The sequence below is a fragment of the Megascapheus bottae genome, chromosome 4 (assembly GCF_031878675.1).
Source record: "Megascapheus bottae isolate mThoBot1 chromosome 4, mThoBot2.hap1, whole genome shotgun sequence".
NCBI classification, from domain to species: Eukaryota; Metazoa; Chordata; class Mammalia; order Rodentia; family Geomyidae; genus Megascapheus; species Megascapheus bottae.
In genome coordinates this window covers 62,970,299-63,092,194 of record NC_143512.1, presented here as the reverse complement: position 1 = coordinate 63,092,194, position 121,896 = coordinate 62,970,299, and the positions used below count along the sequence as shown (strand labels likewise).

The 121,896-nt window shown below is 38.4% G+C and overlaps 1 protein-coding gene and 1 pseudogene across 3 annotated transcripts; one reads left to right on the top strand and one right to left on the bottom strand.

Moving 5' to 3' along the window:
• Positions 1-1,370: 1,370 nt before the first annotated feature.
• On the bottom strand, positions 1,371-97,375 carry Fyb1 (FYN binding protein 1). Of its 3 annotated transcripts, none has more exons than XM_090332022.1 (19): positions 97,213-97,375; positions 89,148-90,294; positions 48,478-48,634; positions 38,156-38,202; positions 36,798-36,817; positions 36,318-36,352; positions 35,369-35,489; positions 32,388-32,547; positions 31,345-31,489; positions 25,322-25,344; positions 24,064-24,133; positions 22,651-22,788; positions 20,856-20,881; positions 17,885-17,951; positions 13,453-13,552; positions 12,549-12,711; positions 6,170-6,203; positions 4,423-4,454; positions 1,371-2,814 (listed from the first exon to the last, which is right to left on the bottom strand). In XM_090332022.1, the coding sequence occupies exons 2-19, from the start codon at positions 90,265-90,267 to the stop codon at positions 2,792-2,794; spliced, it is 2,481 nt and encodes an 826-aa protein (XP_090188148.1). In that variant the 5' UTR covers positions 90,268-90,294; positions 97,213-97,375; the 3' UTR covers positions 1,371-2,791. The 3 variants fall into 3 exon arrangements, with proteins under 3 accessions (XP_090188148.1, XP_090188149.1, XP_090188150.1); XM_090332023.1 differs by having other exon boundaries at positions 12,549-12,651; XM_090332024.1 differs by lacking the exon at positions 22,651-22,788 and having other exon boundaries at positions 1,372-2,814; positions 97,213-97,373.
• LOC150064558 (small ribosomal subunit protein eS12 pseudogene) lies at positions 94,287-95,152 on the top strand (annotated as a pseudogene).
• Positions 97,376-121,896: the final 24,521 nt, after the last annotated feature.

The following is a 121,896-nucleotide window of genomic DNA, read 5'->3' as shown; positions in this document are numbered from 1 at the left end:
GGCATTGTCCCTAAGCTCTTTAGCTCAAGGCTACAGCCCTACCCCTTGAGCCACAGTGCTACTTCCAGTTTTCTGGTGGTTAACTGGACATAAGAGTCTCATGGTCCCATATCTTTGCTATGGTAAATAGTGCTGCAATGAACATTGTTGTGCTGGTGGATTTAGTATGTCCTTGTTTCTGGATGATTGGGTAAATGCCAAGTAGTGGAATTGCTGGGTCATAGGGGAGCTCTATGTTTAGTCTTTTGAGGAACTGCCATACTGCTTTTCATAGTGATTGAAGGAGTTTGCACTCGCACCAACAGTGTAGTAGTGATCCCTCCTGGCCACATCCCCTCCAGCATCTGTTGTTATTAGTTTTCTTGATCCTGGCCATTCTAACTGGAGTGAGATGGAATCTTAGAGCTGTTTTGATTTGCATTTCTTTTATGACCAGAGATATTGAGCATTTCTTTATGTGTCCATAGGCCATTTTTGTTTCTTCTTCAGAGAAGACTCTCTTTAAGTCTTTGGCCCATCTTTCAATGGGATGGTTGTTACTTTGGAGATTAGTTTTGGATTGATTCAGTTTTTTGAGCTGTTGATATATTTTAGATATGAGGCCTTTGTCTGTTGTATGGTTGGTGAAGATCTTCTCCCACTTTATAGGCTTCCTGATTAGTTTACTAGCTATATCTTTTGCCATACAAAAGCTCTGCAGTTTAATGTAGTCCCACTTACCCAGCCTTTCTCTGATTTGTTGTGACTCTTGGTCCCTATTAAGAAAGTTTAGACCTGTGCCAAGGAGGTCTAGTGTATCTCCTATTCCTTCTTGTAAGGTTTTCAGAGTGTCGGCTTTTACCTCCAGGTCTTTGATCCATTTGGAGTTAATTCTAGTACAGGGTGACAAAGAAGGACCCAACTTTAGTTTTCTGCAGGTGCTTAACCAGTTCTGCCAGCACCACTTGTTGAAGAGGCTATCTTTCTTCCATTCTATTTAAATAGCAAAGATATGGAACCAACCTAGATGTCCCTCAGTTGATGAGTGGATCAACAAGATGTGGTATTTGTACACAATGGAATTCTATGCTGCTGTCAGAAATAATGACATTGCCCCATTTGTTAGGAAATGGAAAGACTTAGAAAAGATCATATTAAGTGAAGTAAGCCAGACTCAAAGGAACTTAGGCTCAATGGTTTCCCTCATTTGTCATAATCAGTAGAAACCTTGGGCTCTCCTAGCAGAGATTTGCAAAAGAGCAAAACCTTGATACAAAAGGCCATATAGTAGGAAGCTGAATGAAAGGATCTCTAGGATATAGAAACATAGCCATATAATGAATGATTGTTGTTCTTAAGGTACTATGTTATCTCTCATCTCTTTTGCTGTCCCTTGGTTATCTCATATTGTTATAGTATCTCACTTTGTTACCTGATATATCGGATATATTTGTATTTGGTTATTTGAAATTGGATAGGGAATGGGGGAAAACAAGTTGAGGGGTGGGGGGTGGTGGAGGGAAATGGGGACCAAGACATGTGAAAGGGTATCAATGTATGGGAATTAATGCACCTTCTATCTGGCAAATATCATGTAACCCTTCTATTAATTACAATAAAAATATATGAAAAAAAAGAGTCTCATGGCCTTTAGCCAGCCAGTTCCCAGGCTGGCTTTGGACCATGATCCTCAGATCTCAGCCTCCTGAGTAGCTAGCACATCTGGCGAAACTCGGGTATTTTTAATCCTGTAATTTATAGATGAGGACATAAAGAGGAGAATCAATAACATATTTAACGTTGTATTCTGGTTTAATAATAGAGGAAAGCAGTTTCAAATTTATTAATTTCATATCTTACAAGTTGTGAAATTCAGCTTTGTGTTTTGTATCATGGTGATGAGTGTTTTAGCATTTGAAACTCAAAGCTTTTCTACATTGGGGGTGATGCTTTGAGAATGAGTAGGTATGGAAAGGGGTAGACTAGCCCAAACACTAGTATTTATTGATACATGTTCCTTTTACTGATCAACTTACCATCAAGAGGTTTTAACCACGTTTTAACCTCTATAAAAGTAACTGAAAACCAAATAACCACTTTTACAGGAGTATTCATAATAAAGAATTTTTCACTTTCTTATAGCTATAAGGGATGTGTTTAAATAGGGCAATATTTAGCTGTTAGCACAAGGATCCATAAAACTTCTGTATATTTAATCTTAGATGTATATACCAAATGGACAGCATTCAGTTGAAATAATGAACATATCCACCCCGAATGCCTGGGGACAAATTATACACAATAACTTTACTGCTAGAAGTTGTAAAAAAAAACATTTAACCCATCAACAGGAGAGAGGACAGGTAATTTGAATAGACATTTTAAGGTTAAGTGATAGTTTCTTTTTTCTTCTTGAGGAATGATTTCTAAATTGTCTTCCCGATATTTTTTTCTGCCTTGTATAATTTTTGACAGTACAATTTTTTCCTCTTTTCTTTTCTTTCTTTTATTTTGGAAGGCTTACAAGAGAGATTGTCCATAATACTGATGTGTTCTAAAGAGTGTCTTTATAATCATTGCCAAACTGAAATAATTCTTACCTGACACTAATAGAATCTTGTGAGATACTGATTAAGTAATATCATTTTCTAATTTTAAAATTTCAAAGCCTTATAAAGATAAACAGAATTTCATAGCAAATGGAAATACATCACTTGTAGATCTGTTTCCCATAGTACCAATAGCATATGCCAATTAAAACCAGGCTTTGGGTTGGCACCTGATGAACAGACAGAGTGAGCAGAGCTGAGGGCTATTCATTGTCATAGATGCAACCTGGAAGAAAAAAAAGCACAGATTTAAGCATGTCTGTATAAAATGTACGTGTTTCTCAGTGTTCCAACTGATTGGAATTACAAACAGTGCACAGTCTCCTGAATTGGAATAGAAATAAGAGGAAAACTGGTGTACCTTCTGAAAAAGTAGCTAGATGAAAGTTTAAGTATTTAGGTTTCATTATTTGGTATTCAATCCCAGCAACCTTTCTGACAGCTTTTTTCTTCACCAGAATAAGAAATCCAAGATTATTTTATCTGGCACTTAACTCACGCTTTGATAGTCATGCTAAATAAGAATGCTTAGATATTAGCAAGCATCTTAAGCTTAATAGATTAGAGGACAAGGCAATTAGCAGTTTGTGCCAGTTCACTTGAGATGAATGTTTTAAATAGTAATTTAGAAATATGTGATTATGCTGGGACTATCAGTTATGAAACAAACTTATTGACCAAAAATGAATATATATTTGTATAAAAGAAATTCACCAAAATAGAAGGTCACTGGTGGCATCTGCCTATAATCCTGGCTACTCAGGAGGCTGACAGCTGATGATCCTGGTTCAAAAGCATCATGGCCAGGAAAGTCCATCAGAATTTTATCTCCAATTAACCAGCAAAAAGAGACAGAACAGAGGTGTGTCTCAAGTGGTAGAGTGCCAGCATCGAATGAAAAAAACCAAGAGAGGGAGGGTGCCCTGATCCTGTAATCAAGCCCCGATATACCAGCATAAAGAAAGTTCACCAAACAGTTGTACACTTTTTGGCTTGAATTCAAGGCCTGGGCACTGTCTCTGAGGTCTTCAGCTCAAGGTTAGTACTCTACCACTTGAGCCACAGCACCAGTTCCAGCTTTTTTTTCTTTTGTTTGTGATACTGAGGAATGGAAAACCTAGAGCTCTGTGCATGCTCAGCAGGTACTCTACCACTATACACTCTTCTGGCCCTTTACACTCTGTAAATAAGGCTCCCCTCCTCTTAATTTTAATCCCTGTGAGAAAATTTTCTCTTTTGATACTGGGTCATTTACTTTTCCTAACTTGTGGGTTTTTTTGTTTTTTTGTTTATTTGCCGGTCTTGGGCCTTGCACTCAAGGCCTGGGCACTGTTCTTGGGCTTTCTCAAGGCTAGAGCTCTACTACTTGAGCCACAGCACCATTTCTGGCTTTTTTTCTACGCATGTGGTACTGAGGGATTGAACCCAAGTCTTCATGCATGCTAGGTAAGCACTTTTCCTAACTCTTTTTTTTTTTTTTTTTTTTTTTGATCATGGGACTTGAATTGTGGGCCTGGGTGCTGTCCCTGAGCTCTTCAGCTCAAGGCTACTGCCCTCCCTTTGAGCCACAGCGCCACTTCTGGTTTTTGTTTTTTTTTGCTGGTTAATTGGAGATAAGAATCTCACAGACTTTTTAGTGCCCGAACTGGCTTTGAACCTTGATCTTCAGACTTCAGCCTCCTGAGTAGGTAGGATTACAGGCTTGAGCCACTATGCTCGGCTTCGTGACTGAAATTCTTATCAGATGGGACGGCTCCAATCAATCAAACAAGCTATGTTCATCATTTCTGTAAATAGCCAACACACTGTTACTGCTGTGTCCTGCTTGACTTACCATCAGCGATGTCATCATAGATCTCTCCATCACTGTAAAGACAAAAGAATTTCTATTGTACAAAATGCCTTCCCAATATGAAAGTCATATTAGTGAGACATAGTGAGTCATATTAGGACAATGTTATAGAACACAGACTTCTAAAGGTAAGCAATTACATAGTGCAGAATTTCATACCCATTTTAACCTCTTCTTTCATTGACTTTCTCTACTCCTGGTTCATTTTACAAAGAGAGTAACACACATGACACTCAGGAGCACAGACTGCCTCCTTCCTCCTTGGCCCTTACCTTGGGCAAACCACACAACTGTGCTCACTAAGAAAAACTGCAGTAACTGCACACTGAATACTCATAGTACAAAAATCTAAAATGAATTTTTAGCTGTGGATATCAGATCCATTCTTTTACTTGCATTCATATTGAAGGAAATGTTGTATTTATATTTTCATGTTTCTAACTATACCTGTAAATACCAGTTTAGAATCTGTAAAGGTTAGTTGCAGAACCAAGTGCCAAGATAGAGTTATCGTGAAATCTTACATCATATGAGTTAAAGAGACAGCTCTGAATTTCAGAACTGTGGGGTAGCTTCTTCATTTAGGTCAGACTCACACTCACTCTTGGTGCTGGATGGATCTCTGTGCTTTATCAGAGATGCAGCATCAGGCCCTTCAAGTTCCTGCCAACTGTGGCAGATGCTGTGAGTTCCCTATGTCTTCTGTTTGGATCCTTTCTTTGAGACTGGGGGAGGATTTGGCTAATAGAAATTTGATGCAAATGACAGATTTTCCTGACATTCCTTCCATATGGGTTAAGGTATGCATTTGAAAAGGTGGTGAACCAAGAATGCCTTAGATATTGTACTATCTATATTCTTTCTCAATCAACCTGTAAAGATCAGCAAAGAGGTTATTATTGAACTTTCTTTCATACAATCTGTACCTTCCACAGAATAATGCCTATCCCTTGATTAATGCTCTAAGGGAAAATAGTGTGACTATTTTTTTTGATGGTTGACTAGTTTTCTGATAGAGCACTAAATATCAATTTATCATCAGGCTGCTTACAAATAAATGATATATGAATCTTTTTTGTATTATGATAAGTTCCATAAACCTTTGCATTGAGATATTAGTTTTTTTTTTGGAGTAAAATCTTGACATGTTTTGAAGGGCTGCATTGATACACCAGTACCAGACTGTGACAGACTATGACAATGACTTATCATAAGAATAGGAGAATCATTGAGTGCCATCTTTATTTTTCTGTCATGCGTCTAGTAAAGTCAACATAATAGTCTACTATGCCTGGTATGTGGGTAGGAATATCCTTAGCCAGGACTAAACTATAAACTGTTGATGGGCGATATTAATCTCTACTATGTAGATATTATTTGGACTGTAGTCAGTCACTGTAATTAATACAATAACTAGTTCAAACACTAAATAAACTGTGAAACATTAGTGGTAAGGTGAGTGGCTTTGACCTGAATGCCTTCAGTGTTTGCTGAGTATATAAAATGAAAATGTGTATAACCATGGGTGAGAAAGACTTTTTGCTTAATCCAGAGTGGTATTTTATACAAATTATAACTGTATTTTTGACAATGTTATATTATCCTAACATGATATTAATTTAGTTATGACAGTGTAGTAGTTTGCATTATTTAATTCTATTATAAAACTTTCATAAAGACAAGCACAGCATTCTTTTAACCAACATAGTAGGAGGAGAAAAAGGCTTACTTGTCCACCAGATGACTCCGAAGGACAAAACCATCTATAAAGAAAAATACAAGAAGATTTTACTTACTTAATGTTTATTGTATTAATTTGGCATGTAAAAAATAATAATTATATGTCAAGTAATATATCCACCTCTGAATATGACCCATTTTTGTAATTTGTTGCTTAACTGGAAATAAGAATCTCTAGGATTTGTCTCCAAACCGTGTTCCTCATATTTCCCTTCTGGGTGCTGGAATTATAGCTGTGAGGCCCTAAGCCTGGCCCCTGCTGTTTTTATGACTATCACTCTATATTAAAATTCCAAATTAGGTATTTTCATAGTTGCAACACTGACTTTTCTTGTTCTGGATGATTTTGTCTGTTCAGGTATTTATTATCTTTTGTGTAAATTTTTGGATCTTTCCCTGAGTTTTGGGGTAACTGTTATTGGAATTTTGATGGGATCACATGGAGTCTGTAAAGGTTTTTTTAAAATATGGCCACTTTAATACACTTCTACCAGTCCACATGGATAAGCTTTCTCTTATGTACATTAATATGTTTATTGATTTGAATATTGAACCATCTTTGCATTTCTGAAATGAAACCAACTTGATCATGGTGTTGGGGCTATTGCAAAAGGAGTTGCTTTCCTGATTGTTACGTAGTTCCTCTCACTGTTGGCATAGAGGAAGGCAGTTGATTTGTGAGGGTTAATTTTATACCCTGCTACCTTGCCAAAGTTTTGAATCAGTTCAAGGAGCTTGGGAATGGACTCTATAGGGTTCTTTAAATACAGAATCATGTCATCTGCAAAGAGGGAATGTTTCATTTCCTCTTTCCCTACTTGGATCCCCTTTATGCTTGCTTCTTGCCTTATTGCACTGGCTAGGAATTCTAATACTATGTTAAAGAGGAGTGGAAAGAGTGGGCATCCTTGTCTCATTCCTGATTTTAGATGGAATGGCTTTAGCTTTTCGCCATTAAGTATAATACTAGCTGTGAGTTTGTCATACACAGCCTTTATTATACTGAGGAATGTTCCATGGATTCCTAGTTTCTTCAGAGCTTTTAGCATAAAGGGATGCTGGATCTTGTCAAATGCTTTTTCTGCATCTATTGAGACAATCATGTCATTTTTGTCCTTACTCCTGTTGATGTGTTGAATTATATTAATTGATTTGTGTATGTTGAACCAGCTTTGCCTCCCTGTGATGAATCCTGTTTGATCAGAGTGTATAATTTTTTTGATGAGTTGTTGTAGACGGTTGGCCAGTATTTTGTTGAGAAGTTTTGCATCAATATTCATCAAGGAAATGGGTCTATAGTTCTCTTTCTTTGATGAATCTCTGTCTGGTTTAGGGATGAGGGTTATACTGGCTTCGTAGAATGAGTTTGGCAAAGAGCCTTTGTTTTCAATTTCGTTGAAGAGCTTGAGGAGTATTGGTGTGAGCTCTGCTTTGAAGACCTTATAGAATTCAGCTGTGGATCCATCTGGCCCTGGGCTTTTTTTAGGTGGAGGGTCTCTTATTGCCATTTCTATTTCAGTGGTTGAAATAGGCCTGTTTAGTTGGGTTAGTTCTTCTTGCTTCAGTGTGGGTATGTTAATATTGGCTAGAAATTCATCCATGTCTTCTAGATTCTCAAATTTGTTGGCATAAGGGTTTGAAAAGTGTTCTGTGGGAAGACTTTTAATTATCTATTATTCTTTAAAATTTTTTTCTATCTTTTTGGTTCAGTTTTGGTAGATCATATATTTCTAAAAATTTATTCACTTCCTTAAAATTTTCCAGTTTATTAGTGTGTAAATTTAGGGCACATGGGGTTTATGTCTATAATTCTAGCTACTTAGGAGGCTAAAATCTGGAGGATTGTAGTTTGAAGCCAGACTGGACATAAGAACCTATAAAATTTCATTACAAAATAATTAGCAAAACATAGGTATGGAGAAGTTACTGAAATGGTAGAGTGCCAAGCCAAGCAAACAAAAGGAGTAAGCATAAGGTACTGGTAATGACAAAAAAAATCCTCAAATTATCAGGTTGATTTGTTATTTATTATAAAACTCTCTTTTAGACTTTATTTTTATTAATTTGTATCTCCTCTCTTTATTCTGGTTAGTTTGATTAAAGATTTGTCAAAGAGCTAACACATTGTTTAATGATCTATTGTATTGTTCTTTCAGTTTTAAATACATTAATTGTGGCTATTATTTTTATTTTATTTTATTTTTTATTTTCAAGGTAATGTATAGTGGGATTTCAATTACATTTGCATAATAGATGCACTACTTCTCACACATTGATACTCCTTCTCATGGTTTTGTTCCCATATCCCTTTTCCCACCCCCTTCCAATCATCTTGATTTCCCCCGTTCCCTTTCCTATATCAAATAAACAAATAAATGTATGTCTAATACACCAGGTAACAAAGTCAGAAACAGTAACAATATGAGATTAACCAAAGGGCAACGAAGGAGAAGAGAAATAACATAGTACATTAAGAACAACAATCACACAAGATAAAGCTCTTGTTTCCATATCCTAGAGATCCTCTCATTTACTCTCATCCTATACTATGCCTGTATGTGGGTAGGACTAGCCTTAGCCAGGAGCTAAACTATAAACTTCTCTTATTTAGTTTAGCTATTTCTGTTGATATGATTCGATATAATTTTGGTTCTATATCAGAGTAAATGTGTTTAATGATTATAAAAAGATTCCTAGAAGTACAAACTTATTTAAATATGTTGATGCTATAATGTAATTGATTTGACATGAAAATATTGTAAAATTATCAGTCATAAAGCCAGGTGATGCCGGCTTATAGCTGCAATCCTAGCTACTCAGGAGGGTAAAATCTAAAGAAATATGATTTGAGGAGCATCTGGATAGAAAAGTTTGCTAGATTTCATGTCCAAAATAGGAGTACCATTCAAGTGGTTGAGTACCAGCCTAGAAAGAATGAAGCCCTAGTGCTGACAAATAAAATCAAATCAAAAACCTCAAATTATAGATTTAAGTTGGGCAAAAGGAATAATAATGAATATCCCTATGATATATTTCCATTTATCCTAATTAAGAAATAATGACAAATATGTATCAAAGTCTTTGATATTAAAAGAATCTTGCCATGGGTTGGGAGTTTGGCCTACTGGTAAAAGTGCTTGCCGAGCATGCACAAAGATCCAAGTTTGATTCCTTGGTACCACATACATAGAAAAAGCCAGAAGTGGTGCTGTGGCTCAAGTGATAGAGCACTGGTCCTTGAGAAAGCACAAGGATAGTCAGTGCTCAGGCCCTGAGTTCAAACCCTGGGATTGGCAAAAATAAATAAATAAATAATAGACTCTTGCCATGAGATGTTAAGATTACAAAAATGATCTGAATTAAAACTGAAAGATGGAAAATCAGAGAATTGTGTAAGAAATTATAAACTACTGTCAGTTTAGAATTATTCTAACATCAATTTTATTCAAAAAAGAAAATGTGACCACTACTTTTTAAACTTTAAAGGTTGTTTTTTTTTATTTCCTAGGCTTTTAGGTAAACCTCAGCAATTATGTATACTGTTTAAGAAATAAGATGCAATAATAAAATAATAATTTAAGAAATAAAATCTAGGGGACAGAGTGTGGGATGGTACTGTGCTACTGTATTTTAGTTCCCTGTCCATGTGATAATTTAGTGCTCATTAGCTTACATTACATGGTGTTTTTGAAGGAATTACTGGCTTTAAATGTAAGTTTTTTTCTGTTTAAAAGCTTTAAAAATGTCAAAAATTTCATTATAGTAAAGACATTCCTGGCAATGTCAAGCAAGTGACTTACCATGGTTCTTAAGAATACGTTATTTCTCCATTATAGTTACCAGAAATAATGAGTTTGTATTTATTTTTTTTTGCAATAGGACTATGATTCATTTTTTTCTTGTGTGTTTCATTTACACTCAGTATAGGGGATGTCAACCCCCTAAAAAACAAATTTATTGTAGTTCTAATCATGAAGTAGGTGTTTTGTGTTTACTTAGCCTTATAATATTGTCATTGTGGACACACCAGGAGTTCTCACATATAAAATATTATTTAGAAGCTGCCAATTCAGAAAGGAGAACACAGTGACTTTAAACAAATGTCTTGAAATATGCAGTAGGGACAGTGAGTTAGGAAAGTAACACCCACCCCCATATGTGCCAGCTAAAATGTTTCCCAAAATGTTTGCTTACCACAGTGCAGATGTGACTGGGGACTAATGAATGACTCAGCTTTTAGGAGGATATTCTAAATATTAAAGTTGCCAGGAAAGCAGACTATCTTGGGAAAGTCATAAATTAACTTAATTCTAATAGTTTCAGTTTTTTTATTTAATAGAAATAGTGATGTACAATTTCCTCATTATTTCATTTGGCATGTGTTCAGAAATACAATAAATTTACCCAATTGATTTCATTCAGCTTAACCAACATAAAATCACATTGTATATACTTACCCAGGCAAAAGAAGGTATTTAATTTGAAAATACTAATAACAAAGTAGAAAGAATTAACAGGTTTTATAATACTTAGTATAAACTGTGATTTGGGGATTATTAAACTAGGCTCTCTATACTCTTTTTCTTACTGTAGTGTTTGGTGTTTAAATGAATGACTTTAGAGCTCAGGCTCTCCTTACCCGACTCAACTTACTTAGTGAAGGATTTAATAACATGTACCACTGCATCTGGCTAGTTGAGTTCCCCTTCCTTTCTCTTCTCCAACTTTCCTCTCCCCACCCCTCCCCTTCTAAATCCTCCCCTTCCCTCTAAGCCCCTCCCCACTTGACCCCTCTCTTTTCTTTCTCCTTTTTGGTGGGGCTAGGGCATGAATTTAGGGCCTGGGCATTGTTTTTCATTCCAAGCTAGTGTGTTACCACTTGAACTATACCTCTAATTCTGGCTTGTTTCTAGTAGTTAATTAAGAATATCATGTACTTTCCTGCTTGGGCTGACTTTGAACCTTAATCTCAGATCTCCGCCTCCTAAGTAGCTAGGATTCCAGGCCTTAGCCATCAGTGTCTGATCTGAGCTTCAGATCTTAACATTACACTGCTTCTGACTTTTTTCTTCTCTACCCACATTTCATATTTCCTTTGAAAAGCCAAATCTCACCTCCTCTATCTTAACTGTGTGCTCATTTTCCCCCATACTAGAGTCACTGTGCTTTATTCTTTTTTTTTTTTTTCCAGTCTTGGGCTTGGGTTCAGGGCCTGAGCACTGTCCTTGAACTTTCTCAAGGATAGAGCTCTAACACTTGAGCCTCAGCACCACTTCTGGCTTTTTTCTATGTATGTGGTACCAAGGAATCGAGCCCACGTATTTGTGCATGCTAGGAAAGCACTCTACCACTAAGCCAAACTCCCGGAACTGTGCTTTATTCTTGAAGCTATTTTAGATCCTGTCCCTGACTCACCTTCCTCCCATGAAAATTAAACACCGTGCTCATGTTTATATGGCAACCATGTTGGTTATCTAATTTCAAATATAAGAGAACATAATTTTAAAGTACTCATCCTCAGTTTTTTTTTTTTTTTTTTTGCCAGTTCTGGGCGTGAGCTCAGGGCCTGAGCACTGTCCTTGGACTTTCTCAAGGCTAGAGCTCTACTACTTGAGCCTCAGCACCACTTCTGGCTTTTATCTATGTATATGGTACTGAGGAATCGAACCCGGGTCTTCATGCAAGCTAGGCAAGCACTTTAACCACTAGGCCAAACTCCCGGCCTCATCCTCAGTTTTAAAAGTGTTTCCTTTTAAAATTCTATGAGGCAATTTCCATTAGTCAATCCTCATAGCTGATAAAGTCAAAGGGGGCAGGGATGATCTTGTGTTTATTTGGAACAATATGTTCCATTAAATTCATCACAAGAAGAAATGAAAACAAATGAACATACAGGGCAAGCAAACTAGATGTGATGTACGTCACATAAATTCTAGATGTGATGTAAGTCATATGATTTTCAAAAGAACCACTCACTGCTAGACACATTGGTTCTCATGTATACATGAAAACAAGTGAGGGAAGAGGTTCTGGTCCCAGAGGCTACACTACAGCTCATGATCCATCAGCTCCAAGACAGACACACTAACTGCAATTTCAATACACACACTACAGTTTTCAGATGCTGTTGGTCCCTAAGACATTATTTTAAGAATATTTACATTTGACTTCTACTATATAAACTAGCAGTTAGTAATTGAAAAGATGTAAAAATAGAATCTACTGACTTCAGTAGAACAAAGCCTCAAGTTTCTTTCTATTTCCTATAATAAACCACAGAGTAAACTTAGTAAAGCAAGGTGATCACTGCAGCTTGTTTGGATAGTAATCTGGAATGCCATGGATATAGAGCATGAAGAGTAACTTACATTTTCCTTCTTCATTCCTGCAGAGAACCTTTATATCATCTGTGTTTTGTATAACTTCAAGAGATTCTCCAGGTTTTATCTGTAGATCCTTTGTTCCCCATTTCTTAGAAGTTAAGGAGGGTACAACTTTAGTTGAATATAGAACTCTAATTTCACCATCATACTGGAAAAACACATATGAAATAATTAGTTGATTGGTATTATTATCATTATAAGTCATTTAGCGAAACATTTATTAATAAGGTCTTTAATAATGGTTCAATGTTTTCACATAATAATATGAGAACATGGAAGAAAATTGGAAAAATTCAGGGGAAGGAATTGGTTTTAATTTTACCAACTTTGTATATCAAATGGGGTTGGGAGGGATGGGGGAGAATGATGAAAGAAGTGACAATGATCATGATGGTATTATATTCAAAATCAGCCTTATTGAATGGCAATTCCCATGTACAACTAAAGCTAATAAAAATATACTAAAAATTATATAGTATTTTTAAATTGTCTTTTGTCAGTATTGAAACATCTAAATTTAGATGACTGCAATGTTGTATATATATATATATACACACACACATATATATTATGTACAAGTTTGCATAATTTACATATCAGTAAATTCTAAAATAAGTTTTGTGGAAAATAGATAACTATAGTTACAACATGTTACAACATGTTGGAGGAGGCTGAGATATGAGGATCAGAGTACAAGGCTAGCCTGGGCGGGAAAGTCTGTGAAACTCTTATCTCCAGTTAACCACGAGAAAAATAAGAAGTCAAGCTGTAGTTCAAAGTGGTAAAGTGCTAGCCTTGCGCAACAGAGTTCACGGACAGCATCCAGGCCCTGAGTTCAAGCCCCCAACCCCCCAACCCCATTCTCCACCTGAAACTGAATATGACATACTTTAAATTTTTTCCTGAGGTCCTTTTCTTCCTTTTCCTGCTTTTTTAACTTCTTAGGATCCTTTTCTTCAGTCTTAGGCTTTCCAATGTTCATTGCTTGACTTGGGTGGCACATAAAATAAGAACAACACTTTGTGTAAAAAAAGAATGGATTGTAACAGAGACTTAACTAAACATTAAATTCATGCTCAACATTATTTTTATTATTTTTTCTTAGAAATCTAGTACCGTTGGCTATAATCAATAATGACCTGTCATAACATGGAAAGATTCTGAAAGATAATACTAATGATGAGTAACAATGAAGGTGAGAGATTCTTTGTTAGAATGAATTCTACAAAATCCCTATGGAATAGTTGAAATACAGTTATGCACCAGTGGTTTTATGACTTCCTATATGTACAAACTCTCCTAAAGAAATTAGGCTTCAGGGGCCGGGAGTTTGGCCTAGTGGTTAAAGTGCTTGCCTAGCATGCATGAAGACCCGGGTTCGATTCCTCGGTACCACATACATAGAAAAAAGCCGGAAGTGGTGCTGAGGCTCAAGTGGTAGAGCTCTAGCCTTGAGAAAGTCCAAGGACAGTGCTCAGGCCCTGAGCTCAAGCCCAGGACTGGCAAAAAAAAAAAAAAAGAAATTAGGCTTCAAAGTGAATTGATTAATGTCATAGAAAATGCTGGGGAGATGTGGTTCAAATAGAATTGTACTCATTACTTGATTCATGTAACTGTAACTTCTCTCTATAGCAATGTACAATAAAATAATAAATAGAAAAGAGAAAAAAATGGATTTTAAGTCTTAAAAACCATACTGGTGGTTAACATTTTCATATCTATTTAAAATAGATCCAACAAGGTGAAAATTGTAGCTTGATGGCAGTGTTTGCCTCATTAATATAGATTCCTGGATTTGACTTCTAGAAAGAGAATAAATAAATAGACAATTAAGCAAGTAAATAAATAAACTAAAGAGAGTCGGAGGAAGAAGAAGGAATCATTGGTTAATGAAAAAATTTAGCTAAAGTTAAGTATTGCATAAAGGATAACCTTTCAAAAATACTGTCAATGCTCAGTCTTACCTTAATTGCTTTATTAAACTTTCACTTGAATGTGTGTATAAGAGAAAACTGCATTCACTTTTTTTCGTTTTGTTTTTTGTTTTTTTTTTTGCCAGTCCTGGGCTTGAGCTCAGGGCCTGAGCAATGTCCTTGGACTTTCTCAAGGTTAGAGCTCTACCACTTGAGCCTCAGCACCATTTCTGGCTTTTTTCTATGTATATGGTACCGAGGAATCGAACCCGGGTCTTCGTGCATGCTAGGCAAGCACTCTACCACTAGGCCAAACTCCTGGCCCCCAACTGCATTCACTTTTAAACTTATATTTCTATTACCTTTAAGTAGGAGTTGCCATTCAACAAACCAGTTTGTTGAATGCAATGCATTTTGACCAATGTCACTCTAAGAAAATTATATTCTAAGTGTTTAGCTCAATTAATGGCTTTAATATTTAAAAAGTAAGGGCTCAATATAGAAATCAACTGCAACTCACCATATCAAATGGACTTATAAAAGATCACAACCTAAGTGAACAGGACAGTATTTCTGGAGCCTGTTTCACTCAGGGTCACTTGAGGAAGAACTTTTAAAATGTCATGCCCTATCCACTCCCTAGAAAATCTGTTAGTTAATTTTAAATTCTAGACTGAATATCTTCACTGCATATATACATATTTAAAAATTTTTCCAAACTGGACACTGGTGGCACATGCTTATAATTCTAGTTCCTCAAAAGGATGAGATCCGAGGATCAAAGTTTGAAACCAATCCAGGCAGAAATGTCCAAGATACTTTATGCTCAATTAACTACAAAGAAGCTGAATGTGGAACTATAACTCAAGTGGTAGAATCCCAGTCCTGAGCAAAAAAGCTAAGAGACAGTGCCCAGGTCTTAATTGCAAGCCTCAATACTGGCACAAAAAAAAGAAGTAAAAATAAAATTTAAACTTTCCCTACTGTCACTGTTTGAGTTGAGATCTATTCCCTAGGGTAAGGGATAGATGTCAGAGAAAGGGTATGAATCCATAGGGAAGGGGTTTTAACAAACAAATTAAAATAAACAAACTAGAATACTTATGCATAGTGTAGAATTTTAAATATTGGTTTTTTTTTTTGCCAGTCTTTGGCTTTGAAATCAGGGCATGAGCACTGTCCTTGGGCTTTCTTAAGGCTAGAGCTCTATCACTTGAGTCACAGCACCACTTCTAGCTTTTTTTCTATGTATGTGGTACTGAGGAATCGAACCTGGGTCTTTGTGCATGTTAGGCAAGCACTCTACTACTAAGCCAAACTCCTGGCCCCTAAACATTGAGCTTTAAGTAGATCATCTAAGATAAAATTTTACTTGTGGCTTATTTAAAATGTTTGCTATGGAATGTTTGATCCTCACTATTCACATTGCTCACAGTGAAAAGACAGCATACTGCATTGTCCCAGGTTCTTTATCTGTTCTCAGGACCTCCTACTTTAGAGAGTTTTGGGAACTGGGGGGTTTGCTAACTCAGAAATATATGAATGCTAAAAATGCTCCACAAGCTATCTTTGAAAATGAGTTATTAAAAGTGATAGAATACTCTGAAAAAAAACCAACACCCAAATGAGTCAGAAAGCAGTTTACATCAGATCCAGTTCAATCAGTTGGAATTTGTTTTGCTGGGAAAAATGGTTCCGTGCATGACTGGGGATCTAATAGAGCTGGTTTATAGTATGTGGTAGCATTTGTACAATAATACAAAGCAGAAAAAGGCATTAGAAACTGTCAGAGATAGGAACAGCTTCCTGATGGTGAGGAATATGAAAATGTGAAGGTGAACATTCTATTTTCCTTCCTTCAAGACCTGAAAGAGGCAGGATTTTACTTCCATCTTTCTTGTATTGTCTGTAGAACTTGACCTTCATGTATGAATGACTGTGAACTTTGTTCTCAGGTGCTTAGCTGGTGAAACTGTAGTTCAGTAAAATTGGTTAAACAATGTTGATAAAAGTAAATACTGGTTGTTCTTTCATGCATTCCTTTTTTTCCCTTCATTACTCAACACCACTCCCTACCCCTCTCCTGCATTCTTAAAGTACAGCTCAGAAGGCTCTGCTTCCTGTGTCCCTTTATGTTACTCTTGTCCTTTAACAGTTAAATACACTATCATTTTTTATTCTCTTTGAGTTACAGGAGTATTCCTGCTTTTATATACAGTATATAACAACCATTTTGTGTATCTATTGGCGTATGAAAAAACATCCTACAATATTATGTTCCATCTGGAAAGAATTTTCAAAACTGTTTCATTAACCAATGTTAACAAAGTTTAACCCAGAATCAAGTTGAGTCAGGTTTGCTGGAGAAGTTTACATTCAACTTAGAAAACTTGAATAGAAATGTTGAAAATCTGACATTTTTGTGAGGAAAAACTAATTCCTTTAAAATAACAAATACACCAAAAAGCTGGAAATGAAGTTGTGGCTTAAGTGGTAAGAGTGTCAACCTTCAATGGAAAATCTAGATAGTGCCTATGCTCTGAATTCAAACTCCAATATCAGTATCAAACAACAACAATAACAACACCAACAAAAATGAACAAACTCTGAGGTGCCTTGAACAGGAAGATGAGGGTTGAGCTAAAAAATAAGTATATTGAAAACAGAAAGTGCTTCTTGAGGAAATGGGTAAGAATAAAAAGGGAAATGATTCATTGGATCTTTTGTGACCTGATTATCAAATATAGTTTGCCAATGAATGAGTAAACAAGTGAATGCAGAAAGGAGTGACTCACCAGCAGGGGTTATTCACAGGACAAGCATTAGCAGCACTAGAGGGCCAAGGGAAGAGGACAGAGGATAGCAGGAAGTAGAGGTGTGGTAGAGAGGATACTGAGGACAATTTGCTTACACATGTGGCAGAAAAGTTAGACTTGGCCTCACAAAAAAGCACGGCTGGCCAGGTGTAGTGGCTCATGCCTGCTAACAGGAGGCAAAGAACAGATGGACCTTGGTTCAAGGTGAGCCCAGGTAAAACAAAGACTTCATCTTAAGCTGGGAGTGGTAGTAAGTGTCTATCAACTGAGGTATGCTGGAGTTATAAATAGGAAGTTCACTGTCCAGGCAGAAACATGAGACCTATCCAAATAAATTATGAAGGGCTAGGGGTATGGCTTAAGTGGAAAAGTATTTGCACAATGTCCTAAATTCCAACAGTACTGCCAACAACAACAACAAGCCAAACAACAATAGCAACAAAAAGTCTAAGGAAAAAGAGAAAGACAAGAAAAAAATTGTATTAGAAGGAAGACAGCAAAAAGGAATGGTTGCATACATTAGGCAAGGGTCCCAGCAGGTTGTTATATTCTCATTTTTAATACTTCATTGTAATGAAAGAATTTTAATTACCTTAGCTCTGCTGGTGGAGCGGGAAAATCAGAGGCATCCACGTCATCATAAACTTCTTCTCCCATGTCTAGCAAATGATAAAATATAGTCAATTTAACTTGGTTTTTGAGACAGGGTTTCTCTCTATGTAGTTTGGTATAGTTACAAAATCATTATGTAGCTTAAATGGGCCTTGAACTCATGATCCTCCTTCTTCTGACTCCTAAGTTCTGGGATTGTACATGGTATACCCAAATTAAATTTCGATGTGAACATTTATTGGTGTTTTAACATAATGTTGATTCTTGGGCAGTAAGAAAGACTTCCTGGATTCTACATACATTTCTCTGAGAACTACTGTTTCTCCCAGGGAGAAGTTTTTTAAATCTCTAGATACAATAAATTTCTCTCAAAACCAAAAATCAAACACAATTAGTGACTTTTATTATAATGATCGATCAATATCCAGATAAAAAACAAATCATGAAGCAGAGATTTGCAATAGAGCAAAATCTAGATACATAAGGCCATACAGTATGACGCTAAAAGAAAGGACCTCTAGGATATAGAAACAAAAGCCATATAATGAGTGATTGTTGTCCTTAATGTACTATGTTATCTCTCATTTCTTTTGCTATCCCTTGGTTATCTCATATTTTTACAGTATTTCACTTTGTTTCTGATATAGTGGATATATGCGTATTTGGTTATTTGAAATTGGATAGGAAAGGTGGGAAAACAAGATGAGGGTGGGGGTTGGGGGCAGGAAAATGGGGACCAAGACATGAGAAAGGATATCAATGTATGTGAAGTAATGCACCTTCTATCTGGCGAATGTAATGTAACCGTTCTATTGATTACAATAAAAATATATGAAAAAAACAAAAAACAAATCATGAAACATGACTGGTTTTTATGAACAGTGCACAGATGTGACAAATGAATAAATGGATGGATGGATTGATAAATGGATGATGGCAACATTAGCGGATTGTAGATAAAATTTAACAGTATTTACCTTACCAGTGGAAAGTGGAGATTGAAGTTAAGATTCATTTGGGATTTGAAGTGCAGGGATAACATACATCAACCTCTCCTTCCTATGTTCTGTTTTATTTGTTGATCTATTCTTCATTAACTTTACCATTTTAGTGATATTAAGACTGTTTCACTTTCAGACCAAAAGATCACTTCCACAGATATTTCACAGATGGTAGGGAGATGAGATAGAGTTTGGGCAGAAAATCTGCTTAATGGGATTTTCATGTGTGTAGATACATTTCTTCCTTCTAGACTTCTTGTAAAATTAGAAAGAATTCTTTCTCTCTATACACAAGATGTTCCACATGAAATTAAGTTGAAATAATGAGTTTAAAAAGTTGTAAAAATTGCCGGATGCCAGTGGCTCAGCCTATAATCCTAGCTACTCAGGAGGCTGAGATCTAAGGATTGTGGCTCAAAGCCAGCCTGGGCACGAAAAGTCTGTGAGACCTTATCTCCAATTAACTACCAGAAAACCATGAGTGGTGCTATGGCTCAAGTGGTAGAGTGCTAGTCTTGAGCTGAAGAACTCAGGGACAGTGCCCAGGCCCAGAGTTCAAACTTTATGACCAACCAAAAAAAAATGCAAAAAGTCTTAATGAATGATTATCAGAAAATTAAATGCTCTCTAGGTTGCCTATGAATGGCTATATTTCTCTTTCTGTGTATAGTTTACTTAATTCCACAAGTTTTAATTTTTCTCAGCTATATGAAATATTCATAATGAATACTTTAAAAATTGTCATTTCATTCAAATACACTTGAAACACACTTGAGAACAACAGACAAAACAAACTATAAAACCCACATTACAAAAATGAATTGCTCGGGGCCGGGAGTTTGGCCTAGTGGTGGAGTGCTTGCCTAGCATGCACGAAGACTTAGGTTCAATTCCTGGGTACCACATACATAGAAAAAAGCCAGAAGTGGTGCTGAGGTTCGAGTGGTAGAGCTCTAGCCTTGAGAAAGTCCAAGGATAGGGCTCAGGCCCTGAGCTCAAGCCCAGGACTGGCAAAAAAAAAAAAAAAGAATTGCTCTCTGCTGCATCAGTTTTTAAACATTTATTGATTAGGACACAAGTACTTCATCAGATAGTGGTCAACTTAAGTTAGGGTCTTACACTTTTTCAAACTGGTAAGTGCAAAGCAAGTTCTAATGTCAGGTAATGTATCTGAAAGAATAGATGATTGCTGTGTTTACCTGATCTTTTTAATATATTTATAAAATACGAAAAAATAAACTTCTTGAAAGCCCTTGAATTATTCTTGGCGGACAAACTTTAGTTTGTTCAGATGAAATTTAAAAACAATCCTTGAAAGATCTATCTCAGCAGAGGTGAAAAGGAAGCTGGCTGAAACTACACGAAGTTTTAAAAAGCATAGCTATATTAAACATCTCCAAGTACAATCTGAACTAGATGTGTGAGAAGCGATCAGTTGGGAGGAAGGCATGCTGGACGGTGGTGTCCTTCATTTGCCAAATATTCCTAACACCATAATACTTCCCAGAAGAACAGTCTTAAAGCCACGAATCTCTAAAAAGTCTTCTCAGTTTGCTTTATTATGAGCCATGGTGAAATGAGTTGCCCAAAGAAACAGAAGACATTATTTTTTGAGTCAGGCCAGGTGCTGGGGGCTCACGCCTATAATCCTAGCTACTCAGGAGGTTGAGATCTGAGGATCGTGGTTCAAAGTCAGCCCGGGCAGGAAAGTTCTAACATTTTTATCTCCAATAAAACCAGAAGCGGTGCTGTGGCTTTGAGCACCAACCTTGAGTGTAAAAGCTCAGAGACAGTGTCCTGGCTCTGAGTTCAAGCCCCAGGACTGATTTAAAAAAAAAAAGAAAAAAGAAACACAATGCATTTCAACCATATCCAGTGCTTTCTACTACCCTACCTTTAAGAAATAAAGATGCAAGATATACATTCTGGTTTTTTTTTAAAATTGCTTACCCAGTTGTTTAGGAGGAGATGGGAAACTGGAAAGAAAACGAGAATAAAATTATAATCAAAGTAATAGTAACCTGAAAATGAATTCCTTTATGCAGGAGAGGTACAGTGGGCAATAGCCTGGAGGCATAATATGGTTAATTATCTATTAATCAGCATTCCTTTCTTATCCTCCACTTTCCATCAACTCCTAGTTTCTTCTGTCAATTTGGGTTTGGGCATGCCATTTCTTGAACCTCAATGATGACCCTCAAAAATCAAGAGTCAAGAAGTTACTGGGTTCGTTTTTCCCACAGCCATTAGGCTAATGTTTTTCAGATCTGTTCTGAAGTTTGGGCATCTTCTCAGAGCAGAGTAAGTTAAGTGGACTCCTTATTTTGGAGTCCTTGTGTCATACATATGACCAACTTTCCTCAAAATGTACATATAACCCATGACTAGGAGAATGGAGAACAGGAAAGGAATAGTGAGAGCTTATGGACAGAGTTATGTGAAACTAGGATTAAGTGGAAATTAGTTGCCACAGGAAATGACCACTGTATTTATTACTTTCTGAGTTATTTTTTTCTAACTATACACGCGTATACAAACACACAACACACCTCTGAACACAGGACAGGAATGACTGGTTAAAGTAGCGTGTGAAGGATCATTAATCCAAGTGGCTCAAAACCAGAATTAGATGGTATGTAACTGAAGTGAAAAGAACATTTTTCTTTCCAAGTAGGATTATTTTAAGTAATGTTCAAGGAGATAACACTTGGTGTTTACTTAAGATTTCCCATAGCAATGATTGACTGCTGTTTTGGTGTTTTACAAAAAGTTTAGAATTAGGAATGCTATTTGAAATGAACAACTTATAAAACCTTTTTGTTAAATGTGGTGATATTAGGAACATATAAAACAGAAAGAAATTTTTTGTGCCATTAAACATGATTCAGGTCTTTCTAACTCATGTGTATGGAATTTATGCCAAAGCGCAAATTCTGAGAAAGTCAATATCTTAGTTTTTATTTATACTAATGAGACACTGAAAATAATTTTTAGCACAGAGGCAGTGTAATTCAAATGGATTTGATGTTTCACTGTTGTGGAACAGCTAAAAGGACTGAAAGTCTTATATTCTAAAAAAATGAAAAATCATTTCCTACATTTCTAATGGAGTATTTTTTGTTCGAGAATTGGTAGTTTAAAATATACTCACAATAAAATATTATGCAGTTGCAAGTAGCACTGGAATAATGACTATAACATTTAGATGTGAAATGGAAGTTAAAAAAAAGTCCTACAAAGGCCAGGAGTTTGGTCTAGTGGTAGAGCACTTGCCTAGCATGCGTGAAGACCCAGGTTCGATTCCTCAGTACCACATACATAGAAAAAGCTGGAAGTGGTGCTATGGCTCAAGTGGTAGAGCTCTAGCCTTGAGAAAGCCCAAGGACAGTGCTCAGGCCGTGAATTCAAGCCCAGGACCAGTCAAAAAAAAAAGTCCTATAAAAGGGCAATGCTTGTGAATGAATGTATGTGTCTAACTGTGTGAGAGGAGGTATACATGTATACATGGGCTCACACAAATTCATGGAAAAATATTGAAATATATGATGTTCCTTAAATACCTGAGGTCCTCTTATGTAATTAATGCATGGGTTTAAAAATCAATCTAAGATGATTAATAGGAAAGAACATGAACATGGTTGCAGCCTAACAGCATTTGATTATTGGTTATATAATATTAGTAGCATTAAACTCAATTAATGTTAGTGTGGCTATTGTGCACTGAATTTGGTTGATTGGCTCTTACAATGAACCTTCATTATTGTCTGACTCAGAGACTTTAGGTTTCTTTCGAACACTTTTCTTTGTGTCATCTTTCCCCTTTAACTTCTTCAAAATCCCCCAGGACCACAGGCTAATCTTCTCTTCATCCTGTAGTGTGGAACTTTGGAGCATGAAGGCACTGATCAGAATGTAATGCTCAGTAGAATGGGAAAACATTGTGTGGACATTCAGATTTTTAATAATTAGAGTGCATGGATCATTTAGGCAGTAAATTACAGAATTAGACAAAATGTTGCCATTAAGCTTGAAAATCACAACGTTTGAACATTACTCTTACTAGGTGACTTTTTTTTTTTTTTTGCCAGTCCTGGGCTTGAGCTCAGGGCCTGAGCACTGTCCTTGAACTTTCTCAAGGCTAGAGCTCTACCACTTGAGCCTCAGCACCACTTCCGGCTTTTTTCTATATATGTGGTACCGAGGAATCGAACCCGGGTCTTCATGCATGCTAGGCAAGCACTTTTAACCACTAGGCCAAGCTCCCGGCCCCACTAGGTGACTTTTGTAGTTCTAGAACATGAAGGCTTTTCTTCGTTCTTAAAATGGTTTTAAGTCAGGGTTCAATTTAAAATATCAAATCAATACTGCTTGATTACAATCAAGTTAATTAGTACATTTAAATGTGAAAAGAGCAATTTTATTATTAACCTAAAAGATTGCTATTTTACAAATTATTATTACAAATATAAAGATATTTTATAACAATCTAGAAGATTAAATATTCAGTATCAGTTCTGTTATATACAACAAATAGTCTCCATGGTAGAGATAACAAAAAATAATTGTGTTGTTATATAAGAGATAGCCATGTAAGTAGCAAACACTTCAGAGACTTTTATAAACATAACTTACTGGCTGACCACTAGTGGCTGTAATCATACATACTCAGGCTTCTGAGAGCTGAGGATGGTGCTGTAAAGCCAGCAGAAAAGTCTGTGAGATTCTTCAATTAACTCAACAAAAAGAGAGAAGTAGACCTGTGGTGTAAGTGGTAGAGCACCAGCCTTAAGAAAAAAATATGCTAAGGGACAGTGCCAAGGCCTTATGTTGTACCTCAGCAATAAATAAATAAATAAATAAAATAGACCAAACTATTGATTTATAAATTACTGGAAAAAATTTGGAAAAATAGTTATAATATCTATAACTTACCCTTTCTTTCTTTCGTTTCTTTTGCTATAGTGAGATTCTTCCAATCTACCATTTCATTTGAAGTGCGCTGCAGTTACACACTTAATGTATTATTGTTAATAAACACAAAAATCATTTTGGAATGTAATTAGAAGCACCATTTTTTACTTTTTATCCTAGCTGGATATGAAAACTAAATATATTCATATACTATTTTGTAGAAAAGTAATTCATTGATCATCCTTACCCATTGTCAGCATCTTGGTCATCTATCCCATCATAAATGTCATCCTCTGGTGGTGGTGGTGGGAATCCCCCTTCATTTGAATTAAGGAGAAAAATCTTCTGTTAATTTTGTAATTCAGTCACTTAGAGGTCACAGAGTTGGATAATAACCTTCCTATTTGACTTGAGAAAACATTTTTCTTTCATAGAAATCATTTAAATAAACCCTCTATCTCTCCATTCTCAGAGAGCAGGTAAATGAATTGCTTTGAAATCATTTTGTAAAATGGTTAGAGCTGAAATTATAAAAAAGAAATTTAGGCCTATCGGTAGGTATTCTGTATTTAAGATGGCAGGAAGGGGAATAGACATAAGAGAAAGTGAGATTGAACAGTAGGCAGACTAGACATCTATCCTGGGAGCAAAGAAGTGAGGAGGTGATAAGAAAGCTTTACTTAACATTATACAGAAAATGACAGTAATCAAGATAGTGAAGAAAATCAAATGGGATGAAAAGCACATCTGTAAACATCAATGATAAATGAAATAAAGGCATAAAAGGTGACATTTTCTATATGTAGTTTCAGATTAAAACACTCACTTCATTTCTTATGTTATGCTCTTCAGGAACCTTGCTATTTAAAAGATACTTATTTTCAAGTGTTTATTCTGTACCTCCTATGAGGATTATGTACAGTGACCTTGAAATTTATTTTTTTAGTAGGAAAATTTGGGCCTTTCAAAACATTTGAATTGGGCCAGGAGTTTGGCCTAGTGGTAGAGTGTTTGTCTCGCATGCAGGAAGACCCGGGTTTGATTCCTTGGTACCACATATGTAGAAAAAAGCTGGACGTGGTTCTGTGGCTCAAGTGGTAGAGCTCTAGCCTTGAGAAAACCCAAGCACAATGCTCAGGCCCTGAGTTCAAGCCCCAGGATTGGCAAAAAAAATTAAAAAAAAATTGAATCAGTGCTGGAAAATCTGTCCATGGTCAGTGCAATCTTATAAAGTGTCATTCAAAGAAGGACATTTGTGAAAGCAAAGTAGATATTTAGGATACAATGGATTTAGGGTCAGTCTAGGATTTATAACAAACTTAGAACAAAGATGTGATTGCCCAGTCACCTGGTGAACAAGCCTAACTGGAATATAGGTCATTGATTCACAGACCCATAATCTTTCTCCACTGAATTTCCCCTCATTTTTGATAATCAAAAATATTTGTCATAATATACTCAGAAACAGGAAAGACTTGTGAAGAAATAGTGAGCAAATGGCTTACCTCCACTCCCACTGTGACTGTAGCTAGGGAAAAATAAATCAGAAATATTAAGTTAATATATGAATTACATAGCTCTCAGAAGGGCAGTACATAAAAGATGAATAACATTCTAATTAAAAGTTATCAGATGAAAGTTATCAGAATGAAAGATTTTTTTTATCACAATAGATGTACAACACCAATGCAACATAATAAACAACAACAAAAAAAACGAATCAAAGGAGTTATAGCACTACTTGCAATGCTCAAAGCAACAGTTTTAGTGTTTGCTTTTAACATTTTCCCATGAGGAAGATTTCAAATTCTACATTATTACATCATTCTGTAGCTAGACCATTAAAATGTCTCAAGTGATATAAGACAATTACCATCTCACTAAATTCAATTATCTTCCATTATCTTCTAATGACAATATTTTAATCTGAATCTGATTTCTATTATAAATAGAAATCTTCATGGGTTTTCAAAAGTATGGCATAGTTCCTGACTCTCAAAATCCAGTTTATCTATATATTTTAAAAATTTATTTTTATACTATTCTGTACTTTCATTATTTTAGTTTTTATAACAATCTGATTTATCCCCTATCTCCTGCTGCAGTGTCAGTTCTGTGAGAACAAGGGAAATTTAGATGATGAAGAACTAACTATCTCATTGTTCAATTCCTGCATTTAACAGTGAATGAAAGTTCACTTCTGGATTTTGTTAGTTAATTGGATATAAGTCTGGCTGGTACTATTTACCATAGCAAAGATATGGAACCAACCCAGATGTCCCTCAGTTGATGAGTGACAAGATGTAGTATTTATGCACCATGGAATTCTATGCTGCCATCAGAAAGAACAACATCACCACATTTGTAAGGAAGTAGAAAGACTTGGAAAAAATCATATTAAGTGAAGTAAGCCAGACTCAAAGGAACATAGGCTCTATGGTTTCCTTCATTTGTAGTAATCAGTACAAACCTTGGACTCTCCTAGCAGAGAATTACAATAGGGTAAAACCTAGATACATAAGGCCATATAGTATGACACTAAACAAAAGGACCTCCAGGATATAGAAACAAAAGCCATATAATGAGTGATTGTTGTCCTTAATGTACTATGTTTCTCTCATCTCTTTTGCTGTCCCTTGGTTATCTCATATTGTTACAGTATTTACCTTGTTATCGGATATAGTGTATATATGTTTATTTGGTTATTTGAAATAGGATAGGGAAGGGGGGAAACAAGATGAGGGGCGGGAGTGGGAACAGGGAAGATCAAAACATGAGAAAGGTTATCCATGTATGTGATGTACTGCACCTTCTATCTGGTGAATATAACGTAACTCTTCTATTAATTACAATAAAAATATATGAAGAAAAAATTATTTCCATACTATTCTGTACTTTCATTATTTCAGTTTTTATAACAATCTGATTTATCCCCTATCTCCTGCTGCAGTGTCAGTTCTACGAGAACAAGGGAAATACAGATGATGAAGAACTATCTCATTGTTCAATTCCCGCATTTTACAGGAACGAAAGCTACATTCTGAGAAATTCAGCGATCTGATCAGAATGGCCTATTATCCTTGGCTGCATCCTTCTGATCTTGGTCCTTTACATCATATGTAAGCAACAGATATCAGTTCGATGTCACAACCATCCAGGACAATTATGTAGTTGTACTGGATTTCTTAATGTTAAAAGCTAAGCAGAAAAGACTGTTCTGATAAGGATTTTCTGTGAATAAAACCACAGTGTGGCCAAAGAAGCTTTGAAAAATATGCCATACACATTGTATTTAATAAAGAGAAAATTTATTTGTGAAGAAATGGAAGTATATCTTCTTGCTTATTTCATCATTTTTCATCTGTGTTCCCTGAGGTGTCCCTCTCAGCAAGAAATCAGTATTAGAATTAGTTGCATTTCAGTTGGTTATTTCTCTGGCAAGTATGATTCCTCTTGGAGGTTCTCATACCCAACTCCATTTATTTTTAATTTTATTATTTAGTAGCCGTAGAAAAAGGTCACAATTTCCTAAGTTAGGTTATGAATATAGTACTTACTGGTTAATGCTACTCTTTTCATCATTCTCCACCATTTCCCCTCTGCCATCCTTACCCTCAAGTTCTATAGTTTGTTTTTACCTAATAGACATTAAATCACCATTTGTCCCATTTTTTGTGTGACCCCCCTCATTTCTTCCTACCCCAGCATGTCTCTGCTTCTTGGTATTCATTTTTATAAACAATTAATTTTTCAGAGGCATTTCACCTTTGAATTTCTCCCCTATGTATACAGTCCTTTAGTCAATTTTTCTGTGTATATGAATATGATTTTTTACTTGTGATCATGTATGTCTGCTTATAGATCTAACTTGTAGAGAAACAGGAGGCATTTGTCTCTCTAAGCCTGACTTACTTACATATTTTTTTTTTATTGGTTGTGGGACTTGAAATTTGGACCTGAGTGTTGTCCCTGAGCTCTTCAGCTCAAGGCTACCACCCTACTCCTTGAGCCACAGCATCACTTCCAGTTTTTCTGGTGGTTAACTGGAGGTAATATTCCCATGGAGTTTAGTGCAGGGCTGGCTTTGAACTGAAATCCTCAGATCTCAGCTTTCTGAGTAGCTAGGATCACAGGCATGAGCCACCATGCCTTGCCTGGCTAACATAACTTTTTCTACTACACCCAATATATATATATATATACTTTTGTGGTTCTGGGACTTAAACTCAGGGCACAGACTTTGACCTTCTTTGTGCTCAAGGCTAGCATTCTATCCCTTTAGCCACAGTGTCACTTTTCTGTGTAGTCTATTGGAAATAAAGAGTCTTGTAGACTTTTCTGCATGGGCTGGCTTTGAAGTATGATTCTCAGATCTCAGCCTCCCGAGTAGCTAGGATTGCAGGTGTGAACCACTGGTGCCTGGGTCACATCCAGTTCTTAAAGAACAAAGTTGTCAAGAAAAAAAATAAGTACAAAACTGTCACCCATTAATTTTGTTTGTAGAACAATTCTTCATAGATATGGTTTATCTATGGTGTAAAACATTTGACAGGTGATTTGAAAAGAAAATCATTGGGGACAGTATGTGTTTGTGGAGATAAAGGGTGGAGAGGGAGATGAAAACTTGTTGTATAAGGGAAGATTTATCCTTGCATTTTTTTGCCAGTCCTGGGTCTTGAACTCAGGGCCTGAGCACTGTCCTTGGGTTTTCTCAAGGCTAGAGCTCTACCACTTGAGCCACAACACAATTTCTAGCTTCTTCTATGCATGTAGTACTGAGGAATCCAACCCAGATCTTCGTGCATCTACCTTTAGGCCAAACTCCTGGCCCTGGTCCTTGCAATTTTTTTTTTCCCGGTCCTGGGCTTGAGCTCAGGGCGTGAGCACTGTCCTTGGACTTTCTCAAGGCTAGAGCTCTACCGCTTGAGCCTCAGCACCACTTCCGGCTTTTTTCTATATATGTGGTACCGGGTCTTCGTGCATGCTAGGCAAGCACTCTACCACTAGTCCAAACCCCCGGCCCTGGTCCTTGCAATTTTAAAACCTTATTCTGCTTTCAAATTCAAAGCACACAGCCATTTCCCTCATCACAGGGGAATTGGGAAAGAGCAGGTGGGGAATTTCAGGATGCAGGTGGTATAGGACGAAGACAGGGACAAATGGAGCCTTTTCTTATTTCTGCCAGGTGAAGCAGCTGGCTACATTTGTCATACACTCAGTCTGCTAAGAACGAGATTTGTTTTGTGATGAGAACTGTTCTGGCAGCAGCTGTTGATTTTTAAACCAAACATGTATAGAAGCATTTTCCTTCTTAATTTTCTTATTAAATATGCACCCAAGAGGGTGCATGTTAGTCAGCATTATGACACTATACTTATCATTAAGTAGAATGTCCTCTTTTCTCTGCTCCATGTTTATGAACTACAGTACCTTTCAAAGTTATGATGTATATCAATTTTTTATATTGTTTTTTCATTTTTTTCATATATTTTTTATTGTAATTAATAGAAGGGTTACATTATATTCGCCAGATAGAAGATGCATTACTTCACATACATTGATACCCTTTCTCATGTCTTGGTCCCCATTTCCCTCCCCCCCACCCCCACCCCTCATCTTGTTTCCCCCCTTCCCTATCCAATTTCAAATAGCCAAATACAAATATATCCAATATATCAGATAACACATATCAATTTTATATGATATATAAAATTGAAAAATGTAATAGCAAGAGCTCTGGGTTATGTCTACTTATTATGGTTAATGTTTTTCAAAATGTTATTTCTATTTGAGTGCCAGTAATTCATGTCTGTAATCCTAGCTACTCAAAGGTTGACATCTGAGGATCAAGCTTTAAAATCAGCCTGAGAAAGTCCTTGAGACTTTTATGTCAAATTAACTAGCAGAAGCCAGAAGTGGAGCTGTGGCTCAAGCTAGAGCACTGGCAAAAACATTAAAGGAATATATCCAGGTCCTGAGTGTAAATCATAGAATACACCTATGCACGCACACACACACACACACACACACACACACACATACTCAGAAAGAAACAATTTCGTTTTGTAAGTTTATTGTTTCTTGCACACATGCCAGTACATGTATGTATTTATTAATGCAAGTGGAGCTCTTTAAGCCTTCCCAAAGAAATGAGTTAAAATATAAAGCATATTAAAGTGAAATCAAGACATTGGTAATATATTTGACATGTTGATGTACAGAAAATTATGTAAAGTATAGAATATGACTGCATAGAATTTCATTGAACTCTTAACTGGAATTTACTAACTCTTAAGGTCAATAAGTAGCTATTACTAAAGCTAGCTAAGGAACTTCAGACTCAGGTACATGCATTAAATATTTTGATATACATTTGTTCATCTTTAGAAGATGATAAGAAAGCATAGCAGGATTTTATGCACTTTTAAAAAAGATAAAATTGCCAGGAAGAATGCATTAAGCTTAACTGATGACATAAGGTAAAAGATCATAAGAGAGAAATTTAATTATTCATATGCTTTATAAGAAGCATAATGTATTTTAAACTTTAAGTACATTACTAGCTTGGTGGCTTTGCATTTGCAAATGGTTGGTAATTTTAGGATTCTTCTTTGATATTTGCATCATCAAGTATTCAGTCATAATTTTAAGCAAAAAGATTTCATGATTGAGGTCACAATGGGGATTTCTAAGTTTTATAAAGCAGGTATTGAAAAGTGAGGTTCTTAACAAAGTTGGACATTTTTTTTCCCACCTCCATTTCTTCTACTAGTGAAAATTATGCCCTAAACTACAAAGAGATTATGGGAGGAAGAGAGAAGAAAATGACTGGAAATGTGTAAAGGAGGGGAAAAAAGTGAAAATGAAGATCTCAGCTAGGCCAGAGAGACAGAGGAAGAGGCATAGAGCAAAAGGAAGCTGAAGAAATGGAAGAAGAAAAGTTGTTATGGCTTGAATTTGAACAGTGCCCCCCCCAAATCAGGGAGACATTGTTAAAAGAGTTCTTAGGGTTGTGGCAGTAGGAGACAGTAGATTTTTATGTCTATGTAGTCAGCCTAATTTTAATTATGTTCTAAAATCTAAGTGTCAGTGATTGTAAATAGAGATTCCCTTCTTGAATACTTGTTTGTTAAACATGTCATTTGAAATACAATGTAAAATTCAATGTTAATAAATTCTTTAAATAAAAAAATAATAACACATTTGACATGGTCTAGCTAATGGCCTGTTAGAACATTTGATTTATGAAAGTCAAATAATAGAATAGGGAGTTTCAAATGACCTTTCATCCATCTTGAAGTTATTGGAAGTGATGATTTATTGTGGTTTAAAATTGCATTTTGTTCAGGATTTTCTGAGTAGTAAGGAAACTGTATTTTATTTTATCTTATACCTATTTAATTTTCTCGTTGTAGTAATGGACCTATTGGAGTCATTCATTAAGCGAAATGGGAATATGGAAGGTAAAGTGTAATATGTCAGGACATTTAGGCAGTGGGGTCCATCATACAGAATGTAGGATAAGTACCTGCTAGTAGCATCCTGGTCTGCCACATCATCATATACTTCCTGGTCATCTTCAGTAGGTCTTGATGAAAGAGGACCTAGAGAGTTCTTTTTCCGTTTTAGAGAATCATAATCAATCTCCACTGCTGTTGTTTTAATGTAACCATCTATCAAAAAAAGGGAAAAGACTGACATGCAGACCATTGTAACTTAACTATTTTATTTAATTTTTTATTTAATTTTTGTGGGCCATGGGGCTTGAACACAGACTGGGCTGTCCTTGAACTCTTCAGCTCAAGGCTACCGCACTACCCTGGGCCTGGGCATTGTTCCTGAGCTTTTCAGATCAAGGCTACCACCCTATCCTTGAGCTAAGCCCCACTTACAGCTTTCTAGAGGTTAGTTGGAGATAAGTCTCAGATCCTTTTGTACCTGGGCTAGCTTTGAACCTTGATCCTCAGATCTCAGCCTCTCGTGTGAGATCTGTGCAGGACTTGTAACTTAACTATTTTAATGTTGTGACTAAAATATCAATTGTGCACATGGCTTTTTCCCTCTTTACTCAAAGGAAGAAAACTTGCCTAGGTGCCCAAGGCTCTTGGTTTAATCTAAAGTAACACACACACATACACACACACACACACACACACACACACACACACACACACTCTAGGGTGTCAGTTTAGTACACATTAGAAAAGATTTCTATTTATTTGCTTGCAATTCTGATATATAGACTGCCTTGTGGTCTCTATATTTTGCTGTTCTATGTCGAAGGTTTATACTTTAGGATGAGCTTATTGTCTATTTTATAGATTCAAAAGTGATTCGTATAAACTTTTATTTTCTTTTAATACAAATAAAGAATTTAGTGACCTTTGATCATTTCTGGAGGAATATTTAACTTTCTATTGCCTTGCATGCAAAAATACAGATGAGAAAAAGAAAGAACTATCCTTGTCGTTTTAGATTTTCCTGTCTCTATCTACCCATGAACACATTCTTCCACTTTTGTAAGAGTATTTAAAAGAAAACCTTTTGAGTATCTAGGCAAATTAGACTCACATGACCCTCTTGCTGTTCTGCCCAGCCACTTTCCTTCAGGGTTGTCTGTGATACGGATTATTTCAATTTCCTCTCCTTGCTTGAAGCTTAGTTCATTCTTTCCTCCTTTGACATCACAGCAGGCCTTTGCTTGATGGATGACTTGAATAGGGCCTGTTAGCTACAATGTAAAAAACCAAACGAAACCAAAACAACAACAAAACAAAAACAGGCTTATGCATTGTTCAGGAAACGTATGAGGAGTATAATTTTGAGAGATTAAAAAAAAACTTTACAACTTGATAGCCTGTGCATATCCAACATGTATAGGTTTCAACGAGGAATTGACGATGTCATTCCTAAAGAATATTTTTCTAGGGAGTACTAAGACAAAGTCAGAGACTCCACACAGGATTAGGAAAGAACAGGCAGAGGTCTATTGAGCTTAAGAACTCTGCATGAAAACAACAAAGGCAGCCTATATTCTTACTGTACAATCCATCCTGAGTGCTATGTGTTTTTGTGGGATATGTGGAGGGATATGTAGATGGAGATTCTCCTTTGAATTACACACTCATAAATTCATTTCTCAATTCATTTTTTTCAGTATTGGGGTTTTGACCTCAGTCTTTCCCACTTGCTAGTCTGGTGTGATACCTCTGGGCCATACCTCCAACCCAGCTTTTCACTTCCTGCCTAGTCTAAAGCCTGAGCTATGATCTACCTACTTAGGCTTACTATTGTGAGTGCCCCAGGGATGGGGCACCAGTCTAGCTAGCTTCCCTTCTGAATGGGCTGGCTTTGCTCTGCAAGTCTTGGTCTTGGCTTTACCCGTGACTGGGTGTGACAGGCACATGTCATTGTACTATGAGTTAGGAAGGAACTTTCCTCATGAACATTTCTGCCTGGGTTGACTTGAAACCTTATTCATCTCTTTCCCAATCTCCCAAGTAGCCAGAATTACTAGAGCAGTCTACCAGCATGTGGCTTGTAGCTCAAAACAGCAAAAGGGAAGGTAGATGATGCTGGTGGTATTTTGTACTGGTAGAAAAAGCAATTTCTTTCCTCAATAGTATGGTGGTTTCTTAACAGAAAGGATAATCTAGTGTAGACTATGAATCTTAAAAATTCTATTTCCCAGCTCCAAAATGAGGTGTTCAACGTAATTCTTGGATTTTTCTTTGCCAGTCCTGGGCTTGAGCACTGTCCTTGGACTTTCTCAATGCTAGAGCTTTACCAATTGGCACCACTTCCGGCTTTTTTCTATGTATGTGATACCGAGGAATTGAACCTGGGTCTTTGTGCATGCTAGGCAAGCACTCTATCTTTTTCATGAATTTATGATATTATGAATTATAAGACATACTATATACCACTGGGAACTTTTCAAAAAGCTTGTCATAATATTAATAGTGTTCAATTGTCACTTAATTTTTTTTTGCTAGTCCTGGGGCTTGAACTCAGGGCCCGGGGACTGTCCTTGGGCTTTCTCAAGGATAGAGCTCTACCACTTGAGCCAAGAACTGCTTCTGACTTTTTCTGTGTATGTGGTACTAAGGAATCAAACCAAGGGCTTTGTGCATGCTATGCAGGCACTCTACCGCTAGTTATCTGTTGATATCTTGTCAAAGCAATACAGTTGGACAAACTTCTGAATTTTTTCTAGTGATTTGAGTTCTACACATTTTTCTTAATAAAAATACAATTTGAGTGAAAAAGTAAAACAACGCAAAATTTACTTCTCCCAAAGATACAAAGATTGACCTCACAATTCCTTAAAAATTATAAACAATTTCTCAAGTATGTTATGTAGATTTTATTTACATAATTCATTTTTCACTTAAAATATAAACTTTGGAGCTGGACACGGTGGCACACACCTGTAATCCTAGCTACTCAGGAGGCTGAGATCTGAGGATCAAGGTTCAAAGCCATTCCAGGCACAAAAGGACCTAAGACTCTTACCTCCAATTAACCTCCAGAAAATGAGAAGTAGGACTTGGCTCAAGGTTAGGGTGATAGCCTTGAGCTGAAGAGCTCAGGGACAGCCTCCAGTCTGAGGTCAAGCTCCATGACCCTCCAAAAAATATGTATATATACACTTTGGAATAAGAATCTAAGTTTCAGCAAAGTGAAGTGATAAACACAAGATTATATCACTCCTTTGAGGGGCTGGCATTTGAATTTACATCTACCCAACTGACTCTCTGGATATTTTCCCAGCATCTGCTGCTGAATTTCCGATTTAGTATAATAAATCTACTGACAGGACAGACACAAATCACATTCTTACAATTCCTGTGGAGGAATATTTAAAGAAAACATGCTATGAATTCTTTTTAAAGTGAAGACAAGGTTTTTAAAATTTAGACAATCACCCTAAGTGTATCTGAGATGCTAGACATCTAAGATTGGCTATGTCATCAAGGATGGTGAAGCTAGGAGGGTCTTGTCTGTGAGTGGAGACTTTAGCTGTAGTAATATGGGAAGTCACACAGTTATGGAGATCAAGGCAGACAAGAGTTCAACTCTGAGATTTATAAAAGGGATGGAAAGCAGCAGGTATCAGGAGCCAATAAAGGCAAAAATGTAGGTCATTTTCAGATACCAGCAACTGAAGCAACTCAAAGAAATATTAAGCTAAGATAGTTTTGTTCTTTCAGGAGACACTGTTTCAGAAATTACATGCCATCAGGCCTACTATCCTCATGTGTGATCCTAAACTCTTGGCATAAATAGGCCAACAGAAAATCTATAACTGGGTAAACCAAGTTGAATTTCATTTAGTAAACCTAAAGTTTCCTGGATACCCAGTAACTACACACCCTCAAAATATGTTTTAGTTGGATTTTATTTTATGTGTGTTGTGCACATACATTTTAGTACAAGAAAAAGTAGCATAGGTCCTGTTTCAAAAAGTTTGGCTAAATACTTAAGTATATGTCTTCAAGAATGCTGCCATTTTTGTGTGAAAGTTTACCTATTAGCAAGGAAGCTCTTACTTTAAATTTCTTCTTTAACTCTTGCTCTTTCTTTTCTTTCTCTTTCTGCTCCTTCCTCTCCAGTTCTAATCGTTTCTTTTCTTCCTTCTCTCGTTTCTTGTCCCGTTCTTTGGAAGTTTCTCTGTGAACACAAAGTGTCAGGGGTTTCTGTACGTGCAAGTGTGGATGAATGGATCAGGTCCCCACAAAAGTGAAGTTAAAAGCCAAGGGATTTCAAATCCTAGGTGTGTGAGATTATTTTTAAAGCTAAAAGAAGGCAACCACTAAGGATACCTTTCAGGGACACCCCTAAGAAGTTCCCCCTTTCAACTTGTGCCAATAAATGAAAGTCACTGTCCAGAAAACATCCATCATTGCTGTACATTGGTGTGAATAAGGTATCTTCCTTTCACTGGCACATATGAACATGCATTTACAGGAACTCATGCAAATTTTCATTCCAAACCTTTAGCTAGTAATGTTTGAAGAAGAATTAGGTAGATATCTAAGCTCAACATATAATTTAAGAATACTAATTTCTACTTTTACCTACTTTCTAAGGAATTTCTTAGTCCATCTAGAATCCTGCCTTTTTGGAGCCATTTTTTTCCCCCACATTGTCGAGGAAGCTGGAACTTGGCATCTGAATGGTATGTTAAACTGCATCTCATAGTGCCCTGTGCCCAGGTGAAGATCATAGAACCAATAAATAAATTTATGTGCTCAGGGCATACTAAGAACAAGAAATATCGATTTCTGTGTCTGATCCCATCTGGAGTTGCTCTACTACTCTTTCCTTCTAGAATCCGCAGAGATAAAATGACACAGGTCTCCTATATTTCGATAAAGGATTGTCATTACATGCCAATCATATGAACAGAAGTTTTTCCTTTATATCACCACTTCCTCTTACAAAATCTTATGTTAATTTTATAAGATAAATTTTCTGGTTAAAAAATAGAATTCATACATGTCTTCATATGTTTCTCCTTCACTCTCTTGTTCCTGTCAAGAAAAACATCGAGAATGATTAGATTTCAATGTTTTGAAAGGTAACAAAGACATATTCATTATATTGATAAAATATTTTGTTAAATAGTATTTGTGAACTTGTAATAGTTTACATATAAGTAAGATTGGTTTGTTTTATTTTGTGAGACAGATAAACTAAGAAAGCAGGTACAAAGGACTTTGTATCTTTCATGTCGTGTCATTCAGACATATCAAGACATGAGCTCAACGTTGATTAATGAGTCAGGGTACAGATTGTGCCTTATGTCTCAAGCAAGTTCTATAAAATAAGATCATAATTACCAAAAATGTCACCAATACTTGTAAAATGTTTCAGTTGTTTGGTTTATATCCATAGAAAATAAATCACAAATAATCATTCAATATTCTTAAACTTAGCCATACAATTCAAAAGGAGAAACAAAAAAAAAAATCTGACCTCTTCTAGGATTCCAGTACCTAAAGAATTAAAAAAGAACAAACTTAATAGACTGCAATTAAGAAACACTTTAATGTGTGATTATTAAATATGATATTATTCAAAACAGCGGAAAACCCCATGTCTTATCATTGTTAAGACATCTTATAGCGCCCCAAAGATGGAGAGGTAGAAAGTAGAATATGTGCTTTAGATCCTTATTGTGGCTCTTTTGAGGTTACAAACCTCTTGATAAATTTTTATGAAATAATTCAAAAAGTTCCAAAAAATTAACACACCAGTTCTTTACCTTATATATAATAAGGCAAGTACATTTGATTCTATGGGATTTTATGGAATGAAGTATTACCAGAAAATCAAAAGTAGTACATACATTTTGATTTGTTCTTTTAGATTTTTTTTCTTTGGTTGGTCATGGGGATTGAACTCTGGGATGGGTGCTGTTCCTGAGCTCTTCAGCCCAAGGCTACTGCCCTACCCCTGGGCCTGGACATTGTCCTTGAGCTCTTTAGCTCAAAGCTACCACATTTCCCCTTGAGCCACAGACCCACTTCCAGTTTTATAACAGTTAATTGGAGATAAGAGTCTCACGTTCCTTGGGCTGGCTTTGAACCATGATCCTCAGATCTCAGCCTCCTGAGTAGCTAGGATTACAGATGTGAGCCGCTGTGCTTGGCTAGATTTGCTTTTGTATAAGAGACAAATCTAATTAGAGTTTTAAAATAAAATGCTCTAGAGTTTATTGTAATACTAATTGTACCAGATACCAAGACATTCTTTCTTAACAGCAATAATATATGAAGAGCAATTTTAATTAAAAAACAACGTACTGTTGGTATAATGATAACAAGAGGACAATTGAACAGACTAAGGAACTCAATAACACATCAAATGTATATACACCACTCATACACCATACACACTCACATATAGAAACTATATGGTACAAGAGCGGCACTGAAAATTAGTGAAAAATGATTAATTAAAACCTGGCTCCATATACAAGGGAACAAATCTAGATTCCTATGATGCTGTCAGTGGGTACTGAAAAAAACTCAAAGGCATAAATACAAGGGATAAAGTTCATAGAAAATAATATGAGAAAACAAAAAGAAATAGAGTAACCCATAACATAATGTTAATGAAATTTTATCTATATATGCATATATATGCACAGTAAATTGATGAGAATATTAACCTATGTTAAGGGAGAAAAAGTGAGGCAGCAAGTCATGGAGAGTCAAAGGAATAAAAGAAAGGTATTGAATGGTCCAATGATATTGTATCCTTAATGACACTATGAGAGTGATTGATTTAAAGTTCTATACCAGAAATTAAAAAAAAAGATTACCCCTTACCATCGAAGTGCGTAATGCCATCTTGATTTTCCTCATTTACAGGGCTTCTAAGACAAAAAAAGAAAAAGTGAAATTGAAACAAGTAGAGATTCACCATAAAATGAAGAAGAGAAAATGAAAACACATTATTGTTTGAACTCCCCTTCCCTCCCCTCTCCTCCTGCCCCTCTTCTCCCTTCCTCTCTCCTCTCCTTCCCCTCTGTTTTTTCCTCTTTATTTTTTATTGTAATGTATAGAAGGGTTACAGTTTCATTTGCCAGATAGTAGGTGCATTAATTCTCACACATTGATACCCCTTCTCATGTTTGTCCCTATTTCCCTCTCCCCAGCCCCTCCCAGTCACCTTGTTTTCCCTCTTCTCCTTCCTACTTCTTTTTTAAAATATATTTTTATTGTAATTAATAGAAGGGTTACATTATGGTGCACTACTTAACAAACATTGCTACCCCTTCTCATATTTTTGTCCCCATTTCCCTCCCCGATCCCCTACCTTTCCTATTTCAAATAAATGTATATATAATATACCAGGTAACAAAGTCAGATACAGTAACAATATGAGATTAACCAAAGGGCAAAAAAAGAGGAGAGAAATAACATAGTACATTAAAATCAACAAGCACACAAGATAAAGCTCTTGTTTCCATATCCTGGAAGTCCTTTCATTTAGCCTCATCCTATATACCTTATGTATCTAGGTTTTGCACTACTATAATCCTCTGCTAGGAGAGACTTCAACTGCTCTTGCTAGCCAAATACTCAGACCCCATAAATCTTTAAGGATTTTTCATATTCAGATTGATTGGCATAGTTGGAGAAAATTACTAATTTTTTGGTCTCTGGACATTATAAATAACTGATATCAAACCTCATCTACACCCTTAAGGCTATTCTATAATCTCATTATTCTTCTAGTCAATCTTCTCTTGCATCATCCTTTTCAATACTTATTCAAAACCCTTACCACTTTCCTAAATTTGTGTTTCCTTTCCTTTCCCCTATAGTCAGATGAACTTGCTTATTATTTCACTGATAAAACAGCCATGATTGGATATAAATTTTCTTAAGAAAATCCATCCACATACCCCACAAACTTGTTTTTAGTTATAGTATTCCCTACTGTCTCTCTTCCAAAGTTCTCCCCATCTGTGTTCCCAATTACACCTGAATTCTTGGCAATTTTGTTTCTTCAACTACCTCTTTTCTTCCTGTGCTGTTACTTATGTTCTCCTTCCTTTCTGTCTTAGCCCTAAAGATGAAGTTATTCTCAGCCATTGACAATGAACACTTCTCTTTGCCTTTCTGCATCTACTATGTTGCAAGACAATAATCCCCCTTTCCACAATCAGGCTGGAAAAACTCAACTATACTCATTAGCTCTCCTTCTTCTCATTTCTTCCTTGGCCATTATCTGTCTGATATCACCACTTCTACATTAAAATTACTCTAAAAAATCTTAATTGGATATCTCTCAGTTTCCTTTTATTTACTTATTTTTTTTGCCAGTCCTGGGCCTTGAACTCAGTGCCTGGACACTGTCCTTGGGCTTTCTCAAGACTAGAGTTCTACCACTTGAGCCACAGCACCATTTCTGACATTTTGTTATGTATGTAGTACTGAGGAATCAAACCTGGGTCTTCGTGCATGCTAGGCAAGCACTCTACCACTAGGCCAAACTCCAGACCCTCTCAGTTTCCTTTTATTTCATTACTTGGTAGACCTTGTCGGTATTGGTCATTATGTCCTTCTTTAATTTCCTTGGTTTGTTAAAAAAAAAAGTCTGTCTCACTTCTTGTCTCTCTGGCCACTGTCCCACAATTTCCTTTGTGGCTTATGGTTTGTTTTTTTTTAAGCTTCCCCTTTATGCTTTATACCTTTAACCTTAGCTATTTTTGAACTTGAGAATTGTCCTTGAATGGTTTCATGCAGTCCTGCACCTTCACAGATTAGCTTAATGTTGATGAGGTATGTTGAAATTTCTACCCCAGGCCTCTCTTCTGAATCATATATATATATATATATATTATATATGCATTTATGTCTCTATTTACACACACACACACACACACACACACAAACACACACACACACACACACACTTACTTGAATGTCCTTTAGCTAGTTCCAGATCAACATCTTGGAAACTGAGTTCTCCCTTTTCCATGATGGCTTAAATCCATTCTCCAAAGTAATATTACAAAATTGATGAAATGTACTTAAATTTCTAGTGTATAACTAAATTTACATATAAAAGCATTGAGTTGTATGAGTCTGAGCCACTTGAGCTATGTAATCATTAACCAAAGATTCTTCTTGGAAATATTTCTCACTTATTATCTTACTTATCAGTATTGAAAGCACTCTCTAGCTTTATGTTTTTACAAGCTTATCCCAGGCTTCCCTTCCCTTCTCTTCATCATTTTTTCACTCTTGCTGTAGCCCTCCTGTTCCATCAGCTTCTCCTAAGCACGCTCCTCTAAGAAGTTATCCTTCTGTAGCTTCTGTGTCTTATGCCATCATACGTTCATCACCTGGCTACTTTATAATTATTAGTAATGGCCTTCAGGTCTCTTGCCTAATGACCAGATTATAAAACCCTCAAAAAGAGATTATCCCTTTGTTAATTTCTTATTATGACTGTAATGTTTATAAACCAACTGGAATAATTTCTCTCAGGAGAAGTTTCTGCTATTTTTCTTTTATTTATGAAGTATACATGGACAGTATACTTCCACGCTGTATACAGTGCATGTGAACAAATTCATCCTCTCTAGTGAATTCCCTTAACCCTCTTTCCCTTCTCCTCCCTTTTGTTCAAGCAGTACTTGGTGGATTTCATTATACTTCATTCCCAATATAGTCTCCTCTCCCCCTCCCTCTCCAGTGAATGGCCTAGATAGCCCTACTTTTTCACTCATGTCCCTTCATTACCGTAGAAATTATTTGATTTTTAAATGAGTGATATAACAGTAATGCCAAGAGACTTAGTTCATTTTTATGACTGAAAAGAGTTATTATCATGTGTGAAAAAATTTTAAAATCTAAAATGCCAATATAGTTCCTAAACACTTGGATGAATAAGACACTTGTGAAATGAAGGATGTTGGCAGAGCACACTTATCCATCGTGTGTGCCCTTGTTCTTACACAAAACATTTTTTAACTGCAGGCAATGTTTGCTTGCACATGTTTATTCATAGACCCAACATTATGGTGTAGAAAGTTTAGTGACATCTAATGTAGGTCTGAATGTATAATATGTATAGCATTAAAATATTCCATGAATATGGAATGAGAATCACAATGGCAGTGACAGTGGAGAATGAGAGAAAAATATGAAAAAGAGACTGATACAAATGTGCTGATTCAACCGAGACGCAATTGTCACCAGTTGCTCAAATTATCCCATGCACTGAGAAAAGCTCTGAAGAGATTAGAAAGAAACAATGGAACCAGTCACAACCAAGGACAGAAAACTGAGTGTGTGTTTGGGGAGAGGGGAGGGGAGCAAAGAAGAAGAAAAGGAAGCTTATCATTTAGGATAATAAGCTCTTTCAAGAAGCCCTTTCCTGATGGCTCTTTGTTTTTCAACCACAGCATATAGAATTAAAGAGGAAAAGTAGAGTTACTTTCATATCAGAGTCATTTTTAGAAAGCTAGTAAGGTTTATTTCCTGATATTTAAAGATAGAAACTGTTGACACTTATAACTTATTTTCTCTTCATGAATTTAGCTTTTAATTTCTAGATTTTCTTCTCTTTTTTTCCTTTTTAAGGAAGTAAGAGGCATATAAATGTGGTTCTATATCTGCCCTTATCTAGATTAAATTATGCAGCCTCTCCCTCTTTATGCTTATTTTATGACTTAAGACAAAGATTTCCAAATAGAACTATGGAAGACTATTTGGCAATGGATGACTGATAATAGTGATCTCTAGTTCTGGAAATTTTTAAGAATTTAAGATTAATTAAAAAGATATTATGGTAAATCTTTACTAAAACAAATCCCTTAAAATATGAGGGACTTCAGGGGAATAACCATTCACCTTTCCTTTTCTAACTTAGTCACTTCCTGCTATTTATTATTTCTTATTACCTCACTTTTCCTGTCTCATTACTATTATTAACCATGTAATTTGTTTCTTACACCAAATATGCCACCACTGGTTAATTCTCATCTGAAGAATTTGTTATACTGTTAAAAAATCTCAATTCATTAAAAAAATGGTACCCAGAAATGTGTTTTACGGGAAGATGCTGGTTTGAATATTACTAGTGATAAAAATGGTTCTTTTGATCTTTTTCACAAGTTCTTCATATAGCTGAGTAAAAATAGCAGAAAATACAATAACTTATATTCTGACCACTAGGTGGGGAAACAATACAATTAAAAATACATTAAATGTTGGTTCTGTGGACTACTTTTAGTTTTTTATGATTCACATTCTTGTGCCTTCAATGTTTTGTACTTTCAAACTGTTCTTACCTGAATGAGATTATTATAAGTTATTGGAGCGAACAACTTCAGAAACAGGAAGCACATGCAGCAGGTGATAAAGGGTTTCTGTTTGCTGAAATTTCTCCCCGGATTCCATGCAAGATTCCATGCAAGAACTGAATGTACTCTATGGAGAATTCTAAACCTTACCAATCATTTAGGTTTTACAGAAATCAATCCTTTATAACACCTTGACTGGTTCTTTGTGCCAAAATGTCTTCCCTGTACACCATTATTGTTTTTTGTCTTTTTAAGGTCAGCTTAAAAACATGCTGATATTTTTGTTTTAAACAAAATAAGATTGTCTTCAACCCCCTTCTCATCAGTTTCTGTCCCTGTTGTTTTGCTTTTTTAATTTTTCCTTAGGAGAGTATTTATCTGGGCACTAGTGGCTCATGCCTATAATTTTAGTTACTCAGGAGGCTGAAATTTAAGGATTCAATACCAGCTAGGAAAGAAAAGTCCATGAAACACTCATCTCCATTGGCCAGCAGAAACACAAGTGGTAGTTATAAAGCTAAGGAACAGTGCCCAGGCCCTGAGTTCTAGCCCCAGTACTCAAACAAAACAAAACAACCACCACCACCACCACAACAACAAAAGATGTCCATTTCAGCTCTTTCTAATTCCTCTCCTTTCATTCTTGTTCAAGGCTCTTTCTGGCAGGTACGTGTAGACTTTCTTCTAACAATTTCATACCCACTGACCTTCACAGTTCTCTCTTGTTTGTACCTCCACAGTGTCTGTCCTCTAAGGTGCAAGGGAATGACTCAAAATTCATTTGCGTAAGTATTAAAAAAAATAGATCTTGACTTGAGAGTGGTTTCTGAATAGAGAAGGAAGAACAAATTCCAGGCTGGCGGGCTTTGTGAAGGGTGGTGATGAAAAACAAATGTAGAACTGCTTGCATCTTCCACCTTTCTACCTGAAAGACAACCTGTGAATTCTTCCTTCATATTCATGTAACACAGAAGCTTTTGAACCTGAGTACTGAGACCCATTTTGCCTTCATTTTCTCTATGTGTTTTTCTAACTTCCTAATTTCCTGTATTTCCTCATTGTGGAAGGAACTTGAGCACATTAATAAAGAGCTTTACAAAGTTTTGACACTTCCTTTTTTGAAAAAAAAATGCTTATAGATATTCTTAGCATTCATACCATCTCTTTTCTCCATTTTATATTTAACTTTCAAAATTTCTACCTATAGATTATTTGGACAATATAATACCTAAAACTTGTTGCATGTCTCTATTTTTCTTATTAGGGGATTTGTTTTTGGAAGCTAGAAAATTTAGATGAATTCAATTCTAACAGGTATAGGAATGGGATAAAGTTTATGGTTATCAGAAAATTTTGTTATTCTCTCGTGAAAACTGTCTTATAAGTAGGATTTTTTGAGCCTAGCTGGCTCACAAGCCATTTTCAACTTTGACTACTTTGTAAGAATTCTTTACAAAGCTTGGAAATTGTATGTACTATTACTGGGACTTAAACTCAGAGACTGGGCATTGCCCTGAACTGTTTTCCTCAAGGCTATCATTCTGTAATTTGTGTCTCAGCTACACTTCTATTTTTTTGGTAATTAATTGGAGATAAGAGTTTCACAAATATTCTTGCATTCCTTCATGGGCTGGCTTTGAGCTGAGATCTGAGGATCTCAGCCATTTAAGCAGCTAGGATAACAGGTGTGAGCCACTGGCACTCAGCCACATTTTTAAGATTTTGCTGTCCATGTTTACCAGTGGTTTGTATATAGGAATTTAACTTCCATAAAAATTCTGTTCCTTAATGGAAAGACTTAGAAAAAAATCATTCAGGATCCAAACACCTCACAAAGTCTTTTTCTCTTGTGATTTGGCTTTGCGTTTTTTTCAGATCAGATTGCTTGACTGGGAAAACAAAGCTGAAAGATTCTCGGTGGTTTTGTTTACCAGGGCTGTGGCCCCGCGCAGGGGACAGACTTTGGCAGCCCTGGGGTCAGATTTCCAGCTAAGGTATCTCTGGGAAATCCTTTGCCCTTTAGGATGATGGTGCTACCAGCACTACCTCTCAGGTTCCAATTGCTTTGGCCAGGTCTTTGCCAGCAGTCAGTATGGCAGTTCCTCAAAAGACTAAACATAGAGCTCCCCTATGACCCAGCAATTGCATTAATTGGCATTTACCCAATCGTCCAGAACCAAGGGCATACTAAATCCATTAGCACAACAATGTTCATTGCAGCACTATTCACCATAGCAAAGATATAGAACCAACCTAGATGTCCCTCAGTTGATGAATGGATCAACGAGATGTGGTATTTATACACAATGGAATTCTATGCTGCCTTCAGAAAGAACTACATCACCCCATTTGTACGGAAATGGAAAGACTTAGAATCGTATCAAGTGAAGTAAGCCCGACTCAAAGGAACATAGGCTCAATGGTTTCCCTCATTTGTCATAATCAGTAGAAACCCTGGGCTCTCCTAGCAGAGATTTCCAATAGAGCAAAATCTAGAGACATTAGGCCAAATAGTATGACACTAAATGTAAGGACCTCCAGGATAAGGAAACAAAAGCCATATAATGAATGACTGTTGTCCTTAATGTACTATGTTATCGCTCATCTCTTTTGCCATCCCTTGGTTACCTCATATTGTTACAATATTTCACCTTGTTATCTGATATATTTTATATGTGCTTAATTGGTTATTTGAAATTAGATAGGGAAGAGGGGAAATCAAGATAAATGAGGGGGGAGGGGGGAGGGGGGAGGGAGGAAGTGAAATTGGGGCCATGTCATGAGAAAGAGTATCAATGTTTGTGAAGTTATGCACCTTTTATCTGGTGAATATAATGTAACCCTTCCATTAATCACAATAAAAAATCTTTAATAAAAAAGTTTTGAGGGAATTATATTGTTTCCATATAAAGGGTTTTATATAAAAATTTAACATGGGATTATACAATTATATTTTTCTAAAAGTTTCACCCTATTAGGAACAAATGCTGACATCTCAAATACCTTTTCTATGTAATATTTAAAGGGAATTTGTGTTGACCTATTTTGTTATGATTTTATTTATTAATATATTTCCTTATATAAAAATTGTTGAATTCTCAAATAAATCATCTGGGCTATGATACATTAAAAAATCATATTAAGTGAAGTAAGCCAGACTCAAAGGAACATAGGCTCAATGGTTTTCCTCATTTACCATAATCAATAGAAACCCTGGACTCTCCTAGCAGGGAGTTACAATAGAGAAAAACCTAGATACATAAGGACATATAGTATGACACTAAACGAAAGGACCTCCAGGATATAGAAACAAAAGCCATATAATGAGTTATATATACTATATACTTAATATACTATGTTATCTCTCACCTCTTTTGCTGTCTCTTGGTTATCTCATATTGTTACAGTATTTTACCTTGTTATCTGATATATTATATATATGCTTATTTGGTTATTTGAAATCAGATAGGGAAGGAAGGAAAACAAGATGAGGGGCAGAGGTGGGGGGAGGGAAATGGGGACCAAGACATGAGAAAGGGTATCAATGTTTGTGAAGTAATGCACCTTCTATCTAGTGAATATAATGTAACCCTTCTATTAATTACAATAAATTATATGAAAAAAGAAATTCAAAAAATATTAAAAAATTCTGTTCCTTGGTATTAAGCATTACCTAAGTGATAAGCAAAAGCCTGTTGTACTTAGATTATATGAACAACATGGCTTGTGGTGAACACCTGCTTTCTTTACCTGGGTATTTTGCTAGCTTGTCTTCAGAAGGTACCTATGAGACCAGACTAGCAATTGTGGCACTGCCTCGAGTGACTTCCTTTGGAGGTAGTATAAGATATGTATGATACTTTCATAACTAAGTGAAGGCACACTTGGTGCCCCCCCCCCAGCTCCCTACTCCTCGGGCTTTCAGGAAGACAGCACCAGAAAGCTGTGTATGGACACCGTAGTTGTTCCTTGTATCTTATTATCTATAAAACCCACTCTCAGCCATTGGTGCTACTTGATCTTGACTCCTTGCAGTGAATGTACAAATATAGGGGTGGAGTCGAGAACTTAAATAGTAGGAAAGGTGCCAAGTATTCACTCTTTCCACAATTTCTGCAATCAAGTAATTATTAACCTTTATGTCGTATCAGTTTTCAGAATTCATGCTCAAGTCATTCATTAACATTTCTCACTAGAACTACTCAGCATTCTGAAGCTGCACTGAAGCTAGTAGCTAGGACATGGTTACATAAGATTTGGAAGTTCTAAGATGGAAATCTAATGGGTTAAATTTATCAGGGTGGAAAAGATTAGGAAAAAAGATCATGATGTTCTGCATGTGAATGAAAGTCATTCATATGGAAATTAGATACATAGAAGAATATATAATAATAAGTTATTTTAATTAAACTAGTTCTTAACCTTACATGTTAGTAGTCAATTGTCTTTCATTCTTATTTAATAGTGAGATCTTGTAAAGTGCATTAGAGTCTTTAAATTAGCATTAATAAACTAAAATGCCTGGATATACTGATGGGACAAATATACAAACAGTTGTATATAAGATAGTAACCACCAACTTGTTTTAACACCTCCAACTACTAGCTTTAACCCACGAGGAAAGCACAAGAGAGCATAAGAAATAGTAATGCCTACCCATGGCAACTGTGTTTTCAGCCAGTGCTCTAAATTGTAATTCTCCTATGTTTAAAGAAATTATGTGATATTCTTATTAATCATTTCAATTGGATGGATTTCAATTTCTATTTGAAAAATAATAAGTATCTTTATTGTAAATGTCATCTATCTAGTCAAAAGATTGAAGGGAAGGAAAACCAAGTTTTATTTTATCGGTTGGGGTATCATTTATTTGTAGTAAAGGAGAATTATGTAAAGCAACATTCTGAAAGAGGAAGGGAAGACTTTAATTGCCATGACAATCTACACTTACTTGCTACTGTGTGAATATTACTGTGTGAATATTTTTTTTAAGACATTCCCTTCTATTTCAACCTTCTACTTGATTTTGCCTGGAAAAAATCCCACATTTTCCATATATGGTATCCCATAGTGTTCTGACATTTCTAACAATCTTAAGTAAGTGAAGACCTGAATGATAGCTTCTTAAAATTTTAACATCTGGCAAAAAAAAATTAGAAGCATTTTGTATTTCTTTGCAATGGAAATAATTTTTGTGTGTTTCCAATTATTTGAGACAAGGACTCCCCTGTTGTAGCTCAGACTATGTTTGTAGGCCTCTACCTCCCAAGTGCTGGGGTTACAGGTATCTGTGGCCATTTCCTGTAATATAGTGATTTAAAACACCTCTTTAGCTTGGTTCAAATTTCTACTCTTTACTATAATTTGATCTGAGAGTTGCTTGGCCCCTCTAAAGTTCCATTTCTTTGCTGTGAAATGATTATAATCATATCACTTGATATGGTAACAGATGATATGCAGAAATGCCAGCAAGCATGATCCTGGTGGAATGGACAGAGGTGACTATGGTGAATGGTGATGATGATGGGAATACAGTAGTAATGATGGTGACAGTAGAGATGGTGGTGATATTGCTGGTCTCAGCACACATTCAGAACTTAAATAAATAAGTGGTTATTAGTTCCAAGTCCTAGAAAGGAAACGTTTACCTCAAATGAACATGAACACAGCATGCAATACAATAACAAGGGCTGTTTGGATTTAAAAGGCAGGAGCTCTTTTCAGCCAGTCTTTCTCCCTGCCAGATGCTCCCCAATGTGTCTTAGAACTCAACCATGATTCTCTCAGTACCGAAGTAATGAAGAAATAGGAGCATTATGTTTTGCTTACTTGAGGTCAAAGGAAGGTTTAATATTTCTGGGAGGTAGGCTTGGAACTGGTGACTGTGTTGGGTGAGACGGTGGTAGTGGTGGCTGGCTGGCTGGCTGGGAGGGTGGAGTTGGTGGCAGGGAAGTTGTAAAGTTAGGCGTCTGGCCTTTGCTGGTACCTAAGAAGCAAAGCAAAGACAATGAATGAAGTCTTCAGAGTAAAAAGCCAACCATTCCAATTATGAAATCCTTACACATAAAAATGCCTGAGAGGAGGGCTGGGAGTTTGTCCTAGTAAGTAGAGTGCTTGCCTAGCATGCATGAAGACTCAGGTTTTAGTCCTTGGTACACATATAGAAAAAAGCCAGAAGTGGTGCTGTGGCTCTAGCCTTAAGAAAACCCCAAGGACAGTGCTCAGGCCCTGAGTTCAAGGCTCAGGAATGGTAAAAAAAAATTGTCTGAGAGGTACCCCAAGTTGATGCTTTCATGGGTCTAATATTTTCAGTCTCATGGACAGGACATTTTAAATGTTCCTTTTCATGCGATAGATAAATTCTTACAGTTTATTTCCCACTATTGAAAACAATTTCTCTTACCTTTTTTTGCTTTAACAACCTTTGTTTTTAATAGTATGCATTTTTGTGAATAAGCTACAACTTTACAACACATTTTTTTATGATTTTACAAATCCATATTATTTTTCATTATTTTAGACCAACGGCACTTAGTTTTTATAGCCTGTTTATAGATATTACACTTTTGTTTCTGTTTTTGAATCTTTAATATGTTAGATTTTGTTTTAGTCTTGACTCAATATTTTCTACTATTATGAGTAAGTCAAGTATTTTATTAAAATTATAATATACTTGGGTTCTGGTGGTTCTCACTTATAAGGACTGTAATTTGAAGCCAGCTGGGGCAAGATAGTACATGGGATTCTCATTTCCAATTAACCACTAAAATAAGAAGCTGGAACTGGAACTGTGACTCAAGAAATAGAGCACTAGCCTTGAGCAAAAAGAGCTCAGGTATAGCACCCAAGCTCTGATGTCAATCATTCAATCACCTAACTGCCACACACAAGCACAAAATTATAAAATTAAGTAAATATGAATTGCCTACAATCTCATTACTTTTCACTAAGTAGCTTTTTTTTTTCTTTCTGGTATTGAAGTTTGAACTCAGTATATCAGTCTTGTTCAACTGGTTTGCATGCTTGCCCAGCTGGTACTCTACCATCTGAGCGATGTCTCTTTCCCAACATTTTGATGATTATTTTTGGAGATGGACTTTTCTGTCTGGGATGCCTTTCAGCTTCCATCTTGCATATCTCATTTGTCTTGACAAGTTCCAATTATAGCATGAACAAGAGGTAATCAACTTGTTTGTATTTTTAAATATTTTGGTACAAATGCATGCTTCTGAGGGAGAATTTTTCTCAATATTAATAAATATCTTTCCAGGTTAGTTTCAAGACAGTACTTAGCTGAGGAGATTTCTTTATATAGAAACCATGATTCAATTGCTACATGTTCTCATTGATTTGTGCAAACAAACAAGGAAGTCAATCTCAGAACAATGGACTGGAGCAAGGTCAATAGAAAGTGGGAAGGGAGTATGACATGAAGGAGAACAATTAGTTAAGGGGACCCCCTCCCCTGACTGTTAGAAACGAGTAATCAGCTCATTGGCCTTCTGTAGCACCGATCTTAGTGTCTGTACACACTGACACGATCAGGTTATGAACTTTTGGTCATGGTATAGAAAATATTCTGCCGTCTGGTTGTAAGTTAATTTCATTTACTATCAAAATGAACTTGCTCAGGAATTAGCACATTACACAATGCCAGATAATGTTAACAGCAGTACAAAGGAAGTATGCCATTTTCTGTACTGTAGATAATGACTTTGAACATTCTGTTTCTTTTGCTTTTATTGTCATATTTCTTTTTGTATTTTTGTTACATTTATTCCTACATTTATGTACATAATAGACATAATTATACATATGCAGTCTGTTATATATTATCTTTGTTTATTGCTATTGTAAATAGCCTCTGTCTGTCTGTCTGTCTGTCTGTCTGTCTTTTTCTCTCTCTCTGTGGCAGGATGAGGGTTTGAATGTACTTTCTAGCCAGGCACGCTAATACTTGAGTCACACCTCCAGCCCCTTTTTGGTTATTCTCCAGGTGGGTTGGCTTTGTGCTCAGCTCAAGTTGCCTGGATTGTGACCCTCCCCAGGTTGTTGGGATGTGATGTCCTCTTACACCTTGTGTTTCTCAGCTGAACACAGCTGGATTCTGCATGCCTAGCCTCATCCACGCTTCTCAGGGATTCTGCTGGAACCTGAGCTGCAGGTGTCACCTCTGGCTCCTGCTGAGGGCTCTGGTCCTCCTTTAGTCTGTGCTGTTTGGGGATTGGTGGGATTTCTCGGCACAGGTGGAGAAGTTTCCCTCTGCACATCCTTCCACTTTACTTCCTTCTCACGTCTTCAGGCAAGGCTTAGGGTCTCTACCTGCAGCAGCACGGCTGGTGTTCAAGCTTAGCAGCAGTTCTGCCAGCATTCATCTCAGGGTGTTGAGTCCTGTAGGTGATTTTGGATGGTGGGTTTTTGTGGTTGGTTTCCAAGACAGTATTTAACTACATAGCCCAACCAGGCCTCCTGACTTGAGATCCTCCGGCCTTCGCCTCCCAGGTGCTGAGGGTCCAGGCATGGTGTTGAAGGACGTTCCTTTCTTTTCCCACACTGAGGTTTCCCAGAGACACCCACAGTGCCATGCTGCACTGGTCCCTGTGGACCACGGGGGTTTTATGGAGAACCAGCATTTTTCTGTGCTGAGTGTGGAGGTCAGAATCCCAGTATCTGCTGGGATGTGTTTCTTCTTGACTCTTTGCTTTCTCCTTATTGAACTTAGTTTTGCTTCCTTGTGTGACTAGTGACTGAGACATGAACATTAAATCTGTCACATATTCATTCCATGTAGAACAAAACAGGGCCAGGGCCGGCCTCCTGCTGTCTCCATCATGGTCTGGTCCCACACTGGCCGGACTTCCTCCCGTGAGGTCACCCCCAAAGGGTGTCTCCACGTCCACGTCTGCGGGTGAGGCTTTATTTCACAACATGAGGGCTTCTGGGGGAGCATTCCAGACCTAAACGACTGCCCTAGGTTTGGGCAGCCATCAACGTTTGCAGATAAGTGTTGTGCGGACGCAGGTTTTCCTTTGTCTGGGATCGCCACTCTGAGCAGAGCTGCCTTTTACCTGCTCTTCGGAGGGTGCAGCCCCTGGCCTTTCCACAGCCGGCTGTCAAGCCATCTCTGTGCCAAACTTGACAGTGCCTGGTACTGGATGGATGGATGGATGGATGGATGGATGGATGGATGGAATTTGGGCTCTTCCAATATGGTGGCCTCAAATTAATTTCCATTATGCAAATAAATTGTTATATCAGCTGAGATAAGAGTTGCTATACATGGTGCAAAGACTAGGTACTGCAATTCTACCCTGCAGACATTCTTCTCAATCTGCACTCAGACATTTCATTACTGTAGATTAACATGGATGTACTGAGAATATTTTTCTTGTGGAAAATGGAAACACTGAAATCCATTGTTGGTTAGAGTGGAGAAGATGATGGAGAAATGATAATAATGCAGATTGGATTTAACTGTCATTTCTGTAGTCCCTGTGAATAACATACTACGGAGGAAATAGTTTTGGTAGTTAAATATATTTGGTAGTTAGGAAAGCTATCTAAGTAAAGCATTAGCCATCAATAGAGGTGCAGTGTCTTACGTTTATGACCTATCTGCTATGTTTTAGTGTTTATCAGAATGGAAATTATTGGACCTATTAAGAAACATGCCTAAACCAGGCGTCTATGACTCACGCCTGTAATCCTAGCTACTGGGAAGGCTCAGATCTGAGTATCAAGGTTCAAAGCTGGACCAGGCACGAAAGTCCGTGAGACTCTTCCCTCCAGTTAACCACCAGAAAACTGGAAGTGGAGCTGAGGCGCAAGGGATAGAGTGGTAGACTTGAACTGAAGAGCTCAGGGATAGCACGTAGGGCCGGGGTTCAGCCCCACAACCACCCCCTCATGCTCCCTCCAAAAAAAGAAAAGAAAGTTTCCTAAGATCGGAATATAATTATGTTTCTTTTGCTTTGTAATTTTCCTCTTACTGTGATTTTGTAAGGGAGTTTAAAATAAGGCAGAACTGACTTTCAAGAACATAAATTTCACACATATGGGTGTCTTGGATAGTAAATATATGATGCTTCAGAACTGGATTTTGGAACCCAGATAACAGAAATGTAGACCTTCAGAAGCTAGTAGACAACAGGTCATCAAAGAATAAGGAGAGAGGATTTGAAATAAAATCATAAAAGGGCTTAATAAGTATAAGGAGGAAAGGGTAAAGTTTAGAATTTGGTTGGTTCGAAGAATGAAAAACGCAAAATTTGAAAGGTAGCAACTAAAATTCTGTCGTACTTCCTGACTTGTCCCCAAAAAGCAGGATTTGCCTTGCTTGGTAGTCTGTGCTTTTAAAGTCCTAGAAGTGAAAAGTCCACTTAGAATGTCTTCCTCCAAGAATGTCAGGAGCATGCTGGGATATGGAATCCCCAGTATAATCAGCAGATATCCTCAACAGCTCAGATGGCACAGCACCAGTGGGCTCATCAGGTGAGTTTGCAACCCATTTCCATACGCATTCCAAGACAGAAGACCTGTGCTCTGAGTATTTTAATAGGAGCTCAAGGCTTGAAGAAACGATCATGCACATTTCCTAATGAGCAGGTAGAAGCTTGAACAAGTAATACCAAAAGTGAAAGTATTGACTGTTCATAGTGGTTACAGAACAAATGAGTGGGGTTGAGAGGAAGGTGGAGACATTGCAAAACTTCCTATAACAGTAGCTTTCAAGAGTTTACAACCCCACTCCAACTTACCTTCTCCTTTAATTCTAAAGTTCAGGTGAGACCCTGAACAAGTCATGTGCCCAGGATGGCCCGGATAGCCTCAACACCAGGATGGGTGTGCCAGGAGGAAATGAGAGGGAGGGGCCTTCCCTGAGTCAGAGGTGACCCAGCGGTTATCTGACCCTGCCCTGCTACAGGCTTATTGAAACACAGGATACCCAGGGAGGAGGTAGAGGGTGTGTGTGAAGTTTTGTCAGGCTCTAAAACTCTTTCTCTCTCGCTCTCTCTGTCTCTCTCTGTCTGTCTCTGTCTGTCTCTGTCTGTCTCTGTCTCTGTCTCTGTCTCTGTCTCTGTCTCTGTCTCTGTCTCTCTCTCTCTCTCTCTCTCTCTCTTTTTTTGCCAGTCCTGGGCTTGAGCTCAGGGCTCAGAGCTTGAGCCCTCTCCTTGGACTTTCTCAACGCTAGAGCTCTAACACTTGAGCCTCAGCACCACTTCTGGCTTTTTTTTTTTTTCTGTGTATGTGGTAAGGAGGAATCGAACTCGGGTCTTCCTGCATGCTAGGAAAGTACTCTACCACTAGGCCAAACTCCCAGCCCTAAAACTCTTTTAAGTAGAAAAAAATGGAACTAAAGAAAAGGAAAGAAGTAACAGGAAGACTCTGAAAGAAGTATTGTATTGGAATGAGTAGCAAAGACCCAGTGAGCAGAGCAATAGACTGATATGGAAGAGAAATTGATTATCTCAATGAGTTTGCCTTTTATATCCTTCTGCCAATCAAAATACTTGTTTCTGCATGTTGGGGCAGCACAGTGGGCTCTGAGGACTTAGGAATTCTAACTCAAAGTTTTTATCTATTTATTTATTTTGTCTAAGAAGCTCCCCACATACATTCTTCATGCCCCTAAAGACTAAGGATTTACTTGCAGTCTGGTTTTCAATTTTTTTTTTTGTCAGTTGTAGGGCTGGGACTCTGGGCCTGGACACTGTCCCTGGGCTCTTCAGCACTTCTGGTTTTCTAGTGGTTAAGAGTCTCATGGTCTTTAGTGCTTAGGCTGGCTTTGAACCACCATCCTCAGATCTCAGCCTCCTGAGTAGCTAGGATGACAGGTGTGAGCCACCACGCCCAGCTCAATTTTGTTTTTAAACTATGGATTTCTTTATAAAACCAATGCCATTGCATCATACTGTTTCCAAATGCCACAAAACCTGTTAGGCAATGATGGAAATGGTTGCAATATATGCAAATGTGTCTGTAGGAACAAATGCTCGCTAATTTAAGAGCCTTAATACGATTTTGGGAAATAATACCATTCAATGAGATGGGTCCAATTGTAGCACAGTTTTATCATAACACTAATAATGTACCATTTACTAATTTATCATAAGCTCCCGTGCTTTTGGTCTTAATACATAACATTAAAAATAAAATATCACAATTCAATTTTTAATTTTTACATGAGGCTGAGGAGCTCTCGTCCTATTTGTGTGAACATGTCCTTTATGAGGAATATTAGAAATGTAACAAGTTGTTAGGATGAGTAGCTGGAGAAATGAATGCTTTAACTCTTGTATGATTGGAATCTGATCTACAATAGAAGAACATATGTGACAGGCATATAAATAAATACTTCTTTGTGTGTCAAAGTATCTTAAAAATGTTCAGAGGAGCCTCAAGAGTCTTCAAAGATAAAGACTTGAAACTTCTGAGTCACAAACTTAGAAGGTCTAGTTTTACAAAATTTTGCTTTGCCCTAATTAGGGTCTTTTGTTTGTATCTTCAAAGGATTTGTAAATCACAGAGGATGGGAAATTTTCAAAATCAACTTAGGTGAAACAAAGTTTTGTAACAATATTAGTAAGAAAGCTTAAGTTTGGAAAGCAAGCTGCCATAAAAATGTGGGTCAGTTTAGAAAAATCTATCAAAAATGGAAAGAAAAGTAATACTGAAATGCCAGTGTTGAATAAAAAATGAGAACTGAAATTATAATGAAGGGGAAGAGGTAGAGATCAAAGAAAATCTAATGATCAATGAGAAAAATAAGCCAAGAAAATCTTTGATCATATTTCTCAATGTAGACTTAATTGTCACAGCCATCACTAAATATTGCTTTTAATTCTTAAAAAATGTCCTTACCCAATAACTTTGTTGGTTATTCAATTATGTGTAACCATAAGAGGTAAGTTATCATTTTTAGGCAATTGTGTTCATCTTTACCTCACAAAATAAAATGAAATGCAAATAAATAAAGACAATATTCAAATTAGGCAATAACTTGATAAGACAGTGCTGACTTTTTAATCTTTCCTTATTTATTTATTTTTGCTATACCAAGGCTTGAACTCAGGATGTGGGCCTTGCTCTTTATTTTATTTCAGTTTACTTTAAAGGTGATGAACAGACAGGTTGCAGATACATAAGTAAGGTAATGAGTACATTTCTTTTTGAACAGTGTTACCCCTTCCCTTGTTTTCTTCTGCTTTCCCTCCCCCACTCCCATCCTCCCCAAGTTGTAAAGTTCAGTTCTAACCTAGTGTCTAATGGGTATTGCTGTTGCATTGGTTCATCTTTTGTCCTACCTTTTCTTTTCTTTTTTTGCCAGTCCTGGGGCTTGAGCTCAGGGTATGAGCACTGTCTTTGGACTTTCTCAAGGTTAGAGCTCTACCACTTGAGCCACAGCATCACTTCTGGCTTTTTCTGTGTATGTGGTACTGAGGAATCAAACCCAGGGCTTTATGCATGCTAGGCAAGCACTATGCCAATAGACCACCCTCCCAGCCCCTGTCCCATCATTTCTGCGATTCTCCTATCTCTCCCCAAATCAGATAAACTGACACGCAAGACAAAGGGTACCAAAATCTGATAGAGTAACCATGGGGGAATAAGTCAGAGGAGAAAATAAAGAAAGACAAAAGAAATAACTGCAAACAGTACACACATAGACACACACACACACACACACACACACACACACACACACACACACACCCATACACACACTGACTTCCATTATAAATGAGGAAAACCATGGAGCCTTTGCTTCTTTGAGTCTGGCTTACTTCACTTAATATGATTTTCCCCAAGTCTTTCCACTTCCTTACGAATGGGGTGATGTCATTCTTTCTGAGGGGAGCATAGAATTCCAGTGTGGTTATAAAGCACATTTTCTTTTTGCTTGCTTTCTTACTTGCCTTCCTTTCTTTCTTCCTTTCTTCTGGTTTCTCTTCTTTCTTTCTTTTTCTTTTTTTGCCAGTCCTGGGCCTTGAATCAGAACCTGAGCACTGTTCTTGGCCTTTCTCAAGGCTAGAGCTCTACCATCTGAGCCACAGCACCACTTTTGGCTTTTTTCTTTGTATATGGTTCAGAAGATTGGAAGCTGGGTCTTTGTGCATGCTAGGCAAGCACTCTACTACTAGGCGGAACTCCCAGCCCAGCATGCTATCTGGATCCATTCATCTACTGAAGGACATCTGGGTTGATTCCATGTATTGGATATGGTAAATAATGCTGTAATGAACATAGTTGCACTAGTAGTTTTAGTATGGCCTTGTTTGTAATCATTTGGGTGAATGCCCACGAGTGGGATTGCTGGGTCTTTGGGGAGCTCTATATTTAATTGGAGATAAGAATCTCATGGACTTTTATGCCTGGAGTTGGCTTCAAACTGTGATCTTCATACTTCAGCCTTCTTACTAGCTAGGATCATATGCATAAGACATTATCAAGCTCTTCTCTTTTAAAAACTTTGTTAAATATTAAATAATTTATGTTTGACATTTTTTTTTCATAGAAATGTTTTATTTTGTTTTGTTTTTTGCCAATCCTGGGCTTGAGCTCAGGGCCTGAGCACTTTCCTTGGACTTTCTCAAGGCTAAAGCTCTACCACTTGAGCTTCAGCACCACTTCCAACTTTTTTTCTATGTACGTGGTACCAAGGAATCGAACCCCGGCCTTTGTGCATGCTACGCAAGCACTCTACCACTAGGCCAAACTCCCGGCCCCTATGTTTGACATTTTAAGGATCCTAAAAATCCAAATAACTTTGAAAAATATCAGTATATAAGAAAAATTCTTTTATAGACACTTGCAAATTACAATGTGCTTCTTTCCTACTCTAAGAGCACACCTACTGTAAGAACATCTCTACTCTAAAAATATATCCCTAATCTATGAGGGAATTGTGGTCCAGGGTTGTCTATGCATAAACATGAAACCCTATTCAAAACCCACAAAACCTATCAGAACACAATAGGTGAATATCTCCTTTTACAGTGCTAAAAGTTTATATTAATAAGGCATATAGGAGGAAAGTTAGCACTAGAACCCACATTTCAGAGCTCTCCTATGATGCACTGATAAGAGAGTACTTTGGATAAATCAGCACAGAAATCCTTTGAGAATGCGCTTGAAAGAACTGGGCATATACCCAAATTCCCACAAATAAGGCCATACTAAAGCTACCAGCCCAACCATGTTCACTGTAGCATTATTTACCATAGCTAAGATATGGAACCAACACAGATGTTCCTCAGTAGATCAAGAAGATGTGGTATTTATACACAAAGGAGTTCTATGCTGCCCCAGAAAGAATGACATCACCACATATGTAAGGAAATGGAAAGACTTGGAAAAATTTATATTAAGTGAAGTAAGGCAGAACCAAAGAACCATAGACACCATAGTTTCTCTCATTGTAATAATTTATATATGTTTAGGATTTTTCTAGCAAAGGACCATCATTTTTTAATAGCTATGTACATATGATCATATAAAATGATACTAAGAGAAATGAACTCCAGGACATGGAAACATGAGGTTTATCTTATGGTTGTTGTTTTTAATGTACTATGTGGAGTTATTTCCTTTTTTCTTTTGTTTTGTCTCCCCTTTGGTTTATTCCCTGTTGTCACTGTATCTGATTTTGGTACCTAGTGTTTTGTACATACACGTTTATTTGAATTAGAGAAGGGAAGGGGAACAACAAAAAGGTGAGGCAAAGGACAGAGGGTGAACCAATGTAACAGCATTACATACAAGACAATATGTTGGAAATGAACTCTACAACTTGGGGGCAGGTAGGGAGAGGGAAGGTGGGAGAAAATCATGGCAGGGGTAATACTATCCAAGAAGAAATGTTATCACTACCTTACACATGTAACTGCGACCCCTCTGTACATCACGCTGACAGTAAAATTAAAATAAAAAAAGAATTTCAATAATTACAAAATATGACTTCAAGGAGAAGAGAAGGAATAATCACTGATGCTGCAGAGGCTGTATCTCAGCAGAGGAGGACACATTTACAGTGTGTGAAAAGTACATCTTGATTATTTTTATGACACCTTCCAGTTTTTGAAAGGATAGTTTAGTCTGACTAAACAGACAAATAAACAAAATCCCAATGTACACAACAAAGCCCCCTTTAGGGCTGTACTGGTTGACTATCACTAACTGGGAATGTTTGGGAGAAATATTTCATATTTTAAATATGGATATATATAATCAGATCTTAATGATTAGGGCAAATGTAAACACAAGACCATTTTGTGGTTCGTATGAAGGTAATTTGAGACAACGCTATTACTGGTTGAGATGAGATCTCAGGAACTTGTTGTCCAGGCTGTCCTTGAACCACAATCCTAAGATTATAGGAGTGAGTCGCTATGCCCAGCACAAGACTTCTTTTTCATGTTTTTGTTGTTGTTTGTTCATGAGTTCTGCTGCTCAAGGCTAGTGCTCTACCACTTGTGGCTTTTTCTATATATATATGGTATCAAGGAATCAAGCCCAGGGCTTCATTCATGCTAGGCAAGCACTCTATCACTAGGCCAAACTCCTGGCCTTTTTCATGTTTTAAATAGTCTTTAAGTAAAATTATTTTTAGAGCTGTCTATCACAAATCAATTTAGGTTAAATATCCTTTGTCTATGATGGGGCCAATAAATAGAGTAATAGTCCAGGGTGGCTTATGAATGACCAAGAAACTTTATTTAAAAATATAATATAGGGAGGGTTTGAGTGTGTCTCAAGTAGTGAAGTACCTGCCTAAGCAAGTACAAGGCATTGATGTCAAACTCCAGTACTGCCAAAAATGATTTTTATATGGATTGATAGTTGTATATGATTGATAGTTTATGGGGCACAGTATAATGTTTTGCACATTATGTAAATTATCACACATCTTAACATTTATTGTAGTTTTTGTAATAAGAGTAATAAAATAAAAATTCTTTTAGTTATTTTCATGTACATGATACCATTTGTTAACCAAAACTCCCTTCTGTAATACTATATCAGAAACTATTCTATCTGCTTGTGTTTTTTGTGTCCATTAATCCAACTGATTCTTCTAATTCTTTGCATGTGTGCGGGGGCGGGGGGGTCATGGGGCTTGAAATCTGGACCTGGATGCTGTCCCTGAGCTATTCAGGTCAAGGCTACCACACTACCATTGGGCCACAGCCCCACTTCCCATTTTCTAGTGATTAATTGGAGGTAAGAGTCTCACTGTCTTTAGTGCCCAGGCTGGCTTTGAACGGTGGTCCTCAGATCTCAGCCTCCTGAGAAGCTAGGATTATAGGTGTAAACCATGGTGCCCCACTTCCCTTTTAATTCTTATCCCTACTCTCCATATCATCCTTAGTCTTTGGTAACAACCAATATTGTATTTGCTATTTGACCTCACCTTTGACATTATTTTAAATTAAACATACTGAAAGTACTATAAGAAAGTGTTTTTTTTGGACAAAGGCCTCATATCTAAAATATATCAACAGCTCAAAAAATTGAATCACTCCAAAACTAATTTCCAAAGAAACAACCATTCCATTAAAAGATGGGCCAAAGAGTTAAACAGAGTCTTCTCTGAAGAAGAAATAAAAATGACCTATAGACACATGAAGAAATGCTTGACATGTCCGGTCATAAAAGAAATGCAAATCAAACCAACTCTGAAATTCCACCTCACTCCAGTTAGAATGGCCAGGATCAAGAAAACTAATAACAACAGATGCTGGAGGGGATGTGGCCAGGGGGGATCACTACTACACTGTTGGTGGGAGTGCAAACTGGTTCAACCACTATGGAAATCAGTATGGCAGTTCCTCAAAAGACTAAACATAGAGCCCCCCTGACCCAGCAATTCCACTACTTGGCATTTACCCAATTGTCCAGAAACAAGGACATGCTAAATCTATTAGCACAACGATGTTCATTGCAGCACTATTCACCATAGCAAAGATATGGAACCAACCCAGATGTCCCTCAGTTAATGAGTGGATCAACAAGATGTGGTATTTGTACACAATGGAATTTTATGCTGCTGTCAGAAAGAATGACATCGCCCCATTTGTTAGGAAATGGAAAGACTTAGAAAAAAATCATATCAAGTGAAGTAAGCCAGACTCAAAGGAACATAGGCTCAATGGTTTCCCTCATTTGTCATAATCAGTAGAAACTTTGGGCTCTCCTAGCAGAGATTTACAATAGAGCAAAACCTAGATACATAAGGCCATACAATATGACGCTAAGCGAAAGGACCTCTAATATATAGAAACAAAATCCATATAATGAGTGATTGTTGTCCTTAATGTACTATGTTATCTCTCATCTCTTTTGCTGTCTGTGGTTATCTCATATTGTTACAGTATCTCACTTTGTTATCTGATATATTGGATATATTTGTATTTGGTTATTTGAAATTGGATAGGGAAGGGGGGAAAACAAGATGAGGGGCGGGGGTGGGGGGAGGGAAATGGGGACCAAGACATGAGAAAGGGTATCAATGTATGTGAAGTAATGCACCTTCTATCTGGAGAATATAATGTAACCCTTCTATTAATTACAATAAAAATATATGAAAAAAAGAAAGTGTTTTTTAAGAGAGCATACCAGGAAACCAGTGTTCATGCTAAATCTATGAGTCTTTGACAGGATAAATTCAGTCACTACTCCAGGCAGAGTTATAATGCACTGAGGTAAGGATCAGAATAGCCAGCAAACAGGATAGAACTTCCTTAGCTTATCTGGACAAGGCAGATATTCTCAGGCCAATTACAAAGATGACAGATAAGGGACTACAACACAATGTAAGTGCAAAATACATACTATGTAGACAGACTGAAGGCAGGGAAGGAATTTAGTTCACTAAATGTACGTTACTTCTACTTTAACAAAGATTCTTATTTCCATGGTTATTTTTATTTATCTTTTTTCCTTTTTTCTTCTATTTTTTATTGTCAGGGTAATGTATAGAAGGGTTACAATTACATTTGTCAGGTAGTAGGTGCAGTACTTCTCATATGTTGATATTCTCTCTCATGTGTTTTTGCCTCCATTTCCCTCCCCCCACACCCTCCCAATCATCTTGTTTTCCCCCTTCCCTTTCCCATTTCAAATAAACAAATAAACGTATATACAACATACCAGGTAACAGTCAGGTAAGTTACCTCTGTAGAAGAAAGGAGGGCTGTTGGGTTAAAAAGATAAAATATAAGATGATACAGACCTAGAAAAAAGGAACAATATCGAAGTGGAGACAACATAGAAGAGAAAATGTAAAAAGTCAACAGAGAAGTAGGGTGTGTGGTATAGAGCTCATATTTTGAAATCAGATGATTTGAGGTTCAAGTTTAGTGAAGTTGACATCATATGGGTCTATCTCTCGTTCTTTTCTTTCAAAAAATATTTTTTGTTTTTGGTCGGTCATGGGACTTGAACTCTGGACCTCGACATTGTCCCTGAACTCTTCAGCTTAAGGCTAGTGCCCTACTCCTGGAGCCACAGCCCCACTTCCCATTTTCTAGTGATTAATTGGAGATAAGGGTCTCACATTCTTTAGTGCCCAGGCTGGCTTTAAATCTCGATCCTCAGATCTCAGCCTCCTGAGTAGCTAGGATTATAGGCATGAGTCACCATGTCCGGCTTAAAAAAGGTATTTTTAATTACATTAATAATCTCCTACTCATTTCTGCAAAAAGTTTTACAAGACATTCACATGACCTCTTATTGCTTCTTGTCTGTTCCTCACCAGAGACAATCAATGTATACCTCTGCAGAAGTCTCTTTGCATGAGCTTTCTATTCTATCATATATATATATATACACATATATATGTTTGTGTGTGTATGTATGTATATGTATGTATGCATGTATGTATAGATATATTGGACTTTTTTTTTTAAAGTGACAATGCTCTCCATGCTGAACATCGTATTGCACATTCTGGGCCTCTCGTATTCTTTGTAAATGTGCCAGTGCTTGTGTCATGGGCACACTCCCTGGTTTGTTTAGTCTTCCCCTCACTGATGATGTAAGATTTTCCCACTCACATGCTCTTCTTTCTGCATAAACATGGAAGTTGTTTTCTAGAGCAGGTATAACTAAAAATAGAAATACATAGATGAAAGATATGCACATTTTATGTTTACTGGGTTTGTGTTTAAATTCTGTCATCTCAGTGTGGTTTCTGCAACTTAGATTTGTTAAAGTTTGTCTTTCTATGACTTCTCTCTTCCACTGGACCTTAATTATTTTTGGAGGCCAGTATTGGGATTTTTAACTTGCTAGGCAATATTCCATGACCCCAGGTCTCTCCCTAAAAAACTAAAATTAATTTTAAACATCATCAACATAATTACTTAATGTTTTTAGATATAAATTTAGGCTGTAAAATGATAATAATCTAACTGGGTACCACTGGCTGATGCTTGCAATTGTAGCTACTCAGGAGCTCTGAAAACCATTATTTGACATCAGCTTGGAAAGGAAAGTCTGTAAGACACTTATCTCCAATTAATTATCAAAAAGCTGCTGGAAGTGGAGCTGTGGCTCAAGTGACAGAGTATTAGCCTTGAAGAAAAAGTTCAGGGGCAGTGTCCAGGGTTGAATTCAAGTGCCAGGACCACAAGTACGCACACACACACACACACACACACACACACACACACACACACACACTCAACAAAAAATCCTAGCTTACAAGTTTGTGGCATGACAATGCCACTAGTTAACAGGAAGTGCCTCTCACAAGCTCACAGTAGGCACTACAAACATTGATCACCTCCTTGGTAACAATGTCCTTAGATAAGGAGAGTCAAGGGGAATTACATGCGTGTTTCTATCATTTTCATGGTGCTGATAAAACATGGCAATTAGTAAGCTGAGTAAACTTGTTTCTTTTTTCTGTTTTTTTTTTTTTTTTTTGCCAGTCCTGGGCTTGAGCTCAGGGCCTGAGCCCTGTCCTTGGACTTTCTCAAGGCTAGAGCTCTACCACTTGAGCCTCAGCACCACTTCCAGCTTTTTTGTATGTATGTGGTACCAAGGAATTGAACCCGGGTCTTTGCGCATGCTAGGCAAGCACTTTAACCACTAGGCCAAACTCCTGGCCCTAAACTTGTTTCTTAACTGAAATTTATATTCCACTTTTGATTAAAATACCATAATCATTTGAATCAATCAATACTTCAGATTATGATATTTTAATCAAAAATAGAATATATCCTGATCAGATCTCAATCACTTTATGTAGTGATTCTAACCTCTAATGTCAAACAACACTCAGTTTTGAAGAGTATATTCCAAATTAAATTCTTACATCTTGCTACTATATTATTAAAATTAAATTAAAAATACTGTACTTAATTTATCATTGAGAACCTAGTCTTTCATTAAATGTAAGCAAAACAGTAATCTATGAGATTAACATATAATTAACAAGTATTTAGCAATCATTCATGGTAATTCTTATTTTTTTTTTTTTTGGCGGAGGCGGGGGGCTTGAACTCAGTGTCTCATACTCTTTCTTGGCTTATTTGCTTGAAACTGGTGCTATACCTCTTGAGCCACATCTCTACTCTTAGTTTTGTTGAGTCATTGGAAGCAGTCTCATGTACTTCTCTGCTGGAGCTGGTTGTGAGCTGTGATCTTCAGATATCAGCTTCCTGAGTAGATAGGATTAGAGGCAGAAGCCACCAGCATCTAGTTCCTTTTGTTGTTTTTATTCTCTACATTAAAAACACGAGACATTCCTACCAAGGCTATTTGGGAAACACATTCTAAATGAATCTTTCTCCTCCACCTCACCACTTTGGTCCAAGCCTCATAATCTGGACAATCACAAGAGTGTTCTATGCATTCTTTTACTTTCATTCTCATGTCCTAGAATTTATGTTCCACAGAGCAAAGAGGAGTGGTAAAGAGCAAACCAAATCATATCTTCCTCTTCATAATAACTCCAAATTAAATAGCCCCCTATTACATATTTCAGACTAGGCCTCTCAGATTGATAAAGTTTAGTTTGTGCCTGCTGTTCCAGGCTCACCTTGAGCCATTCCTCACTCCTTCATTTGAATATTTCACCTATCTGGATCTCCCTGTGTCTTTAACCACATCAAGATTGTCCTTTCCTAAGCATGTTGGAGTGAAACCTTTCCCCAGATCACCTTCCTCTTATATCATGGTGTGACTGGACCTTCTCACCATTCATGAATCTGCATGCATAACTTCCCAAAGGTCTTTGCTTGCTAATCTAATCTAGGTTAACATGTTTGCCAGCTCTTCAGTCATACAATTACACCATCCTGTTTTTATGTTCTTCACAGTCCTCTGAATTTACTCATTCATTTACTTGTCTTACTACCCACTGCTTTAGCTATAGTGAAAACTGTGTAAGAGTCAAACACACATGTATTATTCTATCTCTGTAATCCCAAACATAAACATACAGTAGTGATTCATGAAATGTTTGTTGAATGGGAATGAAATTAAATAGTCTACCCTCTGGTGAAAAGATTACAGATGCTCAAACCTGCTCTTAGAACAATGAAGACTGAATACAATACATTATTATTAAGTGGGTCATTAGATTAGACCTATAGAAGTCAATTTGAAAGTGTGGGGTAAATAAGAATTGCTCAAGTACATATTTAATAAATAGATTCTAAGGAACCATCTTCAGAGCTTCTGATTCAGATGTGCTTACATGAAGCTCAGAACTCTACGTCTTGCTTAGAATACCCGCCAGCCCACATGACCCCTGGACCACATTTTGAGAAACACTTTCGTCTCTTTAAAGAAAGGATTAATCTCAGTCTAGCTAATAATAGCATTAATAACTTGGTAAAGAATGGATTAAAGTATAAAGACATGTTTCAAGTAGGCTGCTTAGCATAATTAAAATGACCTGGAGGCAGCATTTTTCCATTTATTTTATTATAGTTACAGGATCCAGACGAGCAGCCTCAGCATCAGTTGAAGATGTTTGAGAAATGCAAATTCTCAGGATCCTCCAAGCCTCACTAAACTAGAAATTCTGGAACTGGGCTACCAACCTTTGCCTTAACATGCACACTAAAAAACCTCTTCTGCAGAACGAATGATGGCAAACGTCGCCTTATTCAAACCTCAACATAAACACATAGAAGGCCATGAAGAGATGGGTAATTTCAAGAAGTTCTTGTGCAGCCTGAGTTTGAAAACTGTGAGAGATGCACTGTTAACAGCACCACCCTTCCTTCATGTCTATAGACATGAAGCAAATCATTTGAAGTCAATGCCTTTTAACTCTGTGTGTGTGTGTGTGTGTGTGTGTGTGTGTGTGTGTGTGTGTGTGTGTGTGTGTGTGTACAGAGCCATGCTGGTATTGGAGCTTGAACTCAGGTTCTGGGCACTGAGCCTTAGCTTTTTGACTTGAGATTGATACTATACTTCTTAAGCCACAGTTTCATTTCCAGCTTTTTCTGACTTTCCTGCCAAGGTTGGCTTCCAGTTGCAATCCTTAGTTCTCAGCAGCCTGAGTAGCTAGGATTACAAATATGAGCTACTGGTGCTTGGTGGACGTATGGATTTTCTATTCTGGTGCTTTTTATTGAATTTTCCATAAACAAAGCTGCTGATTCTTTCCTGAGGCACCTTCCTGCTTTGGTTTAAGACTTTGAACTACAGAAGAGATAATATAAACTAAATGTAGACGGAAGGATGAAATAGCTTAGGATAACACTGAGAACATCCTTCATTCTTACTAAAGATAAGATATCCAGCATCCAGATAAGTTTAATGATTCTCTCAAAATACAAAGGTTAAAATAGTGCAATCCAGGTGAACATTGTCTCCTTATTTGGGTCTAAAGTTCTTTTTACCATGATATGAAACCAAAAGAGTTCTCTTGTAGTTTTTTTTTTTTTTCCAAAACCTCTGAAGCCAAACTTCTCCCTTTGTAAGTTTTCTTTCTTAATGATGAAAGAAGAAACTAAGAGAGACCAACGCCCAGACCCCCTAAAAAGAAAAATAAAACTAGCAATTAATAAACTAAGGATAAACATATACAGGAAGGATATTTTTCCCTCTACAGGAAAATTTACTCTGTGTGTGTGTGTGTGTGTGTGTGTGTGTGTGTGTGTAAAGAGTACTTTAAGACCCCACACAGTTATGATTTTTATATGTGTTTGTTTGCTGGCAAGTGTGTGTGTACTTGTGCACCTGTATACACCGTGGATCAGTCAGATTGGTCATTGATTTCCCAGGAGTGAGAGGAATTGCTGTTAGTCAAATCTGTGATCTGGAGGAAAGGGAGGGAAGTAAGGGTTGAGAAAAGAGAACTACTGTAGAATGAAAGTTTGCCCGGGAAAGTACTACTCTGTTGATTCAGTGTTCTTTGTGGAGAATCCAAGACAACATCAAAGAAATTCAGAGGGATAAGCGTTTGACAACAACTGGACTAGACACCAATCCAAGAGGGCTTTGAGAAGACCTCTCTTCATTGATAGGTGGCTTTGCACTAAGCAATGAACCTGATTGAAGGGAGTTGACTTTGTGTGTGTGTGTGTGTGTGTGTGTGTATTTTTTTGGTCATTGGGCTAAACCTGTGGACATGAGTGCTGTCCCTGAGCTCTTCAGCTCAAGGCTAATGTCCTACTGTGAAGCCCCCTTCCTGTTTTCTAGTGATTAATTGGAGATAAGAGTCTCACATTCTTTAGTGCCTGGGCTGGCTTTGAACCTTGATCGTCATATTTCAGCCTCCTGAGCAGCTAGGATTACTGGCATGAGCCACCGCACCCAGCTGAGTTGACATCTTTCTGAGATGAGAATATCTTATGGGAACTGGAGTCTGCAGGCATCTGATGGTTATAATTACCTGTGGGAATTTCTGTATCTTTTTTTTTTATTTGTCGGTCATGTGGCTTGAATTCTGGACCTAAGTATTGTTCCTGAGCTCTTCAGCTCAAGACTACCGCCCTACCCCTTGAGCCACAATGCCACTTCCGAATTTCTGTATCTTGAGGGGAAAAAATAATTACTGCATTCTGTGGATTGTCAGAGAAAAACTGCTATGGACTGTAGACTGCTTCTGTGTAATTTCATGGTGGAGGTGGCGCTTCCATGCCTTTTACATGTAGAGTCTCTGAAGTGTACAGTGTTCCTGAGTGGTTTTATACTGGAGTTCTGCCCAGTGTTCTGTTTAGATTAACTCATACAGAAGACTGGTCAGGCCAGATGTGATGATCCCATTCAGCCAGTTGAGGCAGGAAGTTTAAGCTGGTCTGGGCTACATCATGAGACCCTGTCTTACAAAACCCTAAACTCCAAACCAACCATCTAACCAAACAACAAAAAGTACTGGTCAGAAATGAGTGGGAGAATTGATCACTGAATGACTTCAAGGAGGGACTGGATCCAAGCAGGGACAAGCCCGTCACGTCCTAAGGAGGCGTTTGGAATCCTATGGGGGTGAAGAGGAGGAGGAACTACATTTAGTGGCCACGCTGAGTTGTAGTTGTTACATTTTTTTCAATGGTGACAGATCAGGGGGACTAAAATTGCTACAAGAAACTGAAGAGTTCTGAGCCAGAAGGAGCAGTGTGCACAGAACTTGGAAGAACTCAGTTTATGGGTGTGAAGTGCTCTAGGAACAGGGACCAGGAATAAACAGCTTGGCCTTCTTCCCATAACTGTCCCCACCCACCCTGCCACTCACAGTGGCCTTTCACACTTTTCTTCAGAGAATCCCAGCTTAATTTTGTTCCTGCTTCAGAACGGTCTTTAGAAAGGCTTTCTGCTGCCACTTTGGCCATCATCATTAACCAAATCTAGACTTAAAACCTGTCAACACTTAAGAACCTGCCACTCTGGATAATCACATGATCATTCTCATCGGACACTGGTGATCTAGAGCGGCCTTACCTTCACAGGGCCCTGGTGGCTCATGCCTGTAATCCTAGCTACTTAGGATGCTGAGATCTGAGGATCTCTGTTTGAAGCCAACCCAGGCAGGAAAGCCCATATAACGCTTCTTATCTTCAATTAACCACCAAAAACGCCAGAAGTTGGAGATGTGGCTAGAAGTGGTGGCAACTATAGAGCTAATTTGGAGCAAAAACAGCTCAGGGACACTACTCAGGTCCAAAGCACCCAGGACCAACATATACACACACAAATGTACACACGTTCACACGTACCAGTATTAAAAGAGATAAACATTATTTTCATCTCAAAGCAGTTAAAAATTGTGGGGAGGGAAACAGATGGGAACTTTAGAGTTCTACAGAAATGATATGTTTTGTTAAAGATAAGAGTAAGCTTAAAAATAACAATACAACTTCCTGCTTTTCTGAAGCAAGTCATTTTGTTTGGCTTCCCATGCTCACTTGAACTGATCCAGTGTAAGTAGCTAAGGTACCTCATGGGTAAAAACTTGACCAGGCAGGAACAAAAAGTGAAAAGGCAAGAGACCAAGTTCTTTTCCACAGCTGCAATTTCAACTTATGGACCTGTTGGAAGAAGGCGGTTTTCCCATGCATGCAGTTTCCCAGCTTAGCTCAGAAACTTTTGTCCTGGCAACAGTGTAATAAAGTTGCTTTGGAAGGCTGTTTAGGCAGGCATGGCCCATATATCACATGGTCCTACAGCCTAGAAGCTGGAGATCTACTTGGTTAGCTGCGGCTAACCTGCTAACCTTTCCAGTAGATTGATTTTGTTGCTTCCTTGGGGGAATTAACAGGCCAGAGAATTATCACCTACCCTTCCTTTAAATCTCTTCCTGAAATCTCTTTAAATCTTTAACTCTGAAGGCAGTCATCTAATCTCACCTTCTCATTTTGCAAAGGAGAAGATGATACATCTGGGTTTAGACACTGGGCTTAAAATCCTGGCAGGGGTTTGGAGCTTGAAGTCAGAGTCTGGCTACTGACCCTTGCTTTTTGCTCAAGGCTACTGCTTTACCGCTAGAGCTACAGCTCCACACCCAGCTTCTTCATGGTTAATTGGAGATGAGAGTCTCATGGATTTTCCCGTCTAGGCTGGCTTTACACCACAATACTCAGACCTCAGCCTCTTGATCAGCTTAGATGCCAGGGGTGAGCCACTAACACCCAGCTTCGGAATCTCTTAATAGTAAACCCAATTGTTTAATCCATCTCGATAGCCCACAGGCTGTTTAGGCTCTGCAGGACCTGTAATGTCGAAGCTGCTGGTTGTGATGACTGAAATAGAGAGTCATTCAACATGCAAAATAGATTGCTTTCCCCAGAGACTTTTATGAGCTTCGTTATCACTTTGCTTCATTTCTTGAGCTTTAAATTTGATATATACAAGGGTACCTGTAAACTGCACAGCTTCCAGTGTCTCTCATGACCTTGAAGTTGTAAGATCAAATGAGTAAGCCTGGTGAGATAAGGCCTCTTGTGGCTCTGGCTCTGAACAACAAAGTTGCCAAGCCCCTCAGAACCTGAAAAATACTCACTTCCTACTTCACTGGGAACATATTTTTGCAAAGCTGTTTTTCCTTAGCTTCCCCATCTCAAGTAAATGAAGGTCTAGAAAAATGACTTGTACTTCCTTTTCATGCTCCTTCTGCTCTTTGCTGTGAAACAATTTTCACAGCAAATGGAAAATACTTTTCCATAGTGGATTTGAACTGTAACCGCTGCCTCTTAGTCCGTCTTTATCTCTTGCACTTTTTTTGTTTAGTGTCTGGAGACACTGGTCCTATCGAGATATTGTGAGAGTAGAACATGGTGAGTCGTGATTGGAAATCTGTCACCAGATGCGCTCTCCCTTGGATATTCATTTTATTTGTAATGTTTCCAAGGCCTTATAAAAGAAAATAAATTCTACCTTGCTTACTTCACCACTTTCCAGTGATAACAGAATTGCTTTCCTCCTGTAACATGATATATAGAATGTTTCTACAAAACTCTTATAACAGGTCAGCAAACTTAATTGACAGCCAGTATTTATTGACTGTGTACTAAATGCCTGACTGTTTCAGGCTATTTAGAGGAACATTGGTTAAGGCTCCAATATTATAATATAATCCCCACATTCCAAAAAAGCATAGAGTTCAATGTCTGCTCTGCTTCATACCAGTGACACCGTTTATGTAAACAACCTAATCTCAGAGCCTTAGCATCTTTTTTGCCAAATGAGGAGAATCAGACCATGATATAATATGGTAAGAAAGGAAAAATGTAAGTTGTTAAACATCCAAAATATGGGAATATATGAACAATACTTACTATTTTAAAATTTAAGATTTAAAAAAATGTAGAAGTCAGCTTGGGTGCTGATGGCTCACACCTATAACCCAACTACTTAGAAGGCTGAGATCGGAGAATCATAGCTCAGAGCTAGCTCAGCAATGGCAGTATGGCTCAAGTGGTAGACTGTCAGTTGTTAGGTAAAAAGCCAAGCAAGAGAGTAAGGCTCTGATTCTAAACCTCAGTACCAGCAAATAAAAACAAAAAAAGACAAACATCGCCTGGGATATTACCATTCGATATGAATATTCTTCCTCTCCCCCCTCCCTCTCTTTCTGATCTCTCTGGTTCTCTCTGTCTCTGTCTCTCTGTCTGTCTCTTTCTCTCTGTCTTTCTCTTTCTCTCTGGGGCTTAGCTTAAGTACTGATTCCAACGGGAAGCCTTCCTTTCTACTCCAAGAACTATCAGAGTCTCAATCGCCCTGTACTTGTCTTACCTTGGTCCTGTTTACATGACCATTGGGCCTCCATTTATTTGTGGTTACCAATAGAAGTTACTCTCCAAGAGGATTCCTAGGGTTCTGTATAGGACCTATTACATGCAGGGTGCTTCATAAATATTTGTTGTCACCTACCACTGCACCTTTCCCTAATGGTTTGCCATGTCTGAAATAATAACTCTTCATTATAGCTTCTTTCATTCTAGCACATGAGTAGGTAGATTTCATCAGTCTATAGTGCCACTACAAGAGATGAAAAGAAAGGAGACTATGTTCCAGTGCTGCCTCTTTTGTCCTTTTCCATTTTCATATTCCCACCATTCCTTCTAGCTCTTTTCCTAGTAATTAACAATTAACTGTTGTTTTGGGGGTGAGGAAAAGGACTTGAGACAGGGTCTTGCTAAATAGAAAGACTGGCTTATAACTTGCTATGTAATCTGGACACGCATTGAATTGAAGCTTCATGCCTCTGCCTACTGAGTATTGGAATTATAGGCATGTCTTCCATGTCCATCCACTAACAATTAATTCTTACTCCATGTCTTTTTGTCTTTATGAGTTATAAAGGAATGTCTTCAACTGCAGCCAGAATATACAATTGAATACTGGCTTGAGAGAACTCCCAGGACTTCCTGCTGGAAGAATGGTACAATTCTCACCATTACTGTGGTTATTCATCTAGTTATCTTGTCTCTTTAAGATAGAAGCAGAGCTAGGATGGCCTCAGATGATATTGCTGCTACTGTCTCTATGGAGGAATAAGGTGTTTCTAGTGCACGCTAGAACAGATCTATCTAGCTTAACTTGAGTGATGGAAGGACAGAAGGCGACGTGAGAAGATACTCTCTATTTTCTACCATCCATGCTTCTTCTTTGCTAGAATTTTGTCAGTAATAAACCCTTTTACTAAAGCTATTTTTATATAGAATATGTTTCTCTTGCTCAACATTTTGGTCTTTTAGTAACCATTTATACAAGCCTACTCTAAGGCATTCCCCCCAAAAAGAGTTTGCGAAATAGCCCCAAACAAGTTATTCTTGACTTTATAAAACATAAAAGAAAAACTGAATTGTTATTTAAAGAATTAATTAAGGGCTGGGATGTGCCTTGTGGTAGAGATATTGTCTAGCATGCATGAAGCACTGGGTTTGATTCCTCAGTGCCACATAAAGAGAAAAAGCTGGAAGTGGTGATGTGGCTTAAGTAGTAGAGTATATGAAGCTCAGGGACAGTGCCCATGCCCTGAGTTCAAGTCCCAGGATTGACAAAAAATGTATGGGAAGAAGAAGAAGGAGAAGAAGGAGGAGGAGGAGGAGGAGAAGAAAAAACTGTTTTTTAAAAAGTTTTAATTGCGCATAAGAGTCTCTTGGGCAAGTTATTTAAAATGGTAATGCTTAGACATCAAATCACAAATCTCTATGCAATTTGGTACTTTGCTCCAGGGGTATGGTGAATGTGAAAGGGAGAATGACTGTCACATTTTTGTGTTCATGTGTGTGCTACCCTATAGGCCTAGACTCTGGGCCTTGTGCTCTCACTTAGCTTCTCTTGGCTTTTTTGGCTAAAGGCTGATGTTTTACTATTTTAGCAACAAATCCTCTTCTGACCTTTTGTGGGTAAACTGTAGATAAGAGTCTCACAGATTTGTCTGCCTAGGCTGATTTTGAACTACATTCCCCAGGTCTTCATCTCTTGAGTAGCTAGGATTATGGGCATAAGCCTCTTGTGTTCAGCTGAAGCTTATAACAAATGGCCAAACTTACTCTGGCGAAGACAGTCTGCAAGTGAGAACTAATGGCTAAAAAGGATTTTTTAAAATTCTTTCATCATTGAGGATTTAACTCCAGACTTTGTGCTCTTGCTTGGCTATTTAGTTCACCTGGAATTTTACCACTTGAACAATGCTTCCAGGCTTACTGCTTGCGGTTATTTTGGAAATGAGGTTTCATGGACTTTTGTGCCTGAGCTGGCTTTGAATCATGATCTGGATTTTGGCTTTGTGAATAGCTAGAGTTATCGGCATGAGCTAGCTACTGGCTACCGGGCCCAAAACGAAATTTTGTAAAAGGTATTAGGTAAGAAATTTTGAAGTGATAAAAATGTATCTACTTTAACCCAGTTGTGCTTAACCACATGGAAGAGGAGACAATTTTTGATTTTAGAAAGAATAGTACATCATGAAAAACTGATCATCTGGGTTAATTTTGTGATCATATAAGAAGCAGTGATTACATTATAATAACTACTTAAATTAGACAATGGCCCAATTGATGAAATAAATTATTGTAATTCTATCAATTTATCAATAAAATCTGAAACATTTAAAAAATATTTTGCTTAAAATAAAATCTTGAAACAATAAAATTACATGAACCTAAAATAATTTTATCTATTTTCTTCTATAAGAGATATATTTACTTTAAAAACCTGGAATGCTATTGCCTGCTCATTTATATAATTGCAATATGAAAATTGAAATTGAACTTAGACATTATTCTGAGTGAGTTTGAACATGAAAGTCCTAACCTATTGCATAACTCTTAGAGTATGAAAATGTTAATTTCCTCAAAGTAAATTCCCTAAGAATTTTTACGTTGGATGGTCAGTACATTTGAATTGGATGGTATGTTTTGAAAAACTCTTACAACTTCCAGAATATTTTATTAAATATGCTCCTACTATTTAAAACTGGTTTTGTACTTAAATATTCTTTGTGGAATCAAGATACTCAAGTAACTTCAGCAGTTTTCTGGTGTGACTTGAAAACAAATCTCTTCAGTAAGTATATATTTCATGATGATTCTCCCTTTCATTCCAAGCTACCTTCAAAAAACAGAAATACGTGCTGGCGACCCTGGCATAGTGGCTCACACCTGTAATCCTGGCTACTCAGGAGGCTGAGATCTGAGGACCACACTTCAAAGACAGCCAGGGCATTAAAGTCCAGGAGACTCATCTCCAATTAACCACCAGAAAACCGGAACTGACTTTATGGCTCCAGGGATAGGGCAGTAGCTTTGAGCTGAAGAGCTCAGGGACAACCAACACCCAGGCCGAGTTCAAGTCCCACAAAAAGAAATACATGCTGGTGTGCAATTTAAAGCTAGTCCTCTTTCAGAAGCAAGGTATGACAAGCAGTCTGTTATGACCCAAATTATACAGTAATTGCAGATATTTTGTTATCAAATATTAATTCATGGCTACTCAAAGGATATGTTTCAATATAAATATGTTCATTTTCCCTGTAAATGTACCGTATTATGAGTAAAGTAGCTTTAGTGAACGTAAATTATACCTAGTAGTATTTATATCTTAAATAAGAAATTTTCTTGAAGAATATATAAGTCTTAGCTGGGTATGGTGACTCATGTCTATAGTCCTAGCTAATCAGGGATTGAGATCTGAGGATTGTGATTTTTAAGTCAGCTTGAGTCGAAAAATACTGTGGAGCTCTACCACTTGAACCACACCTCCACTAGATTTAAGTCCTGAGTTCAAGCTCCAATACTGGCATAAAAAACAAAACAAACAAACAAACAGAAAGTGATCTGCCTTTGGGGTGAGAGAGTTGGGGGAGAATAATGAAAAGGGTAACATGAATCAAGATACATTGTATTCATAAACTACGAATTGCATTGAAACCCCTTTGTAGAACTCTTTAAAGAAACGACTACCACTAACAAAAAAAGATTTATCTTCAATAGCCAGCAAAATGCTAGAAGTGGACAGGCTCACATGGTAGAGTACCATTCAGTGAAAATAGTCAAGTGAGAATAGTCAAGTGATAGCTTCAGAGAATGGTACAGAGACACACTGACTATGACACAACAGAAATCACTGAGCCTTTCAGTGGACAAAGCTGAGTAGACCTTTGTGGGCCTCAATGTCCAGGAATAAAGAAGACCATGAATGTTAAAGTTTGAAATGGTCCGGAAGACATATAGAGACGCTGATATCCTTCTCATGTCACAATTCTGGAAAGAACTTGAAAACTTTTATATCACAGGCCTGGTAGCAGAAAGCTGTTTTCCAGTATTATTACTTCTTTTTAACAGTCTCTATTTATTTGATGATGTACATAGACAAAAGGATTTAAAAAGAAACCTGATGTACTCTTTAGGAAAACTCAGTTCTTGTATTTATTTTGAGATTGAATCAATTCTAGGAGAATACTTTGTGTACCAGGAATTCATTTCTAGTAAAATAACAACTATTGATAGCAACACAAAATAAAATGACTTCCCCTCTCCATCCCTTCCCATCTCCTTTGTTTGGAGAAGCCTTTGAATAATACATCTGCCTGTACACAGGACTACAGTACTGAGTTTAAAGATTTAGCTTGTGGACAGTTGAACCATTCTGAGTAAGAAAACTGAATATTTTCATTCTTCTTTGCTAAAAGAACCATGAGTCAAGGGAAAAAAGGAAAAAGGAGAAGGTGAGCCATGGTGAGAAAGTGGGCTGCAAAATTCTTAACTGCCTAGAAGAGGAGAGGCAGCTAAAATACCATTTTAACCCTCCTGGCTCAGTGCAATTACAATCCCAACTCCTGATCCCTACAGTAAAATCTGTCATGCACAGAACTGCCTGTAGTAATTGGCTGGCAGGAAAACTGCCAAGCCCTGGTTTGGGTTATGGTGTTATATGTGACAAGGCACAGGAGAGTCCCCCAACACATTCAGGTCAGAAGATGCAGGAGATGGAAATCACGTATGACCCTGAAATATGGAATCACTTTACTCACTCATTAATCTTCACAGGGCAGTAGAGTAGTGGCAGGTGTTTGCCACTTTTTCCCAACCTTAAGGAGCATAATAATAGAGCTTTTGTATTTTCAGGCTCAATATTCATATTTAAAGTCACATTGATAACTAAAATTTCTTATTTTCCTGGTCTTGGAGACCTCAGTGACCTGCTTGATCTTCCCATTTCCCCCAGCATTACTGGTTTCACTGATCCCAAATAAAAAGAGATTCATGATTATGGCAGAAGGAAAATCAAGATATCTGAAAAGTAAAGAATATCAGCCTAACTTGGCAGGCTGGTGGTTCATACGTGTAATCTTAACTACTCAGGAGGCCAGGACGTGAGATCTTGGTTTGAAGTCATCTGAGAAGACAAATCCAAGGGACTCATCCCCAGTCAACCAGCAGAAAGCCAGAAGTGGTAGAAGTAGTAGTCCACATAAGTGGTAGCTAAATTGGTAGAGCACTAGCCTTGAACAAAAAAGCCAAGCAATAATAAAAGGACTTGAGATCAAGTCCCAGTACTGGTACCAGAAAAGAAACAAACAAGCAAAATAAAAAGATTATATCTTAGAAGTCGAGAAAGAAGAGTGAAAATTAGGAGAGAGATAGCTTGTTGGTATGTCAGTGGTTATAGTAATTTTCTACGTTTAATGGCAAAGGCTGTCTCTCCTGGGAACATTTTACCTGTAGAGAGAAGGAACAGTAGATAATCATGTAGAGTTGATGGAGAGAAAGATTCTGTGACAGATAGATGGAGACGTGGAGGGACATCTGGAGACTTAATCTGAATGTATATTACTTGCTTACAGCACAATTAATTTTCCCCTGGAAGGACTAAGAACTCATGTTTCAAAGAAAGAAAAGGTAGATGTAAGCTTTCCTGCTTGTTCAACAACTAATTCAGATCTAGAATTTTCTTTTTAATTTAGAGACAGGTGATTGAAATGCACTTTAGAGTGTACGGCCATACCACACTGAATGTGCCCGATCTCGTCTGAAATATACTTTCGAGACTTATCTGATCATTCTTTTGTATAAAAGCTACTTACTGCAAAATGGCTGAAGAACAGTCATGGTTCAGGTTATATTTGAATGTGTGTGTGCCTTCGTGTGTGTGTGTGTGTGTGTGTGTGTGTGTGTGTGTGTGTGTGTAGTGTTGGCTTTTGACCTACTCAGAATGAACCAAAACCATGGTGTAAAGAGCAGGGAGAAGCAGGCAGTCTCTAGAAGCAGGTAGTCTCTAGATAATAACAGGGATTCTACATACCTCATCCACTTTAAAGTGACAAGTTGGAAGATGAGTAGAAAATATTATAGGATCTTAAGATAAGTCACTAAGGGGGAATTGTTTTGTCAACAATCTAGGTTTCCTTTTCCATCTAGTAATAAATAATTGGACAGCTTTTATTTCAGAATAAAGTGAACAAATCAACATGCTTTAGATGCTTGTAATATTTGGGTCTCTGTAATGCTATGTCTATAACATCTGCCTTGTTATTTTCTTAATTGTTTTTTTTTTTCAGTGTCTGGTCACACTAAACATATTCCATATAGGTTGTTTTGAAAATCTGGAGCCGGGAGGTAATGCGTCAAGAATTCAATATGTATCCTACAGAATTAAGAAAAGTAAGAGGAGTAGTTTAGGAGGGGTGGGTGTGAATGTTGCAAGGAGTGATGTTAATCAAGATGCAGGGTAGTGATGAATTATCTTGTTAAATGGTAACTGCTTTGTACAATTATGTAAAGATAATATTTTTTAAAGAAAATCCAATGAACTTTCTCACTGTTCTGACAACTGTAAGGAAGCCAAGAAGAGATGAGTGTGGTTTTCTGTGTGCCTTTCTTTACCACCACAGATAGTGTCACCCCCTAGAAAAACACTCTCTGTTGCTAGGGCTCAAAAGCCATTGTGTGCAGGGGTGCAGCTGCAGAGAGCTGTGGATTATTGTCAGCTGCACAGTGCAGGTCCTTTCTTTGGGGAAAGAAAAACCTCTAATGGTTTTTTGGTTCAGGTTTTTTTTCCTTCCTAAAACCAGATGTTGCTTCTTCAGTTACTATTTTCTGATAGTATCTATTGCTGTTGAATGCTCTAGATGTTTTCCTCCCTTTAATATGACAAAAATATGTCATATTAAAAATTTTTTCTTCAATGGCAATTAAGACAATAGGGAAAGTCATTTTTTATGCATCTATTGATTAGTGGTTAGTATAGAAGTTATGATCTCTGATTTTTTTAATGTTTTTCCCTTATTTCTCATATGCTAGAAATTCAAATAATTTGATATTCTAGATGGTTCCTTTAGGCTATAGGGCCATGCCATAATTATCATGATTGTGATTTCTCTAAAAAATAAGAAACTTCTAGATATTTCTGTAAAAACAAGTTGTTAAATTTTTCTTCTCAAGTGAAATTTTGTTCTTCCAGCAGCTGAGGAATTTTTTTTTTGTTTAGAGAAGTCAATTTCATTTTTTTTTAAATAAGGAACATATACAACAAGGTACAATTTTTAGCTTGTGAACACATCATATCAGAAGTAGTTCTAATTAAAGCAAAGAATTCCACATACATATCCTGAAAATCTAGCCCCATAAAAGACAGTTTCTTATGATTTGGCTTGGAAATTGTTTTAATAGTCTATATGAAGAAAGACATCTCTGTCTAGTGTATAAACATTGCATTTATTTGTACAATCTTTTGAGCTGTGTAAGTACAAGTAAAATAAATTAGAAGAGTTTATTTCATCATTAGATTCATACAGTTAGTTGTTTATCATTTTATTTGTGTGTGTGCTGGTCCTGGGGCTTAAACTTAGGGCCTATGGGCTGTGTCCAAGCTATTTTTGCTTAAGGCTAGGGCTCTACCACTTAAGCCACAGTCCCATTTCTATCAGTTATTCATTCATTCATTCATTATTTGCAGAAAAAAGTTTAACAGACTTTCCTGCCTGGGCTAGCTTTGAACCATGATCCTTGGAGCTCAGACTCCTGAGTAGCAAGGATTACAGGTATGAGCCACCAAAGCCTGGGTGATTATCAAACTTTTGTTTTCAGACTGCATTCCTTTCTTGAAAAAAAAACCTGCACTTTCATCTTAATACTTTAAATAATTTAAAAATGAGGGGCTGAGAGTTTAGCCTAGTGGTAGAGTGCTTGCCTAGCATGCACAAAGACCCAGGTTTGATTCCTCGGCACCACATACATAGGAAAAAAAAAGCTGGAAGTGGTGCTGAGGCTCAAGGGTAGAGCTCTAGCCTTGAGAAAAGTCCAAGGACAGTGCTCAGGCCCTGAGTTCAAGCTCCACAACTAGCAGAAAAAAATGATATAATATGATTGTATAGACTAAAAAGCATCTCATAATACATTTCACACTTAGAGGGTAGGTTAGTCATTATTAAATCATTTGTTTATATAATATAAATGGTCATAACTTTGATGCCACAAAAATTTCATCTAATGTGATATATGTCATTCATTTCAGCAGTATTTCCCTACATCTTTTTAGCTGCTTAAAAGGCATCAGTTTCATTCTGTTGACTACAGGAAGAGTTCTCACAAGGGGATAAATTTTATAGTGTTCCTTAAACTGTGTTTCATAGGAATTTCTGACCTCATAACTGAGAAAAGTGAGAGTCTATTTTGTGACAGTGAATATTGTTATACAGACAGCTTTCCTTGTAAGTTAATTGTCAAGTGTCAATTACTATTGAACTAAGACAAATGGAAGAATAGCTACTGTGTGAGCAAGAAGAAAATTGAAGGACACATTCAGTATGAAGCGAAGAACCAGAACTGAAACATACCAAGAGGTCTTTTCAATGGCAAAGCAGTGTAGGTGGTGAAGAGAAGAATTCGCCTCTTTCACAGCCTGGCCTTTAGGGAGGGAAATCTTTCTTTTTTTATGGCTCATTCATCCATTTATGTTCTGTTTATCCCTTACTCTAGGAGTATACTGTTTGACTGACAAAACTAGGACTGACCTCAGGCATTTAAATGTTAGTGGCAAGCCAGGAGTTTGGCTTAGTGGTAGAGTGCTTGCCTAGTATGCACAAAGACCCAGGTTCAATTTCTCTGTACTACATACATAGAAAAAAGCTGGAAGAGGCTCAAGTGGTAGAGCTCTAGCCTTGAGAAAGTCCAAGGACAGTGCTCAGGCCCTGAGCTCAAGCCCAGGACTGGCAAAAAAAAAAAAAAAAGAAAATATAAATGTTAGTGGCGGGCAGACTGGAGACCCTATCACCATGACAGAAGTCCAGCAGCCATTAGTAGCAGGACTTTCCTCTGTTCCACTTCTACTGTGCTCAAGACTCCTCAGAGTAGTCGAATGGTCGGGGTAATTGTCTGAATGATCTACAATGAGTGTCCTTGGTCATGACCTTGACATAAGGCATAGGATGGAGACTCTGGCAATTTCCTTTCTTCTTTATAAAGGGGGTAATTTGATGACTCTTTTTGGAAATATTGCTAATCCCCGTTACAAGTAAATTGTTCTTATGTATTATTAAAAAATTAGAGAGAGAACCTGAAGGTTGTCTCTCCTCCCGTTAACAGATTAAAAATATAGCATGATAAACAAAGAACAACAAAAACAACAACAACAAAAACCCCCAGTCTTGCTGAGTACAGGTTGTTTATGTAGTCCTATCTGAATCCTCACATCTCAGCTTAAATTTAGTGTCCAGGCCCTGAATTTGAGCCCCAAGACTAGTACCATGAAAACAACAACAACAACAACAAAAACCCCTGAAAATCTCACTATGCAATCACCTCATAAGAAAGGGGAAAGAAAAATTAACCTCATGAATAAACTTTAAAAAGTGCATTGATGGGGCCGGGAGTTTGGCCTAGTGGTAGAGTGCTTGCCTAGCATGCACGAAGACCTGGGTTTGATTCCTCGGTGCCCCACATACATAGCAAAAAGGCAGAAGTGGTGCTGAGGCTCAAGTGGTAGAGTGCTAGCCTTGTGAAAGTCCAAGGACAGTGCTCAAAGCCCTGAGCTCAAGCCCAGGACTGGCAAAAAAAAAAAAGTGCATTGATTAAGATGCGTTGTACTTACAAACTGACTTGTTTACTGGTAACTCTTTTACACAACTACTTAAAAATAAAAAGTATATTAAATGATGTAAAAATCAATGTTAATAAATTCTTTAATAAAAAAGTATATTAAAGATAATGTAAAATACTAAAGATAATAAAGACTAAATTTAAAAAGTACAGGGTATTGGAAGAAATAGAAACTTTTGTTGCCAGAGGAGGATCTAGTTCCCTACCTCGTCTCTAGTTCCCAAAAGTCTTTGGAGAAAGGACCAGGAAAAAGAAATTCTGTGAAGTCTCTTTACAGATGCCATGTTGCTGAAGTAGACTGTTGGGTGAATAAACAACCCTGAGAAGGTGAATGGAAACCCTTAAACATCAAAGACATACATATCTCAAGCAGCTCACAGGAGAGGTAGAAGTAAATCCAACACCAAAATTTGTCTTACCCTGGTAGAGGCTCCAGAATGAGATCTCAAAATGGAATCGAGTCCTTCAGATCTGTACAACTAGGATTCATTCTACCCAAGAGCCCTTTGACAGCAATATTCAGGGAAAGACAAATTCATCATAGAGGATTAGAATTTGTAGATGTGCTTGTCAAACATTTTCCAGATCCAACCGCTATGTATATGGATCAGAAAGTCGCTGGGAGCTGGGGAACACAGAGGCAAGTCATCTCAGGAAATAACTGCTGAGAGAATGATTGACATAGACATGCCCAGGCTGGTTTCTAAACCTTAAAGGACAAAGATTTTTTTTTTGCTGAGGATCCAAACAGAAAGACAAACCATTTTCAGGGGGAGAAATTCAGGCTCGGCTCACACTTCTCCACAATGCAATTCAGTGCCAGAATTTTAAAAGAGAAGCCATGCAAATTGCTTATCAAAGGGATAATGAAATCATATGAAAAGGAAAAATTACATAAAAAGTGTCTCAAAGACGCAGTTGGGATATGAAGCAGGAAACTGTTCTAGAGAAAAGAGTTGGGCGGAGGAGCAGGTTCTTCTTAGCAGAGAGGAGATACAGAAGAGACAAAGCAGGGAGCAGGGTCTCATGTAGGGATAACTCCTAAGTCTTGACATAAATTTTAAAAGAGGAAATGCTAATCGGGTGCCAGTCATAATCCTACTATTCAGGAGACTGGGATGTGAGGACCTTGGTTCAGGCAGGAATGCCTATGAGATTTACTTCCAATTAAGGACAAAAACAAACAGATAAAAAGCTGTAAGCGGAGCTGTGGGTCAAGTGATAGAATCTTAGCCTTGAACATGAAAAGCTGAGGGATAGAACCTAGGCCCTAAGTTCAAGCCCCAAGAACAGCACACACATATACACAAAAGAAAAATGAGGAAGTTTGGATTTATACAAAAGGATTAAACAGACGTATACTGCTCAGTCCAAGTAAGCTGGTCCCCGGTAAGTGGTTCCTTGGGCACTTCAAGCTAGACTACAATGAAGATTTAGGTATTTTAGGAAAAACTGCCTTCCCAGGGACCAAAAAGGGCTCCGACTAGAGTTAGGAATAAAGAACAGATGCAAGCCACACAGTGCATTCGAGTCATCTGGAGAAGAAGAGCCTTGAACAAAGCAGGGATGGTCTTGTTACTTATGCAAGTTAAACTTCCAGTGTGTGAACTGGAGGGCTTTGCTCTGATTTCTAGTGTCCTGAAACAGCCCCGATTGGGAAATGTTTTTCTAACATGTCCTTTTCTTTTATGTGGTGCTGGGGATTGAGTCTAGGTTTTTGACACGCTGGGCAAGTATTGAGAAGGTTCTTCCTCCTTCTTTTTCTCCTACTCCATTTTTTTTTCAATAAGTTTTCGCTTTTACCATTTTCAGTGCTGGCCTTGAAATCTTGATTCTCCTCCTTCCACCTCTTGATCAGCTGGGATTACAGGCATGTACTCCTTCCTGTTGACAAGTGCTGGAGGCTTACCCTGAAATCCTGCCTACCTAGGAGGTTGAGATTTGAAGATCCTGGTTCAAAGCCAGCCAGAGCAGAAATATCTGAGAGACTCTTATCTCCAACAAACCAGCAAAAGGCGGGAACTAGGAGTGACAGCGCTCTAGCCTCAAGCAAAAATCTATACAAGAATGTAAGGCCCTGAGTTCAAGCTCCAGTACATGTGCATGCATGTGCACACACACACACACACACACACACACACACACACACAATATTATTTATCAAATTATAATGAAGGGAAAGAGAAAGGCAACAACTTTAAGGAATGTGGAAAAAAATCTTACCTATGTCTAGAAATAAGTTACTTGCAATTGGAAACAGCCCAACATGTTACTCTTTTATTTCAATCCAAGCATTTTTTTTTTGCCAGTCCTAGGCTTGAGCTCAGGGTCTGAGCACTAGTCTCAAGGCTAGAGCTCTACCACTTGAGCCTCAGCACCACTTCTGGCTTTTTTCTATGTATGTGGTACCAAGGAATCGAACCCGGGTCTTTGTGCATGCTAGGCAAGCACTCTAACACTAGGTCAAACTCCTGGACCCCAGGCATTTTTTGATGTCAAGATGCTATAGATTGGATTAGTTGATGTTATAAGTCTAGAATGAGGTAGGGGCTAAGTAATAGTTTTAATTTTCCATTAGTTCTGTCTAGGACTCTGGCCTTATCTCTGCAACTGTCGAAGTGTGTCATGAATCATTTTTAAAGTTAGCATAGGGAAAACTTGGCCTTGTTTTCTCTTTAGTGTTAAGAACAAGATTCGCTGGGCCCCTGTAGCTCCTGCCTGTAACCCTAACTATTCAGGAGGCTGTGAGATCTGAGGATCACAGTTAGAAGCCAGCTAAGGTAGGAATGCCAGTGAACTTTAAACTCCAGTTTATTATCAGAAAATCACAAGTGGCACTGTGGCTCAAAGTGGTACTGTGGCTCAAAGAGGTAAAGCACTAGTCTTGAGTGAAAAAACTCAGGGACAGCTACCAGTCCCTGAGTTCAAACTCCACAGAAAAAAAGAAAATAGAAAAAAGAACAAGACTAGAAAACAAAACAAAACAAAACAAACAGTTCACTTGAATATTTCCCAGCAGTTTTTCAGTAACTCCTACACACAAACCAATAGTTGGGCTTGGGGCTCTTCAGAACCCAGACTTCGCTAGGGAGGCCTTCTAGGATGCTTGAGAAAGTCCTTGCATGAACCCGGAGCCCAAAGGAAACCAAAGGAATGGTTAGTTTAGAGAAGATTTTGATGTTTGGAATGTTTTTATAAGTTGAGGTCTTCGTATTCTTAAATGACTCTTAGGGAAAAGAGGTCTTAGGTCTGCATTCAGGAAGCAGAGTTTACAAGGGAGTGGGCTAGTTATATGTGTAATCAGAAGTTATTCAGTTTGTAAAGGTAATTGCTAAGCATTAAAGAATATTAAAATTGCATATCAATAAATTTGGGAGAAACTAAATTGTGATAAAAATAGGTTTTTGTTGGGGAATAAATCAAAGGAATAGATTCTACTGTAGTGGTATTCCAAATAAGAAACTGGTTAGCAGACTAGTCTTTCTTTTAATGGAGCTCATGGTATTAATTATAATCCAACAAACAAACCCCCATTTTAACTGAAGACCATGAGAATTCTTTAGGTGTCATATATGCTGGATAATGTATTCGTTTATTTATTTATTGTGCTCTTCTTGGGGGCACAACCTCAAGGTCTCTTACTCTCATTTGACTTTTCTTTTCACTCAAAGATAGACATGTGAGCTATAGCTCTACTTTCAGCTTTTTTCTTGTTAACTGGAGAAGCAAGTCTCTCAGATTGTTTTCCCGGGCTAGCTTTGATCCCTTGGATCTCAGCCTGTTGAGTAAATATGATTACAAGCATAAGCCATTGATGCCTGGCTGTGGGTTATGCCCAGACCTTCAGGGTCTCTGGCTGCAGATATAAAAGTTTGTTTGTTTGTTTGTTTCTGGAAACTGCTAATCTAGTAGCTATGAGCTATCATGATCCACAGGAAATTAGGAAATTTCTCTTTTTATTTCTTCCAAACTGAAGTTAATGGGGAAGACAAATGCTGTCTGGAAGCAGTGATCTTGAAAAACTACCCTGATGATTCCAGTCTTTGGATAGCAGCCATCTGGCCTGGCTCTTTTGATCTCCTTTCTTTTCCTTCTCTGTCTTTTCTTAGTGAGACTGATATTTGAACTTAGGGGTTCACACTTGCTAGGCAAGCACTCTACCTCTTGAATCATGCCCCTAACATATTTTGTTCTGATTCTTTTGAGGGAGGGTCTCACCTTTTGCCCTCGCCAGACTGGACACTGATCTTCCTATGTAAGGCTTCCAGTTGTGTTGAATGTCAGGCGTGTGTTACTGAAACCATGATCCTCTGGATCTCAGCCTCTTGAATCCTAGCTGAGCTGATAAGTGCATATCACTATGCCCAGGTATTCAATTTCTTTAGAATAAAGACACTGAAGAAGAAAGAAGTAAAGCAATTTTCTTAATGTCATGTAGCTATACTAATGATGCTTAAAACCTAACTCTGCTGACTCTGAAATCTGTTAAATGACAAATAGTTCTTACATTAGTGTCTGTATTATTAATATTCAAAATTAATAACTTAGCTACTGCAACTGGGTTTAAGATAAATTCATTCTACTTGATGAGTTATTATGATTATTAGAAGGATAACTTTGAGCTAGGTGTGATGGACACACACACATATTTGGGGGATTCTAAGAGTAGAATCTTGAGTAGACTGGCCTGTCCTACAAAGAGAGACCTTGTTTAGAAAATCACTTCAGAGCTGGATGCTGGTGCTCTTATCTCTAATAAACTACTCAAAAAAGCCATAAGTGGCACTGTGGCTTAAATGGTAGAATGCTAACCTTGAGCAAAAAGAAGCTCAGGGACACAGCCCAGGTCCAGAGTTCAAGCCATAGGGCAAGCAAAAGAAAAGAAAAACATAAATAAAAAGGGACAAAAAAGAGAAGACCACTATGGGAATTAAAGAGTCCTTTAAAAATATGAACACTTGGGGCTGGGAGTTTGGCCTAGTGGTTAAAGTGCTTGCCTAGCATGCACGAAGACCCGGGTTCAATTCCTTGGTACCACATACATAGAAAAAGCCGGAAGTGGTGCTGAGGCTCAAGTGGTAGAGTTCTAGCCTTGAGAAAGTCCAAGGACAGTGCTCAGGCCCTGAGCTCAAGCCCAGGACTGGCAAAAAAAAAATATGAACACTTGTGTGCATGCATTTGTGATGGTAGATAAAACTTCAGTATAGTGCTAGGAGTTTGGCCTAGTGATAGAGTGCTTGCTTAGCATGCACAAAACTGGGGTTTGACTCCTGGGTATCACATACATAGAAAAAGCCAGAAATGGTGCTGTGGCTCAAGTGGTAGCCTTGAGAAAGCGTAAGGAGAGTGCTCAGGCCCTGAGTTCAAGCACTCTTACTGGAAAAATTTCAATATATACATATACTATAGACTATGTTTATACAATAATATACATTAAACATAATTATGTAGATTTAGATTTAGATTTTAATCTTGGATGTGTGACTTTGGGTAAGTCATATCTCTGTGCCTCCACTCACTGTGGAATGACGGAGATAATTATATTTAATGAACCCGTGAAGTCTTCATTCATCTAAAGACTGCAAATATGCCCCATGTGAATGTGTCTGAATATTTAATACAATTTTACTTACATACTCTGGGATGATAAGTAAAATCTCAGAACTTTCTATTCAGTTACAACAGAAATTTAATTATTTTCCAGCTCTTCATCTCACTATCATAGTATTACATACCATGGATTCAACCCCTAACACCATGACCTTCAAGCACACACATATACCCACCCACACCATACCACACACCAAGAATGAAAACCCCTCAACAACCAACCAACAAATAAATCAGAGAGCAAGAAAGCATTGCATTTTACAGTCTACTTCCTGAACATTTTTGCACATGACATGAGGGGATTAATATTTATTCTTCTTACATAAATGTAAAAGAAATCATGGACACATTGCTTTTCAGAAGAAAAGTCTTTTTCTACAGGAAAGGAGCTGGTAAGACAACATGGCAGACTGGAACTCAAGGTGACATTTTCTTCACTGTGTACCATTTTCTAGCCAATGCTGTTACAACTAGAATACAGTTTTCTGTTTAGGACATGTAATACTTTTAGAAAAAGGCAAATGCAACGTGGCACCAGAGGTTCATATCTGTAATTTTCCCTATGCAGAAAGATGAGATCTGATGACCATAGTTTGAAGTTAGCTTGGGCAAATCCAAGAGAATCTTATTTCAATCAATCAACAAAAATCTGGAAATAGAAGTGGTGCTGTCGCTCAAGGGATAGGGCTATATCCTTGAGTTGAAGAGCTCAGGGACCGTGCCCAGGCCCAGATTTCAATCCCTATAACCAACAACACTTTTTTAAAATAATAAAATAAAATAAATAAAAATTTACATCAAAAATCTAGAAGTGAAACTGTGGCTCAAATGACAGAATACCAGCCTTGAGTAAAGAAAGCTAAGAGACAGTCTAGGGCCTGAGTTCAAACCCCAGTACTGCAAAAAAAAAAAATCAAGAAAGCAAAAAAGGGAATATTTTAAAAGGGCACTATTTAGAAGCTGAAGTCATAAATAAGGTTGCTTTATCATGACATGAAATTAAGGCAGTTTATATTAAGAAGGATTGAATTTTCATTTGTGGGAGAGAAGAGGAGGAGGAACAGGCTGCATTCAGAGGCTGAGAATGGAGCACTGTGTTCAGTGGCTGGGCTTCAGGAAGGGAGCAGAGGAGAGGAAAATGTCTGTGGAGGGGAGGAGAAAGAGGAGAAGGGCCTGTACTTCCACTCTACTGAGAATCAATAGGCATTGATTTGTCAGGCCCACAGAGTCCAACAGAGGATTCCTGTGGCCTTTGCTCAAATTCACCTAAAACCTGCTACTGACACCACATTGTCAGTTACCAATTGAACCTGGAAGAAGACTGAAAACAAGGATGGAGGATGTGGGAGATAACGCCAGGAGATATCAGCTGACTCACAGAACCATTTCGCTGGCGTGGCTACACAGTTTACAGGGGAGGTTATAATGGTTAATTTTTAAATCTGAAGTACAGAAGAATTAAGGGAGCTTTTTGAGATTCTTGCATAAATAACAGTTCTGATAGACAAATTAGCAGAAACACAAAATGCGACATGAAGAGGAGACATACTCTGTGGTGTACAATTGATGCTAGAAAATGCAGTCGTGCTAAGGCTTCAAAGTTTGCTTTCTAAATATAAGATTTGATCACCCAGCAAGGACTACACTGATCTCAGGAAGAGGACCTATTGAAATCTGGCTTCACAGAGAAAAAGTGAAAAGCAACTGTTTGGCCAAGGTGCTTTAATGAGACTATAATTTTGTAAGGAGACAAGTAGAGTCCATAGTGATACAGTCATGTACAAGCATCTTTTTCCTATGTCACAATATACCATAGTTGCACTTCAAGTGCACATTGTTTGCCAAAGGTATTTATCTTCCAGGCATGGAAGAGCTCTTGTCATTATGATGCAGGGTGTTAACTCAAAAAAAAATTAGCTAACTTTATTCCACCAAATATAAAATGACTTTAAAACAAAAGAAAATAACAACAAAATCCTCCCCCAAATAGTTGTTTTCACCTTGAAAACTGGTGACTTGAAAGTTTGCTTATTTTTCTGCTTAATTTTTTTTGGTTTAGGGTAACACTTCAATGCCATTCAACAGAAATAAGATCCAACTAAGGAAGTAAATACAATGCTTATCGTTAAGCAGAACCACTTCATCAATCAAATGGGTGTATTTCCTTCCTCAGCCGCCCCCTTCCCCTTGAAAAACCCAGCCCACCAAGGCATTTTCTCACAGAATGTTACAGAGACCTCAGACTTCCTACTTCCTCAGAGCTCCCATACCAAAGGAAAAAAGTGCCAAAGAAAACTCATCGCATGCACACGGCGGGTACATTATGGAATTTTTCCTTGCTCTCAACTTTCCCTCAGAAGCTGGATGAATGAGAAAACAACTTACTGTTTGCAGAATCAGCTTTCCGGAATTTTGTCAGGTCAACATGGGGTGGTCGGCTAGGTTTTGGCGGAGGTGGACCCAAGCTAGACAAGGGAGGCAATGGCTTCTTCCTTGGGGTTGTAGCATTCTTGTCTCCCTTCTCCTTCTCTTGGCTTTGAGCCCATGGCTTCCCCACTGTCAGCTTGGAAGGGGCCTTAGGAGACTTGGCAGGAGTAGGCCCCAAGGCTGCATCCTCCTGGTGGATTTTGCTCAGGAAGATATTCTTGGTAGCTTCTATTGTCCTATCTTCTTTCTTTTCTTCTCCATTTCTAGAGAGTCCTGGGCTTCCTCTGCTTGCAGCAGGTTTCAGAACAACTCCAGGAAATGGTGAATTCGATATGTCAGCCCCATGGTCCTTATTTTCTGGATCTTCCCTTCCTGGTTTTAAAGGGCTCACTTTGGGCTTAACTCCCAGAGGTACTGGAAGGCCTTTCTTGGTGGATCTGTCATCTTCCAGGGCTTCCTCAGGACTCAGGGATGCCTTCTGGCCAAAAGCAGGTTTGGGGAAAACGGGCTTGGGGTCAGCATCTTGTGATGCCGGCATAAATTTGCTTTTAGCTCCAGCCAACTTTGGGAATGTTTGCTTTGGTTCATTTTCTGGAGCTGGAAGAGGAGGCCCCGGCTTGGAGCCTGGTGTCTTTAAGTCTTGGTTTTGGTTCCCACTGTGCGGTGTCAGCTTATTTCCCGCAGGTCGGGGAAACACAGGTTTGGGATCTTCTTTGGGCATATTGATGGGTTTGGGGCCTACAGGTTTCAGAAATCCCACTTTTACCTCGGGTTCTCTGGTGGCTGGGCTTGTCAATGTTCCAAATCTTTGACCCCCTCCACTTGGCTTTAAAAATGGGGGTTTGGGCTCCTTGTCAGGCTTTTCCTCAATAGTAGGTTTCATTGCCAAAGGTGGCTTTTGGGTCCCAAACTTGGGCACGGTGCCGGATCCTGTGGGAGGGGTAGCATTTCCTTGGTTGTTGAATAAGTTTTTTCTGGCCTGGATTCCCGAAGGTGAGTTTTGCCCTGGGATTTTGAAGGGTCGGTTGTTGACTGAGACTTCCTCTGTCGGATTACTCCCTGTATTAAACTTCGCCATGAGAGACTTCACATCTGCTTTCCCATCCTACAAGCACAGGGAACAAAAACCAGCTGAGAGCCCAAGTCTCATTTGCACAGTTTAAAATGCTACACCTTTAACGGACTTCCTGGTTTGAGGCCCCCAGCATTGTGGATTGGTTAACACTCGAGTTCCTCTGTGGCAAAGTAAGTGTGTAAGAGTTTCTTGAACGGGGCGGGTACCCGTTGTGCATATTCTTTGGTTTTTTTGGTCATCTTACCGTGATTTGCTCATTTTTTGCCTAAGTGCCAGCCGTCCCTCCCTGCTTCTTTCCTCTCACTGTTTCTCTAGCTATTTAGTTGGATTTACTCTGATTTGATATTTTCCAATTTGTGTTTCATCTGAAAACATATTGGACGCCTTCTTCTATGGTGGCCAATGGGCTATGTGAAGTGGAAAGGGCACTTGAGAGAAGAGAGTGAGCTCTTCTGTGCAGTGAGGTTACTTGCCTTCCCCAGAGCCGGCTGTGCTCCGCACTGCTGTGCGTGGTGAGAGTTTCCACGATTTTAAAGTCTATTTGCTGTCAGAGAGGATAGCACACATTACTAAGTTCTTATAAGTGAATAGTAGAGTATAGCTTTTAAATGACTAATATTGAGTTCTAATGGTTCCACTGTATCTAAACTTGTAGTATGCTTGTTTTTAAAGTTGGTGCTGCTAAGATAGAGTGGATGTTTGCAGCCAAGAGAGTAAGGAGCAAGGCCAGGGCAGGATGTCTTGTTGGAGACTTCTGTTCCTCCACTATTTAATTTATACTGCCATTTTTTTTTTGCCAGTCCTGTGCTTGAGCTCAGGGCCTGAGCACTGTCCTTGGACTTTCTCAAGGCTAGAGCTCTACCACTTAAGCCTCAGCACCATTTCCAGCTTTTTTGCTATGTATGTGGTACCGAGGAATCGAACCTGGGTCTTCGTGCATACTAAGCAAGCACGCTACCACTAGGCCAAACTCCCGGCCCCTTATACTGCCATTTATCACTCATTCTTCAAGGTTTTGTTAATGATCTCTGCCTCCTTTGTTCAGGATGAAACTATTACTTAGCAAAGAAAGTAAATGTACAATTTTCATTCTCAGTCTCATTTTCTTTAGGAGATACCACTGGATTCTTGGTCTATGTCTCAAAAGCAGAGTAGTTATTATTTTTCTAATTCTTTTAGAAATATTTGAAATTTGAGCCTGGTGACATACACCTGAAATCCCAGCCCCAAATTCAGTGTCAACTCAGACTGCATAAATCAGATCCTGTCTCTAAGAGAAATCCACAAGTAAATATAAGCATCTTTATGTGTACCTATGTCTATATATCACCATGACAATCGCCTTTATCTTAAACTGTCTGAAAACACATTTTAGGACCCACTATAGACTGAAGATGTGTGAACTCTTCTGTATTGTCCCATCTCATTTTTGCAGACCTGGCAGCAGAATGGCAGCATTTAAGTCCATTTCACAGGAAAGGAAATTGAGGGTGAAATGAACGGCAGGTGGGCTCCATGAAAGGAATAGTGGAACTTGCTTTGACTCTTAGTCTACAAGTAGAACCTCAGCTCATCACTGCAACATGCAAATGCCAACCGCCATGTTCTCTGCACATTAAGATAAAATTTATAAGATGCCCGCCTCAACTCCAACACGATCTTCATATAAAGAAACCATTAAGTAATAGATTGAAAGGCTTCCATGCAGATTGAGGCCTCTAAAGGCCTCAAAAATCCAAAAACGATCTCATTCTTTTCTGGCTCTCAGTAACACCTATCCCAGGGCCTGGCACCCTCGTGGTTCTAAGATGCACTTAAGGAATTTGAAGGCTGGCATGGAACTAAAATACTTTGCATACTGACTTGAGGAGAAATGGGCAGGAGTTCTTCTCCTTATTAAGCTCTAGGAAATAAGTAGTTTCAGGGTGGTGATGAAAGACTTAGGTCAGAGGGGAAAATTCTAGTGAAAGCATCAGTTTCTAGCTTGCATTTTGCATCATTAGTTTATTCCCCTGTATCAAAATATTATTTTCTAAGATCTTATGTTCTAGCTTTCCTCCCTTCACCAATTTTATTTTTTTTCTTTCTTGTTTTTCTTTTCTGTCAGTCCCGGGGCTTGAACTCAGGGCCTGAGCACTGTCCTTTGGCTTTCTCAAGCCTAGTGCTCTACCACTTGAGCCACAGCACCACTTCTGACTTCTATGTATGTGGTACTGAGGAATTGAACCAGGGTCTTGGTGCATGCTAGACAAGTGCTCTACCACTAGGCCAAACTACTGGCCCCCATTCACCAATTTTCTATCCCCATGATTTCCTCAAATCCTCAAGAAGTAAGTCCCTCAAGGTGACAGATGTGAAGACAACAGAACAGGAGAGAGTGTGGGGGTAGAGGAGGAGACAGGAGAAGGGAGGCCTGTCCCCTCTAAGTCTCCAGGGCTCTCAATCACAAACTCAGAAACTTTAACATGAGAAGCATAAAGAAGTCCCCACTGCCAGGGCAGAGGGCAGAACTTGGTAGTAAATCATATACCAAGCACAGGCAAGGCCCTAGGGTGAAAACTCCCTAGCACACATAAAAAGCACCAAATATAAAAACAAAAACAAAACAAAAATACTGTTCATGGGGCCTAGTGGCAGAGTGCTGCCTAAGCATGCAGGAAGCCCTGGGTTCTATTTACTGATTGATACTACATACACAGGAAAAGCTGGAAATTGTGCTATAGTTCAAGTGGCAGAGCACTAGCTTTGAGCAAAAAGTATCCAAGGACAGTGCCCAGGCCCTGAATTCAAGCCCTAGGACAACAAAATATACTGTTCCCACCTGGAACAAAGTCTATTTCTGAGGTTGATTGATTTTTTTTCTAAATTTTTTCTGTATTTTGAAATAGTTCACATTCTAGATCTATCATTTTTAGCATCTTGCAAAGACTCAGGAGTCAGGTAGCCCGGAGCCAGGTGGCTTGGTTTGAATTTTATTAGCTATTCGATTGTGGGCATGGGACATAAACTAACTTTTGTATCTTCATCATAGGTTTAATAATGCCCACTTATAGGGATTAGAAAAATTAAATGAGTTTATATTATAAGTGAGTAACACATATTAAAGATTATCAGCACTTAAGATTTCCTATATTTATCTTATTAGAGAAGAGAAACCTTAATGCTCACCCTGTCTGCCTCTCTCACTGCCTTAGGAAGGAAACCAAATTCTGCTTTGTTCTAGAAATGTCACAATCTTGGAGTTTGTGGGGAATGCCCCTTAAATTACCCTGCCCCTTTGTCCAGGTCATGCATTTAATTTAAAGAATGTGGAAGTTGTAGATTGGCATCAACCCAGGATCCAGAGGCCCTGAAGCATCCAGATTACAGTCACAGAAGACACAGAGTGAGGTTCATACTTTGGCTCTTACTAATTTCGTGACCTAGCTTTTTTCTTAACCACTCTAACTTATACTCATCTCTAAAATGAAAAAGAGCAAAAGACTTCTTTTTCATGTTTTTTTTTGTTGTTGTTTGTTTGCTTTTTGGTAGAGAGGCTTGAACTCTGAGCCTGGGAACTGTCCCTGAGCCCTGCAGCTCAAGGCCAGCCCTCTACTACTGGAGCCACAGCACCACTTCTGGTTTTTTTTATGTATGTGGTACCGAAGAATTGAACCCGGGTCTTTGTGCATGCTAGGCAAGCACTCTACCTCTAGGTCGAACTCCTGGCCCTGGATAAAGGTAAGTTTTAAATAGACTACACGCTGAACTCTAAAGAAGATTGCATATAAACCCCAAGTCTTTTGTAGCAATTCATCATTATCTTCACTAGTTACATAATGATATGAGGCTTAGAGGCTTAGTTCAAACCATTCATGTATATTTCTGTAGAATTGTACAGGTATAATTGCAGAAATTCTCTTAAGAGAAATCTATTTCTTTTGCTATCCCCCCATATTTTGTCCTTTCTCAGAATTATATGTGCTTTTTATTGTTATAAACTGAGATACTTGCCAAAGCCCTTGGTGTTGTCAAAACCCAAAGCCATCTTCTTGATTTAAGCAATCTACATACAAGCAATGAACGAAGCAAGGTCTCAGACAAAGGCTAAGAGAAGGCCGATAATCAAGAAACTGTTCTCACTCTTTCCCTGCCACCAACAAGTCACACGGAGACAGAGGCCTGGGTGCCCTCAAGATTCGGCTCCATCCATAACCCACCACCATGGATAAGGGACGGTATTGCTGCTGCAGGTGTAATGACCGTTAATGCTGCTCTACAAGAGGTGTGAAGACCACCCTCATCCACAACGGCCTAGCACACGGAATCCACAAAGCTGCCAAAGCCTTAGACAAGCACCAAGCACATCTTTGCATGCTCGCATCCAACTGCAATGAGCCGAACACGTCAAGTGGGTGGAGGCCTTTGTGCTGAGCACCAAACCTACCTTAGTAAGATCGATGACACCACCACCAACAACAAAACTAGGGGAGTGGGTAGGCCTCTGCAAAATGGATCGAGGGGGAAAGCCCCATAAAGTGGTTGGTTGCAGTTGGGTAATGGTTAGGGATGATGACAAAGAGTCTTAGGCCAAGGATGTCATCAAAAAGTACTTCAAATGCAAGAAATGAACAAATAAAGAGAAAAAGTTAAAAAAAGAAGCTGTTCGCATCCAAAAAACATGTTCTTTTGTAACCAGTTCCTCTACCTAGTGTTATATGGAAAATTGAACTATGCTATCAGTTATTGGCAGTCAGGGACTTGTTTTGGGTTTATTGTGAGTATTGAGATGTTTAACTATCTTTAGGGACTTCAGCTGGTTCAGGAGTTCTCAGCTGGGGGCAGTGTGTGCCTCCCTCACTGCTCCCTCCAGTCCTTGGCAATGCCTGGAGACAAAGTTCCAATGAAATGACCAGTGTAGGGGAGGGGGAAAAGAGCAGCTATTTGTGGAGACCAAGGATTCTGCTTCACCTCCTGCCCCAGAGTGGGCAGAGCCACTTCCTTCCCATAAGAAAGAATTCTCAGCCCAGAATGTTGATAGTGCTTACAAATGTGACACTCAGAGAGACTGCTCTTGAATTACCGAAGACATCATACGAGAAAGTCTGCTTTTAGTTTTTCAAAATAGACTACAGTCTGAACTCTAAATAAGAAGTAGTACCGTGGCTCAAGTAGTAGAGCTCTACCCTGAGAAAGCTCAAGGACAGAGGTCAGGCCCTGAGTTCAAAGCCCAGGATTGGCAAAAAAGAAGATTGCATATCAACCCAATGGTATAAAATGTTACAACTGCAGATTTTTTTTAAGTTTCAGGCTTTGAAAGACTTATCTTCAGTATGTGTTTTAAAGCACAAAAGAAATAAGAACCTATGAGCTGTAGCTAACTAATAAATCTAAAATAACAAAGTCAAATTTTCCCTCTGGAAGATGTGTCTGTGTCATTTGTGCAGTTAAAGTGAGAAGAGGAGACTGAATAATTCCTGAGAATGCTATTATGAAAGGAGAACAAAATCCTTTACTTTATGGCAGGTAAAAAAAGGTCCTTGATAAGCTGAGTATGATAGTTCACACCTACAATAATCAGGAGGCTGAGATCTGAAAATTGTGGTTTGAAGCCATCCCTGGCAGGAACGTTTGTGAGACTTTTATCTCTGATTAACCACCACCACCACAAAAAAAAAAGCTTAAACGCTGGATATGGCTTATGGTAGAGCGCTAATAGTGCCCAATCTCTGAGGTCAAGTCCTTGCATCAGTGTCCACATACACATACAGAGTTTCTCTTTCATTGCTATGTTGAAATAATATTGGTATTCATGACTTAATTGGTCTGACTCACTGATTCTTTTCACAGAATATCACTTGTTCCTGTCATTGCTTCAGTTATTCCCATCAGGACTCTAGGTACAATGGCTGCAAGGCTGCCTCACAAAAAAAGGAAAAAAGAATCCAGGAAGCCAGCCCTTGTCCTGTCTGGGATTTCCAAGATGGCAAGCAGAACCTGAGGAAGAAGGAAGGAGTAAGGTGATGGCGTGCACACCCCTCTGTCAAGGAGGGACCCGAAGGCCTACCCCAAAGAGAGAAGACAGAAAGTTCTTCGCTAAACTGGCAAAACTTTAAAGCAGGAAGGAGGTTGGTGAAAATATGCAGAGTCAGTTCAAACTTTCACAAAGAGATAGGTTTTTTTTTTTAAAATAAAAACAAACAAACTAGTTTGCATTGTCTAAATTAAAGAATATAAGCTAGGTTCCCCACAGCCAGCCCTCTAACACATGTGTGCATTTGCATGCACACATGCACACACACACACACACACACACACCCACTCATGTACATGCACACATACAATGGAAAGCTACATTTTCACCCTTTAACTGTTATAGCTGAAACACTTGGGAAAGAGAATTTTTTTAAGGATATTTCTTTCTAAAATTTGTGGACTAAGGATACAGCTCAGAGGTAGTGTAAGCCTTGAATGTGCAAACCCTGTGTTTAATCCCAGCAAGAAAAAGTTAGGAAAAGGGAATAGAGTTAAGAGAGGGAGGAGGCAGAGACAGAGAGACAGAGGGTTATTGCAGAAATTACATAGGGAAGTTAGGGTTAATGGAATCAGTCTGAGAATATGGCACTTGTGTAAAGACTTTTCTCAAATACAGCACATGGCAAATTCCAATACGGATAATGAATTGGCAATGAACTATTTTTAATATCCCCATTAACACCATCTAAACATTTAGGTGCTTAATAAATTATAATTAACCTACTTAATGTGTGTACTGTTTCCTTACTGAAACCTAAAAAACTGGGACTTGGGTTTCTTTTCCCTCTTCAACAACAGTAACACTCCCTCTTCCCTCCCCTCCCAGTTACTACCCCCCCAGTCACCCTCCCCCCACCCCACCCCCAGCAAACCCTCCCTTCCAGTAAGTCAGCGCTGGCGCACATTTCCCTCAATTCTATGCATTAAACATACTGGCTGTCGGACGGAGTTGAGTTGACTTTCAAGGTGATGGAACACACAGATGACACTTGGGAAATGGTTTCCACAGCTTCATTGACCCCAGCCCGGAATCCACGCTTCCATCTCTAACAAAACCGCTACTTGGTGGCAAATGGGCTGTGACAGGTTCCAGTCGGCTGCGGCTCAGAGGCTGGTGAGAGTACCAGGCCCTGCTCAACAGGATGTGGGAACTTGACTCTCACCACACATTGAATTCTGAGGGGTAGGAGCAGAGGCTGTTGGGCTAGGCGAAGGGTAGGAGGGGCTGGTGGCGGAAGCTGCTGTGCCAACTCTCATTGCAACAACTCTCTGTAACTTGTGATGTGGGTATTTTTGCAACTGCAAAAACCCAGCAGCCAGAAATCGCCTGTTCCCTATGGTGGGCATTAAGAGGTGGCATGGAGTCACAAGAAAATACCTGGCACCCTTGGGGGCCCTGGATGCTGAGTATGGCTGGCCATTTCTCCTCGGAAGATGGTCCTGGGGTTGTGCGGAAAACCTCCTCCCATGGCGTCCCCGTGCTCGGATGCTACTTCAGGCCTCACTGCTCTGGATCTTTTCCTCTTCCATCTGTGTTCTCTCTTCTGGGGTGAGTGGCAGTTAGAGAAGGAAACAGTTTAGCAAGGGTAAAGCTTGGCTTCTGATGGCTCTCCAATTCCGTTGCCTTCTATTCTCAAGCATCAGTTACAGTTGTGTGCCTTCTCTCTTTAAAGCCCAGGATCTCATTGTCCCAAATAGAACACCCAGTTGGTGCAGTGGTTTGCACCTGCAATCCCAGCTATTCAGGAGGCTCAGTTTGGTAAGATTGTGGTTCAAAGCCAGCCCACACAAAACATTTGTGAGATTCCTGTCTCCACGGAAGAAGTGGGTGGGTGGGGGGACCGAGCATGCTAGGACATGCCTAGCATCTCAGAGAAGGAAAAGAAAAACAGGAGGAAAGTGTTCCATTATAGCCCAAGTAAAAAGTGAGATCCTATTTCGAAAATAACCATCGAAAACATGGCAGGAGGCATGGCTCAAGTGGTACAGCATCTCGCTGGTGAATGCAAAGTTTCAGAGTTCAAACCTCAATAGAGTAACTAAAATAAATAAATAGATAAACAAATAAAGACCTTCATACTTTTCCTTCCTTATTACCTTACAAAATAGCTCCTATGCAAATATAATTTTAACTTTGGCATGGCCTTGAAGGCTGAAGTATAAATAATTGAGGAAGTTAAATATGAATTCTATGTGTTTTTGCAGCCAGTGCATTAGTAGTTTGAACTTTTTGATATGGATGGATTTGAAGAATACACAGAACAGCAGAAATCCTAAACCTTTCACTATTGGTACTCTAATATATATATATATTACATAAAAATAATGCACATAAAAATAAAGTGCATTAAAATATACCTTTAAAAATACACAATTAGGATTGGGAGTGTGACTGGTAGAATACTTGTCTAGCATGCATGAAGCCCTGGGCTTGATTCCTCAGTACCACATAAACAGAAAAAGCCAAAAGGGGTACTGTGGCTCAAGTGGTACAGTGCTAACCTTGAGCAAAAGTAACTCACGGACAGTGCCTCTGTCCTGAGTTCAAGCCCCAGGATTGGCAACCCCCCCCCAAAAAAAGACCCACCATTATTTACATAATTTTAAGAAATATACAATTAATACATTATAATATACTATAAACATACAGATATTTTACAGCAAATATAGCCTATATTTGTTTAAGATTGCCTAAGTTCCTCTAGCCTGAATTAACAAAAACATACTAAATTAGAAGGTGGTCTTTGATTTGGTTAGTGACCCTGCAGATAATTGAAAAATGTTTTTGAAGTGGTCTGATCAGTGATTGATTTGGATCCTGTAATAATGACTAATTCACTTTCCAGATACAACAGAGATTCTCTCCTTTTCTGTGTGCTTCTAACTGTTCTAACCCAGACCTTCATTTCAGCTACTATTTCTTATGGCAGCTCTATTTTTATACGTAAATAATATATACAGAAGAAAATTCATTTTGCTTAAATCATCTTACATTTGAAATAAAAATTCTTATAAAAAATATTCCTTGACACGGAAAACAATGTTACATTGATTTCTTCTCCTCAGCCTGTAGGTCATTCCAGTCTCCTTTACTTTTTCTCTCTCTCCTATTGCTCCCTCTCTCTCTCCCCTCCTCTTTCTCCCTCTCTCTCTCCTTCTCCCACACCCCCCCGAGGCACTATTTTTTTTTCTTTACCTGGTAGGAAATCAGAAACTGAAAGTGTCAGGTGGCACAGAGTGGAAGATGGGTGGAGAGATGTGCCCATCTGTGAGATTTTTCTAGAGACTTCCTTCCCCACATGAGAGAAGTTTTTGAATTAGGGAGCTGCAACAGAAGCTAACCAAGATGGCTGGCTGCTGTTACTCAGGGAGGTCTCCAGAGGGGGACTGGAGAAAAGTTAAAACTAGACCATAAATGGAGACTGTGGATACTTACACAAATAAGCAGATTTTGCCCTCTGACTTTATAGAATGTGAGCCATGGTCCTTTCTCTTACTTCCCGTTGCCCTCTAGCCCCACTCTCATTCTGCCTTTTCCCCTTTTAATCACTGAAGAAATGAAGGCAGGATTTAACGATCTGAATTAAATAATGCCATCACCTTGTATATCCTGCCTGCTTCACACTTTCTTAAGTGCTCAGTGACTCGGCTCTGGCAGGAGGTGAGTAACTTCTCTCACCTTTGCCTCATGAGCCCTTCGCCCTATCACACTTTTCCTCATTAAAATGATAATGTCTTAAGTTCAGGCTTCCCAGGCATACATTCTTCCTTCTTTTAGCACCTAGCCACGCTCTTTTTCCAGCTTCTTTCTTCATTCTTAGGTGCTTCCTGTACATTGGTGGTGAGAATATAAAATTGTACAGATGTGGTAGGAAATGACAAAAAATTATTTGATGATCTCTCAATTCCATTTCTGCTCCCATATCCAAAAGAAGTGAAATTGGAGACAAACACAGATATTTGTACATTGCTGTTTATAACCCCATTACTCTTGATAGCCCATTGGTGGGCGTATGCACTGCCTACTGATAGATCAGTGTATACATTTACTAAAACATGGTCTATACATACACTGGAATATTATTTAGTCTTAAAAAGAAAATTCGCTGGGCACAGTGGCTCATGCCTGTAATCCTAGCTACTCAGGAGGCTGAGATCTGAGGATCAAGGTTCAAAGCCAGGCTGAGCACAAAAAGACCTGAGACTCTTATCTCTAATTAACCTCTAGAAAATGGGAAGTGGGGCTTGGCTCAAGGGTAGGACAATAGACTTGAGTTGATGAGCTCAGGGATAATGCCCCGGCCCAGGGGTAGGGTGGTAGCCTTGAGCTGAAGAGCTCAGGGACAGAACCCAGGTCAAGTTCAAGCCCCATGACTAACAAAAAAAAAAAAGAAAAGAAAAGAAAAAAGAAAATTCTAGGACATGTTATAACATAAACTTTGTACTAAGGGAAATATGAAAGCTACAAAAGAATGTTGCGTGAGACATTTGAGATACCTTGATTAGTTAAATTTATAAAGACAGGACATAAGAATGGAAGTTTCCAGGGAGTGGAAGAAGGAAATAACAGAACTCTGTGTTTAATGAATGCAAAGTTAACCAACGTGAAACATTCCTGAGATGGGGAGTAGCGCAGCTTACAAAATCATGTGAATGTGTGGAATACCACCAAACTGTCCACTTAAAAATGATCAGATTGGCTAGGTGCCAGTGGCTCACTCCTGTAATCCTACTTACTCAGGAAGCTGAGATCTGAGGTCCATGGTTCAAAGCCAGTTTAACTAAGCAAGGAAGTCCATGACACTGTTCTTTCCAATTAAGTATCTCCCACCCCAAGAAGTTGTGGTTCAGGTGATAGGGCACTGGACTTGAGCACAAAAGCATTAGGGACAGGGTTCAGACCCAGAGTTCAAGCCCCTAAGATAGGCAAAAAAAAGGTAAGACTGGAGAATTATTAAATTAGATTTAATGGGTTATTTAATTTCATTTAATAATGGGTTGATGCCAAATGTCTAATAGGAATGGAAACAATTACCATATCATCTGAGTTCATTCTCACCTTAGAGATGACCTGATATCAGTGCCCTAAAGGTATATTTGTTTCCCAATAATCATCTTACCTATCACTTTCATGCACACACAAAACCACTTGAAAGGTGCAAGTACAGCTCGCACTGACAAGATGTTTACTTGATTGACAGGGTAAATAATTTTGGGCTTTTTTCTTTGAGCTGAAGAGAGGGAAAGCTGGAGAGAGAGAGGAGAAACACAGTGCATGGTAGCATCACCCTGGGAGAATGTTTTCCTCAAGCTGTGTATGCTTTAAGCCCTGACATTCTGCTATGCACCCCTAAAGTTTCTATAGAATCATCACCCAGCAAACCAGGGGTACATTCCATGGTAGCTGCCCATGCAAAAATGATTCAAATCCTTTGGGATCCTGGACTTTTCTTGCTTTTTATCCTCATGCCTTATTGATCAGCTTTTGCCAAAATTGTTGCAGAAATTTATTGTCAAGGCCTGGAGCACTCTTCTAGTTTTTAGCATGTGGAGTATAGCTGTTGGCTGGTTATTTATACAAGTTTTCTCTCTGTCATCCATACCTGCTGTAGTAGGATAAACTGTAGCCCCTTGCCCTCCAAAGATGTGTCCATGTCTCAGAACTCCTGAATGTGACCTTATGTAGGGAAAGTGTGTTTGCAGATGTAATCAAGGACATTGAATCATCCTGGTGACACTAAATCCAATGCTAAGTGTCTCTAAAACACAGAAGAGAAGTTACCATTTGAAGGCAGACAGGGACTGTGGTAAAAAGTCACAAGCCATGGACGAGCTAGAGCCACAAGAAGCCAGAGAGACTGGCCTCACCGGGAGATTGGCTGATACCTTGACTTCACACTCATAATAATTTGTGTTCTTGTAAGTCACCCAGTTTGTGGTCTTGTGTGACTGTAGTCATGGGTATTTAATATACTCTCCTTCACAGAACTATCTGCAGCCTTTCCCATGAGAGTATTTGAGTGGCTGAGATTATTCCTGACTGAAAGACAAAGTTTAGCATAAGAAACAGGCAAGATTTGGTGGCATTTAACTTTCTCTAGGAAGTAAGGTCCTTTGCTCTTCAGACCAGCTACTAGATAAGGCCTTTGGTGACATTATTAACAAAGTATGGACTGAATTTGTGCAACCAAATGATCTTCATGGTTTTCTAGGTAAAGAGATGGTCAGCAGAGGTAGAAAAACAAGGCCAGCCTCAAGCTTTCTAATTTTTTTTCTAGGAGCTCTTAGACCAGTTTCAGCTGGGATTCCCCACTGACTTTCCATCCTGTTCAGACTCACACTTGGCTTATTCTCTGGGGTTGGTACGGAGGTTTTGCTGGCCACTATTTCTCATAGTCAGCAGCAGCTGTATTTTTTTTTAAAGAAAGACAAGAAAAGAAGAAAAAAAAGACCACAAGAGGACAGGCTTACCCCTGGCCTTGTCAGAAGAGTTATAGTGTCTGAAAAAGAGGGGAAAAAAGCATTAATGTGAGGGAATTTTAAATCCCTCATTTTCTAGGGAAGAAACATGCCAGACTATACTTTCTAATAACTCTATGTAGAAGTGGATTCCCATTTTACAGAAAAAGAAATAGAAGCACAAGCATCACATGCCTTCACCCATGGTGAGAAGCTTGTGCAGGGAGAGCACATATTCAACCTAAGATCTGGGCTCTAGAGCCACAATCTGAAATACAACCTCAAGAGTTAGCTCAGGCCTGCTAGTGAGTTAAGATTTGCTGTCTTTTCTTGTTCTCAAAAATATTCCCTCCATGGACTACCTCAAAGACATATGCAAGATCCTGTCCACATCCCTTGATGTACCTCTCTCTTTAACTTGGGAGATAAAGATAGGAAAAAACATGGTTGGTAAAAAGACTATATCCAATCTGGAAACAGCTTCTCAACCACTGTCTGCATTTAACTTTTTGACCACTAGATGTCAGTATGACCGTTTTGTGTAGCACTAACTTTTTTTTTAAATCTTTTTTTTCCATATATTTTTTTATTGTAATTAATAGAAGGGCTACATTATATTCACCACATAGAAGGTGCATTACTTCACATACATTGATAACCCATCTCATGTCTTGGTCCCCATTTCTCTCCCCCCACCCTGCCCCTCATCTTGTTTTCCCCCTTCCCTATATAAGCATACATACAATATATCAGATAACAAGGTAAAATACTGTAACAATATGAGATAACCAAGGGACAGCAAAAGAGATGAGAGATGACATAGTACATTAAGGACAACAATCACTAATTATATAGCTTTTGTTTCTATATACTGGAGGTCCTTTCATTTAGCGTCATATGGCCTTATGTATTTAGGTTTTGTTCTACTGTAAATCTCTGCTAGGAGAGTCGAAGGTTTCTACTGATTATGACAAATGAGGGAAACCATTGAGCATATGTTCCTTTAAGTCTGGCTTGCTTCACTTAATATGTTTTTTTCTAAGTCTTTCCATGTCCTTACAAATGGGGCAATGTTGTTCATTCTGACAGCAGCACAGAATTCCATTGTGTATAAATACCACATCTTGTTGATCCATTCATCAACTGAGGGGTATCTGGGTTGGTTCCATATCTTTGCTATGGTAAATAGTGTAGCACTGACTTTGAGAAATGGAGGGTGGGGATTTCTGGATTCCAGGACCAAGAGGGAAGAATTGGATCCCACTGGGAGTTCAATGGACTAGAAAGTTTGATTGAGTGAGGGACAAGAAATCCTTTCCGAGCTCATTAAAATGCAGTTTACTAATGCTCAAGATATGCTTTTCTGTTGTTCTTAGGTGGGAGTAGTACAAAAAAATTTGAATGCATAACCCAAATGTACAGTGCCCCTTGACCAGTCAGCTCCCCATCATTTCCTTCTTGAAATAGAGGACTGGTGTATCCGGAGACCACGTAAGACCAGGCCTGGCTTATCTGAGGGCCAGTGAGCTCAAGGGGCGTCCTTTGGACACATTATTCTTTGGATCGTCATGACCCCTTTTGGTAGCACCGACCTAAAGATGAGCTATTGAGTCATTTTCCCTTTCAGCTATCATTGGCTGCTAATTTCTCGGGGCAGTAGATGAGTTGAAATTTGTGTTTGACTGGGTATAAACGTGTTTCTATCTGCATAAAACCTCACCTTGCAATCACGTCTCAAAAACTGAAAAACATAGCCATGACTTAGGCTTTGGAGAGTGAGTTATTCATTATCTTCCTTTCTCTCTCTCTCCATTCCTTCTCTCCCTCCCTTCCTCCCTCCTTCCTTCCCTCCCTCCCTCCCTCTCTCTCTCTCTCTCTCTCTCTCTCTTTCTTTTCTTTTGCCAGTCCTGGGGCTTGAACTCAGAGCCTTGGCACTGTCCTTGGGCTTTTACAATGCTAGTGCTCTACCACTTGAGCCACAGTACCACCTCCAGCTTTTACTACGCATGTGGTACCAAGGATTCGAACCTGGGGCTTTAGCATGCTAGGCAAGCATTCTACTACTAGGCCACCCTCCTGGCCCTCATCTATTTTTCTATACAAATAATTTTTGGTTTCATGTCAAAATATTCCAAACACCAAAATTAATACCAAAGTTTTACATGTGACTATACATTAATTATGTACAATGATATCACCTGTGATAAAATGGTGAGGTTTGTATCTTAGCGCACCATTTTCCAGATTAAAAAAAACAAACAAACAAGAAACAAATAGGTTATGTGGTTCTCTCAAAGTCACACAACAGGTAGTAAACAGAATCAGAGGCCCGCTCTTTATAATTACTTTGACTGCCACTCTAGTTGAAAAAGATAAGATGGGCTTATGAAACAATAACTATTAGTGCACAAGAGAGAGCCAAGGGCAACAACTAAAATTGGAGTTATCAGCCAGGCTTCTTTTTCAGCTGTTTGTCATCACTCCCCCAGGATCTCCTCTGAGGAGTTAGTGGCCCAGTGGCTTTCCTTTTTTTGTGTGTAGCAACCCCATAGGGTGTCCCACAGAGCCACATCAGAAGGTTTGGAGGAACTGAAAGTTGCTCTTTCTCATCCAGAGGATGTGCACACATTTGTGAGGAGCCAGGGAAAGGCAGACAGAGCCTCTGTGTCAGCTCTGCTGGCGACAGGGCTCGCTGGTTTTGTTACAAGACATCATTAAATACCCAGTAGTACCAGAGGCTACAGCGCATAAAACTCACAAAGAGTCCTATCCTGTTCTCCAAGAGCAAGTGACAGACATAGGATTAGTCACATCTATCTGCTTATTGCCCTTCTGTCTTCATGAGGCTGAGTTTTGGCATCTGATGTCATCTCTTTTGCTTTTTTCCCCTCTTGCCTTTCTTTCCCTTATTTGGCTGGCACACTCTGGGCTGCCAGACTGGAGGTGGCATCTTTTCTTGCAGTATACATGTGCACATTTATGTGAAAGAAGTAACTGGGAGTGTGTTACCTGGCTCCTGTAGAGTCACGTGGCAATATGGATGATTTTATCTAGAGAGTCTTCCTGGAGTCAGGGCGGGATGGGGGTCTCTCATTCTCTGCTCCTACTTTTGCTCTGCTTTCAGAGTCTAAGGATAGTGATGGTGGTGCTGAGGCTGGGAGGTGTTCGTACAGGGGAATGGCTGAGTGAACCACACATCCCCCACACCTCCAGTCAGGCTGCCCAGTTTACTTATGTTTCCAGGATATTGAGCAAGAAGGGGGAGAAAGAAGGAACTAAAATGTGTGTATTCAGCATGCACACTTTTGCTGACATTGCCAGCAATCATGTGCTATTTAAAAGGAGGAGGGGGGATGAGCTTTTCTTGCTGCCTCCCATGGTATTCAAGGGGAGAAAGCTGTGACCTGTCTACACATAGGGCTGTCACCTGTGGCTAACAGAGCTCAAGTAAAGATGTGTGTGATACCTAACTGTATCTGTATTTGGGGACATTTGACTATATTAACTATTGACTCTACTAACTGGACTATATGAATACTCTGTAAAGCCCAGTGGACTCAACGTCTGTTTCCTGTTTCGCCAAATCCTGAAAGAAAATGAAGTGTTCAGTTGCTAATGTGTGGTAGGAGATTTACCACTGGGACTAGTTACAAGTTTTTTTTTTATGTGGTTCTAAAGTAAAGTTTCCCTACCTTTCTTCCATTCATACATTTCTTCCCCTTCTACATCTACTGTGTGGACCAAATGCTGAACTGAGAGCAGAAAAGTGAACAAGAGACATTCCATATCTACTCTGTGGGCCACAAACTGTGACGACCCTGGAAAAATAAACCTCTATCACAAGCCACACAGTGGCTTATGATCTTGTAAGCTATGCCAGGGAGGAGAGAGGACTACTCTCCTCCAGTATCATTTTTCCCTTTAGTCCATAACAGGGTTGAGAAACAGTGGTGCCTATACTGGCCCACTGACCAGTCTATATAGGCTTCTAGATAAGAATGAGTTTTATCATTTAGGAGTGTCACAACAAAAGTTGAAGCAGGGGCGGCAGCCACTTCCTCTCTGTTTCCTTACCATTTGGCAAGCAAGAGCCTCTTTTTCTTTCCAAGGAGCCTGAGATCTACACTGACCTGACTGATGTCTCTTGTCTGCATTCTTTTGGGGCCTTTGGCCATGATGGAGCCATCTTTTAGAGTTATGTCAGCATCTTCTGGAATGGTCTGATTTCTGGGAATGGTCTTTCCTTTCCTAGTAAATGTGGCAAAGAGAATGTCTCATGTAAGCCTTTCGAATCCCTCTCAGCACTGGCATTTTCCTCTTCACGAGAGGAAGCATTATGAAATATGAGGAGACCAGTTTTGTTCACATGGAATCTTTCCTGAAATAGTAGGAACTGAAGGTGGGACTGGAAAGAGTGGCTTGCATTGAGTTTCTGAAGAAAACCAGCAATGTAATCCTGGGTTAGTATTTGAATTTGAAGCTTTCATTATTATTTTTTGTGGCTATTATTCACTAAAGTCATCCATAGTAAATATGAGCTATTAAAGAGAAAAATAAAATTACCCAAAGGATTCTTATGAAATACCAGATCTTCCATCTGCTGCAGAACTGCAGGGAACTGCATACCAGTGCTTTTGGATATTTATTAGATGCTTGGGGCTTCTCCTCCCCACTATAAAAGTAATTCTAAGCAAATCAAGGATATCTCAATGAATAGAGCATTCTTTGTGGACATGAATGGTAGCTTTTACTCCCTGTTTCTGTGCAGATCTATTGTGTAGTCGTGTGTAGGAGGAATTTATGTTTGGGGTGTGGTGGACATGGAAGAAGTCAGCTGATTCCTTTCTCAAAGGACCTGTATCCCTTTAATACATCAGAAAGTCCTCATAACCCCACTGAATTCAACCACCCTGATTTCATCCCACCTTTACTTTTACCCCAAATCACAAAACCTTCCCTTTCCTTTAGGAAAATGACTACTCTCAGGTTCTGGCCTGGTCGTGCCTATCAGATATATGCTGCTTTTCTAATCATTCTGGTACTTTTATTGTCTTTTAATTTTAGCAATGATCCCATTTTATCCCAGGGTTAACAGTGATGGTTAACATTCTGTGTGTGTGTGTGTGTGTGTGTGTGTGTGTGTGGGTGTGTGTGTGTGTATGAATTGAGGGACTGATGTTATCCTTTAGCTTTTATCGCTCAAGACTGGCACTCTACCACTTCAGCCATAGCTCCACTTCTGTATTCTTGGTAGTTAATTGGAGAAAAGAGTCTCATGGACTTTCCTGCCTAGGCTAGATTTGAACCACGATTCACAGAGCTCAGCTTTCTGAGTAGTTAGGATTATAAGCATGAGCTGCTAGCATCCTGGTTCTTAAAGGAAGGAGCACAAGACATGAACATAAGATGAGCCAATCCACCCATCCTGCCCTCCAGCTCTCGGGGATATTTAATGCTTCCAGTGACCTGAGAAAACACATTCCGGGTGCTTTGGGGAGTGACAGTGATCAGGCTTTCAGCCAGGCTCAGCCCCCTGACAGTTTCCTTCACTCCGGGGCTCTGGTGGAGCAGTGGCACGTTTAGGGTAGAGGTGGGGTGTAGGCAGGGGCCCCACCCTGCTTGCTCAGCAAGGGAGTGGATTTGGCAACAGAGCTCAGGCCTTGCATCTGCTAAACGAGCAGCAGATGAGGTTGAAATGAACCCATGCCCTTCCGGAAGCTCACACTCACCATAGATAGCACCACTGACACTGGCTTGATTGTCACCAGCTTTGTCCTTAAGCTTGCTGCCTTCCTCATCACGGTTCATGAAGTCTGTGTGTATTATCCCGGGATTTCGCGGTGTGCTGTCAGAAACCACTTGGTTTCCAAACACGGGTACATTAAAGTGAGAGTGGATTGGCAGGGAGGAGAAAAGAAATGGGCTCTGCGTATTTTCTTTAACAGCCACTTCCCCTCCCTCATGTCAAAACTCATGCACAGGTAGACAAATACAAACGTGCACAGGCAAAACTGGGCCCATTTAATGTGTGCGTGTGTGCGTGTGTGTGTGTGTGTGTGTGTGTGTGCGTGTGTGTGTGTGTGTGTGTGTGTGTGTGTGTGTAGGCGGTAGTTTTTCTTTACTGTCTTCTGCTTCTTCTTTAGAGTTCAGTCTGTGCCCTGTCATTTGTTTCTCAGGAAACTCTCTGGATGTCTACTGGAGGCTACTGTGATACTAGTAATGCATTGCATTAAAGAAAGAAACTTTTTAACTCAAGGCTGGCACTCCATGACTTGAGCTACAAATCCACCCACGTTTTGGGGTAGTTAATTGGCGATGAGTCTCATTGACTTTCTTGTCAGGACTGGATTGATCCCTGATACTCAGATTTCAGCCTTTGGAGTATTAGGATTACAGGGGTGAGTCACTAGTGCCTGGCTTATTTATCTCTAGGCCTTGAGCATTCGCAGCTTTTCTTTAGTTTCTAGTCATCGTCTCCTCCCTGCAATGCTCAGAGCTCAACTTGCCCCACAGTGTGTGAAACTATGAAGTGTCTGAGTACCATTAGGCCATACTCTTGGCCCATCACCATCATTTTATACATTAAAATGGAGTAAAAATGATTGCATTTGCATCTTATAAAAACATAATTGGCCCATAAAAGAGGATTAACCTAAGCAGGGAAACACATTTGTAAATATTTATAAATCTTAGTTAACATATGTTTAGGTGTGTGGGCATGTATATATACACATATATACATATATGCATATATGTGTGTAGGTTAATTTCTGCTTATAAATTTACATAATAAATAAATACCTATAAAAGTATATGTTTATATGAGTTATATTTTATATATTATGTATTTAATAAAATGTATATTATATTAATTATGTGTGTTATATAATATAGATTTATATATATTTTTATATAAAAAGCATTTATTGCTCGTTGCCTTTAGAGCTGTGAGGAAACTAAAGAGGATTTAAACACTGACATGAACTATCTTCTTTGATAAGGAGTTCACATTCCTTAAAATACAAAGAAGCAATGATAAAAATCAGACACTTCATAAGACAAACTCTGTTTTCAATTTAAGTTCTGGGAAATAAAAGGGGCTGATGTGGCTTGGGGAATGGTCTTCCTACTCATATTGCTGCTAGGAGTGGCAGCAGGCCACAAAGACTGTCCAAAAGGCTGGGAAGTGGAGGGAATTACGGGGGACAGCCCAAGAAACGTGTTTTCCTTTTACAGCCAGAACAGGATCTTAATATTTTTCTTGAGAAATAAACAAAGGTGACATTTTTACCTTTTGCGCATAGAAAGGGGTTGGCACATATTTTAAGAAGAAACAGTGCTTGGCTGATTTGGTACAGATGTTGTCATTCACAGCTGTGTGAGCAGGGACAAAGGGGCGGCAACAATCTGCCCCAGACTTAACAGTTAGCATTTGGGCAGAATCCATGAAATGGAGATTCCTTTTACATAGGATTGTTTGTTGCTCTTTCTGCCACTTTCATTTCTCCCCTCCCCCCCTACTTAGTGGGAATTAAAATGTGTCATGGGGGGCTAAACTTAGAGCCTCAGACTTGCTAAGAAAGTGCTGTATCACTTGAGCTGTGTTTCCCATGCTTCTGCTTTTTTTGTTTTTCAGATAGGGTCTCATGCTTCAGCCCAGGCGGCTCAGACCTCAATTCTCCTACTTCCGTCTGTCAGAAAGAAGAGAATGCAGGCATGTCTCAACATATCAAGTCTTGCTTGACCTTTTTCTCCCCTTTGTTTCTAGTCCTTGGTCTTGGCCTCAGCATTGTTCACTAGCTTTTTTTAAATATGAGGCTAGCACTTCTGATAGTTGGAGATGTATCTCATACACTTTCCTGCCCCAGATGGTTTCACACTGTATTCATATCTCACCTTCTGAATAGCTAGGGTTATTATGGGCATGAGCCACTGAACTCTGGTGGTCTTTACTTTTTTTTTTCCTCTTTTTTTGTGTACTGTAAGGGTAGTTAACTGAATAGCTACATAGGAGTAGTTATTTTTATGGCCCACATATTTGTTAAACATTGAGCACATACTAGGCAGTAAGTGTTACACTGAATGAATGATGAAGCTCCAATTTATAAGCATGGTTAAATACAGACAGAAACTTATTTCTGCTTTTCATCAGCTGTCATAAATGACACCAAACATGTTGTGCCTTTTTTTCTTTTTATACATGTATTAAATGTATTGTTGCGTGTGTGTACACATATAAAGAATCTGGGGAGGTGTTTCACAGTTTGTGAGGTGAATTTTCAGGTGTTTTTTTTCCCATAAGCCTCTTCTTGATTTATTCTAGAAGAAAAAAAAATCTGCCAGTTGAGAGTATAGATCAAAATATTTAATTAAGATAAAATCAATTTGTTTGCAGTATTTTTGTTTGCTACCCTACTGGCTTCAATCAGAAGGACCAATGAAGAGGTGCTAGTGTTGGGAACAAATAGGAATGAGGTCAATAAAGTCTCTGTGGTAAAAGAGGGAATGATTACTAGGGTGTGAAAAGAGAAAAATATGAGCTCTAAGTCCTGAAAATATTAGTAGGCTGTTGCTACCACTAGCAGGTCAGTCTAGTGTCTGTCTAGGGTCTCCTTTTGCATCTATTTATAATGATTTGTTTGGAGATTTTGTTATTTAAAGTGCAATAAACTCATCTGAAAGCCCAGAGGAACATTTTATCAGGGTGTGGATTTGCATCCTTCTCCCTCTCAGGTCTACTCCCCCAGTCCTCCAGAGAATCTCCTCAAATTTTGTTTTACATTCGAGAGTCTTATTTCAGTTTCTTATTATTTTTTCTTCTATTGGAATACTCTCAGCACTCGTAGGTAGACTCAAACACGTCAATGAGTTTCTTAGGTTTGTTGTTAAGTGCTACAATCTAGGATGAAGTATAAGATAAAATATATTAAATTAAGAATAAAAGATAAAATGTGTTTATTTTTCCACAATTTTGAAATGTGTATGAAGTGAAGAGACAGAGGAGAGAGATGAGATGACATAGGGAGAGGGAGGGAGGGAGGGAGAAAGAGAGAAAGGGAAGGAAGAAGGGAGAGACAGGGAGAGGAGGGGAGAGAGAGAGAGAGAGAGAGAGAGAGAGAGAGAGAGAGAGAGAGAGAGAGAGAGAGAGAGAGAGAGAATAAGGATTGTATTTTGGTAAGTATAAGTAAAATTAAGAGGTATATTGTCAAAATTTTTACAAATCTCTGCCTTAAGCAACCTGCTAATGAATATCTACCAGTGTCCATGTGGGTGTGAATATGATGGAGAATGTGACTGCTTAGCCTTTCTAGAGAAGCGAAGAACAAGATGGTTATTCATGTGAACTGTGTATGTTGAAGGGAGGGGTTCCAGCTGTGAATTTCTATTGTCCCATTTTACCCAATGGTCCCTTGGAGAAGAGGCTTGTGATGCCCAGACAAGCTGAGGTAGTGGCTAGCCAAAAACAATGGAGAAAAGTGAAAGAAACCTGCAATGGAGGATGGGATCAGAGGTCTCCCTGAGAACAAGCATTTAAATTTTTTAACAAGCTTACATGGCCCATCAAAGTCAAAAGATTGGCTTTTAAGTGTTTCACCTTTCTGAGTGCCTAAAACAACTGGTCTTGCTGGTGCTGGTGGCTCATGAGTGTAAAGCAGTTACCTAGCAGGCTGAGATCTGAGGATCATTGTTTTAAGCTTGTCTGGGCAGGAAACTCTGTGAGACTCTTCAGTGAGTTACCAGAAAAGCCAGAAGAGAAGCTGTGGCTCAAGTGCTCACTATTTTTTGAGCAAAAATGCTCAGGGACAGTGCACGTGCACACACCCATACATAGTCCCTGATCTTTAACCCATGCTATAAACCATGGACTAGAAACAATTGTAAATCTCCCCAACCCTTTAAATAGTAACTGTTGCATGGGTTGGTCTTAGGGAGGGACTTAAGCTCCAAGCCCCTTAAATTTCAGTAAAATGTTGTGCCAGCATAAAAATCATTGCGTGTGTGTGTGTGTGTGTGTGTGTGTGTGTGTGTTTTTCTTAGAGATGACTCACTCTTAATGTGTTGAAAGCATATTCCTTTTCTTAACATGTTTCCTATTGCTTTTACTATGTTGATGTTTTGCCTCAATGCTTCTCATGTCAGATGCAAGGGCTGGACTCAGTACTATTAGCTACTGCAGGTCCTTCTTTAAAGGCACCTACCCTGGAGGACCCAAAGGGGGCATGTTTCCATTCTGCCTTCGGTTTTCTTTAGAAATTCTGTCCCTGAGTTGTTGTTGTGCTGCTGTGCTAAGAAGAGAAAGAGGCTTGTTTTACTCACTTTTTATTCTAATATGGAATGGAAATTTCAATCAGTGTGCCTATATTTGGAATGGACAGGTACCATGGGGTAAAGGAAGGAGAAATCTCTCAGTTAGTGAGGAGACAGGCTTGTGAAAAAGGATTTTGGTAGTCTGAATTTGGTAGTCTGAGTCATTTTATGAGCTCACTACTCTGCCACTAAACCATGAGGTTGTATCTTTCTGAGGCTCACATACAAGACTTCTCTTTCCTTCTGTATTTTAACCAGCAGATGTGGATTGCAGATTCTATGCAATAAACATCTTACTACATGGTTACAGTTCAACTTCAGGCTACTGAGGGGCCTGATGAGCTAATTGCTTCTAAATCTAAAGTTTCTATCACAATTCTTTCCTCAAACTTTCTTCCATTGAGAACATGTTAAACTATCCCCATACTCTTCACAAGATTCCCTCTTTCCACAGGCAATAACAGTTCTAAGAGTTCCAAGAGATTTTCACAATAAAACAGTGAAAATTGAAGTGCACGGGAAGGAGCATGCTAGACAATGTGTAGCATTATTTAGTCATGGAAATATTATTTGGCTATGTAAAAGATGTCTCAGGTTTATGTAAAGTAAAAGGACAAGATGAGCATATTCTAAGAGTTCTCTGACCACAGGTAGTTTGAGGAACAATGGAATGCAGCATCATTTCATTCAAGGTAGAATAATAAAACAGGTTTAGGACCTGGGCCTTGGAGCCAGACTGCCTGGTCTGAACACTGACTCTGCCTCTTACATTGAGCCCATTTAAATGTTACTTTGTGCCTCAGTTATCTATATGTAAGTGGGAACAATATTTACAATGTACTGACAGCAATGACACAGAGTGGGTCTTGATATGTAAGTATATATTAGGCCCTCAGTCTCTGGGAATCAGTGGTCCTAAGGACACTGCCATTTAGGAAATCACAAAGGCTGCAGATGCAGAGTTCTGTTCTGCACTGTAAAGACTTCTTCCTTCTTCTTTTTTTTTTTTTTGCCAGTCCTGGGCTTGATTGAGCTCAGGGCCTGAGCACTGTCCTTGGACTTTCTCAAGGCTAGCGCTCTGCCACTTGAGCCCCAGCATCACTTCTGGCTTTTTTCTATGTATGTGGTACAGAGGAATCGAACCCGGGTCTTTGTGCATGCTAGGCGAGCACTCTACCACTAGGCCAGACTCTGGCCCCCAAAGACATATCTACTTTCAGTGAATCTTGAAGTCTCACTTTATCTCTTCAATGAAGCACATTCACTTTGTCTGGCTTTTGGTCTCCATTTGCTTTTGTGGTAAGTATATTGTTTCAAAAATTAAAGTCAAGAAAACACTCAGCAGATCACACAGTGACTTAGGTACCATAATGGATGACAGGAGACAGCATTTCTGCAGGAAGGGCTGTGCAATGCATATGCAGAAATGAAGAATTTTTGTTTCTCAAAATTTCCTTGATTTTTTTTAGACTTTTTTTTTTTAACTATGTTTGGTCAAGAACATATAAACCTGAATAAATGCAACACAAATAAGGCAGCCTTACTGTATTCCAAATGTATAACTGACAGAAGGGTCATTATTTTTTGTGTATTAGGTTATAGTTCTCAGATATTAAGGTTTGAAATATTTTAAAGTTTTTCTATGTCTCAGTACAAGTGATATAGCACATTGACCCATCACCTACATATGCTTGAAAAACTTTACATAATATGACATAGGATAACATCTTTAATTCTTATTTACAAACACATTTCAAAGACGCATGTGACAGCATACACCTGTAATCACAGCTCTCCAGAGACTGAGGCAGAAAGACAAAATTTTAGGCTACCCTAAACAACACTTTTTCTCAAAACAAACAAAAATAAACAAATTGATTCTAATTACATTTACCTTGAGCTTCCTCTTCCTGTAAGATCTTTAGACACATAAATAAAACAATAGAATTCAGCAAATTGGGTTCACCAGTCATTTAGGTCTCCAAGTTAAAACCCTACATAGTAAAGACCAAAGACTGTTATTTAAAAAAAGAAAAACTCTCTCCATATGGAACACTTAAGAGTGTATTTGTAGGCAAATTTATGTATATATCAACTGTGACCTTTCACCATTATATAGTGAAATAAACATAGCCAGGGGTAATTTTAGCAAACTTTCACTCACCAAACTCTGGTGAAGCATCGACCCAGTATATGCCGGTACCATATTGTACTTTTGTACTGAATGTGAGAATATTTGGAAGTTTGCTCATTGGCAATAATTCCTCTTCTTGCTGTAAGTTTACTTCCTCATTTTGTCAGCAAGCCTGTTTTTCCTGTTTATAGGTCTTGTGGAGTTTGTTCAAGCAGCTCTGAGGGTTACTGATCAGGTATGATAAGAGCAAAGAGATTCTTTAAGGGACCCCTCCCATCCCCCATTCTAGTTATTTTCTGGATGCCTGGGCTGTCAGGTGGATGCACTCTACATATTATCCCTCTCCAAGTCTCAACCCCTCCATTCACACCCATTCATATTTGGTTTTTCTTTCTTTAATAGCCTGAAGAAATCAAAATGTTATCCAGTATTGTTAGAAACTTAGCTGTTGATTTTCTTTTGGAAATTAGAAGTTTGTACCCCTCAAGAAAATATTTCAAAAGGATAAACATCTTTTTGATGTTAAAACAAGGTTTGAAAAGCAATTGCCACTGAAGGTTGAAACATCATATATAACGTAAATAAAATAGGGAGAATTCCATGAGGAAGTCCAATCATTATTTTATCCTTTCCACTACTCTCACTGATGATAGAGGGAGAAGATTTTGTGCATAAGATTCTGTACAGCATTCAAAACGACTTGAGGCAGACGTCATGGCTCATGCCTGTAATCTTACCACTTGGGAGATTGAAACTGGACGATCATGGAATTCCAGGCCACAAACATTTCTCTCTTCCTCTCCCCCCACCCTCTCTCTCTCTCTCTCTCTCTCTCTCTCTCTCTCTCTCTCTATATATATATATATATATATATATATATATATATATCACCTAGACATCTATACCTATATATATAAATATACATGTGTATAGACCTACTTAAGCTTGAAAAATAAAAGCACTTGAGATGAATGAACCTAATCTGAGTTCAAACCATAACAATTAATGAAATGTCAGTGCTGAGGCTGGGAGTGTAGCCTAGTGGTAGAGTGCTTGCCTAGCATGCATGAAGCTCTGGGTTCAGTTCCTCAGTACCACATACACAGAACAAAAGGTGGAAGTGGTGTAGCTCAAGTTGTAGAGTGTACAAGTTGTAAGCTTGAGAAAGCTTAAGACAGTGCCTAGGATCTGAGTTCAAGCCTAGGACTGGCAAAAAAAAAAAAAAAAGGTCAGTGCCGAGAAAGTCTAAACCATTTTAAAGAAAGTTACCTTAAAGAACTTTTAATTTTATCTGGCTAAAAGGAGCTTCTAAAAATTTTCAAAATTTTTGCTGGCAGCACTTCAAAAAGGAAGCGTCCAGGGCACTGACTTTGATGCTGGATTCCATGAACATGTGTAGTTTTTGATTCTTGGCTGACTTTAAAATCCTTCTCTCTGGACTAGATTCTCCCTGGACTGAATATTCTAAAAACAATCAGGTCTCAATATTGTAGCTTGTCTTTAAGAGGGTTCCAGCCTCTAAACATGTATGTTGTTAGGGCCACATGGCCATTTCTGGGGGTTTTAGGCCTGTCTTTAGATAACATTAAGAACGGTCTACAAGTGTGAAGCAAGTTAGGTCAGCAGGTTCACATATAATAGAAACAGTCAGTGTGTTCTCAGAAGAGGCAGAATTAACAGATTCTACAGAAGTCAAACAAATAGGTTGTCAGAATGATCATGAATTCTCATCAGTACTTTCAGAGGAATGTGACTTACTTTTTGCTATGATGAAACTGAAATGTAAACTATGTGAACAAAATCAAGTTGCCTGGGGATTGAAGTCAGCTATTTTTTTTTTCCAGAGTGAAGTCAACATTGAATGGGAAGAGGTATGTGGGGTAGTGCTATTTTATTTATTTTGTTTTGTATTTCTTCATTTGCCAAGAACTATATTGAAAATGTTGGACTTACATGTTGGAAAGAAGTTTGAATATGACATGGATGAGTCTGTTAGACTCAAATCAATATTGATTAATGTGAACACCAAATGGTACTGGATTAGGAGAATTTGAGTTGGAGACTGGCTGGCCAAAGTACTATCTTTAAGGATGAGTATTTCAGATGGTGGAGAAAGATCCAGAACTGTCCCGGTAAAATAAGATTTCCTGGTAATATAGTGGCAAGCCAGAGCACAAATATGAATACCCAGTCATTTGGGGTGATGAGGAGTTAGTAAAACATCCTCAGAAAAGGTGATCTTTTGGTGGGGGTGTTGTAACTCTGAGGTAGAGCACTTGCCTCGCATGTGTGAAGCTGTGGATTTTGTTGCCAGTGCTTAAACAAACAACAAACATCTTCTGAAAAGAAAATAGCATCTGGGATCCAGTGACTCTATGCTTGTAATCTTAGCTACTCAGGAGGCTGAGATCTGAGGATGGAAGTTTGAAGGCAGCCCGTGAAGTAAAGTCTATGACTTCTCTCCAATTAACCACCAAAAAGCCAGAAGTGGCACTGTGGCTAAAGTGGTAGAGTACCAGCCTTGAGTGAGAAAGTTAAGGGCAAGCTCCCTGGCCCTGAGTTCCAGGCCCAGTACACATATATACAGCAACAGCAACAGTGATCCTTAACTGCTGAAAAGAATCATGTACCAGATGGAAAAGGTACATGAAAATCTTTGAATATTTTTCTTATTGGGTACTGTTGAGGACGAAGTCTGATATAACACTTTCCAGTGTGATTGTCATTGGATACATTTGGCAATTTAAGTTTAAATTTGTTAACTGAAATTTAATGAGATTAAAAAAAAATCTAGTACCTTCCTTGTGTGAGTCACATAACAGCTATGCTGTCTGGTGGCAAAAGCACTGGACAGTGCAAACTCGTGGCTTCTTTGTCAGCACAGAAATACCTACTGGGAAGCACACCAACATGTAAACAGCCAGCATGTCTGAAGTAAAAGGGCCAAGGGGTCGGGATGGAAAGAGCCAGCTCTAGGGATAGAGATGGTTTCAAAGAATGGAAACACTGCTTTCCATGTCATGGGTTCAGACCTTCTGTACCCCTTTTTGGAAATAGCATCAAGCGCTAAAAGGAATATGACTTTTCATGTTTTATATTTTGGCATGAGGATTACTTAAAAGCAGGGTGATGATTAAATATTATTTTTCTGTGAAGGGCTGGGTAGGAAATGATTTTTGGCTGTCAGGAACCATATGGTTTTTGTCAAAACAACACAATTCTACTATTGTGGCATGAGACCAGCCATCGAAAAAATATAAATGAATGTGCATGGCTGTGTTCCAATCACACTTTTATTGTTGTAAAATCTCTGATGGTGGCTTGGTTTGGCTCATAGGCCCAGTCTGTTGGCTACTACACTCAGCTGACAGGAACCACATGTGAGCTCAAGCCAGTAAGTTACATAATTAGAGGCATACTTAGAAAGTGCATTCTAGTAGCACAGTAAGGATGCATTCATGGGTGTGAGGTGAGAGATTTTTGTAGTCTAGTCCGCTGGAATTCTGATGTTGCCTGCAGAGCAGAGTGAGAGAACAGTCAGTGTGCAGGTTCCCAAGGCAAAGTGAGTTGTTAGAGATACACAGAGTAACTCAGGGGGATAAGTAATTGTGGGAATGGAGGGAAGACTTTCAAATGCCATTGAGAGGAATAAATGACTGCATTAGGCTATATGATTAGTTTTAGAACTTTGTCCCAAGTAGATTTTGCCAAACCCTTTTTTTTAAGGGAATAGTAGTAAGTGTAGGTACTGGTATTAAGTATTAGTAGTTGGGATTTATTTTGGTATTAGGATTACTTGAAAAGAGGAAGATGATTAATACATTTTGAATTTTACCTTATACTTCATAATCAAGCACTCTATTTGGGGATGGGATGACAGGAGAGATTTAGTCCTGTCCTCGGAAGTGATGGCACAATCAAGTGAGTTTTATGATGCGAGTATTGGAAAGTGGCTAGATAGCTTTAAGTGGTCACAAAAATTGGGACTTAAGAGGACCTAGCACTTATTTTGTAATATTTATTTTTATAATATTTTATTCTGAAGCCACCTTAAGAAATGAATAAAGTAAGCAATAACAGATTTAAAAATAGAATCCTGCTGTTGGGTGCTGGGGCTTGTGCCTATGAAACCAGCTGAGGTCTGAGGATTGTGGCTGTAAGACAGTCCAGGCGGGAAAGCCCATGAAACTTGTAGTGTCTATTAACTACCAAAAAAACTGGAGATGCGGATTAAGTGGTAAATGCTAGTCTTGATAAAAATAGAAAAAAAATAAAGCTCAGGGACAGCAACGAAACTCCCAAGCCCTAGGACAGGCACAAAAAAAAAAAAAAAAGAAAAAGAAAGAGATAGAACCATGCTATTTTGTAAGTGTTCCGTTTCACAACTTAATGGTCAAAGAACTAGTCATCACTTCTTGGAAGCATTTCACATGATTTATAACCACTTTTGAAGAGGTTTATAGCAGGAAAATATTTTGCATGCTTTTGGATGAATGTATCTCACACAGATGCTGAGTGATAGGTTATTTACAATTCCATTTTAAAACGTGGAAAAATTGACAAAACCAAGTTAATGGTTTTCAAGAGGGTTTGAGAGAATACGAATGATTTAACCCTGAAACAACCGGCTAATTTTGAGCATGACGGTATGAGGCATGGAGTTTGTAGAAACTTCCGTTTAAACTTCTGTCAGACACATGAGTGAGAAAATAAAGTGGAATGACAAGGACAAAAATCATAACAATAATAGGAGGGGTGGGTGAATATTATCAATGTTCAATTCAACATGCAAAATAGAGCTGGGGAAATTGAGGGCATGAGGGAGGTAGGAACAGCTAGTGAAAGAAATATGGAATGGGTAACACGGATCAAATGTGTTGTACTTATAAATGTTGACTTGAAACCCCTCTGTTCAACTACTTAAAGGCAAGAATTAAAAACCAACAGCCAATAATGGATTCTTTCATCCCAGGGGCTCATTAACTCACCAGAAATTATAGGAATAGATAACTATAATTGGAAGCAGTTTGCCAACAGTAGCTGCATTCTCCAGAGAGGCCACTCTGTATCTCCTGAGAGTCTCTTTAACCAAACCCTGATCTGAAAAGTGCCTGTGAGAGTTCTGTGCATGTCTGCTCCCTGAGGATGTAGAAAAGTTTCTAAAGGACAAAATGTAACCTGAATTCTATATACAGCAACATTAAAAAAAATCAAACTATTACACTTTGTACCGGTTCACTTTTTTGATACTGAGTTAATTATGACTAGAATTGCAAGTAGAATTTTTCAAAAGCAATTAAAAACACAGTCTACTTAGAAAAATTTTCTTAGCTAAAATACAAAACTGAGGCCATCAAATATTGTAAAAAGAGGGGCAATAATAAAAGGGAAGAGGAAGTTAAACATTATTAGGCAACAAAACATACTATATTGCTTATAATAATGCAAAAATATAGCATAGGCGACTCAAAAGATCTTTATTTTATACTGACAATAACAACATTTCAGCAAAGGAATAAGAGACTTTTTTAGATGAATGATTCTTCCATTATTCAGAATAAATTCCCAATAGATTCTACAATTAAGAAGAAAATTCACAGAGCAATATATAACTATTCAAGAGCTGAGATCTGGAAGATTGAGCTTTGAATCCAGAGTAGGCAGAAAATTCCAGGAGACTCCATCTCCAATAACTAGCAAAATGCTGAATCAGAAGCATAGTGCATAGTTCAAATGATAAAGTGCCAGTTGTGAATGAAGAAGCCAAACAAGAGCGTGAGGCCCTAAATTCAAGCCCTGGTAAGTGTGTGTGTATGTGTGTACATACATGCACACACATGCATCGTTTTATACCCATGAATTAAAATTGTTCTCAACCCATTACTGAAAGTCCCTTCTGGGGATGAGGAGACCCAGAACCTTGCCTGTTCCCACAGAGATGGATGTCTATCACTCATCATGTGCGTTGAGAAAATGGTAATGACAAAATCCAAGCAAAAATTGCATGAGGAGCTGGACACTAATGGCTCGTGCCTGTAATCCTAGCTAGTCAGGAGTCAGAGATCTGAGGATCTTGGTTTGAAGCCAGCCCAAGGAGGAAAGTCTCTGAGACTTTTATCTTCAACATCCTGTTCAGAAAAAGCCAGACCTGGTGCTATGGTTCAAGTGGGAAGAGTGCTACCCCTAAGTACAAAGAGGCTCAGGGACAGTGCTGGGTCCTGAGTTCAAGGCCCAGGACTGGCAAAAGACAAGCAAACAAAAAAAATAACAAAACCAACTTTTCATGAGGGAGGCTGGCAAGAGGATCACCAGCTTAAAGTTCAACCTGGACATAGCATAATCCTGTCTCAAAAACCTTCAAACAGATAAAAATAGGATGGGAGTGGGGTTGATACAGATCAAATGAGCATGCGTCTAACTAGCATCTGATTCTGAGTTAAAACCCCAATACCATCAAAACCAACAAAAGGAACTACCCCAAACAAAACAAAAATGCCAACCGAAAGTCCAAGCAACCACTAAAACCCAAACCCAAACCCTAAACAAATCCAAAACAAAACTCAACTCAATAAGAACAATAAGAAAACCAAACCAAACCAAATAAACATAAACCAATCTTCCTGAGGATCACTCTTAATTTCTAGAATAAGAAATCTGAGTGGTACAATTGTGATCTAAAAGCTATCTCTTCATTTCACACAAATGGATTGGCATGG

Coding starts and splice junctions, on each gene's coding strand:
- Fyb1 (XM_090332022.1), bottom strand. CDS start 90,267: ATGGCGAAGTTTAATACAGGGAGTAATCCGACAGAGGAAGTCTCAGTC. Junction 48,635..89,147: donor GAAAGCTGATTCTGCAAACA/GTAAGTTGTTTT, acceptor TTTGCTTCTTAG/GTACCAGCAAAGGCCAGACG. Junction 35,490..36,317: donor GGAGAAACATATGAAGACAT/GTATGAATTCTA, acceptor TTGTGTTCACAG/AGAAACTTCCAAAGAACGGG.